Source organism: Ranitomeya variabilis, chromosome 2, assembly GCF_051348905.1.
Source record: "Ranitomeya variabilis isolate aRanVar5 chromosome 2, aRanVar5.hap1, whole genome shotgun sequence".
Classification (NCBI taxonomy): Eukaryota; Metazoa; Chordata; class Amphibia; order Anura; family Dendrobatidae; genus Ranitomeya; species Ranitomeya variabilis.
Window position 1 is genome coordinate 1,106,163,860 of NC_135233.1, and position 127,489 is coordinate 1,106,291,348.

At 47.4% G+C, this 127,489-nt stretch overlaps 1 long non-coding RNA gene and 7 other non-coding genes across 8 annotated transcripts; 2 read left to right on the plus strand and 6 right to left on the minus strand.

Annotated features, from left to right (window-relative positions):
• Positions 1 to 15,080: 15,080 nt before the first annotated feature.
• On the minus strand, positions 15,081 to 15,153 carry TRNAA-AGC (transfer RNA alanine (anticodon AGC)). The gene has a single exon. It is a non-coding gene; the product is annotated as a tRNA-Ala (tRNA).
• A 480-nt stretch (positions 15,154 to 15,633) lies between these two features.
• On the plus strand, positions 15,634 to 15,715 carry TRNAS-AGA (transfer RNA serine (anticodon AGA)). The gene has a single exon. It is a non-coding gene; the product is annotated as a tRNA-Ser (tRNA).
• A 4,434-nt stretch (positions 15,716 to 20,149) lies between these two features.
• On the minus strand, positions 20,150 to 115,514 carry LOC143810245 (uncharacterized). Its single transcript, XR_013222717.1, has 3 exons — positions 115,312 to 115,514; positions 24,240 to 24,481; positions 20,150 to 20,866 (listed from the first exon to the last, which is right to left on the minus strand). It is a non-coding gene; the product is annotated as an uncharacterized LOC143810245 (long non-coding RNA).
• TRNAY-GUA (transfer RNA tyrosine (anticodon GUA)) lies at positions 24,001 to 24,085 on the minus strand. Its single transcript is given in 2 exon segments — positions 24,001 to 24,036; positions 24,049 to 24,085. It is a non-coding gene; the product is annotated as a tRNA-Tyr (tRNA).
• On the minus strand, positions 24,241 to 24,315 carry TRNAE-UUC (transfer RNA glutamic acid (anticodon UUC)). The gene has a single exon. It is a non-coding gene; the product is annotated as a tRNA-Glu (tRNA).
• On the minus strand, positions 36,860 to 36,932 carry TRNAA-AGC (transfer RNA alanine (anticodon AGC)). Its single transcript has one exon. It is a non-coding gene; the product is annotated as a tRNA-Ala (tRNA).
• TRNAS-AGA (transfer RNA serine (anticodon AGA)) lies at positions 37,495 to 37,576 on the plus strand. Its single transcript has one exon. It is a non-coding gene; the product is annotated as a tRNA-Ser (tRNA).
• On the minus strand, positions 47,894 to 47,978 carry TRNAY-GUA (transfer RNA tyrosine (anticodon GUA)). Its single transcript is given in 2 exon segments — positions 47,894 to 47,929; positions 47,942 to 47,978. It is a non-coding gene; the product is annotated as a tRNA-Tyr (tRNA).
• Positions 115,515 to 127,489: the final 11,975 nt, after the last annotated feature.

Here is a 127,489-nt window from a genome sequence, read left to right on the forward strand (position 1 = left end):
AGCCGTGGAAGAGGCACCAAGTGCACCATTTTGGAAAAATGGTCAGTGATCACCCAAATAATGGTGCAGCTACGAGACTTGGGTAAGCCCACCACAAAATCCATCCCGACCATCTCCCAGGGCCTGTCTGCCACCAGCAGGGGGTAAAGCAACCCAGCTGGCCATTGACGAGGAGACTTGTTCTTGGCGCAGGAGACACACGCCCAGTATGTCCTCGCCAGTAGCTCAGATGTCCTTTTGGACCCAAAATGTCCACCCACCCTGGATGAGTGAGCCCAAGAGAGAACCTCCGGACAGAGACTGGATAGTACAAAAGTCTTGCCTGGGGGCACAGACTCTAGCGAAACCTGGGCCACAGTTCTCAGACTCTCGGTAGGGACAATAAGCTGAGGCTCCTCTTCCTCCTCATCAGATGACACAACGGAGCGAGAGAGAGCATCGGCACGACTGTTCTTCTCCCCGGAAAGGAAATGGAGGGTGAAATGGAACTGGGAGAAGAACAAGGACCATCTGGCCTGGCGAGAATTTAACCGCTGGGCTGTCTGTAGGTAAGCCAAATTCTTGTGGTCTGTGAATACTTGGAAAGGAAAGCGAGCCCCCTCCAAAAGATGTCTCCACTCAGAGAAGGCCAACTTCATTGCTAGCAACTCCCTGTCCCTGATGGAATAATTCCTCTGGTGTGAAGGTCTTGGAAAAGAAGAAGCAAGGATGCTTCCGACCTTGAGCATCCTTTTGAAAGAGGACTGCTCCAGCACCAATGGAAGAGGCATCCACCTCTGTTATGACCCCAATGGCAGAGGATCTCAGAGGTTACAACAAAGTCTGCAAACACAAAAAACCAGCTCATAGGGAAGTGGTAACTAGGCTGACCGTATACCTGATCCTAGCACAAACACTAGTAGCAGCCGGGGAACGTACCTACGTTGATTCTAGATGTCTCGCGCCAGCCGGAGAACTAACTAACCCTATAAGGGAAAATAAGACCTTTCTTGCCTCCAGAGAAAAGACCCCAAAGTTGGATACAAGCCCCCAACAAATAATAACGGTGAGGTAAGAAGAAAAGACAAACGTAAGAATGAACTAGGTTTTAGCAAAGAGAGGCCCACTGACTAATAGCAGAATATAGGAAGATGACTTATATGGTCAGCAAAAAACCCTATCAAAATATCCACGCTGAATATTCAAGAACCCCCGAACCGACTAACGGCGTGGGGGGAGAATATCAGCTCCCTAGAGCTTCCAGCAATATCAGGAATCACATTTTGTACAAGCTGGACAAAAATTAGAACAATGCAAATAACCAAAAATAAGGAAGCAGGACTTAGCTTATCTTGCAAAGAACCAGGACCAGCAGACAGGAGCAAACAGAAATGAACTGATTACAACGATGCCAGGCACCAGACTGAGAATCCAGGAAGTTTAAATAGCAACACCCCTGGCCTAACGAACCAGGTGGGTACCAAGCTGAGGAAAGACAATCCCTGTGTCATACCACTAGTGACCACAAGAGGGAGCCAAAAAGTATAGTTCACAACACACCTCCATTATATACGGCTTATCTACATCGAGGCGATGTAGGATGTGAACGCTAGCAAAATGAGACTTAGTAGAAGTGAAGGCATTGGAGACCTCCTCAGACCACAATTTTGGATTTGCTCCCTTCTTGGTGAGGGCTACCAAGGGAGCTACCAAAGTTGAGGAATGAACTGGCAATAATAGTTAATGAATCCCATAAAGCGCTGCACCGCAATGGGGTTCTTGCCAGTCCATCACAGCCTGTAGTTTGGCAGGATCCATAGCCAATCCCTGGCCGGAGATGATATAGCCCAGGAAAGGTAAGGACTATTGCTCAAACACACATTTCTCCAACTTGGCGTAGAGGGAATTAGCTCATAAGAGGTCGAAGACTTTGAAAACATCTCTCCGGTGGGAGTCAATATCTGGAGAGTAGATCAAGATATCATCCAGATAGACTACAACCGAGGTGGAGAGCATATCCCGGAAGATATTGTTTACAAAGTCTTGGAAAACAGCTGGGGCATTACAGAGCCCAAAGGGCATCACTAGATATTCATAGTGCCCATCCCTGGTGTTAAAAGCCGTCTTCCATTCATCCCCCTCACGGATGCGAATCAGGTTGTAAGCACCCCCTAGATCTAGTTTAGTAAATACCCTTGCTCCCCAAAGCCTATCAAATAGCTCAGAAATCAGGGGCAGGGGATATTTATACTTAATGGTGATGGCGTTAAGACCCCTGTAGTCTATACATGGAGGTAGTTCCCCGTTCTTCTGCACGAAGAAGAACCCGGCCCCTGCAGGTGACACTGACTTCCTAATGAATCCCTTTGCCATATTTTCCTGGATGTACTGTGACATTGCCTCCGTCTCTGGGAGAGATAACGAATAGACTCAACCCCGGGGAGGCTCAGCACCAGGCAAGAGGTCAATAGGTGTTATGATCCTTAGTGGTTGAGGATCACAAATTACTCCAGCTAAGTAACATACATAGGACAAGCTCTAGGGAGGTGGCAAACTGGACTGACCGCAAATCTGAACCTATCCAAACACACTAGAAGTAGCCGGTGAACGTGCCTAAAAATCCTAGACGTCTCGAGCCAGCCTGAGGAACTAACTACCCCTAGAGAGAAAGAAAGACCTCTCTTGCCTCCAGAGAAATAATCCCCAAAGATATAGAAGACCCCAACATATAATAACGGTGAGGTAAGAGGAAGGCACATACACAGGGGTGAAAACAGATTTAGCAAATGAGGCCCACTAATACTAGATAGCAGAAAATAGTAAAGGGGTCTGTGCGGTCAGTAAAAAACCCTTACAAAATATCCACACTGAGATTTCAAGAACCCCCGCACCAACTAACGGTGTGGGGGGAGAAACTCAGTCCCCTAGAGCAACCAGCAAGCGAGGAAATCACATTTTAGCGAGCTGGACTAAAAACATAATAAATGCTGATAATCAAAAAAATGATCAAACAAAAACTTAGCTTGTCTTGGAGAGACTGGGAGCAAGGTAGTCACAAGGAATCTGAAGAGCACTGAATACATGGAGAGCAGGCAAGGAACTGAGTATCCAGGTGAGCTAAATAGGAAACCAACCAAGGATAACGAATCAGCTGATGCTGCCAACCTGCAGAAAGACAACACTACACAGTACCGCTTGTTGTGACCACTAGAGGGAGCCCAAAAACAGAGTTCACAACAATAGGACAGTCATGGGGAGGTGAGGCGGAAGGGTCTCCGCAGCCCTTTTGGAGAACACGTCCGCATAAGGCCAATATTTCTTGGGGAGAGAGGATAGATCTGCGGGTACTTTGGTAGTAGCAACCTGAACGCATTCCCTCTGACATCTACCCCCACAAGTTTCACCCCATCCCAAAATTCTGCCTGTGGACCGCTCAATATGAGGAGAGTGGTACCGTAGCCAAGGTATCCCTAACAGGACCTCATCAATTCCCTCAGGAATGACAAGCAGAGATATAATCTCCTGATGAGATGGCGACATGGACAGAGTGAAAGTGATGGTCTGGTGTGTTATCTGAAAGGGCGGTGTCGACCCATTCACCACTCGTACCGTTACTGGTTGAGCTAGCATAACCAGGGGAATTGCGTGACGTTGGGCGAAGGCTGAAGACATAAAATTGCCCTCTGCCCCAGAATCCACGCAGAGCTCTACCGAGTGGGAGAATGAGCTTATAGTAATTGTCCCCTTAAAGGACAATTTGGAGGCAAACGTCGCCGTGTCTAGTGTATCTCCACCTACTACCACTAGACGCTGAAGTTTCCTCAACCGCTGGGGATATCTGGTGGCAAGATGTCCTGACTGCTGGCAAGCATGACAGACCTTGAGTGTACAAGCGGTCCGGGACTTAGATCTCACTCGTGACACCTCCATGGCCTCATGTGACTCAGGGACCAGGACCGGAGATTCCAAAGGTTTGGCGAAGGTGGGAGCCAGCCGAAACCTCTGCCTACACTGGGCTCGCTCTAACCTCCGCTCATAAAAACGGAGGTCAATATGAGTGGACACAGCTATTAACTCCTCCATTGTGACGGGAATCTCCCTAGTGGCCAGAGCGTCCTTCACGTGGTCAGCCAGCCCCCTCCAAAATATTGGGATAAGGGCTTCAGCCGAACCCTGAAACCACATACACATGACCACACTGGCGCAGAACAAATAAGTTAGTTGATACTAGTGCATGGCCATGCGGCCATGTGAACCTTTTATAGCTGCAGTAACTTCAGGACCTTCCTAGAGGATCAATGGGAGCTGCTGCAGTACCTGAGCAACTTCAGGACCTTCCTAGAGGACCAATGGGAGCAGCTGCAGTACCTGAGCATGTGACCCCCGACCTCCAATGAGAGGTCTTACCCTGGGCATGCTCAGAAGGGGAAAAGCAGGACTTAGTCCCAGAGACGTCTGCTCGCCGCTGACCAGTACTGGTTACATTGGCTGAACATGGAAAGGCATCAGTAATCATCCACAAGCTGCCTGCAATGCGGGTAGTGTTCCACTAAAAGGACAGACTGAGAGAGGGACTTGAAGAGAGCTTAAGGCATCAAGAACCTAAAGAACAGTGCAGTAGGGAGGTGTTGTGATTTTGCTTTTTGCTCCCTCTAGTGGTCATTAGTGATTTGACTCTGGAGCGTCTGTCTTTTCCTATATCCTCACCTGGGCCGTTAGTTCAGGGGCGTTGCTATATAAGCTCCCTGGACCTTCAGTTCAATGCCTGGCATCGTTGAAATCAGAGCTAATCTGTTGTGCTCTTGTCCTCTGATCCTGGTTCCTGTTTTTCAAGCTAAGTCTGCTTCTTTGCTTTTTGCTTTTGTTTTGTTTGGTATTTTTGTCCAGCTTGTTCCTATCTGTATCCTGACCTTTGCTGGAAGCTCTAGGGGGCTGGTGTTCTCCCCCCGGACCGTTAGACGGTTCGGGGGTTCTTGAATCTCCAGCGTGGATTTTTATAGGGTTTTTGTTGACCAGATAAGTTATCTTGCTATATTCTGCTATTAGTAAGCTGGCCTCTCTTTGCTGAACCTGGTTCATTTCTGTGTTTGTCATTTCCTCGTACCTCACCGTTATTATTTGTGGGGGGCTTGTATCTTGCTTTGGGGTCCCTTTCTCTGGAGGCAAGAGAGGTCTTTGTTTTCTTCTCCTAGGGGTAGTTAGATTCTCCGGCTGGCGCGAGTCATCTAGCGATCACCGTAGGCATGATCCCCGGCTACTTCTAGTGTTGGCGTTAGGAGTAGCTATTTGGTCAACCCAGTTACCACAGCCCTATGAGCTGGATTTTTGTATCTTGCAGACTTACACGTTCCTCTGAGACCCTGTCCACTGGGGTCATAACAGTATGCCAGGCCAGTATTAAATGTTTAATGCATTGCAGAAGTGGGATTATAAGAAAGAAAATTTTGAGTTTTTTTTTTCCCTCTCTCATTTTTTTTTTTTCTTTTCCCCTTTACCTCAGAGTGGCTTAAGCTTGCTGCAGACATGAATGTCCAGACCTTGATTACAAGTGTGGACCAGCTTGCCGCTCGTGTGCAGGGTATACAAGATTATGTTACCAGAAATCCTAGGTCTGAACCCAAGATTCCGATTCCTGAACTGTTTTCAGGAGACCGATTTAAGTTTAGGAATTTCAGGAATAATTGTAAATTATTTTTGTCCCTGAAACCTTGTTCGTCTGGAGACTCTGCTCAACAAGTAAAAATTGTTATTTCATTCTTACGGGGTGACCCTCAGGATTGGGCTTTTTCGTTGGCGCCAGGAGATCCGGCATTGGCTGATATTGATGCGTTTTTTCTGGCGCTCGGTTTACTTTATGAGGAACCCAATCTTGAGATTCAGGCAGAGAAAGCCTTGCTGGCTATGTCTCAGGGCCAGGACGAGGCTGAGGTGTATTGCCAAAAATTTCGGAAATGGTCCGTGCTGACACATTGGAACGAGTGTGCACTGGCCGCTAATTTTAGAAATGGCCTTTCTGAGGCCATTAAGAATGTTATGGTGGGTTTTCCCATTCCCACAGGTCTGAATGATACCATGTCCCTGGCTATTCAAATTGACCGGCGGTTGCGGGAGCGCAAAACCGCAAATTCCCTCATGTTGTTGTCTGAACAGACACCTGATGTGATGCAATGTGATAGAAAAACCGCAAATTCCCTCATGGTGTTGTCTGAACGGACACCTGATTTGATGCAATGTGATAGAATCCTGACTAGAAATGAGAGTAAAATTCATAGACGCCGGAATGGCTTGTGCTACTACTGTGGTGATTCTACACATGTTATCTCAGCATGCTCTAAACGTATATCTAAGGTTGTTAGTCCTGTCACCGTTGGTAATTTGCATCCTAAGTTTATTCTGTCTGTAACTTTGATTTGCTCACTGTCATCTTATCCTGTCATGGCGTTTGTAGATTCAGGTGCTGCCCTGAGTCTTATGGATCTCTCATTTGCTAAGCGCTGTGGTTTTATTCTTGAACCATTAGAAAATCTTATCCCTCTTAGGGGTATTGATGCTACGCCATTGGCAGAAAATAAGCCGCAGTATTGGACACAGGTTACCATGTGCATGACTCCTGAACACCGCGAGGTGATACGTTTTCTCGTTCTACATAAAATGCATGATTTGGTTGTTTTGGGGCTGCCATGGTTACAGACCCATAATCCAGTCCTTGACTGGAAGGCTATGTCAGTGTCTAGTTGGGGCTGTCGTGGTATTCATGAGGATTCCCTGCCTGTGTCTATTGCTTCTTCTACGCCTTCGGAAGTTCCGGAGTACTTGTCTGATTATCAGGATGTCTTTAGCGAGTCCAGGTCCAGTGCATTGCCTCCTCATAGGGAATGTGACTGTGCAATAGATTTGATTCCAGGCAGTAAATTTCCTAAGGGAAGACTGTTTAATCTGTCGATACCTGAACATACCGCTATGCGTTCATATATCAAGGAGTCTCTGGAGAAAGGACACATCCGTCCGTCTTCTTCCCCTCTTGGTGCGGGATTCTTTTTTGTGGCTAAAAAGGACGGATCTTTGAGGCCTTGTATTGACTATCGGCTTTTAAATAAGATCACTGTCAAATTTCAGTATCCTTTGCCGCTGTTGTCTGACTTGTTTGCCCGGATTAAAGGTGCCAAGTGGTTTACCAAGATAGACCTTCGTGGTGCGTACAACCTTGTGCGCATTAAGCAAGGGGATGAATGGAAAACCGCATTCAATACGCCCGAAGGTCATTTTGAGTACTTGGTGATGCCTTTTGGGCTCTCTAATGCCCCTTCAGTTTTTCAGTCCTTTATGCATGACATTTTCCGGAACTATCTGGATAAATTTCTGATCGTTTATCTGGATGATATTCTGTTTTTTTCTGATAATTGGGACTCGCATGAGGAGCAGGTCAGGATGGTCTTTAAAATTTTGCGTGAAAATTCTTTGTTTGTCAAGGGCTCAAAGTGTCTTTTTGGTGTACAGAAGGTTCCCTTTTTGGGGTTCATTTTTTCCCCTTCTGCTGTGGAGATGAACCCAGTCAAGGTCCGAGCTATTCTTGATTGGACTCAGCCCTCGTCAGTTAAGAGTCTTCAGAAGTTCTTAGGTTTCGCTAACTTCTACCGTCGTTTTATCGCTAACTTTTCTAGCATTGTGAAACCTTTGACGGATATGACCAAGAAGGGCTCCAATGTGGTTAATTGGGCTCCTGCTGCCGTGGAGGCTTTCCAGGAGTTGAAACGTCGGTTTACTTCGGCGCCTGTTTTGTGCCAGCCTGATGTCTCGCTTCCCTTTCAGGTTGAGGTGGATGCTTCAGAGATTGGAGCAGGGGCCGTTTTGTCGCAGAGAGGCCCTGGTTGCTCTGTTAAGAGACCTTGCGCCTTTTTCTCTAGGAAGTTTTCGCCTGCGGAGCGAAATTATGATGTGGGCAATCGGGAGTTGTTGGCCATGAAATGGGCATTTGAGGAGTGGCGTCATTGGCTCGAGGTTGCTAAGCATCGTGTGGTGGTCTTGACTGATCACAAAAATCTGATGTATCTCGAGTCTGCTAAACGCCTGAATCCTAGACAGGCCCGCTGGTCATTGTTTTTCTCCCGATTTGACTTTGTTGTCTCGTATTTACCAGGTTCAAAGAATGTGAAGGCCGATGCTCTTTCCAGGAGCTTTGTGCCTGATGCTCCTGGAGTCGCTGAACCTGTTGGTATTCTTAAGGATGGTATTATCTTGTCAGCTATTTCTCCTGATCTGCGACGTGTGTTGCAGAGATTTCAGGCTGATAGGCCTGATTCTTGTCCACCTGACAGACTGTTTGTGCCTGATAAGTGGACCAGCAGAGTCATTTCCGAGGTTCATTCCTCGGTGTTGGCAGGTCACCCAGGAATTTTTGGCACCAGAGATCTGGTGGCCAGATCCTTTTGGTGGCCTTCCTTGTCTAGGGATGTGCGGTCATTTGTACAGTCCTGTGGGACTTGTGCTCGAGCTAAGCCTTGCTGTTCTCGTGCCAGCGGGTTGCTCTTGCCCTTGCCTGTCCCTAAGAGACCTTGGACACATATCTCCATGGATTTCATTTCTGATCTTCCGGTGTCTCAGGGCATGTCTGTTATCTGGGTGATATGTGATCGCTTCTCCAAGATGGTCCATTTGGTTCCTTTGCCTAAACTGCCTTCCTCTTCCGATCTGGTTCCTGTGTTTTTCCAGAACGTGGTTCGTTTGCACGGCATCCCTGAGAATATTGTGTCAGACAGAGGATCCCAGTTCGTTTCCAGATTCTGGCGATCCTTTTGTAGTAGGATGGGCATTGACTTGTCGTTTTCGTCTGCTTTCCATCCTCAGACTAATGGACAGACGGAGCGAACTAATCAGACTTTGGAGGCTTATTTGAGGTGTTTTGTCTCTGCTGATCAGGACGATTGGGTGACCTTCTTGCCGTTAGCTGAGTTTGCCCTTAATAATCGGGCTAGTTCTGCCACCTTGGTTTCGCCGTTTTTCTGCAACTCTGGTTTCCACCCTCGTTTTTCTTCGGGTCATGTGGAACCTTCTGACTGCCCTGGGGTGGATTCTGTGGTGGATAGATTGCAGCAGATCTGGAATCTTGTGGTGGACAACTTGAAGTTGTCACAGGAGAGGGCTCAGCGCTTTGCCAACCGCCGCCGCGGTGTGGGTCCCCGACTACGTGTTGGGGATTTGGTGTGGCTTTCTTCCCGCTTTGTTCCTATGAAGGTTTCCTCTCCCAAATTTAAACCTCGTTTTATTGGTCCTTACAAGATATTGGAAATTCTTAATCCTGTATCCTTTCGCCTGGATCTACCTGTGTCGTTTGCTATCCACAACGTGTTTCATAGGTCCTTGTTGCGGCGGTACGTTGTGCCTGTGGTTCCTTCTGCTGAGCCTCCTGCTCCGGTGTTGGTTGAGGGCGAGTTGGAGTACGTGGTGGAGAAGATCTTGGATTCTCGTCTCTCCAGGCGGAGGCTTCAGTACCTGGTCAAGTGGAAGGGCTATGGTCAGGAAGATAATTCCTGGGTGGTCGCCTCTGATGTTCATGCGGCCGATTTAGTTTGTGCCTTTCACGCCGCTCATCCTGATCGCCCTGGTGGTCGTGGTGAGGGTTCGGTGACCCCTCACTAAGGGGGGGGTACTGTTGTGATTTTGCTTTTTGCTCCCTCTAGTGGTCATTAGTGATTTGACTCTGGAGCGTCTGTCTTTTCCTATATCCTCACCTGGGCCGTTAGTTCAGGGGCGTTGCTATATAAGCTCCCTGGACCTTCAGTTCAATGCCTGGCATCGTTGAAATCAGAGCTAATCTGTTGTGCTCTTGTCCTCTGATCCTGGTTCCTGTTTTTCAAGCTAAGTCTGCTTCTTTGCTTTTTGCTTTTGTTTTGTTTGGTATTTTTGTCCAGCTTGTTCCTATCTGTATCCTGACCTTTGCTGGAAGCTCTAGGGGGCTGGTGTTCTCCCCCCGGACCGTTAGACGGTTCGGGGGTTCTTGAATCTCCAGCGTGGATTTTTATAGGGTTTTTGTTGACCAGATAAGTTATCTTGCTATATTCTGCTATTAGTAAGCTGGCCTCTCTTTGCTGAACCTGGTTCATTTCTGTGTTTGTCATTTCCTCTTACCTCACCGTTATTATTTGTGGGGGGCTTGTATCTTGCTTTGGGGTCCCTTTCTCTGGAGGCAAGAGAGGTCTTTGTTTTCTTCTCCTAGGGGTAGTTAGATTCTCCGGCTGGCGCGAGTCATCTAGCGATCACCGTAGGCATGATCCCCGGCTACTTCTAGTGTTGGCGTTAGGAGTAGCTATTTGGTCAACCCAGTTACCACAGCCCTATGAGCTGGATTTTTGTATCTTGCAGACTTACACGTTCCTCTGAGACCCTGTCCACTGGGGTCATAACAGGGAGGCTTCCAACCCCACCTGGCTAGGGGCATTCTGAACTGCTTCCAGGCTGCCCGAATTTCCCATACCACCTGTATCTGTGTTCCGGACAGCACCTACAATTAAAAGGTAAAGACACTACAATCCCTGTTTCCTCCAACTATTCCTACACCTCAACTTCCACAACCCTTCATAGATTGCTCTGGTAGCCCTGGAGCCCCGCTCCACCTGTGGTTAGCAGGACCATCTTAGCTGCATCACCATCGGCCCCAGCGGTCTCTTTAAGCAGCGTCGGCCATCTATAGCCGAATACCAAAGGGGGTGTCATGAACAATCCCCTACAAACATTCCCTCATCCCTTTTAATTGCGTGCCCAGGGCCACGGACTGGGTCACTGCTGCCGTGACCACCCCTTTAAGAACTGTCCGACCTGGTTCCGAATACCCCACGGCCCTAGCGGGTGTTGCACGGTGATGCAGAAAGCACAGTCACTGTGTTCGCACCCTGTAGACCATCAACTTGCATCGCTACATAGGTCTTTTGGGCTACCAGTTAACTGGTTGATATGCAATGTGCCGACATATTGAAATTCCAATCTGCACATGTTGCAGCAACTGTGGCAGCAGTGAAGAGCCTTGGTGCAGTATGTATTTTTGCATAGCCTGAGCTAACCCAGTACAGACATGGTGCAAATTACGCTTGCGGAGTGGCCACAGATGAAGGACCTCTGCACCCTTCGGCAAATTTTCAAAATGGCTAATAAGCCAGCGCTGATGATGCCATCATCAGTATCACTATTTTGGTCATCTACATGCTGGAGCACACTTTGAATAGTCTGCGGGAGAAGTTGGTGGTCCCATCTGCAACATGATGACAGTATTGTTAGGATTAGAAATATTGCCGACTACTGGGTTGCCATTCTAGAAAAAACACCACAGAAAAACATGCAAGGTAAGCACCTTTGCTTGTTTTTCTGTGGTGTTTTTTCTAGAATAGTGGAGGTTTTTTCCTCCTTTTTTTCCTCCTGTTGTGGTTTTTGGGTTGCCATTCTGTTAGATCCATGGTACAAAAGTTAGTTTTGCCACATGCCTCCATTCCTGGAAAGGGATGTACGCATGCTGGAGTATTGAAACACTCTTTTAGACAATTTTAACAGTGTTTTTCCCCAAGACAGCAATGAGGCACACAGCGTGCATTGTGGTTTTAGACTTCAAACCCTAGGAACGTCGAGTCGTCAATGCAAGAACATTAGCAGCAGCAGCAGCAGTGTAAGTGGCAGAAGCAATTTCTGTGAGTCGTTTCACACATTTTTTTTTTTAACCATCCCATGCACTAGCAGAACAGAGTATAAGTCTGACACATAGTGAATGACGGGAAAGGATGGTGCAGGAGTATCTCAGGCTCAGTATAAGGGTGGTTTGGACCCTTCTGCATTTTGGTCTTCAAAAATGGAAGAGTGGCCTGAGCTTGCCAGTCACACATTGGAGGTTTTCTCATGCCCAGCAGCCAGCGTTCTCTCACAAAGTTTCTTCAGCACTACTGGTGGCGTCCTGATGGATCAGCTAATCCCCTCAAAGTGTAGATCACCTAACTTTCGTCAAGATGAACAAGCCATGGATCTCTGATGACTTTTGCACCCCAGTCGCAGACTGGGCAGACTATGCAATAGTGTAGTTTTCAGTGTACTGCATTGATCTCGCTTTATTGCAGTCTGTGACATTTTTGTCTTGGCTTCTGTGCCTGCTGCTTTTACTGCTGCTGATGTTACTAACAAGTGCCTTGGTGCTGCAACAATCAGAAGGTTACTTTTACAATTTGCCTTTACGACAAGTCAAATTTTTAGCAAATAGAGACTCATATTCTGGTCTCCTTGTTGTGTTTTGCCTCTAGTGAAAGGAATCTCAGAGCATCATTGTACTATTTATACTCTGGAGAAATTGATGCTACTTTTGTGGTGTGTGCCCATAAATTTTGGAAATATAGAGACTCCAAGTTGGGTCTGCATCTCATGAGTTGCTTATAGTTGAAGGGGTCTCTGAGAACCATTATACTATTTCCACTCTTCGGATATTGATGCCACTTTTGTGGTGTGTGCCAATATTTTTTTGAAATGTGGAGACTCCAAGTTGGGTCTCCATCTGGTGGGTTGCCTGTAGTGGAAGGGGTCTCAGAGCTCCGGGCCTACACCTGTCACTCATCCACCTCTTGCTGATCAATTTGTAAGCCAGAAATGCTGGGCCAGGTCCCTTCCCATCCATCTATGCTGCGTCTTTATAACATTTCTACTGTGTGTCCATTGATGCCACTTCTCCTGGTGTCTGCCCCTAATTTTTTGAAATGTTTGGATTCCAAGTTTGGCCTCCTTCATGTGTGTTGCCTGGAGCAGTAGGGCTTCCAGACAGGCAGGCCTAAACTTACTTTCAGTCAACTACCTCTGTTACTAAAAAGTACTACACTGCAAAGCTGATATTTGGGCCACCTGAATGTGGCTGAGCAGTAAAGCAGTTTTAGCTGTTACTTGAGGTATCTGTACTCCTATCATGGCAGGCCTACACTGGTCCCTCACCCATCTCTTAATTTCAAAGATGTAAATGCTGATTCAGACCCTGTCTTATGCATGGCTCATGCCTGACTGCTGCGACATTATCAAATTTCTACTGTGGGTCAATTGTTGCCACTTTTCCTGGTGTCTGCCCCTAATTTTTGGAAATGTTTGGACTCCAAGTTGGGTCTCCTTTATGCTTGTTGCCTGAATTTGGCAGGGCTCTCAGAGTACCAGGCCTACACCTGCCACTAATCCACCTGTTACTGATCAATGTTTCAGCTAGAAATGCTGTTCCAAGCCCTGTCCCATGGATCCATGCTACGCAATTGTAATATTTTTTACTCTGGGTCAATTGATGCCACTTTTCCTAATGTCTGCCTTTAATTTGAGATGTTTTGGCAGCTTTTGAGCCCCCCTGAAGGTGTTGTCTATGCGTTTGTTTTTGCTTTCCATTGAATTTAATGGGGTTTGGATACATTCGGCGAACATCGGGAAGTTTGCCGATCCCAGCTGAACCTAACCTTAAAAGGTTTACTCATCTCTACTAGTTTATAAACATAAAAAAAACACAACTGAGCTTGGTTTAGGTTGGTTTACATGCAGCACATAAACGCATGTTCACATTGGCCATAAAGCATACAAAGCCTACAAGAAGCAAAATGAGCAAAAACCCTGCTGTAGCCAAATAAGTAAAGAGCAAAAGTGCATTTATATAACTCAGGGTTCTTAGTAATACTGTTTTTGATCAAAAATAGCATAAAAGCCATCCCACCACGACAAGGTGACCCTGATCAGGATGGTCCTACTCTGTCTAATATTAAACACCTTACCATGTGTCAGAGTTGACCTCAGTGTGTGAATAAGGGCAGACAAAAGGACAGTGTCCCGACCTGTGGACACCAGTCTGGGGAAGCCTTTATATGTAATTTCCAGCTCAGGAAAGGGAGGCCACCCCCCGACTTGCACAGAATGCAAAAATACAAATAAAAAACACAAAAATTGAGCTTGGTTTAAGCAGGTATACATGCAGCACATAAGCTCATGTTCACATTGACCATGCCAATCAGGGTCACCTTGTCGACGGTGGGATGGCTTTTATGCTATTTTTGATCATAAACAGTATTACTAAGAATCCTGGGTTATTTACATGCACTTTTGCATTTTACCTATTTAGTTACAGCAGGGTTTTTGCTCATGTTATTTCTTGTAGGTTTTGTATGCTTCATGGCCAATATGAACATGCATTTATGTGCTGCATGTATACCAACTTTGTATTTTTTGCATTCTGTGCCAGGCGCTATAGAAATAAAATTATTATTAGAGGAGAGTTTATCAAGAAGAAGACCGATTAGTTTAAAGTTGCAGTATTCAGTGCAAGAATAAATACAGTGATTATTTATGAAGCAAGGGAACATTTCTTCTTTATTTTACTTTTCTCTGAGGAAAATGTTGGAAACTGATGAGGAAGATGAAAATTCTTTTATCCTGACAATTATCTCAGTGTAAACAATGAGATCAGAAGAATTCCACCATCTCTAAGGGTACCGTCACACAGTGCCATTTTCATCGCTACGACGGCACGATTCGTGACGTTGCAGCGTCGTATAAGTATCGCTCCAGCGTCGTAGACTGCGGTCACACGTTGCAATACACGGCGCTGGAGCGATAATTTCATGACGTATTTGCGATGTATTAGCCGTTGGTTACTGTGCGCACATCGTATACAACCTGTGTCACACAATGCAATCATGCCGCCCACAGCGGGACACTAGACGACGAAAGAAAGTTTCAAACAATCTGCTACGACGTACGATTCTCAGCGGGGATCCGGATCGCAGTAGCGTGTCAGACACTGCGATATCGTAAATGCATCGCTGGAACGTCACGAATCGTGCCGTTGTAGCGATCAAAATTGCACTGTGTGACGGTACCCTTAGATCGTTCTGTTGGGTCACAAAGCCAAGTGTAAATTCAGCTCTTATTCAGCTTCAGTTTGGAGCTGAGGTACAATGTTGGAAATAACCAGGGTGTTCTGGAGGGGGATCTGCACATTATGACCTTGTAGTTCTCTAGAGATATTCACCGTTTAATGTGTCATGGCCTAAGTGGGTTGACCAGGGCGAAAAGAAAACAAAGAAAGAAATACAAAATTTCTGCCTTTATTTGATAAAAGGTGGAGGATGCGGGCATCGATCCCGCTACCTCTCGCATGCTAAGCGAGCGCTCTACCATTTGAGCTAATCCCCCTTCCTCTCATGATACTTGGTGGCCGGTCAATTTTCACTGTGATGATTCTGGTCTTGGTGAAGCTGCTATTGATAGTGGAGTGTTATAAAATCCTCTCTTCTGTAATAACATTTCCTAGAGACAGGAGGGACGTTCTCACTGCACAGAGAAGGACGACCACGAAGAAACCTCTACTGGTAGATGAGATCTCTCTGCTGATCCTGCCGCTGATGTAGATCACAGACATTTCACCAGTTCTCGCTGTTTCCCAGGACATCTTCCTTGACCTTTCTGTCCACACACAGCAGTGCCCAGATGTAGAGTTTATATTTATATTAGACCATTATCTGTAACCACGATCAATTCTAGAGGAAAGTGATCAGAGAAGGCGACTGCTGTCTGGATGATCCGCCCTGCAGTGAATTAGGAACCGTAATTACCCTAATATATGCCCCACATCAGTAGAGCTGACAGTGAGAAGCAATCAGTGTACAAACAGCTGTAGTCGTGGCCGAGTGGTTAAGGCGATGGACTAGAAATCCATTGGGGTCTCCCCGCGCAGGTTCAAATCCTGCCGACTACGTGAAAGTTTTTTTTTCTCTTGAAAAAAATCTAAATAATTTAATCTAAAATTGGGAGGCAGTAGAATAAACTATACATAACTATGGTAGGTGGACTGACAACCTTTTTATTTTATTATTATACCTTTTTATAGCGCCATTTATTCCATGGCGCTTTACATGTGAATACAGGGCAAATATAGACAAATACATTAAACATGAGCAAAAAACAAGGCACACAGGTACAGAAGGAGGGAGGACCCTGCCCGCGAGGGCTCACAGTCTGCAGGGGATGGGTGAGGATATACTAGCAGAGGGTAGAGCTGGTTGTGCAGCGGTTCAGTAGGTTGAGGATCACTGCAGGCTGTAGGCTTGTCAGAAGAGGTGAGTCTTCAGGTTCTTTTTGAAGGTTTCCGTGGTAGGAGAGAGTCTGATATGTTGGAGTAGAGTTCCAGAGTATGGGAGAAGCATGGGAGAAATCTTGGATGCGGTTGTGGGAAGAAGAGATGAGAGGAGAGTAGAGAAGGAGGTCTTGAGAGGATCGGAGGTTGCGTGTAGGTAAGTACCAGGAGACCATGTCACAGATGTATGGAGGAGACAGGTTGTGGATGGCTTTGTATGTCATTGTAAGGGTTTTGAACTGGAGTCTCTGGGCGATAGGAAGCCAGTGAAGGGCATGGCATAGGGGAGAGGCTGGGGAATAGCGGGGAGGCAGGTAGATTAGTCAGGCCGCAGAGTGTAGGATGGATTGGAGTGGTGCTAGAGGGGAGGCCAGAGAGTAGGAGGTTGCAGTAGTCAAGGCGGGAGATGATAAGAGCATGCACTAGTGTTTTTGTGGTGTCACGGTCAAGGAATGCATGGATCCGGGAGATATTTTTGAGTTTGAGATGGCAGGAGGAGGCAAGGGCTTGGATATGTGGCTTGAAAGAGAGGGCAGAGTCGAGGATCACCCCAAGGCATGGGGGCGTTGGACTGGGGAAAGTGAGCAGCCATTGACATTGATGGATAGGTCTGGTGGAGGGGTAGAGTGAGACGGGGGAAAGATGATGAATTCTGTTTTGTCCATGTTGAGTTTTAGAAAGCGAGCAGAAAAGAAGGCTGAAATAGCAGAGAGACAGTGCGGGATTTTGATGAGTAAGGAGGTGAGGCTGGGTCCAGATAGGTAAATCTGCGTGTCATCAGCATAGAGATGATATTGTAAACTGTGGGATTCTATGAGCTGTCTAAGACCAAAGGTGTAGATGGAGAAGAGTAGGGGTCCTAGAACAGAGCCTTGAGGAACACCGACTGACAAGGGGCGAAGTGAGGAGGTGTGTGGGAGAGGGAGACACTGAATGTTCGGTCTGTTAGATATGACGAGATCCAGGATAGGGCCAAGTCTGTGATACCAAGAGATGAGAGGATCTGTAGCAGAAGGGAGTGGTCCACAGAGTGAAAGGCAGAAGACAGGTCCAGGAGAAGGAGGAAAGAGTAGTGTCGCTTGCTCTTGGCGGTTAGTAGGTCATTGGTGACTTTAGTTAGGGCAGTTTCAGTTGAGTGATGTGGTCGGAAGCCAGATTGTAACCTCTGTCCTTCCTAAATGGCTGATGGATCCAGAAATAATTTTTTGTGTGAATACATGAGACCTGCTTGGAAGGCAGCTGTGTTCACCACTATACCACCAACGCTCCATATCTGAGCATTCCAGGTAACTCCAGCACTGCACCTGGGGTGGTGGTCAAGTTCTCACAAGAAGAAGTCACCCTTAACTCCTCTCCTTTGTTCTCCTGCTTTTCCCTCACGGTCAGGGTGTGTGGAGCAGGATGAGGCGCTGTGCCGCTACATACAGGCCAGATGGCAGCTGTAATATGTAGGGATGTAAACTGTCTTACTCTGTTCCTGCCCCTGAAGACAACAGCAGCACTGTGAGTATTATAATGTAGAAGAAACTTGGAATTCAACTTTTGTAGAAAAAAGGTTAATTTTTTAATGCAGTCAAAAGTAGTATAATATCCAGACATTTCGGTCCAACATAGACCTTCATCAGTGTACTAACAAAAATAAGGGCATATAATTTAACAAAGATTTCTGTTCATAGAATATAAAGTGTATACATGACAATTATTAAAATACTCAAAACATTCCTATAAGGACCAAATTGGTGCTTTGAATGGTAATAATCCCGTAAAGCTGTCTATAGCATGCTAGGTTTGAAGACAGTTCTCATTATATATGCAAGTACCGTATTTTTCTGACTATAAGACGCACTTTTTTTCCTCCAAATTTGGGAGGAAAGTGTGGGTGCGTCTTATAGTACAGATATAGCATGTGGGGAGGGGGGCATCAGCGAGTGGGATCGTAATGATATCCCACTTCAGGATGTCCCCGCTGCCGGAATCAGCTGCTGGGGAAACCACATGGCCCCGCTGATTAAGTGCAGTGAATATTCATTAGCGGCTCCCCGCCCACCGATCAGCTGAGCGGTGAGCGGGGAGCAGCAAATGAATACTGCACTTAAGCAGCGACACACAGTTTCCCCAGCACTGATTCTGGGGAGAATCTGTGTGTCCGGGGGAGGAGGCAGCAGCAGCAGAGGCCAGGAGATCGCTGCATACCTGCCTGTGCTGGACGCTGAGCTGTCTGTGGTGCACAAGGAGGACCTGTGTGATGTCAGAAGTGGGCGGGCTGGAGCATCACATGGCAGCTCAGAGCCCTCCCTCTTCTGACATCATCATAGGTCCTTCAGACTCCCACCTAGAATCTGCAGCTTCCTCTTATGTCCTGCGCGTGCGCTGTGGAAAGGCAACAAGAGAGAGGGCTCTGTGTGCAGCCATGGGATACTCCAGCTTTTACCTCACCACAGGCTGGCTCCCACAATTAAGAGGTTAGTCTTTACAAAACACAATAAAGCACTCTGCCACTTCTTTGGTGAACTATAACTCCCAGCATGTCATAGGATCTGCATGACATGCTGGGAGTTATAGTTCTCCCATGGGATTTTAAAGCAGCACTCCAGTGTTATTTTGCAGTGCTGGAGTGGTGCTTTCACTATAAGCCCTGTGCCCCCATTCTCATACTCACCCTCCAGCATCTTCATATAGTACTTCACAGACACCACACTGGTCCCGCAGCTTCCAACATAATAACACCACATATAATAGTATGTTATTTATGTTATTAAATATTTTACCACATTTTTTTTGCTTCAAATATTTTTTTCCCTATTTTCCACCTCTAAAACCTGGGTGCGCCTTATAGTCCGGTGCGTCCTATAGTCCGAAAAATACGGTAATACATAAGGAAAAAAGAAGAAAAGAAAGTAAAAGAAAGACTAAAACACCTACCTGACTGCTTATATGTATGGAGGGAGGTTATGCAGATACGAGACTCAGTGTCTCCTGTTCAAAGAATATAGTGAGTGAGTGGCTGGTAAATATACACCTGGCCGTGACCGATTCAGCACCCACCTGTGTGATGCTCACAGGTTCCGTTAATTGAAGTACCTTTGACAAAAAAGAGGAAGGGTATAGCGGCCATATTCGCCCTGAACATTACAGTGCAGTCCATAGTGATAAGAGTGCATAAAAGATGGTGTCCGTACCTTTAAGGCTATGTGTCCACGTCGCGGATTTCCTGCGGATCCGCAGCGTTTTTTGAGGTGCAGAAACGCTGCAGATCCACAAGTGATTTACAGTACAATGTAAATCAATGAAAAAAAAAATGCTGTGCTAATGGTGCGGAAAATTCCACGCGGAAACGCTGCCGATTAAAAGAACTAGCATGTCACTTCTCTAGTGCGTAGTGTTGAGCGATACCTTCCAATACTCAAAGGTATCGGTATCGGATGGTATCGGCCGATATCCAAAAAATATCGGATATCGCTGATACCGATACCCGATACCAATGCAAGTCAATGGGACACAAGTATCGGAGGGTATCCTGGATGGTTCCCAGGGTCTGAAGGAGAGGAAACTCTCCTTCAGGCCCTGGGATCCATATTCATGTAAAAAATAAAGAATTAAAATAAAAAATATGGATATACTCACCCCTCCGGCGGCCCCTGGACCTTACCGATGTAACCGGCAGCCTCCGTTCCTAAGAATGAGGAGTGAAGGACCTTCGATGACGTCGCGGCTTGTGATTGATCGCGTGACCGCTCATGTGACCGCTCACGCAACCAATCACAAGCCGCGACGTCATCGCAGCTCCTAAACTCACTGCATTCTTAGGAACGGAGGCTGCCGGTTACATCGGTAAGGTCCAGGGGCCGCCGGAGGGGTGAGTATATCCATATTTTTTATTTTAATTCTTTATTTTTTACATGAATATGGATCCCAGGGCCTGAAGGAGAGTCTCCTCTCCTCCAGACCCTGGGAACCATACACTGGGAACTTCCGATTCCTATTTCCGATATCACAAAAATATCGGAACTCGGTATCGGAATTCCGATACAGCAAATATCGGCCGATACCCGATACTTGCGGTATTGGAATGTTCAACACTACTAGTGCGGATCTGCAGCGTTTTTTTACCGATTCCATAATAGAAATCCGCAGGGGTAAAAACACAAGAAATCCGCACAAAAAGCGCATCAAATCTGCACCTGCGTTTTCTGCCAAGAGATGCAGAATCCGCACAAAAAGTTCCAGAGGCAAATCCGCAACGTGGGCACATAGCCTCAGAAGGGAGCATGAGATTCCCACCGTAGCAATAAACGTTTACGTCTCTACAATCACAACCGAAGGTACTGGTAAATTGGGTTTTGGGCTGATCATCAAAGAGCATGCTGTAAAGTTTACAAAACCTTCCACTCTGCTGCGGTCATAGTGATGTGGCAAAACGCGGTGTCTGCCGCTGATTGTAGCCATATAGGGAGCAGTATATCAGCGTGGGGTGGAATAATCTAATAGCCAATAGTGAAGTGCTCGCATTACCGGAAGTGAGGCTGTGTCTGTGCGCCTCATGCGGGGGAAGTGCCTCATGTATTCCAAATAGGGTATTGGCGAGTCCAGGATCTTTCTAGACAAGAGCCACTTCTCCAAACTTGTGAAGACCAGGGCACTGGGCATTCTCTCTCATAGCGATGTGATGACAGGATACTCAAAAGTGTTCTAACGGTGCCGCAGTCGAGTAGGAAAGAGCGAGATCCAAAGGATGAGGTCAAGAGGCATGAACTTCATTTAATCTACACGACTCTGTAGAGGAGAGTATGTGATTAGTATTTATGATATAAGTACACATAAACAGAGTGACGAGGTGATCCCTAGGGAGCAAGAAGATTCATACAGAATGATCATAGAACATGGACATAAAGTAATGATGACATGATAAAAACTATTTTTTTATATTCAAACAAAGGAGAGTAAATCGTTCTCCCTATTGAGGCCTCTGGGGAACAAAGTTTGCAATTCATGGATCCAGTAGGCCTCTTTTTGTTTTAAAATGTGCACACGATCACCCTCTCATCGTGGCGGGGGGACCTGTTCTATGTCTTGAAATTTCAATTGGGACACATACCAGTGATGATAATGATAGACGTAGCACAGTGGGTGGGGCTAGTGCTGATGAAAATTGGGACACTTCCTGGTAGTGGAGGATTATAGAAGTGCATAGTAAAGGTCAGGTTCAGGTGCGGTGGGCTGCTAGGGGCAGCATCAGCCAATCATTCTAGGCAGCGGGAGGCTGAATAGTTCCCTGAGGGACATTCCTGTAGCATGTGGAGCCTAGGGCTCTGGCCAATTGCCAAGGAGCGAGTCTGGTCTTCTGCCATCTTGAGGTTGGTGGACATGGAATTACATGTGGGGCAGGTGGCGGGTCTAGGGTGCAGTGCCGGGGTGGACATCAAATCCCTGAGGCTGATTGAATCAGTTAGCTTGGGGGTAATCCAGGATGAACGAGTGTCAGGGCTGAAGAGGCACTGTACTGAGGAAGGAAGAGACGTGAAATTCCTGACCGCACATGTCGCCACCTGATGAACGTGAACTGACCAGTAAATATTTGTCTGTTTCAACGACCTTGGTGTCCTCTGAATAAGAGATTTTTGTTTTTTAAACTTTGGTGGTTCTTTATCAGATAAATGGCATCCAGCGGCAGCTATGTTACTGAATTCAGAAGGCCAGAACAGCCTCACCAACACCAAGTCAGGTTACAAATGCACTAGCAGGATTCAGCAGACGCCATGATAAAGGCGGCGGCAGCACAGGTGCTAAATACTGATGAAAGCTGCCACTCACAAACCTAACAATTCATGGAGGGAGCGGCTGTGTAGTATTACACATGCACCTGGATGAGGCTTGTATAGGGTGCCAGTCACACAAGTACGTGTGATGCACAGTATCCGCCTTACAGCCTATTGAAGACGCCCATGCTATTAGATCAGGCGGCCACCCAGCACTATATAAGTACACCCCACAAGCCAGACGCTTTAAATCACCCAGCCAACACTAAAGGGCATGGCTGCTTCCACATACTGTTCACTGTTGGCCACTCCCATCTCCTACATATTGTGGACCCTGGTAAGCACTCATTGTCAGAGCTTGCTTCATGCTGCATGGTTAGGAGATGGTGGTTTGTTGTTGTTTGAGAAGGTGTTTGGTGGATTTATCTGTGACTGTTGCTAGGTTTTGAGTTTGTGATAATTCCCCTTCTTCTTCTACTTTGATTTTACCACATTCAGCACTCTCCGGTGCATTCCTCTGTTATATGTGACTGTATAGTTGTATGTTTGGTATTTTTCATTACCCTTGTTCGTATTGCCTTATTAGTCTGATTGGGGTACTACGGTGCACTACTATTCCCCTTTCTCGTGGGTGGGGGAAGGGTACAGACTGAGGGTGGATTTAGAAGCTAATGCAAGGTACGTGGCCCCGGGGTTTTCACCATCAGATGTAATCCAGGGAGCAAGGCAAACTATGGCGCCATTAGCGATAGAGACAGGGAGGAGCCACAGGTTCCGAGATACCTGACATCACAGTCGTGACTCCACCCTAAATTATTTTGCCTTGAAGAGCAATTGAAGTTCGTGTAGCATGGCTCTTCATACATTGCAAAGCTTTCTGTGGATGATGCAGCTACTGATGACTATTCTCCGACAGTGGCGGTGCCATGGACAACCCCTGAGGGGAGCAGATTAGCAGTCATCAACTGGATTACTCAGATAAGACCCTATTTCTCAGATAAGATCCTATTAATCAGATAAGATCCTATTAATCAGATTAGATCCTATTATTCAGATAAGATCCTACTTCTTAGATTAGATCCTATTAATCAGATAAGACCCTATTACTCAGATTAGATCCTATTATTCAGATAAGATTCTATTAATCAGATTAGATCCTATTAATCAGATTAGATCCTATTACTCAGATTAGATCCTATTAATCAGATAAGATCCTATTACTCAGATAAGATCCTATTACTCAGATTAGATCCTATTAATCAGATAAGATCCTATTACTCAGATAAGATCCTATTAATGAGATAAGATCCTATTACTCAGATAAGATCCTATTAATCAGATGAGATCCTATTAATCAGATAAGATCCTATTACTCAGATTAGATCCTATTAATCAGATAAGATCCTATTAATCAGATAAGATCCTATTACTCAGATTAGATCCTATTAATCAGATAAGATCCTATTACTCAGATAAGATCCTATTAATCAGATAAGATCCTATTAATCAGATAAGATCCTATTAATCAGATTAGATCCTATTACTCAGATTAGATCCTATTAATCAGATAAGATCCTATTAATCAGATAAGATCCTATTACTCAGATTAGATCCTATTAATCAGATAAGATCCTATTACTCAGATAAGATCCTATTAATCACATTAGATCATATTGCTCTTTGTATCCTTGTTTGCTGTAATAACGATTCCTAGAGACAGGAGGGACGTTCTCACTGCACAGAGAAGGACGACCACGAAGAAACCTCTACTGGTAGATGAGATCTCTCTGCTGATCCTGCTGCTGCTGTAGATCACAGACATTTCACCAGTTCTCGGTTTCCCAGGACAGGACGTCTTCCTTGACCTTTCTGCCCTCACACAGCAGCGCCCAGATGTCGAGTTTATTATTAGACCATTACCTGTAACCACGATCAATTCTAGAGGAAAGTGATCAGAGAAGGCGGCTTCTGTCTGGATGATCGGCGCTGCCGTGAATTAGGAACCGTAATTACCCTAATAGAAGCCGCACATCAGAAGAGCTGGCAGGAAGGAGGGATTACTAAGGAAAATTAAAATTGTGGCTAATGTGACCCCATCAGTAATGTGGCTGATTAGTCCTGTAGATAATTCTAATAATGAGTGATAAAATGTCCTTCGAACCGGAATCGAACCAGTGACCTAAGGATGTCTGCTCTCCACTACAGTCCTCCGCTCTACCAACTGAGCTATCGAAGGCTCGTGTCCTGCAGCTCTCCTGCCTGTGTCTCCAGGTTTATGGTCACAGAACACCGGACATTTCTATCATATCTTATACAGGTGCATTATTTACTGATCAATAAGATTCTGACTGTAACAGTAATAACGAAACAGCAAAAATAAAAGGAGTCACCTTCCCATACCGGGAGTCGAACCCGGGCCGCCTGGGTGAAAACCAGGAATCCTCCTGACCGCTAGACCATATGGGAGAAGCTGTGAATGTGCAGCTCCAGCAATGAGTCGGGACCCTGAGATCCGACCGGTGGAGATGACACAGGAGACACCGGATGTTCTTCCCTTATTCAGACTCCTCCATTTATGTGGCAGATGCGGCTTGTGCCGCCCGTCACTTCATGGATCCTCCTCCCATCACTGCTGGAGATATGAAAAAAAAACTGACGTAGGAGGGATGGTTATGTTTCTGCTTCTTCATCTTTTAAGTCCTCACCAGGTAAGAGGAGAATGATCCCCGGGGAACACTGCAAACTTGTTGCTCAGATCTCTATAATCTTTCCCCACAGAGAGATATACAAATTGCCTCTTTAGAGAAAAAGAGGACTTAACTCTCTAGCGCCACCTGTTGGAAGTAGCGATCCTACAATCACAATTAACTCTTTAACGAGATTTGCAATATGACTTAGGATAAAAGCCAAATCAGTATCTCAATTCGCAGACACGGTGTTTCGGGCTGTTGGCCCTCGTCAGTGCGAAACATGAGAACTGATTTGGATAGATGAGAGGCTCTGGACTGGGGTCTAAGGTTTCTCCTTGTGTACAGGGACATACCAGCTTTGGCTTGTCAAGGTAAGGAGGCTAACTCGCCGTGCAATGCTCCTCTGGGAAATGTAATATGCAAATTGCCTTTAACGGAATACCCTTTAACAAGTCTTGCAATATGACTTAGCAATAAATAACTAAAGAGGTGACAAACGGCAGTGAAATATACATAGTGGTCAGGACAACTATATATAAAAGTGAGAAACACCAATAATAATAATTAATTGCCTGATAAACTTTCCTGCCATGGATTCCAAAAAAATAAGACCAGTTACCAAATAGCAAATATAAACAAAGGGGGGAAGGAACAAATCCAACAGATAACCTATGGTCTATTAAAATAATGCTTTATTGTGCAAGGCATGGAAATGGTGGCAGCAGCAAATGGTCACCAAACATGAAAAAGAAGGGGCACTGAGAGCCCACACGTGCCTAACAAAAGTATAAATATATACATACATAATGTAAACAATGTGCACAGGGTGTAAGGATGTGTCACACTACATGAAAAAAGTTTAACTTTATCTATGCACAAATAGTTTTATGTTCAAGCTCCAATAGGGAGACCAGATACATCAAAGACAAAGTCAGCAAAAGTCATGCAAGTAGCAAAAATCCAGTAATACATCACCCAGGAAGTCCAAGCAAGTGCGGGCAGGTAGGGGGTCCCAGGAGCCACTACGAGGGAATACCAAGAGCTACTTTCTTGGATAATGCTGTCCCTCGTTGTGGTTCCTTTCCGTGTGGTCGCTGTGTGGCGTGCCCTAACATGGACCGTATTAATACGTTTAAAGATTCTGGCGGGAATAAGACCTTTAAAATTAAAAGAGAGATTACATGCAATACACGCTATGTAATCTACTACGCCACATGCCCATGTGGGCTTATCTACGTTGGACTCACTACCCGTCAATTCAAAGTGAGGATACGTGAACACGTATTGGGCATTGAATCAGCAGCTACTTGCACTGATATCTCCACTCTAAAAACGCTCCCAAGGCATCTTAGATCTTTTCATGGGAGTGATGGGAGACTTCTTCGGTTCCGTGGGATTGATGCATTAGATATTGGCATACGGGGTGGTAAACTATCCTCCAAATTGGCACGCCTCGAATCGAGGTGGAGATGGACTCTGCGGACTGTACACCCCCTTGGACTCAATGAACATCTTAGTTTCGCTCCCTTCTTGTGATCCTCTGACCGCGCGGTCCCATCAGCGGCGATTTGTCGCCTGACATGTTTTAATACAGCTTTTTATGTTTTTAGATTCTTTCTTCTACTTTATTGGCCACGTCTATGGAGTGCTGTTCTTTCTATGGACCAGGATTCTAAACATGAGATCATATGCTACTTATCGGGACACCATATTCTGGAGCAAGACCTTTATTATGTACTATAATGTACCCACAGATATATGTTTTGTGCTTTTTTGTATTTAAAATGTATGGATAATTGTATCTAGTTACCCTTACTATTTTGATATATATGCTGTGGGCTACTTTAACTATTTTGGGCAACACTGTCGCACTATTTTTTGTTCCTTAAGTGCTTCTGTAGGTTTTTCTGTGTATATATGTATGTGTATCTGTATGTGTATGTATATGTGTATATATGTATATATTTTTTGGTCATTGTATATGAATGTATTTGGTATTTTCATTTTCATTATATACCCTTATATGTGCCATTACTCCTTGTGTCCTCATATTATGTGGCGTTTTTTTGCTGTAATACTTTCTTTATGTATGCGCCCATGTACTATCCCTTTGTTTGCGCTGCTGTATATATAAATATTTGTGATTTTCAGTGTTCATTGCCATTGTATACCTTCATGTGTGATACTTGCCCTTCTATTGCTATGCCTTTTTGCCCTGACATTACATGGTGTTCCTTGTTGTAATACCTCTTGTTGCGCATGTGCCCATATACCATCCTTGTCCGATGGCGCCGCCCATGGCTCTGTTGCGTGCGGATCACGTGGGGCCCCACGTGATTTCCGTCCGCACATCCTGGATGACGCCGTTCGGGCTTTGTGTATGGTTGCTATGGAACGCCGAAGCACTTCCGGTGCGCTCCGATGGTGCACTTCCTGCGCGTGGCCTTTTTAAACCCCTTCCCTTCACTGTTCTATGTGCCCCCTGACGAAGGTTTCCCGAAACGCGCGTTGGGGCGGGCGCTGGGACCCCCTACCTGCCCGCACTTGCTTGGACTTCCTGTGTGATGTATTACTGGATTTTTGCTACTTGCATGACTTTTGCTGACTTTGTCTTTGATGTATCTGGTCTCCCTATTGGAGCTTGAACATAAAACTATTTGTGCATAGATAAAGTTAAACTTTTTTCATGTAGTGTGATACATCCTTACACCCTGTGTACATTGTTTACATTATGTATTTATATATTTATACTTTTGTTAGGCACGTGTGGGCTCTCAGTGCACCTTCTTTTTCATGTTTGGTGACCATTTGCTACTGCCACCATTTCCATGCCTTGCACAATAAAGCATTATTTTAATAGACCATAGGTTATCTGTTGGATTTGTTCCTTCCCCCCTTTGTTAATATGACTTAGCAAGCAAGACTCGTTAAAGGGTTGATTGTGACTTGTACTATCGCTACTTCCAATGGGTGGCGCTATAGAGTTCAGGTCCTCTTTTCTCTGAAGAGGCAATTTGCTTTTTAAATTTCCCAGAGGAGCATTGCACGGCGAATAAGCCTCCTTACCTTGAGAAGCCAGAGCTGGTATGTCACTTCCCACAGAGAGAAGCATTTTTTGCAGTTTCTTCTCTGCATATTGAATCACAATACGACCATTCATCCAATGTATACAACATAACGTGTCTCCTAACAACAATAAAACAGCCTTTCGGTGCCATTTTGTCAGTATAACAGCCTGGAAGGCTGCTCCTGCTGCTGTAAGTAGTCAGTTAGCTAGGCGGTTTATTGTCACACAGTTCAGTTAAATAGGATCCTGTTTTAAATTGACCTTCCAGCATCTAAAACCTTTGTGCTAATAGTGTGGTGCAGCCAGGATTCCACATTTCACAATCTAAATAGTTTGTGCTAACAGTGTGGTGCAGCCAAGAGGCTACATTTCTGAATCTAAAGTTTGTGCTAATAATGTGGTTCAGCCAGGAGATCACATTTCAGAATTTAAATCCTTTGTGCACATTCCGTGGTCCAGCCAGCAGTCTACATTTGAGCATCTAAATTGTTTGTGCTAATCGTGTGGTCCAGACATCAGTCCACATCTAAATATTTTGTGCTAATTCTGTGGTCAAGCCACAGTATCTCAGCAAATAGCTATAGATTGCTAATTTACTGACAGGTGACTGACATGTGTGGACCTAGGGCTGTGAAACAGCTGGTTAATAGAGGAGAAGGGGTACATCCAACATGAATAGGAAAAATCAAGATCGTGGTGGATGGGGGATTAGGCTTGGTGTTCGAAGGGTATTTGTGGTTGGTGTTAATCTTACAGAAAGCTCTACTGAACAAACACCCACTCGTCTTGTCCAAAGACAACTGTCAATTTGTGTTACTGGATGGGCTACTCGATTGCTTTTCTTTGGCACCACACAACGGTACGCCTTGTAGATGAGGATCAGAAAGAAAATGTGCTCCAGTGGATGGCAAGCGCTGCATGAAGTGGCCTCTCCTCCATTTCCTCCACCTTAACATCACACACAGTACAGTCTTCAGAGGTGGTACACGAAATACCCTTCTTTCCTCCTGCATCACAACTCTCCAACCACCTAACTGACTGTGGGGAACCAGAGATGAGTGAGTCTGCAGAGCTGTTCACACATTCTATTCCATGGGCATCAGAGGTCTTCTCTAAAGATTCTCAAACTCAGAGGAGAAAAGCATCTGCATTCAGGCCCCAAATTACCCTTGTTTCCCCCTTGTCATAACTCTCCAACCGCCTGTAAGGAAAACACAGGAGGGAGTTGGGGGATATGGATGTCACCCCGCCGTCACCAATCTGTGACTGGACTTAGACATTCACAGCTCTCTGGGACCCCCTTACTCTCAGGTTAGTCATGGAACTGCACCTAGGAGAAGTAGTCACCGGAGAGGCTGCCCTGTCAAGTACTGATTATCGAGGCACTCTGCAGTGAAGGCGGTATATATATCACCAGTCCAGGCCAGGAATATATATATATATATATATATATATATATATATATATTGTAGCATAGCGCCTACTACGTGTCTTGGGGAACACTCGCTTGGCAGCAGAATCAAGGCACTCGGGCACGGTTTTCTATCAAAAACAGTCTTTTCGTTTTATTTCACATAATGTAAACCACATCCACGGGAACTTGGTAACAGTTTGAACACAGTCTGCATATATTCATCTTTACCACAGTTCGTCTCTGACCCCGGTCAGCATTATACACGGTTTTCAGACCGTTACCCGTTGGCAACCTTCATGGGTTCCTGGACACCTCTTAGCCTCTGAGGTGCCCATACACAATGTCTCTCACTCTGACCCCGGTCAGTACAAACACGAATCTCCATTCGTTACCTGTTGGTGCCGCACAGGTTCTCGAATACCTCTCTTCACCAGAGGCATCCTTCAGATGTTTACACTCAGTCTTCCCTTTTCTCTGACCCCGGTCAGTAATATACACGAATCTCCATTCGTTACCTGCCATTGCTGCACAGATTGTCGGATACCTCTCTCCACTAGAGGCATCCTTCCGACATTCTCACACTGACCCCGGTCAGTACAAACACGGATCTCCATCCGTTCCAGAGTCTGGTCTGTGGAGGTCCAGCACCCCCGCCATGTGCTCTTCAGGGAGCCGCCACTCCCAACACATGGGGCTCTCTCCAGGACCTTCTAGCACAAAACCATTCAGATCCACACTCAGAGCCCATGTGACCAAACCTCAGTCACATTATATGCTACTAACCACTCCCCTAGATGGGAGTGTGTTTGGCTAGTCTGACCCTCCCATCTCTCAGATCTAGCCCTGCCAATCTCCCTAGCTAAACAACACACACAATTCACTTGTTATCATCATCATCCTTAATAATAATAATAATAATTTTATTTATATAGCGCCAACATATTCCGCAGCGCTTTACAACTTATAGAGGGGACTTATACAGACAACAGACATTACAGCATAACAGAAATCACAGTTCAAAACAGATACCAGGAGGAATGAGGGCCCTGCTGCTCGCAAGCTTACAATCTATGAGGAAAAGGGGAGACACGAGAGGTGGATGGTAACAATTGCTTTAGTTATTTGGACCAGCCATAGTGTAAGGCTCGGGTGTTCATGTAAAGCTGCATGAACCTTGCTTCAGATTGACAGTGCAGAGTGTCTCCCTCTGCGACACACACACCGGCCATTCACCATAATGCCGGACTTTGACTCACCACCACACTTATATCTGTGATTATCATGCATTCCTATGGCCTCCATACGCCTCTATGCACACTCTGGGAAGCTCATACAGCGCCCCCTACCTACAAAACAGGTCACTATACTACAATATATATATATATAAACCTCTGGTCAATCACTGCCAGGATCCTCCAATAACACCAGCAAAGTATGCTGCCACCAGTTCCTTGTTAGATATAAGTTCGGTCCATTATCAAGCTTATATCGGGTCAGAAACCAACCCGAGGTAGCGTATAAGTACCTTCCCGGATTCATGGATATGGAGATAAAAGTTCAGCCCCAAATTAATTGATAATTTAATTGCCGAAAGGTGCACTAGATGATACAAATATGTATATACAGGGTAATATACAGATACTGTAGCCAAATGTACAGATAAAGGTAGTGTACAGGTATGGGGTTTGCAGTTAACTGTATGTGTCACATTACTGCTTCTTATACGTTGTGGATGAAGGGAAGCTCTCATATCCACAGGCACCTTCTTAGTTTCTGGTCCATCTCCACGCGTGACGTGGCGCAGCTTCCACGGTAGAACAATAACAAAGGCTAAAGGTGTGTGGCTAACTTTCAACTTCTACCTTGCCCTCTCCCATATTCACCACTGCCCCTCTGGGTTGGACTGAATTCTCCTCCCTTGACCTCCTAGCTGAAATAATTCCCAATATCTAGGATGGGTCATAACTTCCTAGTGGGATATCCAAATGGGACAACAGACGTCTCAATGGGTTTGTTGGGGCTGAACCGATATGGAGAGTTCAATCTTGGGTCAGCTAAGTGGTTCTGGAGAGCCAGTCTCGATAGCTTGGTATACGGGATAGCTAGAGAAAGGTAAGATGCAGGGGTGTGTGCGAAGGTCTCCCAGGATTCTGGTGGCATATTGGACTTAACCCTGAGATGCATGGTACTTTACTAATTCATCTCTAGATGTCGGTGACCCTTTCCCTTGATGTTGGCCGACTTGCACAAAAGACAGCAGGGGTCCTAGTTCTGCTCCTCCTTGCCTTTATTAACACGTGACCTCTAATTCTCTGGCTATTTGGCAAAAGTTCTGTTCTCTTGGAAATTATGTACTTTTCCCAAGGGTGGGGGCCACAACCCTGCTGTGAAGGGAGATCTCTGGATAATCTATGGGGCCTAAATTAATAAATCCAAAATCGAGTCTCCCTCATACCTCCCCGCTTTAAAGGGCGCTGGGGGATATCACATTCCTGTGTTCCCTCGCGCTCCCTTCCACAACCTCTCCTTGCCAGGATAACATATCAGCATTCCAGTGGTCATGCCCCCTTTTATGCCAAATGGTGAAGTGTAGTGTTGAGCGATACCGTCCGATACTTGAAAGTATCGGTATCGGATAGTATCGGCCGATACCCGAAAAGTATCGGATATCGCCGATACCGATACCCGATACCAATACAAGTCAATGGGACACCAAGTATCGGAAGGTATCCTGATGGTTCCCAGGGTCTGAAGGAGAGGAAACTCTCCTTCAGGCCCTGGGATCCATATTAATGTGTAAAATAAAGAATTAAAATAAAAAATATTGATATAATCACCTCTCCGGAGACCCTGCACCTCACCGCTGTTAACCGGCAGCCTTCTTTGCTTAAAATGAGCGCGTTTAGGGCCTTCCATGACATCACGGCTTCTGATTGGTCGCGTGCCGCTCATGTGACCGCCAGGCGACCAATCACAAGCCGTGACGTCATTCTCAGGTCCTAAATTCCTAGAATTAGGAATTTAGGACCTGAGAATGACGTCACGGCTTGTGATTGGTCACGTGGCGGTCACATGAGCGGCACGCAACCAATCAGAAGCCGTGACGCCATGGAAGGTGCTGAACGCGCTCATTTTAAGCAAAGCAGGCTGCCGGTTACTACCAGGGCGCGTCAGAGGGTGAGTATATCCCTATTTTTTATTTTAATTCTTTATTTTTTACATGGATATGGATCCCAGGGCCTGAAGGAGAGTTTCCTCTCCTTTAGACCCTGGGAACCATACACTGGGAACTTCCGATTCCGATTCCCGATACCACAAAAGTATCGGATCTCGGTATCGGAATTCCGATACCGCAAGTATCGGCCGATACCCGATACTTGCGGTATCGGAATGCTCAACACTAGTGAAGTGGTATTGCTGGAGCGTGAGGCTCCAGCGTAGCAACCTCCTATTCATCCAGGAGACCATGTGTAACCAGCTGAGGGGGTTGTGGTCCGTCTCTACGAAGAAGTGGTGCTCGTATAAGTAGGGCTGCAGACGTTGCAGGGCCCATACAATTGCCAGGCATTTCTTTTCCATCGTGGAGAAGGCCACCTTCCTCGGCAATAGCTTCCTGCTCTGGTACAAGACAGGATGTTCATGGCCTGTTGAGTTAACCTGACTGAGTACAGCACCAAGGCCAAAGTCACTGGCGTCGGTCTGTACTACAAATGGCCATTCAAAGTCAGCAGCTTGTAGTACTGGGAAGCTAGAGAGAGTGATCTTGAGCGCCTGGAAAGCTGTCTCACAGGGGACTGTTCAGTTTACTGTGATAGGCAACTTCTTGGTGAGGTCGATCAGGGGTTTTGCCAGGGTACTATAGTGTGGGACTAATCGCCTATTGTACCTGGCGGTCCCCAGGAAGGACACCACCTGCTTCTTGGTCCTGGGGGTGGGCCAGGATGCAATGGCATCCACTTTCCCAGGCTCTGGCTTCAGAACCCCCCTGCCTACCCGGTGACCTAGGTAGAGGACCTCGCCCATGCCCAGCTGGCATTTTTCTGGCTTGATGGTCAAACCTGCCCATTGGATCCACCCAAGCACCTGTGCCTGATGATATCTTCCAGGTACACGGCCGCGTACCCTTCAAGTTCATTGAGTTGATGTTCAGTGTGTTGACCATCCACTGAAAAGTGGCAGAGGCATTCTTCATCACTGTGGACTCATACAGTCCAAAAGGGGTAGTAAAGGCAGAGTGTTCCCGTGCCTCATGGATCATGGGAATCTACCAATATCCCTAGCTCAGATCCATGATGGTCAGGTACTTAGCCCTGGCCAAAAGGTCATCATCAGCAGGTCATCGATGTGTGGTATGGGGAATGCATCAGTGAGCTTCACAGCAATGAGCCCCCTGTAGTCCACGCAGAACTAGGTTGTTGGTTCTTTTTGGGAACTAGGACTACAGACGAAGCCCATGCGCTGCCGGATGCTTGGATCACCCCAGCTTCAGCATTTCATCAATCTCTTGGCGCATGTGCTGCTGCACCTCGTTAGAGACCTGATATGCTGAAGTCCAGATCTGGGGGTGATTCCCAGTGTTCACGTCATGGACGGCTGTCTCAGTCCTTCTGGGCAGGCTGCTGAACAGCTCCCGGAAGGGGTTGTAACAATATATAGGTACTAAGGAATCTGATAGCATGGGATAAAACCAGTCTGAGAGCAAAGCTGCAGTAAAAGATATATTTAAACAAAACAGAAATGCAAACAGAACTAACACAGATATTCCTGCAATTGTAACGAGGTGCTCAGCACAATATGGTAAACAAGAAAGCAAACAGAACTAACACAGATATTCCTGCAAATGTAACGAGATGCTCAGCACAATATAGTAAATCACAGCACAGTGGATTGCGGGACGCGACCGCTAATATGAACCAGTCCAGCAAGGATATGACGAGGGGGCAAACAGGACACTTGACAAGGAAGTCCAGTAGGTTATCAGTGGAAATGTACACAGTACTTAAACTTGAGAATCCAGCAGAAGTGAAGTAGAAATGCACACAGTACTTAAACGAGGAAGTCCAGCAAAACTTGATCCCACGTGCGCACAGCACTTGTTTGTGGAAGTTCAATAATATGCAGGTGGTGCATTGATCATGAAGTCCTGGTGAAAGAGGATGAAGGGAAAAAGAGGAAGAGCGCTATCTAAGCGTAGTAGATAAGTACAAAACTCTCTTGGTGAGAAAAGCAACACTGGAATCTTGTTCACCTGGTGTGGTTGTGCAAAGAGGCACAACACTGGGAAAAGCTTAGCAAACAAGGGAAATCCTTCCACAGGTGTGCTGCCAGTCGCAGCAGTTCCAGAGGTGAGATGCAGCTCAAAGGGGCGAGGCAGACTGCCGAGTAGTGAGCAGCTGAAGCAGGGAGTTCCCCAGACCACAGGCAGAAGCTCAGGAGCCAGCAGCACAAAATACTGAAGCACAGAACACCACATGACTCGGACTTAAATAATCAGGACAGACAGGAAGTTCCATGACAGGGTGAGATCCAAGACTCCATCTTGGATCAGGGCAAACAGGAACAAGGGAAGTCCGGAATCCTTACAGGGGTGTACGGTGACCATCAGCTGGAACCATTGGTACTCTGAGACCTGGTTGCCAACCTTCACCTCCTCAATGGATCCACCGCCTTGGCTTGGGTAAGCAGATCCAGGAGGGTTTCTGCCTCTCCTTCCTCAAGAATGTTGCACATGGGGAGGGCTCAGGCCTCCCACTCATGATGGGTTTTCAGCGTGTTGAAGTGGAAGGCCTTCCTCCTTCCACAAGCATGGTTCAGGGTGACCAGGTACGTGACAGTTGAGCTGCTGGTGAGCATATTGTCATGCACCAGCCTCATCAAGGCCATCATCTTCTCCCGGAAGCGCACTGCTTACTCGATGACCAACACTTCAGGGGTGGTCAAGTCCCCTTCCCATGCCTCTCACCAGAGGCAGGGGCCCCCACACACATTGCCCATACAGGAGCTTAAAGGAGAAGAACCACATTGAGGCCTCTGGAACCTCCAGGTAGGCAAATAACAGGTGTGAGAGGTACTGCTCCCAATCTCTCCTGTGAGAGTCGACCAACATCTTAAGCAATTGCTTAAAAGTGCCATTGAACTGCTCGTACAGGCCATTAGTCTGTGGGTGGTACGGGCTGGTCACCAGATGTTGCAGAAGGGGTCTCAAAGCACCATTATATATTTCTACTCTGGAGAAATTGATGCCACTTTAGTGGTGTGTGCCAATACATTTTTGAAATGTGGAAACTCCAAGTTGGGTTTCCATCTGGTTAGTTACCTGTAGTGGAAGGCGTCTTAGCACCAGGCCTACACCTGTCACTCATCCATCTCTTAGGGTATGTTTCCACGTTCAGGAAACGCTGCGTTTTTGACGCTGCGTTTTTCCGCAGCGTCAAAAACGCAGCGTCCAGATGTTACAGCATAGTGGATGGGATTTCATGAAATCCAGACTCCACTATGCGTTAAAAAACGCATGCGTTTTTGCCGCGAAAACGCATGCGTGGTGCGTTTTTTCGAAACGCAGCATGTTGCTACTGTGAGCAAAACACGCAGGTACACCGCAGGTGACCTGCCAGTGACCTCAGGTGCAGTTTTGGTCAGGATTTTACCTGCATAAAATCCTGACCAAAGCCTGAAGCAAAACTGAACGTGGAAACATACCCTTACTGATCAATTTGTAAGCTAGAAATACTGGGCCAGGCCCTGTCCCATCCATCCATGCTGCATCTTTACAAAATTTCGGCTGTGGGTCCATTGATGGCACTTTTATATTAAAATATCACATATAGTTATAAATATATTATTTAATATCATGTGAATTGTTTTATATTTATCAAAATAAAGTATTGGTTTTAGCTAAGTTTGCTTCTCTTTAGCACTTCCTGATCTATACATGATTAACTGTCTTGTGATCTATTTTGGATTCTAGTGTATAAACACGCAGAACAAACAGGGATAACAAAAATAAACTAACATACAAAACACTCACCCAAAGGTAGAGAGGTATATAGGGAACTGTATGAACGTACAAACCAAATGTACGTTCAGTTCAGCTCAGCAACTCCAAGGAGCTAGGAAGTAAAACTTTCACCGACAAGGAAGAGGAGGTCTGGCCAGACTTTATAGAGAGAGAAATGACCAGATCAGGAACAGCTGGGAGATGGAATTGTAAGTTTTTAACCAGCATAGAAAGGGTTGTTAACCTCTGCAGCACCAAAGGAAACAAAATACACTTAATATGAAAAAACACTCGGGCTAAATGGAAGATATGTGATTCACAATATGTAGTGATTTTCTAAGATCTCCCAGGAAGACGTGGCCCACTCGTGACAACTGGCTGCTGCATTCAGTGTCGATTCGAGGGGAGAGTTTATCAAGAGGGAGACCGATTAGTGGAGAGCAGTATTCAGGACGAGAATGAGTAAAATGATTATTTGTGAAACAAGGGAATATTTCTTCTTTATTTTACTTTTCTCTGAGGAAAATGAAGGAAACTGATGAGGAAGATGAAAATTCCTTTATCCTGACAATTATCTCAATGTAAACAATGAGATCAGATGAATTCCATCATCTCTAAGATCGTTCTGTTGGGTCACAAACCTAAGTGTTAATTCAGCTCATATGGGATGTTTGGAGCTGAGGTACAACGGAAAAAATGGAAATAGCCTGGGTGTTCTGGAGGGGGTCTGCACATTATGACCTTGTACTTCTCTAGGGATAGTCACCGTTTAATGTATCATGGACTAAGTGGGTTGATTAGGATAAAAAGAAGAAAATTCTCACCTTTATTTGATAAAAAGGTGGAGGATGCGGGCATCGATCCCGCTACCTCTCGCATGCTAAGCGAGCGCTCTACCATTTGAGCTAATCCCCCTTTCTCTTGTTTCACAGTGGCCGGTCACATTTTACCGTGATGTTGCCTGTCTTGGTGAAGTTGCTGATTGATAGTGCTGTAATAAGGATTCCGAGAGACAGGAGGGACGTTCTCACGGCACAGAGAAGGACGACCACAAAGAAATATCTACTGGTAGATCAGATCTCTCTGCTGATCCTGCTGCTGCTGTAGATCACAGACATTTCACATTTCACCAGTTCTTGCTGTTTCCCAGGACAGGACATCACCCTTGGCCTTTCTGTCCTCACACAGCAGTACCCAGATGTAGAGTTTATATTTATTTTATAACATTATCTGTAACCACGATCAATTCTAGAGGAAAGTGATCAGAGAAGGCGACTGCTGTCTGGATGATCCGCGCTGCAGTGAATTAGGAACCGTAATTACCCTAAAAGAAGAGCCGGGGACAGTGATGATAATGTGTGCAAAACTGTAAAGAGCTGCGGAATATGTTAGCGCTATATAAAAATAAAGATCATTATTATTTTCAGCCCCACACGAAGCGAGCTGACACTGAGGAAGAACTGCAACATAAACAGCTGTAGTCGTGGCCGAGTGGTTAAGGCGATGGACTAGAAATCCATTGGGGTCTCCCCGCGCAGGTTCAAATCCTGCCGACTACGTGTGATTTTTTTTCTCTCTGTTAAACTGTAATGCGCTGCGGAACATATAATAAAAGATTATTATTATCATCATTATTAAATAAATAAAGATTATTATTCTCTTGAAAAATAATTTAATCTAATTGGAAGGCTGTGGAACACACTACACGTGACTATGGCAGGTAGACGGACAACCCCTGTCCTTCCTACATGGCTGATGGATCAGGTATAGAAATCATTTTCTGTGTGAATATATGACACGGTGACAGGAGGGTGAGGACAGCGGTGGTGAGGACAGGTCGGCAGCGGCGGTGACAGAAGTTCCAGGACAGCGGCGGTGAGGACAGGTCGGCAGTGGCGGTGACAGAAGTTCCCGGATAGCGGTGGTGAGGACAGGTCGGCAACGGCGGTGACAGAAGTTCCCGGACAGCGGCGGTGAGGACAGGTCGGCAGCAGCAGTGACAGAAGTTCCCGGACAGCAGCGGTGAGGACAGGTCGGCAGCAGCGGTGAGGACAGGTCGGCAGCGGCGGTGACAGAAGTTCCCGGACAGCGGCGGTGAGGACAGGTCGGCAGTGGCGGTGAGGACAGGTCGGCAGCGGCGGTGACAGAAGTTCCCGGACAGCGGCGGTGAGGACAGGTCGGCAGTGGCGGTGAGGACAGGTCGGCAGCGGCGGTGACAGAAGTTCCCGGACAGCGGCGGTGAGGACAGGTCGGCAGTGGCGGTGAGGACAGGTCGGCAGCAGCAGTGACAGAAGTTCCCGGACAGCAGCGGTGAGGACAGGTCGGCAGCAGCGGTGAGGACAGGTCGGCAGCGGCGGTGACAGAAGTTCCCGGACAGCGGCGGTGAGGACAGGTCGGCAGTGGCGGTGAGGACAGGTCGGCAGCGGCGGTGACAGAAGTTCCCGGACAGCGGCGGTGAGGACAGGTTGGCTAATACCAGTGTACAGATCTGTGCTCACTGCTGGGAGCAGTCTCTGCCACAGCCCTGATCTGAGCGGTGAGAGCAGGACAGCGGCGGTGACTTCTTCCATGGATGAGAACAGCACGGCAGCCCGGTATTCGTGGCACAATGTCAGGAAGCCGACCTGCACTCACCGCCGCTGTCAGCGCAGTGTTCACAGCAGTGTAAGCTCCTGCTGCAGCGCTCTGACCACTAAGTCAGCTCTGCTATATCAGCATAGCGCCTTATTCAGACGCTGAGCTATTAACCCTATAACTGCAGGTCAACAGCATTTGATTACATGACAGGCTCTCTTAGAAAATATCAAAACTTTTATATTATTTTTCATACTTTACATCATTACAACTTTTTTTGTATTAAAACTTTATTACTTTACATTCACTTCAATATTGTTGAAACAACAACTCAACAGGTCAACTGCTTGGAAGGCAGCTATGCTCACCACTATACCACCAACGCTCCACATCTGAGGCTCCTAAGGTAACTCCAGCACTGCACCTGGGGTGGTGGACAAGGTCTCACAAGATGTCTCCCTTTAACCTCTTGGTTCCCCTGCTGTTCCCTCACGGTCAGGGTGTGTGGAGCAGGATGAGGCGCTGTGCCGCTACATACAGGGCAGATGGCAGCTGTAATATGCAGGGATGTAAACTGTCTTACTCTGTTCCTGCCCCTGAAGACAACAGCAGCACTGTGTGTATGGTGTCATCAGGCTCGGACTGGCCCACCGGAGAACCGGAGGATCCTCCGGTGGGCCCAGGCACAGACACCTGCTGGAAGGGCCCCCACTGCTCTAGGGCCCCCACTGCTCCAGGGCCCCCACTGCTCCAGGGCCCCCCCCCTTGAAGACGATACTCACCAGGACCCTGCTCCAGCGATGGTCTCGGCGTCTGCACTGCAGCTCGTCCTGCTTGTGCGGTCACGTGGTACCACTCATTAAGGCCATGAATATGCGCATATTCATGACCTTAATGACAGTATCACATGACCGCACAAGCAGGAAGCAGATGCGATGCTGCGCCGCCGCCGGGAGTCGGGACAGCGCGAGGTATGTCGGCACGGCCGTGCAGTGTGTGGGACAGGTGAGTATGAGGACGGGGGTACTGGGGGCTGAAGGAGGACATTAGCCGGCGCGCGGTGCAGCGGCGGCGGCGGCGGGGGGGGTAAGTCTGGGGAAGATTGCTGGTCACACTGGGGGCAGTGCTGTACACTGGGGCAATGCTGGACACGCGCAGATTGCTGGACAATGGGGCAGATAGATTTCTGGACACACTGGGGGCAATGCTGGACACTGGGGCAGATTGCTTTTCACACTGGGGGCAGTGCTGTACACTGGGGCAATGCTGGACACGGGCAGATTGCTGGTCACACTGGGGGCAGTGCTGTACACTGGGGCAATGCTGGACACTGGGGCAGATTGCTGGACACTGGGGCAGATTGCTGGTCACACTGGGGGCAGTGCTGTACACTGGGGCAATGCTGGACACTGGGGCAGATTGCTGGACAATGGGGCAGATAGATTGCTGGACACACTGGGGGCAATGCTGGACACTGGGGCAGATTGCTGGTCACACTGGGGGCAGTGCTGTACACTGGGGCAGATTGCTGGACACTGGGGCAGATTGCTGGACACTGGGGCAGATTGCTGGTCACACTGGGGGCAGTGCTGTACATTGGGGCAATGCTGGACACTGGGGCAGATTGCTGGACAATGGGGCAGATAGATTGCTGGACACACTGGGGGCAATGCTGGACACTGGGGCAGATTGCTGGTCACACTGGGGGCAGTGCTGTACACTGGGGCAATGCTGGACACTGGGGCAGATTGCTGGTCACACTGGGGGCAGTGCTGTACATTGGGGCAATGCTGGACACTGGGGCAGATTGCTGGACAATGGGGCAGATAGATTGCTGGACACACTGGGGGCAATGCTGGACACTGGGGCAGATTGCTGGTCACACTGGGGCAGATTGCTGGTCACACTGGGGGCAGTGCTGTACACTGGGGCAATGCTGGACACTGGGGCAGATTGCTGGACACTGGGGCAGATTGCTGGTCACACTGGGGGCAGTGCTGTACACTGGGGCAATACTGGACACTGGGGCAGATTGCTGGACACTGGGGCAGATTGCTGGTCACACTGGGGGCAGTGCTGTACACTGGGGCAATGCTGGACACTGGGGCAGATTGCTGGACAATGGGGCAGATAGATTGCTGGACACACTGGGGGCAATGCTGGACACTGGGGCAGATTGCTGGTCACACTGGGGGCAGTGCTGTACACTGGGGCAATGCTGGACACTGGGGCAGATTGCTGGACACTGGGGCAGATTGCTGGTCACACTGGGGGCAGTGCTGTACATTGGGGCAATGCTGGACACTGGGGCAGATTGCTGGACAATGGGGCAGATAGATTGCTGGACACACTGGGGGCAATGCTGGACACTGGGGCAGATTGCTGGTCACACTGGGGGCAGTGCTGTACACTGGGGCAATGCTGGACACTGGGGCAGATTGCTGGACACTGGGGCAGATTGCTGGTCACACTGGGGGCAGTGCTGTACACTGGGGCAATGCTGGACACTGGGGCAGATTGCTGGACACTGGGGCAGATTGCTGGTCACACTGGGGGCAGTGCTGTACACTGGGGCAATGCTGGACACTGGGGCAGATTGCTGGACAATGGGGCATATAGATTGCTGGACACACTGGGGGCAATGCTGGACACTGGGGCAGATTGCTGGTCACACTGGGGGCAGTGCTGTACACTGGGGCAATGCTGGACACTGGGGCAGATTGCTGGACACTGGGGCAGATTGCTGGACACTGGGGCAGATTGCTGGTCACACTGGGGGCAGTGCTGGACACTGGGGCAATGCTGGACACACTGGGGGCAATGCTGGACACTGGGGCAGATTGCTGGACACACTGGGGGCAATGCTGGACACTGGGGCAGATTGCTGGACACACTGGGGGCAGTGCTGGACACTGGGGCAGATTGTTGGACACACTGGGGGCAGTGCTGGACATACTGGGGCAGATTGCTGGACACACTGGGGGTAATATGCTGGACACACTGGGGCAGATTGCTGGACACACTGTCTGGGGGCAATGCTGGACACTCTGGGGTAATATGCTGGACATACTGGGGCAGATTGCTGGACACACTGGGGGCAGGACTGGAGGCATGGGCAGAATGTAAACACGGGGCATGATTGGAGACACGGGGCAGAATGAAAGACATGGGGCAGGATTGGATCATGGGGCAGGATTGGATCATGGGGCAGGATGGATACGAAGGAGACAGAATGGGGCAGGATGGGGAGATCATATGGGGTAGAATGGATACTCATGAGGGCAGGATGCGAGAACATATGGCTGGAGCCAGGAATGAGATAAACGGGGCCAGGGTGGGGAATATTATTACCATAGGGGCTAATTAAGGGATATTATTACTGCAGTGATGTATTTATTTTATTTTTTGAGGACACTGTTTTAAATGGGGGGGGGCGGTCCTGTTAGTGTGCAGAGTGACACTATATCGCCTTTTTTTCTTCATGTGGTGTAATGTAGAAGTTGTGAAAAATTAAGTAATGTGTTCTGCAAGCGGAGCTCGAGATAACTGTGTTATTTCCTGCAGAAACGAGTCCTGGCTGGATGAAGTGACGGCGGTCTGTGCTGGATGAAAGATGAAGGACTTCACCTAGAGACGTCACTGGTGAGTCAGTGTTACCTATACACTGACACTATACACTGTATACTATATACAGAGGTCCTGTGTACAATGTCACCAGTGATCACTGTATTACCTATATATTATATACAGAGCTCCTGTGTATAATGTCACCAGTGATCTCTGTATTACCTCTACACAGACACTGCATACTAAGTACAGATCTCCTGTGTACAATGTCACTTAGGCTGCCGTCACACATTCAGTATTTGGTCTGTAATTTACATCAGTATTTGTAAGCCAAAACCAGGAGTGGGTGATAAATACAGAAGTGGTGCATATGTTTCTATTATACTTTGCCTCTGATTGTCCCACTCCTGGTTTTGGCTTACAAATACTGATGTAAAATACTGACCAAATACTGCTAGTGTGACGGCAGCCTTATGATGATAGTATTGTGATTTGTTTTGTTTTTTTTATTTCTGATCAGTATTGTAGTATTCAGTCACTATGTGGTGGTAATATGTGGTCTGGAAATGGTGTTGTGGTATTTGTCCCTTGTATGTGCTATTTGGTCACCAAGTGGTGGTAATATGTGGTCTGGAAATGGTGTTGTGGTATTTGTCCCTTGTATGTGCTATTTGGTCACCAAGTGGTGGTAATATGTGGTCTTGACATGGTGCGGTGGTATTTGTCCTTTGTATGTAGTATTATTCGGTCACTATGTGGTCTGGTCATGGTGTGGTGGTATTTCTTCCTGTATGTGGTATTATTGGTCTTGGTATAGTGGATTGTGTTGTGTATGGCGGTCATTTGTTCTCTCTGATATTAATTAGGAGAAGATTCTTTATTTCCATTAGAGTTTCAATGCTTTGTACACAGCGGCGGAGATGCACTTACAGGGGGTTTCCTGTGGAAAAAAGTAATCACCTCTCCACAGGATAAGTGATAACGTATTGATTGGTGGGGATCTGACTGCTTGGACCCACTCCGCAAAATGTGGAACTTTTTATCCCCATTAGACTGGAGTGGCATGTCCGACTAGATCACTGATCCATTAATTCCCTCAGTGGCTGCACTTGTTTTTTTCTGGAAGCCCCAAAGAGAATGAATGGAGCTGCGGTCAGAAATCCCACCTGCCGCTGCATTTTAAAATAGTAATAAAAGTGTCCTGTCAGGGATAAAACTTCCCCATTCTTCCGATCGGTGCAGTTTCTAATGGTCGGATCTAAGCGATCACCTATCCTGTGGAGCCCATGGATCGGTGATAACTTGTTCTAACCAAGAACCCCATTAATGTAAACTACCGTAATGATACATCCCAGTTATTGGGGCACACGGTAGATGTGCAGCAGCCGCCGGTGTTTTACAGCCGATGCTCCACTATAATGACTGATATTTGCATATAGCTGTAGGGTGGGCCCCTAGAGTCCATTCCTCTGGTGGGCCCCAGACACCCCAGTCCGACGCTGGGTGTCATGCTGTTTTGGGCGCCGGCATCACACTTAGGTCGGAGTCACACTACCGTTGAGTACGGACGAGTGCTTTGCGATAAATCGTCATGTAGCACTCGGACCAGTATTCCTCTATGGGACAGCTCCCTTCACGGTATTTTTTCTCAGCCGTTTTCAGTGTGTGAGTGGAATCACCGCGTGCTGCCATTGTCACCGACACGGACGCCTGACACTCGGTTCAGGCCTGCATCAGAGCAGGAGCAGAGGGTCATTAGCATATCGCAACACACGCCATACGCTAGTGTGACTCCGGCCTTACTGATAATGTCTGCAAAGCGCTGCGGAATATGTTAGCGCTATAGAAAAAGAAAGATTATTATTATTACTGTATGGAAAATTGGTCCGAGTCTCCTTCCCAAGAGTCGCACGAGTGTCATGCAAGTACAATCCGATATTTCAAACCTAGCATCCGATTCATATCTGAGTGCAATGCGATTTTAACATGAGCTTTTACATAGAGAAATTCTCTGCCATTTACACATAATTTTCAAAGTAAATATTCGTCAAAACACTATATATATATATATATATATATATATATATTTATATACACATATACATACATATACACACACACACACATACTGTACATATAATAGATAGCCGCAATTAATGTGTGCGTGTAGTGAAATCACGCTAACAGGTTAGAATAGAATAAGCAGAATAGATATATACACATAGAATACATAGATACAGATAGATATACACACATACATAGATATATACAGTGTGTCCGTAAAGTCATGGTGCACTTTTATAGTTTACATTTTGGCACCCTTTCTCTGGCCTAATCATATCAGACCTGTTCATGAGGAGAGATAACAAGAACCAATCAAATGACACAAACTCATTTAGGCCATGTGCACACGTTCAGGATTTTTCGCGTTTTTTTCGCGTTTTTTTCGCGTTTTTTCGCTATAAAAACGCGAAAAAAAAGCTAACCTATGCCTCCTATTATTTACAGTGTATTCCGCATTTTTTGTGCAAATGTTGCGATTTTTTCCGTGAAAAAATCGCATCGCGGAAAAAAAAGCAACATGTTCATTAAAAATGCGGAATTGCGGGGATTCCGCACACCTAGGAGTCCATTGATCTGCTTACTTCCCGCACGGGGCTGTGCACACCATGCGGGAAGTAAGCAGATTATGTGCGGTTGGTACCCAGGGTGGAGGAGAGGAGACTCTCCTCCACGGACTGGGCACCATATAATTGGTCAAAAAATAAGAATTAAAATAAAAAATAGTCCTATACTCACCTTCGATGTCTTCCCGCCTCCACTGCACGCTGCCGCTTCGGTTCCTATAGCTGGTGTGCGGTGAAGGACCTGCGATGACGTCACGGTCCTGTGATTGGTCGAGACCGGTCATGTGACTACTCACGTGACCGCAACGTCATGGAAGGTCCTGTGCGCACACACCAGCTATACGGAACGGACGCCGGTGAGATGTCTGGGTGAGTATAACCATTTTTTTTATTTTTTTTATTATTTTTAAACATTCTATCTTTTACTATAGATGCTGCATAGGCTGCATCTATAGTAAAAAGATGGTCACACTTGTCAAACGCTATGTTTGACAAGTGTGACCAACCTGTCAGTCAGTTTTCCAAGCGATGCTACAGATCGCTTGGAAAACTTTAGCATTCTGCAAGCTAATTACGCTTGCAGAATGCTAAAAAAAAAATGCGGATTTCTTGCAGAAAATTTCCAGTTTTCTTCAGGAAATTTCTGCAAGAAATCCGGACGTGTGCACATACCCTTAAGCTGTTGCTGAGCCCCCAGTCAGATTAACCCCTGATAAGCTGGACTCTGATTAATACACTGCCAGGTCTGTGACATCATTCAACCACAAGCTTATGCTATCATTTGGATGTGTTTAGGGAAACAAATGGAGCCCACATCGAACTGCACTGAATAGGTATGAAATTGGGAGAGTTTTAATTTTATTTGGAGCAGATTTCACATTTCTATCTTTTTTTATTGCATTCCGGTGAAAGGTCAAAAGTGCACCATGACTTTACGGACACACTGTAGACGTCAGTGACACACACACATATATATTACACAAATAGAAGAAAAGCCGGCAATTCAGCAGCCTCTACAGTATAATCACTGCAGGAGCCGACATGATAGAAAAGATGGATTACATGCAGTAAATACATAGAATAGGTAGATATATAGATGTCAGTGACAAATGCAATTACCACAGTGTGTGTGCAGCTTACTGTACATGTATTTAATTAATAAATAGAAAAACTCATATAGCTAGGGAGATACGGCATATTAGCGTTTAATACCATAAATATATATATATACCCCATAGCAAATCACAGGACGTGTACAGACACACTGAAATCCAACTGGAAAAACACCACAACACTATTCAGTGTAATAAAGTCCAAATACTACAAAAATGTATTGCAAAAATATTTATTAATAATTACAAAAGATAAATGGCAGAAACATGGCTAAAAGTGACAGATCTTACCAAAACAGTGGTAAGGGAGCATGTGACCGCCCTGGGAGACAACACTAAGTTACAAGCCCTGGGGAGGGCGGGCGAGTGAGTGTGTGTGTCCCTGCGCCACCAGGTATGTGATTGGAGACGCTGCCACTGTGCATTATGGCCTCTGTTTACTCATGGCCTTTTTACTAACGCTTGTAACTTAGTGTTGTCTCCCAGGGCGGTCACATGCTCCCTTACCGCTGTTTTGGTAAGATCTGTCACTTTTAGCCATGTTTCTGCCATTTATCTTTTGTAATTATTAATAAATATTTTTGCAATATATTTTTGTAGTATTTGGACTTTATTACACTGAATAGTGTTGTGATGTATTTAATTAATAAAATATTATTTTTCAGTAAAAAATGGCGTGGGCTCCTGCGCAAATTTCGCAACCAGCAGAGGGAAAGCTGATGGCTGAGGGCAGATGTTTATAGACTGGGAAGGGGGTAATACCCATGGAGCTTCCCAGGCTATTAATACGTTTCAGAGTAAAATCTGACTCCTTCCTCAGGCCAAGACTTTCACATGTGGGCAACACAGGTGCAAAAGAAAACCTCCCTCGCCTTCATCATGGAGGTCTACTGCACATTTCTCCATTTTTATACAGGAAGCAGCCAGGCCATTAAGTGTTGGTTGGGTGAACTGGGGCATCTGTCTTGAGGAGGGCACTTGCATAGTGTTGGGTGGCCGCCTGATGTAATAGCATGAGCTTCTTTAATAGTCTGTAATCCAGGTGCATGTGTAATCCTACACAGCTGCCCCTGCCATGACTTGATAGGTTTGGAATTGGCTGCTCCATCACTATTTTGCACCTGTGCTGCTGCCGGCCTTTATCATGGGGTCTGCTGCATCCTGTGAGTGCAGTCGTAACCTGACTTGGTGCTGGTGAGGCTTTTCTGTCCTAGTTCTATCATTAACTCTTTCCTATCTTACAGACTTAACCTATTGTTCTTATCCTATATCCTATCTGTCGCTAAGCCACTTACTCCAGTATTGCACGTACCTTCCCTATACACTGCTCATAGTATACAGTAACACGTTCCATGACTTATACTGTACATTACCATAACACAAGACATAACACACACATCACTATTAGGCCGGGGTCACACTAGCGATGAATATGGGTGAGTGCTATGTGAGAAAACATCGCCCTGCACTCAGACCAGTATTCATCTATGGGGCAGATCACAGCTCCGTATTTCTCTGTCGTATTCTACGTGTGTGCAAAATCGCAGCTGAGTCTCGCCAATGCAAGTCTATGGGTGCGAGAAAAATTGGACACCACAAGGACCATGCGAGTGCTGTCTGATGTTTACGCAGCGGTGTCCTTTGAAAAGCCGGCAATTCACGTGCTGCATACAGTAATATCCTACTGACAGGTTACAATAGAATAGAAATATACACATAGAATACATAGATATGTCTTGTATATGTATGGACAATAAACCACCTGTCACAATCAATTCTAGAGGAAAGTGATCAGAGAAGGCGGCTTCTGTCTGGATGATCCGCGCTGCAGTGAATTAGGAACTGTAATTACCCTAATAGAAGCCCCACATCAGAAGAGCGAGACGGAAGAGATATTATTAAGGAAAATAATATTGTGGCTAATGTGACCCCATCAGTAATGTCGCCGCTTAATTCTTGACTTAATTATGTAATTCTAATAGTAAGTAATAAAATGTCCTTCGAACCGGAATCGAACCAGTGACCTAAGGATGTCTGTGCTCCACTACAGTCCTCCGCTCTACCAACTGAGCTATCGAAGGCTCGTGTCCTGCAGCTCTCCTGCCGTCATCTCCTCGCTGCGTCTCCAGGTTTATGGGTCACAGAACACCGGACATTTCTATCATATCTTATACATGTGCATTATTTACTGATCAATAAGATTCTGACTGTAACAGTAATAAGGAAACAGCAAAAAATTAAAGGAGTCATCTTCCCATACCGGGAGTAGAACCCAGGCCGCCTGGGTGAAAACCAGGAATCCTCCTGACCGCTAGACCATATGGGAGAAGCTGTGAATGTGCAGCTCCAGCAATGAGCCGAGACCCTGAGATCCGACCGGTGGAGATGACACAGGAGACACCGGATGTTCTTCCCTTATTCAGACTCCTCCATTTATGTGGCAGATACAAGTGACGGCGGCTGCTGGAGCCACATCTCAGGCTTGTGCCGCCCGTCACTTCATGGATCCTCCTCCCATCACTGCTGGAGATATGAAAAAAACTGACATAGGAGGGATGGCTATCTTTTTGCTTCTTTAAAGGGCACCTGTCACCCCGTTTTTTCCGTATGAGATAAAAATACTGTTAAATAGTGCCTGAGCTGTGCATTACAACAGTGTATTTTGTGAACCCCGATTCCCCACCTATGCTGCCGAAATACGTTACCAAAGTAGTCGTTTTCGCCTGTCAATCAGGCTGGTCTGGTCAAAAGGGCGTGGTGTCTTCCCCCAGATCTTGTGTAGTTTTCCGTTGGTGGCGTAGTGGTTTGCGCATGCCCAAGGTCCCGAATCCACTGCACAGGGGAGTGAAAAGAGCGCGATGTGCGTTATTTCCCTGTTGATCGGTGGGGGCGGCCATCTTCCTTTGGCCGCGCGTATGCAGATGCAGCGCTCTGCTGCCCGCGGCTTCAGGAAAATGGCCGCGGGATGCCGCGCGTGCGCAGATGGAGATCGCGGCGGCCATTTTCCTGAAGCAGAATTCGCATCTCGGCTTCAGGAAAATGGCCGCCGCGATCTCCATCTGCGCACGCGCGGCATCCCGCGGCCATTTTCCTGAAGCCGCGTGCAGCAGAGCGCTCCATCTGCGCACGCGCGGCCAAAGGAAGATGGCCGCCCCCACCGATCAACAGGGAAATAACGCACATCGCGCTCTTTTTACTCCCCTGTGCAGTGGATTCGGGACCTTGGGCATGCACAAACCACTACGCCACCAACGGAAAACTAAGCAAGATCTGGGGGAAGACACCACGCCCTTTTGACCAGACCAGCCTGATTGACAGGCGAAAACGGCTACTTTGGTAACGTATTTTGGCAGCATAGGTGGGGAATCGGGGTTCACAAAATACACTGTTGTAATGCACAGCTCAGGCCCTATTAACAGTATTTTTATCTCATACGGAAAAAACGGGGTGACAGGTGCCCTTTAAGTTCTCACCAAGTAAGAGGAAAACTATCACTGGGGATCTCTGCAGACTTGTTGCTCAGATCTCTACGATCTTTCCCCACAGAGTGAAGCATTTCTTGCAGTTTCTTCTCTGCATAATCACAATACGACCATTCATCCAATGTGTACGACATAACGGGTCTCCAAACAACAGTAAAACAGCCTGTCTGTGCCATTTTGTCAGTATAATAGTGCAGAGAGGCTGCTCCTGTTGCTGCATGTAGTCAGATTGTTAAGGTACCGTCACACTAAACGATATCGCTAGTGATCCGTGACGTTGCAGCGTCCTGGATAGCGATATCGTTGAGTGTGACAGGCAGCAGCGATCAGGATCCTGCTGTGATATCGCTGGTCATTGAAGAAAGTTCAGAACTTTATTTGGTCGTCAGATCGGCGTGTATCGTCGTGTTTGACACCAAAAGCAACGATACCAGCGATGTTTTACACTGGTAACCAGGGTAAACATCGGGTTGCTAAGCGCAGGGCCGCGCTTAGTAACCCGATGTTTACCCTGGTTACCAGTGTAAAATGTAAAAAAACAAACAGTACATACTCACCTTCGCATCCCCCGGCGTCCGCTTCCCACACTGACTGAGCGCCGGCCGCAAAGTGAAAGCACAGCACAGCGGTGACGTCACCGCTCTGCTGTTAGGGCCGGGCTCAGTCAGTGCAGGGAAGCAGACGCCGGGGGACGCGAATGTAAGTATGTAGTGTTTGTTTTTTTTACATTTTACCCTGGTAACCAGGGTAAACATCGGGTTACTAAGCGCGGCCTTGCGCTTAGCAACCCGATGTTTACCCTGGTTACCCAGGGACCTCGGCATTATTGGTCGCTGGAGAGCGGTCTGTGTGACAGCTCCCCAGCGACCAAACAGCGACGCTGCAGCGGTCGGCATCGTTGTCTGTATCGCTGCAGCGTCGCTAAGTGTGACGGTACCTTTAGCTAGGCAGTTTATTGTCAGATAGTTCAGCTAGATAGGATCTTGTTTCAAATCGACCTTCCAGCATCTAAAGGTACCTTCACACGAAGCGACGCTGCAGCGATAGCGACAACAATGCTGATCGCTGCAGCGTCGCTGTTTGATCGCTGGGGAGCTGTCACACAGACCGCTCTCCAGCGACCAACGATGCCGAGGTCCCCGGGTAACCAGGGTAAACATCGGGTTGCTAAGCGCAGGGCCGCGCTTAGTAACCCGATGTTTACCCTGGTTACCAGCGTAAAAGTAAAAAAAACAAACAGTACATACTCACCTGCGCGTCCCCCAGCGTCTGCTTCCTGACACTGACTGAGCTCCGGCCCTAACAGCACAGTGGTGACGTCACCGCTGTGCTTTCACTTTCACTTTAGGGCCGGCGCTCAGTAAGTGTCAGGAAGCAGACGCTGGGGGACGCGCAGGTGAGTATGTACTGTTTGTTTTTTTTACTTTTACGCTGGTAACCAGGGTAAACATCGGGTTACTAAGCGCGGCCCTGCGCTTGGTAACCCGATGTTTACCCTGGTTACCAGTGTAAAACATCGCTGGTATCGTTGCTTTTGCTTTCAAACACAACGATACACGGCGATCGGACGACCAAATAAAGTTCTGGACTTTATTCAGCGACCAGCGACATCACAGCAGGATCCTGATCGCTGCTGCGTGTCAAACTAAACGATATCGCTAGCGAGGACGCTGCAACGTCACGGATCGCTAGCGATATCGTTACAAAGTCGTTTCGTGTGAAGGTACCTTAAGTCGTTTGTGCTGATAATGCGGTGCAGCCAGGAGTCCACATTTCAGAATCTAAATCCTTTCTGCTAATAGTTTGGTCCAGATAGCAGTTCACATTTCAGAATCTAAATAGTTTGCGCTAAAAGTGTGGTTCAGCCAGGAGATCACATTTCAGAAATTAAATTGTGTGCAAATTCTGTGGTTCAGCCAGCAGTCTACATTTCATCATCTAAATCCTTTGTGCTAATTGTGTTTTCCATCGAGGAGTCCACATTTTGGCATCTAAATCTTTTGTGCCAATTCTGTGGTCCAGCCACACTGTCTCAGCAAATAAATTCAGATTGTTAATTTACTGACAGGTGACTGACATGTGTGGTCCTAGGGCTGTGAAACAGCTGGTTAAAAGAGGGGAGGGTACATCCAACATGAGTGGGAAAAAGTGAGGTCATGGAGGATGGGGGATTAGCCTTGGTGTTTGAGGTGTATATGGGGTTGTTGGTAATCTTACTGAAACCTCTACTGAACAAACATCGGCTCGTCCTATCCAAAGATCACCGACAACTTCTGTTACTGGATGCGCTACTCGATTCCATCTATTAGGTAGCCACACAATGGTACACCTTGTAGATGAGGGCCATAAAGAGCATGTGCTCCAGTGGATGGCAAGCGCTGCATCAAGTGGCCTCCCCTTCTCTTCCTCCACCTTAACGTCACACACAGTACAGTCCTCAGAGGTGGCACCCCAATCACCCTTGTTTCCTCCTGCGTCACAACTCTCCAACCGCCCAGCTGACTGTGGAGAACCACAGATGGGTGAGTCTGCAGAGCTGTTCACACATTCTATTCCATGGGTATCAGAGGTCTGCTCCAACGATTTTCAGACTCAAGAGGAGGAAACATCTGCATTGATGCCCCAAATTACCCTTGCTTCCCCTTATGTCACAACTCTTCAACTGCCCACTGACTCAGAGTACAAACAGGTGAATGAGAGACAGGTGTAGTCCTGGTGCTCTGAGAGCCCTGCCAATTTCAGGCAACACACATGAAGGATACCCCACTTGGTGTCAAAGCATTACCAAAAATTAGGGGCAGACATCAGGAAAAGTGGCATCATTTATCCCACAGTAGAAATGTTATAATGGCACAGCAGCAGTCAGGCTTGGGCCATTTATGAGCCATGACTCTGAGCCAGCATTTACAGCTTTGAATCTAAGTTCATATTAAGAGGTTGGTGAGGGTGCGGTGTAGGACTGCTGTACTGGGAGCACTGATACCTGATGCAACAGCTCAAACTCCTTTTCTGCTCAGCCACACTCAGGTGGCACAAATATCAGCCTTGTAGCCTACTATTGTTTAAAAAAATTAAGGATAGCAACACAGGTAGTTGACTGAAAGTAAGAGAAGGCCTGTAGGATTAGGACCCCTACTGCTACAGGCAGGGCCAGTTTTAGGCAAAGTTTAAAATGGGGCCCCAAATGCTAACATATTGCACATCACACAGAAGCATTTCTGCTGTATTTACATGCACGGAGTTCAGGCCGCTAAACGAGTGTGATCGACAATACTGAAGTTGTTCAACGCTTGTTTCCCGGCCTCTTTCCACCGTCTGAGAAAGAATGATGGGACAGAACCATCACTAATAGATCACTAACAGATCACCATACAGGATCATGTTATCAGCAGCACATCTACAGTTTACACCCGCGATGTGCTGCTGAGAACAATGATTTTTATTCCGGCATAAACAATCCAATCACCCAATGAATATGCAGCATTTTGCTTGTTTAGTATAATACACCCCATACTCCTCCATATATTATAATGTGCACCACAGTCCTCCATATTGTAAAATGCACACCCCATAGTCCTCCATATAATATAATGTGCCCCATAGTTCTCCATATAGTATAATACACTCCTCATAATCCTCCATATAGTATTATACACTTCCCATCGTCCTCCATATAGTATAATAACTCCTCATAGTCCTCCATATATCAAAATATACTCCTCAGTCCTCCATATAGCATAATACACTCCTCATAGTGCTCCATATAGTATAATGCACCGCTATAGTCATCCATGTAGTACAATTCACTTCCCATAGTATAATGCACCCCATAGTTATTCATATAGTATAATGTATTCCCCATAGTCCTCGATACAGTATAATGCAGCCCACATATAGTATAATGCAGCCACCACCCCAGAGTATAATGCAGCCCCCACACAGAGTATAATGTAACCCCTGTTGTGAACTCTGTTTCCGGGCTCCCTCCTGTGGTCATGAGTGGTACTGTGTGAGTTCTCTCTTTGGGCTCCTCCTGGTGGCTCTTTTTGTTATTTTGCAGGTTTCTGGCAGGATCAGCTGTCTCATCATCTGCTAGTTAGGTTTCCTATTTAATCCACCTGGTCCTTCATTCCTTGTTGCCGTTGTATTCAGTGCTATTCTGATTGCTCCTGTCTATATCCGTTATCAGTCTATCCAAGAGAAGCTAAGTTCTGTTTGCTTATTTTTGCTCATCTGTGTTCAAGATGTTTCCTAGTATATGATGAGTTTTTGTCCAGCTTGCTAATATGTGATTTCTCTGCTTGCTGGTGCTCTGGGGTGCTGAGTTGCTCCCCCCACATCGTTAGTTGGTGTGGGGGTTCTCGCATTCTCTGCGTGGATATTTTTGCATAGGGTTTTTTACTGACCACACAGATCCCTTGCTATTTTCTGCTATCTAGCGTTAGCGGGCCTCATTTGCTTAACCTGTTTCATCTCTGCGTTTGTCTTTTCCTCTTAACTCACCGTTATTATTTGTGGGGGGCATCTATATCTCTGGGGGATTTCTCTGAGGCAAGTGAGGTCTTTACTTTCTCTTTAGGGGTAGTCAGTTTCTCAGGCCGTGAAGAGACGTCTAGGATTTCAGGAAACGTTCCACGGCTGCCTATAGTGTGTGCGGTTAGGATCAGGTTTGCGGTTAGTCCAGTTACCACATCCCCAGAGCTCGTCCTATTATTTTCTACTTAGCTGGTTAGATTTGTGATCCTAAGCCACTAGGATAATAACAGTGCAACAGGCCAAAAGTGTTAAATGCATCGCAAAAGTGGGATAAGAGAAATCCTGAGTTCAATTTTTTTTTCTGCTCTGCAGTCTGTCCTGCTTCTCTCCTCCCTTTAATCTCTGGGTGGCTTTGAGTTCAGCTGCAGACATGGATATTCAGAGTCTGACTTCTAGTGTGGATCATATTGCTGCAAGGGTGCAAAGCATTCAGGATTTTGTTGTTCACAGTCCTATGTCTGAGCCAAAAGTACCTATTCCTGAGTTTTTTTCTGGAGATAGATCTAGGTTTCTGAATTTTAAGAATAATTGTAAATTATTTCTTTCTTTGAGACCTCGCTCCTCTGGTGATTCCGCTCAGCAAGTTAGAATTGTTATCTCTCTGTTACGCGGCGACCCTCAAGATTGGGCCTTCTCCCTGGCACCAGGAGATCCTGCATTGCTGAATGTGGATGCGTTTTTTCTGGCGCTTGGATTGCTTTATGAGGAACCTAATCTGGAGAACCAGGCAGAAAAGACCTTGCTGGCTCTCTCTCAGGGTCAGGATGAAGCTGAGGTGTATTGTCAAAAATTTCGGAAATGGTCGGTGCTTACTCAATGGAATGAGTGTGCCCTGGCTGCAAATTTCAGAGAAGGTCTTTCTGAAGCCATTAAGAATGTTATGGTGGGGTTCCCCACGCCTGCGAGTCTGAATGAGTCAATGGCTTTGGCCATTCAGATTGATCGGCGTTTGCGGGAGCGCAAACCTGCGCACCATCTGGCGGTGTTTTCTGAACAGAAACCTGAGTCTATGCAATGTGATAGGATTCTGACCAGAATTGAACGGCAAAATCGTAGACGTCAGAATGGGTTGTGCTTTTACTGTGGTGATTCAGCTCATGTTATCTCAGCATGCTCTAAGCGCACAAAAAACTTTGCTAGATCTGTCACCATTGGTACTGTACAGCCTAAATTCATTTTGTCTGTTACTTTGATTTGCTCTCTGTCATCCTACTCAGTTATGGCTTTTGTAGATTCAGGTGCCGCCCTGAATCTGATGGATTTGTCATTTGCCAAGCGCTGTGGTTTTATCCTTGAGCCATTACAGTTCCCTATTCCATTGAAGGGAATTGATGCTACACCATTGGCCAAGAATAAACCTCAATACTGGACTCAAGTGACCATGTGTATGACTCCTGCACATCAGGAGGTGATTCGCTTTCTTGTGTTATATAATTTGCATGACGTTGTCATGTTGGGTCTGCCATGGTTGCAGGCTCATAATCCAGTCCTGGATTGGAAAGCTATGTCTGTGTTGAGTTGGGGTTGCCAGGGAATTCATGGCGATGCTCCCTTGGTATCAATTGCTTCCTCTACTCCTTCTGAAGTCCCTGAGTTTTTGTCGGACTACCAGGATGTATTTGATGAACCCAAATCCAGTGCCCTACCTCCTCATAGGGATTGTGATTGTGCTATAAATTTGATTCCTCGTAGTAAGTTCCCTAAGGGACGACTGTTTAATTTGTCTGTACCAGAGCATGCCGCTATGCGGAGCTATGTAAAGGAGTCTTTGGAGAAGGGACATATTCGCCCCTCCTCGTCCCCTCTTGGTGCGGGATTCTTTTTTGTGGCCAAGAAGGATGGTTCGTTGAGACCCTGTATAGATTATCGCCTTCTAAATAAAATCACGGTCAAATTTCAGTACCCCTTGCCATTGTTGTCTGATCTGTTTGCTCGGATTAGGGGGTCTAGTTGGTTCACCAAGATAGATCTTCGCGGTGCGTATAATCTTGTGCGTATAAAACAGGGCGATGAATGGAAAACAGCATTTAATACGCCCGAAGGCCATTTTGAGTACTTGGTGATGCCTTTTGGACTTTCTAATGCCCCTTCTGTGTTTCAGTCCTTCATGCACGATATCTTCCGAGAATATCTGGATAAATTTATGATTGTGTATCTGGATGATATTTTGGTCTTTTCAGATGATTGGGAGTCCCATGTGAAGCAGGTCAGGATGGTATTTCAGGTCTTGCGTGCCAATGCCTTATTTGTGAAGGGTTCCAAATGTCTCTTCGGAGTCCAGAAAGTTTCCTTTTTGGGCTTTATTTTTTCTCCTTCTTCTATTGAGATGGACCCAGTCAAGGTCCAGGCTATTCATGATTGGACTCAACCTACATCGGTTAAGAGTCTTCAGAAGTTCTTGGGTTTTGCTAATTTTTACCGTCGCTTCATTGCTAATTTTTCTGGTGTGGTTAAACCTTTGACGGATTTGACCAAGAAGGGTTCTGATGTGACTAACTGGTCTCCTGTGGCCGTTGAGGCCTTTCAGGAGCTGCAGCGCCGGTTTTCTTCGGCTCCAGTTTTATGTCAGCCAGATGTCTCTCTTCCCTTCCAGGTCGAGGTTGATGCTTCTGAAATTGGAGCAGTGGCTGTTTTGTCACAGAGAAGCTCTGATTGCTCTGTGATGAAGCCATGTGCCTTCATTTCAAGAAAATTTTCGCCGGCTGAACGAAATTATGATGTTGGTAATCGGGAGTTGTTGGCAATGAAGTGGGCATTTGAGGAGTGGCGACACTGGCTAGAGGGAGCTAAGTATCGTGTGGTGGTCTTGACTGATCATAAAAATTTGATTTATCTTGAGTCGGCCAAGCGGTTGAATCCTAGACAGGCTCGTTGGTCGTTGTTTTTCTCACGTTTCGATTTCGTGGTCTCGTACCTTCCTGGTTCGAAGAACGTGAAGGCTGATGCTCTTTCTAGGAGTTTTGTGCCTGACTCCCCTGGAGTTTCTGAGCCGGTTGGTATCCTCAAAGAGGGGGTAATTTTGTCTGCCATTTCCCCAGATTTGCAACGGGTGTTACAGGAATTTCAGGCGGATAGACCTGACCATTGTCCATCAGAGAGACTGTTTGTCCCAGATAGATGGACCAGCAGAGTTATTTCCGAGGTCCATTCTTCAGTGTTGGCGGGTCATCCTGGGATTTTTGGTACCAGAGATTTGGTGGCTAGATCCTTCTGGTGGCCTTCCTTGTCGCGGGATGTGCGTTCCTTTGTGCAGTCCTGTGGGATTTGTGCTCAGGCTAAGCCTTGCTGTTCTCGTGCCAGTGGTTTGCTTTTGCCTTTGCCGGTTCCTAAGAGGCCTTGGACGCATATTTCCATGGATTTTATTTCGGATCTTCCGGTCTCTCAGAGAATGTCTGTCATCTGGGTGGTTTGTGATCGTTTTTCTAAAATGGTCCATTTGGTGCCCTTGCCTAAGTTGCCTTCTTCCTCCGATTTGGTTCCGTTATTTTTTCAGAATGTGGTTCGTCTGCACGGCATCCCTGAAAACATTGTGTCTGACAGAGGATCCCAGTTTGTGTCCAGATTTTGGCGGTCCTTTTGTGCTAAGATGGGCATTGATTTGTCTTTTTCGTCTGCCTTCCATCCTCAGATGAATGGCCAAACCGAGCGAACTAACCAGACCTTGGATACTTATTTGAGATGTTTTGTTTCTGCTGACCAGGATGATTGGGTGGCTTTTTTGCCATTGGCCGAGTTTGCCCTTAATAATCGGGCTAGTTCGGCTACTTTGGTTTCGCCTTTTTTTTGTAATTCTGGTTTTCATCCTCGTTTTTCCTCGGGTCAGGTTGAGTCTTCTGACTGTCCTGGGGTGGATTCTGTGGTGGATAGGTTGCAGCAGATTTGGAACCATGTGGTGGACACTTTGATGTTGTCACAAGAGAAGGCTCAGCACTTTGCTAACCGTCGTCGCTGTGTGGGTCCCCGACTTCGTGTGGGGGATTTGGTGTGGTTGTCTTCTTGTTATGTTCCTATGAAGGTTTCTTCTCCTAAGTTTAAACCTCGTTTTATCGGTCCTTATAAAATTTTGGAAATCCTCAACCCTGTGTCATTTCGCTTGGACCTCCCGGCATCGTTTACCATCCATAATGTGTTCCATAGGTCTTTGTTGCGGAGGTATGTGGTGCCTGTGGTTCCTTCGGTTGAGCCTCCTGCTCCGGTGCTGGTTGAGGGAGAATTGGAATACGTGGTGGAGAAGATCTTGGATTCTCGTATTTCAAGACGGAGGCTTCAGTATTTGGTTAAGTGGAAGGGCTATGGTCAGGAGGATAATTCCTGGGTTGTCGCCTCTGATGTTCATGCGGCCGATTTGGTTCGTGCCTTCCATGTGGCTCACCCTGATCGCCCTGGGGGTTCTGGTGAGGGTTCGGTTACCCCTCCTCAAGGGGGGGGTACTGTTGTGAACTCTGTTTCCGGGCTCCCTCCTGTGGTCATGAGTGGTACTGTGTGAGTTCTCTCTTTGGGCTCCTCCTGGTGGCTCTTTTTGTTATTTTGCAGGTTTCTGGCAGGATCAGCTGTCTCGTCATCTGCTAGTTAGGTTTCCTATTTAATCCACCTGGTCCTTCATTCCTTGCCTGTTGCCGTTGTATTCAGTGCTATTCTGATTGCTCCTGTCTACATCCGTTATCAGTCTATCCAAGAGAAGCTAAGTTCTGTTTGCTTATTTTTGCTCATCTGTGTTCAAGATGTTTCCTAGTATATGATGAGTTTTTGTCCAGCTTGCTAATATGTGATTTCCCTGCTTGCTGGTGCTCTGGGGTGCTGAGTTGCTCCCCCCACATCGTTAGTTGGTGTGGGGGTTCTCGCATTCTCTGCGTGGATATTTTTGCATAGGGTTTTTTACTGACCGCACAGATCCCTTGCTATTTTCTGCTATCTAGCATTAGCGGGCCTCATTTGCTTAACCTGTTTCATCTCTGCGTTTGTCTTTTCCTCTTAACTCACCGTTATTATTTGTGGGGGGCATCTATATCTCTGGGGGATTTCTCTGAGGCAAGTGAGGTCTTTACTTTCTCTTTAGGGGTAGTCAGTTTCTCAGGCCGTGAAGAGACGTCTAGGATTTCAGGAAACGTTCCACGGCTGCCTATAGTGTGTGCGGTTAGGATCAGGTTTGCGGTTAGTCCAGTTACCACATCCCCAGAGCTCGTCCTATTATTTTCTACTTAGCTGGTTAGATTTGTGATCCTAAGCCACTAGGATCATAACAAACCCCCCACAGAGTATAATGTAACCTCCCCATATAATATAATGCATCCCCCATATAGTATAATGTAGCCCCCTGATAGTGTATGATGCAATCACCTCTCATAGAATATAAATATATAATACAGCCCCCATAGAATATAATGTATAATGTACCCCCCCAAATATATAACAGTCACATAGTATATATCACAGCCTCCCCCATAGAATATAATATACCCCCATAGTATACAGCCCAGCCCACATAGTAGAATATAGCACTGCCACATAGTATATAGCACAGCCCACACAGTAGTATATAGAACAGCCCACACAGTAGTATAGAGCACAGCCCACACAGTAGTATATAGAACAGCCCACACAGTAGTATACAGCACTGCCCACACAGTAGTATATAGAACAGCCCACACAGTAGTATACAGCACTGCCCACACAGTAGTATACAGCACAGCCCACACAGGAGTATAAAGCACAGCCTACACAGTAGTATAAAGCACAGCCTACACAGTAGTATACAGCACTGCCCACACAGTAGTATACAGCACTGCCCACACAGTAGTATACATCACAGCCCACACAGTAGTATACATAGTTACATAGTTATTGAGGTTGAAGGTAGACTTTAAGTCCATCTAGTTCAACCCATAGCCTAACCTAACATGCCCTAACATGTTGATCCAGAGGAAGGCAAAAAAAACCCATGTGGCAAAGAGTAACTCCACCATGGGGAAAAAAATTCCTTCCCGACTCCACATACGGCAATCAGACTAGTTCCCTGGATCAACGCCTTATCAAGGAATCTAGTGTTTATACCCTGTAATATTATACTTTTCCAGAAAGGTATCCAGTCCCTTCTTAAATTTAATTAATGAATCACTCATTACAACATCATACGGCAGAGAGTTCCATAGTCTCACTGCTCTTACAGTAAAGAATCCGCGTCTGTTATTATGCTTAAACCTTCTTTCCTCCAGACGTAGAGGATGCCCCCTTGTCCCTGTCTCAGGTCTATGATTAAAAAGATCATCAGAAAGGTCTTTGTACTGTCCCCTCATATATTTATACATTAAAATAAGATCACCCCTTAGTCTTCGTTTTTCCAAACTAAACAGCCCCAAGTATAATAACCTATCTTGGTATGGCAGACCCCCCAGTCCTCTAATAACCTTGGTCGCTCTTCTCTGCACCCGCTCCAGTTCAGCTATGTCTTTCTTATACACCGGAGACCAGAACTGTGCACAGTATTCTAAGTGTGGTCGAACTAGTGATTTGTATAGAGGTAAAATTATGCTCTCCTCATGAGCATCTATGCCTCTTTTAATACATCCCATTATTTTATTTGCCTTTGTAGCAGCTGCCTGACACTGGCCACAGTATACAGCACTGCCCACACAGTAGTATACAGCACTGCCCACACAGTAGTATACAGAACAGCCTACACAGTAGTATATAGCACTGCCCACACAGTAGTATACAGCACAGCCCACACAGTAGTATACAGCACTGCCCACACAGTAGTATACAGCACAGCCCACACAGTAGTATACAGCACTGCCCACACAGTAGTATACAGCACTGCCTACACAGTAGTATACAGCACTGCCTACACAGTAGTATACAGCACTGCCCACACAGTAATATACAGCACTGCCTACACAGTAGTATACAGCACTGCCTGCACAGTAGTATACAGCACTGCCTACACAGTAGTATACAGCACTGCCCACACAGTAGTATACATCACAGCCCACACAGTAGTATACAGCACTGCCCACACAGTAGCATACAGCACTGCCCACACAGTAGTATACAGAACAGCCTACACAGTAGTATATAGCACTGCCCACACAGTAGTATACAGCACAGCCCACACAGTAGTATACAGCACTGCCCACACAGTAGTATACAGCACAGCCCACACAGTAGTATACAGCACAGCCCACACAGTAGTATACAGCACTGCCCACACAGTAGTATACAGCACAGCCCACACAGTAGTATACAGCACTGCCCACACAGTAGTATACAGCACTGCCTACACAGTAGTATACAGCACTGCCTACACAGTAGTATACAGCACTGCCCACACAGTAATATACAGCACTGCCTACACAGTAGTATACAGCACTGCCTGCACAGTAGTATACAGCACTGCCTACACAGTAGTATACAGCACTGCCCACACAGTAGTATACATCACAGCCCACACAGTAGTATACAGCACTGCCCACACAGTAGTATACAGCACTGCCCACACAGTAGTATACAGAACAGCCTACACAGTAGTATATAGCACTGCCCACACAGTAGTATACAGCACAGCCCACACAGTAGTATACAGCACTGCCCACACAGTAGTATACAGCACAGCCCACACAGTAGTATACAGCACTGCCCACACAGTAGTATACAGCACTGCCTACACAGTAGTATACAGCACTGCCTACACAGTAGTATACAGCACTGCCCACACAGTAATATACAGCACTGCCTACACAGTAGTATACAGCACTGCCTGCACAGTAGTATACAGCACTGCCTACACATTAGTATACAGCACTGCCTACACAGTAGTATACAGCACTGCCTACACAGTAATATACAGCACTGCCTACACAGTAGTATACAGCACTGCCTGCACAGTAGTATACAGCACTGCCCACACAGTAATATACAGCACTGCCTACACAGTAGTATACAGCACTGCCTGCACAGTAGTATACAGCACTGCCTACACATTAGTATACAGCACTGCCTACACAGTAGTATACAGCACTGCCTACACAGTAGTATACAGCACTGCCCACACAGTAGTAAGCAGCACAGGAACAGCCCACATCCCCCCTCCTCTCCCCTCCCGAGAATGGCTCCACAGTCCAGTAAATAAAAAAAAAAACACAAGCTCCTCACCTCTCCACACGTGCCCGCGCAGCTCCCTGCTCCTGTCTAGGCAGCTGCCGCTGCTCTGCCTGGGACACAGTGAGTGTGCGCCACCCACTGTGTCAGAGGCAGAGCGGGGAATGATGGGAGAGGGAGCGTCATGTGACGCTCTCTCCTCCATCATTGCATTGAACTGTACCGGCAGTTCAATGCGGCGGGGGAGTCGGCGCTGGCGGCAGGCGGGCCCCCCTGCCTCACAGGGGACCCATAGCAGCTGCGTGACTTGCCGCTAGCTGGGGGCCCCTGGGGGAGCGGGGGCCCCAGGCAACTGCCTGGTCTGCCTGCCCCTAACGCCGGCCCTGGCTACAGGTAGCACACATGAAGGAGATGCAAGTCAGAGTCCAAACATTTTCAAAAATTAGGGGCAGACACCAATAAAGTGGCATCAATTTCCCCAGAGTAGAAATAGTCTAATGGGGCTCTGACACCCCTTTTACTACAGGCAATCAACCAGATGGAGACACTTCAAGCCTCCAAAAGTATCGGTATCAAATTGGATCGGCCGATATTCAAAAAATATCGGATATCGCCGATACCGATACCCGATACCAATGCAAGTCAATGGGACCAAAATATCGGAATTAAAATAAACCCTTTCTTTCTTTGCGGGTTCATTCTACATGAAGGAAAACAACTAAGAATAATGTAGGATGTATTGGGGGAGGTGGCGGAGACATTAAAGGCACAGAGGTTTAGCCCAATCAAATGGAATAGCAGGAATTTCAATTTTTTTAAGACGTTCGGAGTTACAAAGATATTGACTGTTAAGATTTTTTATATTTTGTCAGATATTGATGTTTCACTACTTCCACGCTCTTCACCTTTTTTTACTTCTCCGACACTTTCTTCTTCATCTTCCTCAGCAGCAGCATCTTTTACTTCAACTTCTTCTTCACCTTATTCATCTTCTTCTTCATCTTCTACCTATTATTCTTTTTTGTTACATTCTTCATATTCTTTCTATTCAACTATTATTCTTCATATTCTACTTCTTCATCTTCTTCGTATTCTTTTTCATCATATTCTTATTTGTGACAGACATTCCTGTAGTTGTTATCTATAAAAGTTTGAAGATTACACCTTCCGTTTTGCCTGTCACAAAAGAGTAACAGGATGTGTCCACGTTCAGTTTGGCCTGCAGCATCAGGCTTTTTCCAGGGGCACCACGAGGAGGAACGGACTCACCCCCATACACTGCTTAGTCTTCTTCTGCTTATAATTTAGATAATATCTTTTGCTCTGATGTTTAGTCTTATGCTTAATGTTCTTCTGCTCTTTGTTCTGCAGCTTCTTGTTCTTCTGCTTCTCGGTCTCCAGGGTCGTCGTCTCCAGGGTCATCGCCGTCTTCGGGGTGGTCTACAGGGTTGTCATCTCCAGGGTCGTCATCTCAGGGGTCGTCGACTCTGGGGTCATCGTCATCTTAGGGGTGGTCTTCAGGGTTGTCGTCTCCAGGGTCGTAGTCTCAGGGGTCGTCGACTCTGGGGTCGTCGTCATCTTAGAGGTGGTCTTCAGGGTCGTTGTCTTTAGGGTCTTGAACTTGGAAATGTAGCAGAAGGTACAGGAAGGCTGAGGAAATGCCGAGAACCAGCTGACGGTACTGGAACCTGGTTACAAAGCAGGAGGTACCCGTGCCAGAAAGTACTACCAAGGACCACTTGACATTGGTGGAACTCGGATCAGTGGCGTATCTAGGGGGGGCAGCCGGGGCATGTGCCCCGGGCACAGCCGGCAGGGGGGCGCAGTCGGGCTGCCTAAAGCGGCGGTCCGCAGTGTCTCCCCGGCGGCTGCATTCTGCCGCCCCTCGCACTGGGAGTCAGCTGTTCTCTGTGCCGACTGTCAAGCTGACAGCCGGCACAGAGAAGCTGCAGTGCGCCGGCTCCCAGTGTTCAATTGTACTGCATCTGAGATGCGAGTACAATTGAAGCTCTGACTGCCGGGTCAGAGCGACGCCAGCAGCGTGATCAGGTCATGTGATCATGCTGCTGACGTCACTCACCTGCGCGGCAGAACAGAGGCAGAGCAGGAGAGATGCAGATCGGTGGTAAGTGCTCCAGTGGAGCTGAAGACACCGAAGGTGCAGGGGGGGGATTTAATGTGAGTGGGAATGGGGTGGATATATTTTGGGGGGATTTAATGTGAGTGGGGATGGGGGGGATATATTGTGGGGGGATTTAATGTGAGTGGGGATGGGTGGCATATATTGTGGGGGGGATTTAATGTGAGTGGGAATGGGGGGGATTTATTGTGAGGGGTAGATTTAATGTGAGTGGGGATTTATCGTGGGGGGGGAGATTTAATGTGAGTGGAGATGGGGGGATTTATTGTGGGGGGGATTTAATGTGAGTGGAGATGGGGGGATTTATTGTGGGGGGAGATTTAATGTGAGTGGAGATGGGGGATTTATTGTGGGGGAATTTTAATGTGAGTGGAGATGGGGGGATTTATTGTGGGGGGGAGATTTAATGTGAGTGGGGATGGGGGTATTTATTGTGTGTGGGGAGATTTGTCATGGGGATGGGGGGATTTAATGTGTGGGGGAGATCTGAGGACACAAAATGAAGAGCAAAGGGGGAGATGGGGGGGCATCTATGAGGAAACAGTATGGGGGATGGGTGCAGACAGTTTGGGGAGCAAAAGGGGGAATGTATGCAGACAGTATGAGTAGCGATGTGAAAAACGTATGTGGACAGAGTACGGGGAGTGAGGGTGATGAGATGTGTGCATGTGTAGCATGGGGGACAGTGTAAGGGCACAGCCAGGAGGGGACAGTATACCAAGGAGGGGGAGTGTGATGAGAGTACAGTATAAATACTGGGCCCTATAGGGGGGACACAGTGTGAGAGGTCAGTGTGAAGAGGGGGCCGGTATAGAAAGGAGAGGTCAGTGTGAAGAGCGTGTACCATAAGAGGGACAGTGTGGGGGTCATATTTTGTGCAGACAATATAGTGAGGGGCAATGTTTTATACAGGAGCATTATAATGACACTTGTATCTTTAAGGGCGTCATGTGGAGATTTTCTGCAAAAGACCGGAGAAGATGGAAGTCTGCAGAGACGGCTGTGGATGAGAAAACTCATAATGGGGTCTGGACAAGATGAAGAAAAGAAGGAGAACAACTCCAGAGAAGACGTCATCTATCAGGTACCTGGATGTAAATGTTATTTGTGATACTGATTAACTCATGTTTTTATTTATGTTAGGAGCATTAAAGGGGATGTCCAGGTTTGTGATGAGTCTGCAGTCATTCTTTGTGACTGCAGACTTCTGACTTCTCACAGTGCGCACTGCACGCTGTCAGGATTCTCTCATGCTGGTGATTTACATACATGCGGTCACATGCTGACTAGACATGTGTGGCCTCACTCAATGAAAATGAACTGAGTGGGGCTGGGCACGTCTGGTCGGAATGTGGTCAGAAGTATACAAATCTCATGCTTGTGCTGACATGACCGTCCACCGGCAAGGGAGAATCCTAAAAGTGTGCAGTGCATTAGTTGTGAGAATTCAGAAGCTGCGATGTCAGGATTCAGCTCTGCAGGTTCCAGTCGTCGACACATGGACACTTCACTCATATGCGATTTTCACACTTGTGGTCCTGTGACAACGAGCTTCTCTTCTGCTTCTCTCTGTTTTTCACTGAACATTGAGAGCTTAAGGGAGAGGAGCTCGTCGATACATGACTAAGTGTGAAAGTCGCATACGTTCTGGGGGGGCGCCAAACTGAATCCTTGCCCCGGGTGCCAGAAACCCTAGATACACCTCTGACTCGGATACCCAGAAGGAAGTACCTAAGCCAAAGGCTCTGCCCGGAACCAGCTGACGGTACTGGAACTAGGATGGGGAGCAGAAGGTACAAGAGCAAAAGACACTGCCGAGAACCAGCTGATGGAACTGGAACCCGGATGGGTAGCCGAAGGTCCAAGAGCCAATGGAACTACCGAGGACCAGCTGACGTTACTGGAACCCGGTTACTAAGCAGGAGGTACCCGTGCCAGAAAGCACTACCAAGGACCACCTGACGTTGGTGGAATTCGGATACCCAGAGGGAGGCACCTAAGCCAAAGGCTCTGCCCGGAACCAGCTGACGGTACTGGAACCAGGATGGGGAGCAGAAGGTACAAGAGCAAAAGACACTGCCGAGAACCAGCTGATGGAACTGGAACCCGGATGGGTAGCCGAAGGTCCAAGAGCCAATGGAACTACCGAGGACCAGCTGACGTTACTGGAACCCGGTTACTAAGCAGGAGGTACCCGTGCCAGAAAGCACTACCAAGGACCACCTGACGTTGGTGGAACTCGGATACCCAGAACGAGGCACCTAAGCCAAAGGCTCTGCCCGGAACCAGCTGACGGTACTGGAACCAGGGGGACCTATTCAAGATTGTCTTCCTAAGAACCAGCTAATGGTGCTGGAACTCTGATAGGCAGAAGAAGGTCCTCTGGAAAAACAAAAGTAGCTAGGCCGCGAGCTGGCCGTGGTTACTGTTGTGAATTCTGTTTTTGGCTCCCTCTGGTGGCTACTGGTGGTACTGGTTGACTTTGGTCTTGTGTTTCCAGTGCACCTGTTTTCATCAGGAAATTGGGAGTTTCCTATTTAGTCTGGCTTCTCAGTCACTCTAGTGCCGGCAATCAATGTTACCAGAGCATCTCTGTTGCTTGCTACCTGCTCCAAGTCTGCAATTCAGCTAAGTTGAAATCTTTGGCTTTTTGTGTTTGTTTTGTCCAGCATGCATTTATATTTCTCGTGCTGCTGGAAGCTCTAGTGATCTGAAATTACTACTCCGGTGTCATGAGTTGATAACGGAGTTAAGGTAGTTTCAGGATGGCTGCTTAGGGTTTTGAGGTAACCGCGAAGTCCTCTTTTGTATTTTCATCTATCTAGTCAGAGGGCCTCACTTTGCTGAATCTATATTCATACTGCGTTTGTGTTTTCCTCTTACCTAACCGTTATTACATGTGGGGGGCTACTATAACTTTTGGGGTTTCCCTGGAGGCAAGCCAGGTCTGTGTATTCCTCTTATAGGGGTAGTTAGCTCTCCGGCTGGCGCGAGGTGTCTAGGGATACAACGTAGGCACACCCCCTGGCTACTTTTATTTGCGTGTTAGGTTCAGCATCGCGGTTACCTGAGATACCATCTTCCTAGAGCTAGTCTGTTTTTGCCCATGTCCCTGCCATTGGGAATCATGACAGTATTGCCGGCCTCATAATTTCGCTCGGCGGGCGAAAACTTTCGAGAGAAAATGTCCGTCATTTGGGTGGTGTGTGACCGTTTTTCTAAGATGGTTCATTTGGTACCCTTGCCCAAATTGCCTTCTTCATCGGAGTTGGTTCCTTTATTTTTTCAGAATGTGGTTCGCTTACATGGTATCCCGGAAAACATCGTGTCTGACAGAGGATCTCAATTTGTGTCTAGGTTCTGGCAAGCGTTCTGTGCCAGGATGGGCATTGATTTGTCTTTTTCATCTGCGTTCCATCCTCAGACTAATGGCCAGACGGAGCGAACTAATCAGACCTTGGAGACGTATTTGAAGTGTTTTGTGTCTGCTGATCAGGATGATTGGGTCGCCTTTTTGCCGTTGGCAGAGTTTGCCCTCAATAATCGGGCCAGTTCTGCTACTCTGGTTTCTCCTTTCTTTTGCAATTCAGGGTTTCACCCTCGTTTTTCGTCTGGTCAGGTGGAGTCTTCGGATTGTCCTGGAGTGGATTCTGTGGTGGATAGACTGCACCGGATTTGGAGTCATGTGGTGGACAATTTGAAGTTGTCTCAGGAGAAGACTCAGCAGTTTGCTAATCGTCATCGTCGTGTGGGTCATCATCTCCGTGTTGGAGACTTGGTGTGGTTGTCTTCTCATTTTGTCCCTATGAAGGTCTCTTCTCCTAAGTTCAAACCTCGGTTCATAGGTCCTTATAGGATTTTGGAGATTCTTAATCCTGTATCTTTTCGTTTGGACCTTCCAGCATCTTTCACCATTCATAATGTTTTCCATAGGTCGTTGTTGCGGAGGTACGAGGTACCGGTTGTTCCTTCTGTTGAGCCTCCTGCTCCTGTGCTGGTGGAGGGTGAATTGGAGTATGTTGTGGAGAAGATTTTGGACTCTCGTATTTCCAGACGGAGACTTCAATATCTGGTTAAATGGAAGGGATACGATCAGGAGGATAATTCTTGGGTGACTGCCTCTGATGTTCATGCCTCTGATTTGGTTCGCGCCCTTCATAGGGCGCATCCAGATCGCCCTGGTGGTTCTCATGAGGGTTCGGTGCCCCCTCCTTAAGGGGGGGGTACTGTTGTGAATTCTGTTTTTGGCTCCCTCTGGTGGCTACTGGTGGTACTGGTTGACTTTGGTCTTGTGTTTCCAGTGCACCTGTTTTCATCAGGAAATTGGGAGTTTCCTATTTAGTCTGGCTTCTCAGTCACTCTAGTGCCGGCAATCAATGTTACCAGAGCATCTCTGTTGCTTGCTACCTGCTCCAACTCTGCAATTCAGCTAAGTTGAAATCTTTGGCTTTTTGTGTTTGTTTTGTCCAGCATGCATTTATATTTCTCGTGCTGCTGGAAGCTCTAGTGATCTGAAATTACTACTCCGGTGTCATGAGTTGATAACGGAGTTAAGGTAGTTTCAGGATGGCTGCTTAGGGTTTTGAGGTAACCGCGAAGTCCTCTTTTGTATTTTCATCTATCTAGTCAGAGGGCCTCACTTTGCTGAATCTATATTCATACTGCGTTTGTGTTTTCCTCTTACCTAACCGTTATTACATGTGGGGGGCTACTATAACTTTTGGGGTTTCCCTGGAGGCAAGCCAGGTCTGTGTATTCCTCTTATAGGGGTAGTTAGCTCTCCGGCTGGCGCGAGGTGTCTAGGGATACAACGTAGGCACACCCCCTGGGTACTTTTATTTGCGTGTTAGGTTCAGCATCGCGGTTACCTGAGATACCATCTTCCTAGAGCTAGTCTGTTTTTGCCCATGTCCCTGCCTGTTATGGTTCTCAATGGCAAGAGAACATAGCCCAGCAAACATAAGAACTAGCTCTTGGAAGGATGGAAACTAAACTGACCATGAACTAAACCTGCCGCACAACTAACAGTAGCCGGGTAGCGTAGCCTGCGTTTTATCCCTAGACGCCCAGCGCCGGCCGGAGGACTAACTAATCCTGGCAGAGGAAAATATAGTCCTGGCTCACCTCTAGAGAAATTTCCCCGAAAGGCAGACAGAGGCCCCCACAAATATTGGCGGTGATTTTAGATGAAATGACAAACGTAGTATGAAAATAGGTTTAGCAAAATTGAGGTCCGCTTACTAGATAGCAGGAAGACAGAAAGGGCACTTTCATGGTCAGCTGAAAACCCTATCAAAACACCATCCTGAAATTACTTTAAGACTCTAGTATTAACTCATAACATCAGAGTGGCAATTTCAGATCACAAGAGCTTTCCAGACACAGAAACGAAACTACAGCTGTGAACTGGAACAAAATGCAAAAACAAACAAGGACTAAAGTCCAACTTAGCTGGGAGTTGTCTAGCAGCAGGAACATGCACAGAAAGGCTTCTGATTACAATGTTGACCGGCATGGAAGTGACAGAGGAGCAAGGCTAAATAGCGACTCCCATATCCTGATGGAAACAGGTGAACAGAGAGGATGATGCACACCAGTTCAATTCCACCAGTGGCCACCGGGGGAGCCCAAAATCCAATTTCACAACAGTACCCCCCCCCCTCAAGGAGGGGGCACCGAACCCTCACCAGAACCACCAGGGCGATCAGGATGAGCCCTATGAAAGGCACGGACCAAATCGGAGGCATGAACATCAGAGGCAGTCACCCAAGAATTATCCTCCTGACCGTATCCCTTCCATTTGACCAGATACTGGAGTTTCCGTCTGGAAACACGGGAGTCCAAGATTTTTTCCACAACGTACTGCAACTCGCCCTCAACCAACACCGGAGCAGGAGGCTCAACGGAAGGCACAACCGGTACCTCATACCTGCGCAATAATGACCGATGAAAAACATTATGAATAGAAAAAGATGCAGGGAGGTCCAAACGGAAGGACACAGGGTTAAGAATCTCCAATATCTTGTACGGGCCGATGAACCGAGGCTTAAACTTGGGAGAAGAAACCCTCATAGGGACAAAACGAGAAGACAACCACACCAAGTCCCCAACACAAAGCCGAGGACCAACCCGACGCCGGCGGTTGGCAAAAAGCTGAGTCTTCTCCTGGGACAACTTCAAATTGTCCACTACCTGCCCCCAAATCTGATGCAACCTCTCCACCACAGCATCCACTCCAGGACAATCCGAAGATTCCACCTGACCAGAAGAAAATCGAGGATGAAACCCCGAATTACAGAAAAAGGGAGACACCAAGGTGGCAGAGCTGGCCCGATTATTGAGGGCAAACTCCGCTAAAGGCAAAAAAGCAACCCAATCATCCTGATCTGCAGACACAAAACACCTCAAATATGTCTCCAAGGTCTGATTCGTCCGCTCGGTCTGGCCATTAGTCTGAGGATGGAAAGCAGACGAGAAAGACAAATCTATGCCCATCCTAGCACAGAATGCTCGCCAAAATCTAGACACGAATTGGGTACCTCTGTCAGAAACGATATTCTCCGGAATACCATGCAAACGGACCACATTTTGAAAAAACAGAGGAACCAACTCGGAAGAAGAAGGCAACTTAGGCAGGGGAACCAAATGGACCATCTTAGAGAAACGATCACACACCACCCAGATGACAGACATCTTCTGAGAAACAGGAAGATCCGAAATAAAATCCATCGAGATGTGCGTCCAGGGCCTCTTCGGGATAGGCAAGGGCAACAACAATCCACTAGCCCGAGAACAACAAGGCTTGGCCCGAGCACAAACGTCACAAGACTGCACGAAGCCTCGCACATCTCGAGACAGGGAAGGCCACCAGAAGGACCTTGCCACCAAATCCCTGGTACCAAAGATTCCAGGATGACCTGCCAACGCAGAAGAATGAACCTCAGAAATGACTTTACTGGTCCAATCATCAGGAACAAACAGTCTACCAGGTGGGCAACGATCAGGTCTATCCGCCTGAAACTCCTGCAAGGCCCGCCGCAGGTCTGGAGAAACGGCAGACAATATCACTCCATCCTTAAGGATACCTGTAGGTTCGGAATTACCAGGGGAGTCAGGCTCAAAACTCCTAGAAAGGGCATCCGCCTTAACATTCTTAGAACCCGGCAGGTAGGACACCACAAAATTAAACCGAGAGAAAAACAACGACCAGCGCGCCTGTCTAGGATTCAGGCGTCGGGCGGACTCAAGATAAATTAGATTTTTGTGGTCAGTCAATACCACCACCTGATGTCTAGCCCCCTCAAGCCAATGACGCCACTCCTCAAAAGCCCACTTCATGGCCAAAAGCTCCCGATTCCCAACATCATAATTCCGCTCGGCGGGCGAAAATTTACGCGAGAAAAAAGCACAAGGTCTCATCACGGAGCAATCGGAACTTCTCTGCGACAAAACCGCCCCAGCTCCGATTTCAGAAGCGTCGACCTCAACCTGAAAAGGAAGAGCAACATCAGGCTGACGCAACACAGGGGCGGAAGAAAAGCGGCGCTTAAGCTCCCGAAAGGCCTCCACAGCAGCAGGGGACCAATCAGCAACATCAGCACCCTTCTTAGTCAAATCAGTCAATGGTTTAACAACATCAGAAAAACCAGCAATAAATCGACGATAAAAGTTAGCAAAGCCCAAAAATTTCTGAAGACTCTTAAGAGAAGAGGGTTGCGTCCAATCACAAATAGCCTGAACCTTGACAGGATCCATCTCGATGGAAGAGGGGGAAAAAATATATCCCAAAAAGGAAATCTTTTGAACCCCAAAAACGCACTTAGAACCCTTCACACACAAGGAATTAGACCGCAAAACCTGAAAAACCCTCCTGACCTGCTGGACATGAGAGTCCCAGTCATCCGAAAAAATCAAAATATCATCCAGATACACAATCATAAATTTATCCAAATAATCACGGAAAATGTCATGCATAAAGGACTGAAAGACTGAAGGGGCATTTGAAAGACCAAAAGGCATCACCAAATACTCAAAGTGGCCCTCGGGCGTATTAAATGCGGTTTTCCACTCATCCCCCTGCTTAATTCGCACCAAATTATACGCCCCACGGAGATCTATCTTAGAGAACCACTTGGCCCCCTTTATGCGAGCAAACAAATCAGTCAGCAGTGGCAACGGATATTGATATTTAACCGTGATTTTATTCAAAAGCCGATAATCAATGCACGGCCTCAAAGAGCCATCTTTCTTAGCCACAAAGAAAAAACCGGCTCCTAAGGGAGATGACGAAGGACGAATATGTCCCTTTTCCAAGGACTCCTTTATATATTCTCGCATAGCAGCATGTTCAGGCACAGACAGATTAAATAAACGACCCTTAGGGTATTTACTACCCGGAATCAAATCTATGGCACAATCGCACTCCCGGTGCGGAGGTAATGAACCAAGCTTAGGTTCTTCAAAAACGTCACGATATTCAGTCAAGAATTCAGGAATCTCAGAGGGAATAGATGATGAAATGGAAACCACAGGTACGTCCCCATGCGTCCCCTTACATCCCCAGCTTAACACAGACATAGCTTTCCAGTCAAGGACTGGGTTATGAGATTGCAGCCATGGCAATCCAAGCACCAACACATCATGTAGGTTATACAGCACAAGAAAGCGAATAATCTCCTGGTGGTCCGGATTAATCCGCATAGTTACTTGTGTCCAGTATTGTGGTTTATTGCTAGCCAATGGGGTGGAGTCAATCCCCTTCAGGGGTATAGGAGTTTCAAGAGGCTCCAAATCATACCCACAGCGTTTGGCAAAGGACCAATCCATAAGACTCAAAGCGGCGCCAGAGTCGACATAGGCATCCGCGGTAATAGATGATAAAGAACAAATCAGGGTCACAGATAGAATAAACTTAGACTGTAAAGTGCCAATTGAAACAGACTTATCAAGCTTCTTAGTACGCTTAGAGCATGCTGATATAACATGAGTTGAATCACCGCAATAGAAGCACAACCCATTTTTTAGTCTAAAATTCTGCCGTTCACTTCTGGACAGAATTCTATCACATTGCATATTCTCTGGCGTCTTCTCAGTAGACACCGCCAAATGGTGCACAGGTTTGCGCTCCCGCAGACGCCTATCGATCTGGATAGCCATTGTCATGGACTCATTCAGACCCGCAGGCACAGGGAACCCCACCATAACATCCTTAATGGCATCAGAGAGACCCTCTCTGAAATTCGCCGCCAGGGCGCACTCATTCCACTGAGTAAGCACAGCCCATTTACGGAATTTCTGGCAGTATATTTCAGCTTCGTCTTGCCCCTGAGATAGGGACATCAAGGCCTTTTCCGCCTGAAGTTCTAACTGAGGTTCCTCATAAAGCAACCCCAAGGCCAGAAAAAACGCATCCACATTGAGCAACGCAGGATCCCCTGGAGCCAATGCAAAAGCCCAATCCTGAGGGTCGCCCCGGAGCAAGGAAATCACAATCCTGACCTGCTGAGCAGGATCTCCAGCAGAGCGAGATTTCAGGGACAAAAACAACTTGCAATTATTTTTGAAATTTTGAAAGCAAGATCTATTCCCCGAGAAAAATTCAGGCAAAGGAATTCTAGGTTCAGATATAGGAACATGAACAACAAAATCTTGTAAATTTTGAACTTTCGTGGTGAGATTATTCAAACCTGCAGCTAAACTCTGAATATCCATTTTAAACAGGTGAACACAGAGCCATTCCAGGATTAGAAGGAGAGAGAGAGAGAAAGGCTGCAATATAGGCAGACTTGCAAGAGATTCAATTACAAGCACACTCAGAACTGGAAAAAAAAAAAAAAAAATCTTCAGCAGACTTCTCTTTTCTCTCCTTTCTCTGTCAATTAATTTAACCCTTTCCGGCCGGTCAAACTGTTATGGTTCTCAATGGCAAGAGAACATAGCCCAGCAAACATAAGAACTAGCTCTTGGAAGGATGGAAACTAAACTGACCATGAACTAAACCTGCCGCACAACTAACAGTAGCCGGGTAGCGTAGCCTGCGTTTTATCCCTAGACGCCCAGCGCCGGCCGGAGGACTAACTAATCCTGGCAGAGGAAAATATAGTCCTGGCTCACCTCTAGAGAAATTTCCCCGAAAGGCAGACAGAGGCCCCCACAAATATTGGCGGTGATTTTAGATGAAATGACAAACGTAGTATGAAAATAGGTTTAGCAAAATTGAGGTCCGCTTACTAGATAGCAGGAAGACAGAAAGGGCACTTTCATGGTCAGCTGAAAACCCTATCAAAACACCATCCTGAAATTACTTTAAGACTCTAGTATTAACTCATAACATCAGAGTGGCAATTTCAGATCACAAGAGCTTTCCAGACACAGAAACGAAACTACAGCTGTGAACTGGAACAAAATGCAAAAACAAACAAGGACTAAAGTCCAACTTAGCTGGGAGTTGTCTAGCAGCAGGAACATCCACAGAAAGGCTTCTGATTACAATGTTGACCGGCATGGAAGTGACAGAGGAGCAAGGCTAAATAGCGACTCCCATATCCTGATGGAAACAGGTGAACAGAGAGGATGATGCACACCAGTTCAATTCCACCAGTGGCCACCGGGGGAGCCCAAAATCCAATTTCACAACACCTGCCATTGGGAATCATGACAGGTTACCGAAAATCCACAGTCCTACAGGGGGAGCTTGTCCTATTGGCACTACCGAACCAGCCTTGATTGCCAGTTCCCACAGCCCACATAGGAAGCACCTAAACTTCAGGCACCATGGAGTCGGCTAACCCGACCTCAACCCGACAGGACAACGTATTGGAGGCCAAGTGACCTTGACACTACCTGGAAACAGCTGGCGTGCTGTAACCGGGCTGGGCAGGAGGGAGAACCTGTGCCAAAGACACTTCTGAGTAGCAACTAGCAGTGTTGGAGCCCCAGGACAGCAGGACGCACAGGCTAGAGTTATTGTCGCAACACAGCAGGGGCGCAGCTGGCGTTACTGAACCCCATTAACACAGGAGCGAGTGTTTTTCTCTGTGCAAACAGCACTTCCGAGCAGCAACTAGCGGTGTTGGAGCCCAGGGTCAGCAGGAGGAGCAGAGTGTAGGCCGAAGCCTGCACTCGAGGCAGTTTAACATCTGATGGAGTGTTAGAGTGGCGGTCGCAGGACACATTGCCGGATACACAGCAGGGGAACAGCTGACGTTACTGAACCCCACTAACACAGGAGCGAGTGTTTTTCTCTGTGCAAACAGCAATTCCGAGCAGCAACTAGTGGTGTTGGAGCCCAGGGTCAGCAGGAGGAGCAGAGTGTAGGCCGAAGCCTGCACTCGAGGCAGTTTAACATCTGATGGAGTGTCAGCGTGGCGGTCGCAGGACACATTGCCGGATACACAGCAGGGGAACAGCTGACATTACTGAACCCCACTAACACAGGAGCGAGTGTTTTTCTCTGTGCAAACAGGACTTCTGAGCAGCAACTAGCGGTGTTGGAGCCCAGGGTCAGCAGGAGGAGCAGAGTGTAGGCCGAAGCCTGCACTCGAGACAGTTTAACATCTGATGGAGTGTCAGCGTGGCGGTCGCAGGACACGTTGCCGGATACACAGCAGGGGAACAGCTGACGTTACTGAACCCCACTAACAAAGGAGTGAGTGTTTTTTTCTGTTCAGTCAATACTTCCGAGCACCATCTGACAGTGTTAGAGTCCAGGGTCAGCAGGAGGAGCAGATGTAGGCTGAGGCCTAATTGGAGCAAATTGAAAGTGAACCTTTAAACCCCCCAGGCGTTAGTAACTAGAAGAGCCACCTTGTGCAGCAGTAATGCTGCACAAGGAAAAGGTGGCTCTTTTAATTATGCTCCTTGCACACGCTGAATGAAACACTTATAAAATTGTGCCACTCTTACCGTCAAACCGTCACAGAGGCGGGACTTTCCTTCTTAATGAGACGCAGCACAGCTGTCAAAAATACCCCCTTGGCGCCGGGCGCAGCCTCCTGAGCGTAGATTTTTTGTGTACCGGAGTCTGCGCTGTTATGTTATCTCTTGGCCATGCGCTGTTAGCGCTGCTCGTCTTCTGACATCATTTGATGTCAGCCTGTGCGGTGGCGCTGCCCATGAATCCCAGCCCCGCAGTGTCTTCTGATTTATTCACACTGCGGGGCTGGGATTCATGGCCTTGCGCAGTAAATATCTTCGCCTCTCACTCATGTCCTTACGCCTGCTTCAGAATGTGCGGCGTCAGCTGATCCCTAATCACATGCCACGGCCGTGACGCCGCACAGTCTGAAGAAGGCGGAAGGAGATGAGTGAGAGGCGAACATATGCACTGTGCATGCCCATGAATCACAGCCCCGCAGTGAGAATAAATAAGACACTGCGGGGCGTTATCTCGGGCAGGGCGGCCACACAGGCGCAGCCAGCCTGACAACAAATGATGTCAGAAGACGGGCAGCACTAACTGCGAATGGCCAAGGGATAACATAACAGCGCAGGCTGCGGGACAGATTCAAACAACGCTGATGAGGTGGCGCATGGCGCAAAGGGGGTTGCTGTGTGTCATTACGAAGGAAAGTCACACCTCAGGGACAGTTTAACGGTATCAGGGGACACATTTTATACGTGTTTAGTTCTGCATGTGCAAGGAGAATAACTAAATGAGCCACCTTGTAAAAATGCAGCATTAGTGCTGTACAAGGTGGCTCTTCTAGTTACAAACGCCTGGGGGGGGAAAAGGTTCCCTTTAGTTTGTGTTGTTGTGTCAGCGTGGCGTTCGCACGACACATTGCCGGATACACAGCTGGGGATCAGCTGACATTACTGAAACCCAATAACAGAGGAGCAACTGTTCACTGTGCAAACAGCACTTCCAGGCATCAACTAGCGGTGTTGGAGCCCAGGGTCAGCAGGAGGAGCAGACTTTAGTTATTGCCGCAACACAGCAGGGGAGCAGCTGGCGTTACTGAACCCCAATAACAGAGGAGCAACTGTTAACTGTGCAGACAGCACTTCCGAGCACCAACTGGCGGTGTTAGAGCCCAAGGATAGCAGGAGGATCAGGCTAGAGTTATTGCCGCAACACAGCAGGGGAGCAGCTGGCGTTACTGAAATCCAATAACACAGGAGCGAGTGTTTTTCTCTGTGCAGACAGCACTTCCGGGCACCAACTGGTGGTGTTAGAGCCCAGGGATAGCAGGAGGAGCAGGCTAGAGTTATTGCCGCAACACAGCAGGGGAGCAGCTGGTGTTACTGAACCCCACTAACACAGGAGCGAGTGTTTTTCTCTGTGCAGCCAGCACTTCCGAGCACCAACTGGCGGTGTTGGAGCCCAGGGAATGCAGGAGAAGCAGAGTGTAGGCTGAGGCCTAATTGGAGCAAGTTGAAAGGGAACCTTTAACCCCCCCAGGCATTTGTAGCTGAAAGAGCCAACTTGTGCAGCACAAATGATGCAAAAGGAAAAAGTGGCTCTTTTAATTATGCTCCTTGCAAACGCAGAACTAAACACTTATAAAATGTGTCCCCTTTTTATTTAATCGTATGAACATATATTTTAACATCATATAAGAATGAATAACAAACAATAAAAAGTGATTGAAAGGGGACAAAGGAACAGAAATCAGAATCGAAATGATGTAAAATATATTGACCAAGAGATCTAGATGTAATTTGATTGTTTGGTCGTCAAGATTGTTAGTCCTTTAGCGTTACCCAGGGTGCACCACGTGGAGGCGGACTAACATTGCACCCCAATGTGTCCCCTGATACCGTGAAACCGTCCCGGAGGTGGGACTTTCCTTCGTAATGGGACGCAGCAGAGCCGTCATTCCTACCCCCTTGGCACCGTGCGCCGCCTCCTCAGTGTTGCTTGAATCTGTCCCGGAGCCTGCGCTGTTATGTTCAACCTTGGTCATGCGCAGTTAGCGCTGCCCGTCTTCTGACATCATTTGTTGTCAGGCTGGCTGCACCTGTGCGGCCGCCCTGCCGGGGATCCCGCCTCGCAGTGTCGTCTAATGTAATCACACTGCGGGCCTGGGATCCATGGGCATGCGCAGTGCATATCTTCGCCTCTCACTCATCTCCTTCCGGCTTCTTCAGACTGTGCAGCGTCACGGCCGTGGCATGCTAGTAGGGATCAGCTGACGGCGCACAGTCTGAAGAAGGCAGAGGGAGATGAGTGAGAGCCTGAGGTGAAGATATGCACTGTGCATGCCCATGGATCCCAGGCCCGCAGTATGATTAAATCAGAAGACACTGTGAGGCGGGATCTCGGGCAGCGCGGCCGCACAGGCCCAGTCCGCCTGACACCAAATGATGTCAGAAGACGGGCAGCGCTAACTGCGCATGGCCAAGGTTGAACATAACAGCGCAGGCTACGGGACAGATTCAAACAACGCTGAGGAAGCGGCGCACAGCGCCAAGGGGGTAGGGATGACGGCTGTGCTGCGTCCCATTACGAAGGAAAGTCCCACCTCCGGGACGGTTTTACGGTATCAGGGGACACATTTTATAAGTGTTAAGTTCAGCGTGTGCAAGGAGCAAAACTAAAAGAGCTACCTTTTCCTTGTGCAGCATTACTGCTGCACAAGGTGGCTCTTTCAGTAACAAACGCCTGGGGGGGACAGGTTCCCTTAAATTTCAGTTGTTGTGTCAGCGTGGCGGTCGCAGGACACATTGCCGGATACACAGCTGGGGATCAGCTGACGTTACTGAAACCCAATAACACTGGGTCATGTGTTTTGACTGTGCAGACGGCACTTCTGAGAATCAACTAGCGGTGTTGGAGCTCAGGGATTACAGTTCAGGTGGTAGAAACATGAACGCAACAGGAGACCTGGATACTGTAGCCAACCAATTATTTAATCTGGAAGAGGAGTGGCAAATTCCTGCGAGATCCAGGCCTTGTTCATTTTCAGAAAAGCCGGTCAACGTTATCGGAGGATAGTCGCATGTGACGGTCTGTTAGTACACCACCTGTGGCACTAAAGACGCATTCCGATAATACACTAGCAGCAGGGCAAGCCAGCACCTCCAATGCATACTGGCTTAGCTCTGGCCATGTATCCAGCTTAGAGACCCAAAATTTGAAGGGGGAAGAGCCGTCTGGGAGTACAGTAAGAGGGCAAGACATGTAGTCTGTCACCATCTGATGGAAACGTTGCCTCCTGCTGACTGGAGCCGTCTGTGATGGTGTAGACATGTGTGGCGGGCACACAAAACTGTGCCACAGTTGGGCCATACTGGTCTTGCCTTGTGCTGAGGCACTGCTTCTGCTCCCTCTTTGTGCAGAGCTTCCTCCACTGCCTCAACGCACTGAGCTGCTTTGTAAAGCACTAGCAGCACTGCTCTCAGTTGGACTGGAGAAGATGATGGTATTCACCAGTGTGTCTTGGTACTCCCGCATTTTACGCTCCCGGTTCAATGGTGTTATGAGGCTTTGTAAGTTGTCCCGGTAGCGAGGATCTAGCAGGGTGTACACCCAATAATCAGCCGTGTTGAGAATGTGGGCGATGCGGCGGTCGTTTCTCAGGCACAGCAGCTTGTAATCAACCATGTGCTGCAGACTGCCAACTGGCCAAGAAACGCTGTCCCCTGCTTGAGGCGTGATCTCTGCCTGCTCTGCATCACCCCACCCTCACTCTACACACTGACTATTGGAGAATTGTGTAACTCTTTCCTCTGGATTGACTCCTCCTCGTCCTCCTCACAAAGTGACCCCTGCCTAGGCCTTTGTGAGGAACCACTTAGCGCTGACTGTCCAGAAGCTGATGGAATTGGTGACTTCTCATCCTCCACCTCTTACACAACATCATCCCTTAGGGTACTGTCACACAGTACCATTTTGATCGCTACGACGGCACGATCCGTGACGTCGCAGCGATCGTATGAATATCGCTCCAGCGTCGTAGAATGCGGTCACACGTTGCAATCACGGCGCTGGAGCGATGCCGAAGTCCCCGGTAACCAGGGTAAACATCGGGTAACTAAGCGCAGGGCCGCGCTTAGTAACCCGATGTTTACCCTGGTTACCAGCGTAAAAGTAATAAAAAAAACAAACAGTACATACTTACATTCCGGTGTCTGTCCCCGGCGTTCTGCTTCTCTCCACTGTGTAAGCGCCATAGCCGGATAGCACAGCGGTGACGTCAGACGTCACCGCTGTGCTCGCTTTCCGGCTGGCAGACGCTCACACAGTGGAGAGAAGCTGAGACGCTGGAGGACAGACACCGGAATGTGAGTATGTACTGTTTGTTTTTTTTACGTTTACGCTGGTAACCACGGTAAACATCGGGTTACTAAGCGCGGCCCTGCGCTTAGTTACCCGATGTTTACCCTGGTTACAAGCGGACACATCGCTGGATCGCTGTCACACACAACGATCCAGCGATGTCAGCGGGTGATCAAGCGACGAAAGAAAGTTCCACACGATCTGCTACGACGTACGATTCTCAGCAGGATCCCTGATCGCTGCTGCGTGTCAGACACTGCGATATCGTAACGATATCGCTAGAACGTCACGAATCGTAACGTCGTAGCGATCAAAATGGTACTGTGTGACAGTACCCTTAGTGCTTGCAGTGTTTGTTGAAGCAGGCAGATAAGGGGGACAGTCATGCTAACTAGTGCATCATATGCACTCGCCATCCGCGTGGAATCATAGAAGGAACGCAAAACCTGGCAGACGTCCTTCATAGTGGCCCACTCTGTGGTTGTGAAGTCTGAACGGCGCGCAGTGAGACTTCTTTGCGCCTGATGCAGCTGGTACTCCGTTACTGCTTGCTGCTGCTCACACAACTGCTCCAACATATGTAACGTGGAATTCCACCTGGTGGGTAGGTCACATATGATGCGATGTTCCGGAAGGCGGAATTGGCACTGCAGAGCTGCAATGCGCGATCTTGCCATGCTGGAACGCCGCAAGTGAGCACACTCTAGGCGGACCTTGTGCAGCAGTGCATCAAGATCCGGATAGTCCCTCAAAAAACTCTGCACGACCAAGTTCAGCACATGTGCCAGACATGGGATGTGAGTGAGGTTGCCTAGGCCCAGAGCTGCCACCAGATTTCTGCTATTGTCACACACTACCATGCCTGGCTGGAGATTCGCTGGCACAAACCACACATCGCTCTCCTGCTTGATGGCATTCCAGAGCTCCTGCGCTGTGTGGCTTCGATTCCCCAAAGAAATTAATTTCAAGATGGCCTGTTGATGTTTGGCCACAGCTGTGCTCATATCTGTCGTAACAGGTAAACGTTCACAGGTCCATGTGGAGATGGACTGTGACGGCTCCTGCAGCGATGATTCTGAGGAACTTGTGTATGAGGAGGAGTCAATGCGGACAGACTGGATTCCTGCAATCCTTGGAGTTGGCAGAACACGTCCTGTGCCACTCGCACGATCTGTACCCAGCTCAACAACATTAACCCAATGGGCAGTGAGGGAAAGGTATCGCCCCTGTCCATGGTGACTGGTCCACGCATCGGTGGTGAGGTGGACCTTGCTACTGACGGCGTTCAGTAGCGCCTGTTTTATGTGTCCCTCCACATGCTTGTGCAGGGCAGGGACGGCTTGCCTGCTGAAATAAAAGCGGCTGGGCACATTGTATTGTGGGACTGCCAATGCCATCAAGTTACGGAAGCTGTCAGTCTCCACCAGCCTGAATGACAGCATTTCAAGGGACAGTAGTTTTGCAATGCCAGCATTCAGAGCCTGTGCTCGGGGGTGGTTTGCCGAGAATGGCCGCATTTTCTCCCATGCCTGTGCTACCGATGGCTGTAGACTGGGCTGGGAGTGTGAGGATGACTGGGAACGTGGTGCTGTGGGTGGAATTACACTGGGTCTGTGGACAACAGTGCCAGAGGTTCTTCCATGGTGAACCTGTGAGGAAGCCGAACCAGCTGTGTGCGAGCTGGAGGAAGAGGCAACAACACGAGCTGAAGAGGTGGTAGGTGCCGCTGTAGGTTGGCCTAGGTCTTCAGTGTGTTTTTGTAACTCCACCACATGCTTGGTAAGCACATGTTTCCACATATTTGTGGTATTGAGGTTGCTGACATTTTTCCCTGTTTTGACTTTCTGATGACACACCTTGCATTTGACAAAGCAAATGTCATCTGCAACTGTGTCAAAAAAGGACCAGGCACTGCAAGTCTTGTGAGCGCCCGTTTTGGCTTTTGGAAGAGGCATGCTCCTAACGGGTGCCGAAGTGGAGGCTACAGGCTCCGCAGTCTTCCCCCTCCCTCTCCCTCTTTGGGCTGTTCGGAGAATCTCTTCCTCAGAGCTGCTCCCACCACCTTCCTGTACCTCACGCCATGATGGGTCAAGGACCTCATCATCTACACTACCCTCTTACACCAACTGCTTCTCCTGGGTTGTCTCGGCAGCACAGTACGCACCTGAAAGTGGCAACTGAGTCTTATCATCAGATGTGTACTGAGGTGTGCTGACCGGAGGCACTAGCCCACCCGTCTCTTCAAAGTCAGAGAGAAAAAGCTGTTGGGCATCACCGCATACTGTCTCTTCTTCCATTTCTCCAATGCTGCTTGGCTGGCCCCCTCTCTCCAAGCCAAGAGATTCAGAGAAAAGAAGTAGAGATGGCTCCTGTCCTGGGCTCTCTGACTGCCTGGGCAATTTGGCAGGTGGTGAAGAGACAGATGGGTGCTCTTCAGTGCTCTGTGCCTGAGAGGATGTGGCACTAATTGAAGTCGATGCGTTAGCTGCCATCCATCCGACAACGGCTTCAATTTGTTCATCCCGCAGCAGCGGGGCACAGCGAGCTCCTACAAAGCTGCGCATGAAGTACTGTTCCTTGCTAAAACTGGGGGATGATGATTCACCGGTGCCCGCAGCAGGCACAGAATCCCCACGTCCTCTCCCTGCTCCACGCCCACGCCCACGTGCCTTACTCCCTGCCTTCTTCATCTTGGTAAACTGATAAAGATAGGCAGAACAGTACTAAGGGCTTAGTGTGCTTATTCCTGAACAGCTGCTAACAGGTATAAGGAACACTAACTTTATCAAGTGTGGACTAGACTTTAATATGAGCTAATGTGGCCTACACAACTCTAAAGTGGAGTGTTTGGTGAACTTTATAAACTTTTAGTTTTTTCCACAGAACAGACTACAGAGCAATCTGCACTCACACACAGACCATGCAGACAGCCGTAAACGGCGCTGCAAGGCCAAAAAAAGCTCCTCTACCTAATCCTATATAGTGTTTTTCCACAATCTAGCAGGATACGGATGGAAAGCCACTAATAGGATAAATTTGAAAAAATGTGCAGCAGGCTGTGGCTTCAGACAGACTACAGAGTGATGTGCACTCACACAGAGACCGTGCAGACAGCCGTAAACGGCGCTGCAAGGCCAAAAACAGCTCCTCTATGTAATCCTATATAGTGTTTTTCCACAATCTAACAGGATACGGATGGAAAGCCACTAATAGGATAAAGTTGAAAAAATGTGCAGCAGGCTGCACTAATTGCAAAAAAGGACAATGGAATGGTATGAGGCAGTGACGCACCCTGAGCTGACTACAACCGGCTGTGGCTGCGGACAGACTACAGAGTGAGCTGCACTCACACAGACACTTTGCAGACAGCAGTGAACAGCGCTGCAAGGCAAAAACAAGGTTCTCACACAGCGGTTGCTAAATTAGCCTGGGTAAAGCACAATGAAGCAAATCGCTATCTCTAAACTGGCCCTCAGTCAGAACACAGCGTCCTGTCCCTAACTGAATTCACAGCAGAGCCCAAAATGGCGGCGGCGACTTTTATAGTGCATCATGACATCATTTCAGTAGCCAATCACAGCCATGCCAGTACTTCCATGCCCACCATGCAGAACAGGATGTGCCCACACTTCTAAACATTCCTCATTGGCTGAATTCTGGCTCTGAATTATGGGAACTTCCAATTCCGGTATCCGATATACTGAAAATATCGGAATTCCGATACCGCAAATATCGGCCGATACCCGATACTTGCGGTATCGGAATGCTCAACACTAGTCTCCACATTTCAAAAAATTGTTTGTAACATCATCAGCAACGTTAGCATCAGTAGGCACAGAATCCATGACAAAGGTGTCACAGACTACAATAACGAGAGATCAATGCAGCACACTAAAAACAACACCATCGCCTACTCTGCCCAGTCTGTGACTGGGGTGCAAAAGTCATTGGAGATCCATGACTTGTTGATCTTGATGAAAGTTAGGTGTTATACATTTTCGCGGGTCAGCTGGATGCACTTATCCATCATGATACCACCAGCAGCTCTGTAGACACGTTCTGAGAGAACGCTGGCTACTAGGCATGACAAAACCTCCAAGGTGTGACTGGCGAGCTCAGTCCACTCTTCTATTTTTGAAGAGCAAAATGCAAAAGGGTCCAAACCCCCCTGATGGCATTGATGTTGAGCTCGAGATACTCCTCAACCATCCTCTCCAGTTGTTCACTACGTGTCAGACTTTTACTCTGTTCCACTGGTGCTTGAGCTGGTCTAAAACATGTGTGAAACGATTCACAGAAATAGCATTTGCCACGTACACTACTGCTGCTAATGTTTTTTCATTAACAGCTCGACGTACCCATTGACAACTCGATGTTTGCATTGACCAGGACAATGCACCATCATTACTTCCGTTACTGGAGAGGGATCACAAAATGCACCTGACAGAAGGGGCTCAGTGGAAGAACAAGGTAGAGGAGGAGGAGCAAGTTGCCAATGCAGCTGGGACACCGCCACCACCTCGGAAAGCAGTGTTAAAATGTTGAAAAACTTCCTCAACACGCTACAACATGCGACACCACCAGCTGATACTGTCCGTATAAGCAGGAGGCAGTGTTAGAACAACATGGTGGAAGAGTACATGTCCACATGTTTTCACTTACTAACTGATAGGTCTGCTCTATTTAACTTTTGGGTCTCCAAATAGGATACACGGCCTGTAGCTTGCACTTTACAACTTGGAGGTGCTGGCCTGCCCTGTGGCAAGGGTACTTTCGGAATGTGTTGGAACGTGTGTTTAGCACGGCACAGGGTGTGATCACAGACAGGTGCATACACCTCTCCACAGCCAAAGTGGGGAAGCTATCGTTCATTAAAATGCACACATGTCTATTTATGTGACTGACTAGACAACTATACCAGTTGCACCCAGCAAAAGTTATACTCTTTTTGCCATTTGTTTCATTTTGGAGCCTCCTCAAATAAAAAACAACAAACAAAACAAAATTAAAACAGCAAAAAATGTATTGTCTACCTCCTCTGCCTCTTCCACCTTCATCACATTCACTTTCACCTCCTCTTCCACTTTGACCTTCACCTCCTGGTTCAAAGTTATTATAGTGCTTTGGAACAAAGCACTATATTGTAATCCGAACGTGGTAAACTTCTTCTTCTTATTATTATTATTAGGCTTTTTTCCTCAATTAATGCGGCCCGATCCGCTGCACGCACAGACTCCAGTGAGGCGTCATTTCGAAGCCAGCGTCCACGAGAGGTGTGCTAAGTATTTTTCGTGTCGATCGGATTTGTAGTTTTGGCGCAATTTGCATTTGAAAATTGTTTTCCCCTCATTGGAAAGCATTGTCTCAATGTGTTTCAATAGGGAAATTTTCCCATAAGGTTATAATGGGCTGATTTCTGAGGCAATTTCAAAATAACTGCCAACTGCCACCTGGCTGATTAGCTCATTGATATGCGCAGTCAGACCCAGTTACTATGCCAACGCCTACAAACTCTACATGACCCCACCAGGACACAGTTTTGCCAGATAATATCAGCTCTTAAAGTGACCCGCCCACCAAATCGGACCCCGAGGTGCCCAGCCCACCAAATCGGACCCCAAGTGGCCCCGCCCACCAAATTGGACCCCGAGTGCCCCCGCCCACGAAATCGGACCCCGAGTGCCCCCGCCCACCAAATCGGACCCAGAGTGGCCCCGCCCACCAAATCGGACCCCAAGTGGCCCCGCCCACCAAATCAGACCCCGAGTGGCCCCACCCACCAAATCGGACCCCGAGTGGCCCCGCCCACCGAATCGGACCCCGAGTGGCCCCGCCCACCGAATCGGACCCCGAGTGGCCCCGCCCACCGAATCGGACACCGAGTGGCCCCGCCCATCTAATCGGACCCCGAGTGGCCCCGCCCACCAAATCAGACCCTGAGTGGCACCGCCCACCAAATCGGACCCTGAGTGACCCCGCCCACCAAATCGGATCCTGAGTTACCCCGCCCACCAAATCAGACCCAGAGTGACCCCGCCCACCAAATTGGACCCTGAGTGACCCCGCCCACCAAATCGGACCCTGAGTGACCCCGCCCACCAAATCGGTCCCTGAGGTGCCCCACCCACCAAATTGGACCCAGAGTAGCTCCGCCCACCAAATCGGACCCAGAGTGACCCCGCCCCCAAATCGGACCCAGATTGACCCCGCCCACCAAATCGGTCCCAGAGTGACCCCGCCCACCAAATCGGACCCAGAGTGACCCCGCCCACCAAATCGGACCCAGAGTGACCCCGCCCACCAAATCGGACCCAGAGGTGCCCCGTCCACCAAATCAGACCCAGAGTGGCTCCGCCCACCAAATCGGACCCAGAGTGACCCCGCCCACCAAATCGGACCCAGAGTGACCCCGCCCCCCAAATCAGACCCAGATTGACCCCGCCCACCAAATCGGACCCAGAGTGACCCCGCCCACCAAATCGGACCCAGAGTGACCCCGCCCACCAAATCGGACCCAGAGTGACCCCGCCCACCAAATCGGACCCAGAGGTGCCCCGTCCACCAAATCAGACCCAGAGTGGCTCCGCCCACCAAATCGGACCCAGAGTGACCCCGCCCACCAAATCGGACCCAGAGTGACCCCGCCCACCAAATTGAACCCAGAGTGACCCCGCCCACCAAATCGGACCCAGAGTGAACCCGCCCACCAAATTGGACCCTGAGGTGCCCCGCCCACCAAATCAGACCCAGAGTGGCTCCGCCCACCAAATCGGACCCAGAGTGACCCTGCCCACCACATCGGACCCAGAGTGACCCCGCCCACCAAATCGAACCCAGAGTGACCCCGCCCACTAAATCAGACCCAGAGTGAACCCGCCCACCAAATTGGACCCTGAGGTGCAAAGCCCACCAAATCGGACCCTGAGTGACCCCGCCCCCAAATCGGACCCAGAGTGACCCTGCCCACCAAATCGGACCCAGAGTGGCCCCGCCCACCAAATCGGACCAAGAGTGGCCCCGCCCACCAAATCGGACCCCAAGTGGCCCCGCCCACCAAATCCTCAACCCTGAGGGGCTACAACTACCAAATCAGCGCCTGAGGGGCACCCAAGTGTGAAAGTCTTGCAGGGGCAGCCCGGGCACCATTCCAAAGCACTATCTGTAGTTCCTTCAGGAAATACCCATCTAGTTATTATTATTATTTTAAGTAATTAAGTTATTTTAAGTAATTTCTCTAAAAAAAAATAACCCCCACCCACAACAACAGTGTTGGCTACCTCTTCCTTCACCTCTTCCATCTACATTGCGACATTCACCTCCTCCTCCACTTGGACCTCAGCCTCCTGGTTCAAGATTACTAGTTTTTGTTTTTTTGCTCTGTTATTTTAAATAGTTTTCATGTCCACATTTGTTTGCAGTGAAATTGATCTACTCTCAGCCCCATTTTACTTCCTTTTGCAGCCCCCTACTCTTCCTCCTTACTAACCCCATTTTACAGCACAAAAATGTGGGCCCCCATTAGCTTCTATTGGCTGTGAGCTGGTCTTATGTCATAAGTGCCATTATCTATGGGGCTTCTCAGTCTATTAGTATCAGCTCACAGCTGTCTACTTTGCCTTTGCTGGTTATTAAAAATGGGTCAGACCTAAAAAAAACAATGGGGGGTCGCCATTTTTAATAACCAGCTATGGCTGGTTTCACATTTGCGGTTGTGTTTGCAGCGTTTTGGACGCATACATCCGCGTGCGTCGTGTATTCCTATCCATTACATTAGGGATGCATGTGTCTGCGATAGGTTGTATTTTGCTGCATTTGACGACGCATGCATTGTTTCGTTGTCTGTAGCGTGGTGTGGAAAACGCTACAATGTACTAATTTCAGAGGCGTCCATTTGCCGCCTCGAAACGTATGCGGTTGTTAGCAGTAGGAATGCGTCGAAAAAGCACATTACAGTCTATGTGAAATCATGCGTTCGCAAGCACATGCGTTTGTTTGTGCTTGTGAACGCATGCGTTGTACCACAGGAAAACATGTCTAGACACTGATTAGCCACCCCCCACATACAAACTGATAAGAGGAGGGAGTGGGCATTTACAGGTCACTACTTAGCAGACTGGGAACAGGAGAACAAGCTCTGAAGCTGTGAGGATACTACACTCTGAACAATGTGAGTATCAAAGCCAATGTCTTTATTTTCTTTTTTCTGTCTCTGTATGTCCTAATAATTTCTGTATTTTCTTTCTTGCTGCATGCATCAGAATGTCTTCTTCTGAGGAGCAACATCTTGGCCCTGCACAAGATGGAAACAAAAGTGAAGTGAGTACTCACCTCTTCAGATTGGTAAGTATTCTCTGTCACATCTACATGTGACAAATTTTTTTTCTTTTAATTTTCAGAACAGTTCTTCAACTGCTGCAGAGGCCGAGCAGGAGCAGTGTGGACGCGGCCTTGTGGCAAAGCGGCATGTAAGTATACCTGGCTGATTGTCCTCTGTGTAATGTATCCTGACTGTACTATTCTTCACTGTTCATTTCTTTACTTTGCTCTTTCTTTACCTTTTTCATCTTGACTCCTTTTTTTCTCTTGACTTTGAATATTCTTGCCTGTTTTCTATCTCTGTTGTTTTCTTTCTTTCTTTTCCTTATATTAATGTCTCAAACATTAATGTATTTATTTATTTTCTAGGTTCCAGAATGGGATGAGGACCTTATTGACAACGATTTCCTCATCTCCCTGGCTCATGAGTGAGTCCCGTTGTCGGACACCCGGGTTCTGCAGCACTCGGACAACGTGACGATCTGGCGGCTATGAAATGCGGTGGCCCAAGCGCTGTGGGATGGCTGGGACAACGCCCTGACTCGGGTTTGCATTTCGTAAGTATTGCAATGCGGTTTGATGCAGCAGTGACCTTGGCCGGGATCACACAACTGTGTGTGATGAGAGAAACTCCTGAGTGTTTCTCTCATCACACACAGTTGTGTGATCACGGTCAAAAGTGCATTGTCTAACCATAATTTTTATTTTTCAACAGTGCTCAAAGTCAAAACATGTTTGCGTTTGATGAAGAATCGCTTCAACAAGGACCTTCGTCAAGAGAGCCGGGTTCCCAGTGGTTCTGGAGTAAGGATAGGAAAATATAAATATCACCGCATCCTGGCATTTTTGAGACCGGCCCTTGCCAAGAGAACATACGTTTTTTTTGTGGTGTTTTGGATTGTGTTGTATTTCTAATCTGTATTTTTCTATTCCACAGGAGTTGGCGCTTTTACTATTTGTGATGCAGCGGTAGGACCATACACAGTGAAACTGCAGTGACCCAAGCAAGTTCAAACAAAACGTTCTTTTATTGTGTTACCCGTGCCTCAGTGACTATATCACGCTGAAACGCCGCGGACCGCGCTGGCAACTCTGAGCATATATCTGTACTACGCCGCACCCGACCCTGAGCCTCCTGACACTGCTGTCTAGTGAGCGCTCTATCTAATTTACCCTGACCCCCAGCCCCATCCTTGACCAGTGCCAGAGGGTTCCTCGTGTGCACGTCCCCAGTCACCTCTGCGACCATACACTCTCGGCTCTTCTCATACCTGCAACTTTTATATCTGCATCTCCGAAAAGGACCCTGGATCTGAGCTGTCCTGACCTTACCAGGGAACACCTCCAGCTCCGAGTTCAATGGGGTCCCCACAACCTCTACTGCCACAACCTCTAGAGGGAGCCTATCAGGATTACACTATGTCCCTAGGTTGGCGACTCCTATGGCAGGTATCTCAATATCTTTGGGTTCTGCACCAGGTACAACACTTTCCTTGAGAGGGTTGACCCTGATCTCCCACAGGGACCATAACAGGGGCAATTCTCTCCCCAACACAGCCCCATATGGAAGCGTCTTCTCTTCACCACTCCCACCACATGTTTAATGTCCCCAAATGGTGTGGAAGAATTAACCTCTATGGTCGGGTACTCCCAGAATTCCCCGTGGATACCCGTCACCTCCACTTTCAGTCCTTTGGGTTTGTCACCGGCAACAAGGGACCCATGAACCAAGGTCACTATGCTCCCCGAGTCCAGGAGGACCTCTGTTTGGTACCCGTTCACAAGTACCTGGCACAGCTGGGGTTCGCTGTCGGTGTTGCCTGTAGTTGTGGTACCGATTGGCTGAGCATAAATAGAAATACGGCGACCATACCTGCAGTCCATAGGTTCAGACACCAACGGGCAGTTAGCAGCCACATGGCCAGGTCCTTGGCAGCGCCAACACCTGATCGCTGCGGCATGACTGTGCCCAGTAGCTGTTTTAGTTTTTCCTGGCTCCTGGGCTGGGGAAACCTTACGTGACAGCCGAAATGGAGCAGTGTCCCATATAAAGTCCTGAGTGGCTGTATATCACTCTACCAGTCCCACCACTTCATCCAGAGTGCCTGGGTCCCCTTGTACCACCCAACGCTGTATGGCTGCTGGCAGAGCCCTCACTAGGCAGTCAACCACCACCCTCTCTACCATCTGGAATGGGGTTAATGTCTCAGGCTGAAGCCATTTTTTAACCAGTTGCAGCAAGTCATGAGCCTGAAATCAGGCAGGGCGAGTCTCAGAAAAGGACCACTGGAACACCCGTTGGGCCCGCACATATGTATTAACCCCCAGTCTAGCAAGGATCTCACCTTTCAGCTTCCCATAGTCCAGGACATCGTCCCGACTGAGGTCTATGAAGGCTTTCTGGGCATCTCCTGTCAGGAAATTGAACACCACCTCAGCCCACTGAGTCACCAGCAAGCTCTCCCGCTCCGCAGTACGTTCAAAGATGGTGAGAAAAGCCTCCATGTCGTCCTCATGCTTCATCTTTCTCAGCGCTGACCAGACCTTGTACCGAGCCTCAGACCAGAATGCTGTCCCTGGTGGACCTGCCTCTCGCATAGCCGCGATCTGCTGCATCAACAATTCAATAGTCTGCCGCTGTTGCTTCTTTTGTAGCTCCAACTGTTGTCGCTGCAACTGCAGCGCCTCTTGCTGCTGCTGCTGTGAGTGGGCAAACTGCTTCAAAAGCGCCTCCATTATATTAGCTGGCTTAAACTGTAGCTTTGCAGGCTTAATCACTGATATGCAGCACGCTTTGGGTATGCCTCAGTTCACACTGCCCACATTCTCAAGCATGTGGGCAGTTGCCAAGCAGGCACAGCTAATAATTTTTTTTTTTTTGTTTATAAATAAATGTTAATGTTTTTTGCCCCCAATATTGTTTGGTTATTTGTGTATTTCACCGCCGGCAACACACATCATGCACCGAATATACAAACTGCGCCGTGCACTTTGCTTTTTTGCCACCTCATAGCTCCAGTAGTTATTAAGTACAACACTGCAGCTTTGGGTGTTTGGTATGGAGCTATGAGTTGTCAAAAATAATATTACTTTTATTTTCTCCATAATCTCTTCAATCTGCTTAATCTGTGTCGCAGACTGAAGAGACAATGGCGGTAATACAAAGCAGAACTATACTCAACAGGTGATGTGTCAAAAAACTCATTATTTATGACACCTGACCTGCCTTGTATAACCACCATTTTCTCTTCAGTCTACGTAATCTATTTCACACAAACTGAAGAGATGATGGAAGTCATACAAGGCATATCTATACTCACCTGGACAGGTGTCAGAAATAGTGAATTCATGAGGCTGGGTTTTGTGCTCATGAAGTCATTATTTCTCACACATGACTTGATGAGTATAGATCTTCTTTTTATTATACCTCCATCGTCTCTTCAGTCTGCGTCCAATAGATACTACAGAACAGAATCAGAATGTAATGACGTCAACTACCTTATCACTAACAACATAAGTGGTTTTTAGAGGAAATACATAGGAAACTCGGTACAGAAATCAAAACACGTTGTTTATTAACAATAAACATTTTTAACATTTAAAACATAACTGGTACAGACCCAAACCCAACAGCACATTTTACACAATATCATCTTGCCATGCAACACGTCCAATGTCAGAAGCAAAATAGGCAGCAAATTGGTTGCCGCATGTGGCCAACTTCAACAGTCGACCACAGCGGGTGATGTTGGTAATCTGGCAATGGGTTTGCAACTGGTTCATCCAGTTCAATGTTGGGTTGCTCCTTAGCCATTATGTAATTGTGGAGAACCACACAGGCTTTGACCACCTCATCGACTGTCTCCATTTTTAGATTAATGGCTGTCCCAAGAATGTGCCATTTTGAGACAAGAATCCCAAAGGTACACTCCACTGCTCTTCAGACCCTGGTCAGTCTGTAGTTATAAATCCTTTTAGTGTGGTTCAAGTCCCGACTGGAATATGGCTTCAGTAGGTTTTCACACATCTGAAAGGCCTCATCACCAACCATAACAAATGGCATCGGTGGGCCTTGAGTGTTGGGGAGAGGTCGTGGCAGTGGAAAATTAAAATTTTTGCCATACACATGTCGGCCCATATCCGAGTTCTTGAAAGTCTGGGAGTCATTGCCATGACCAAAAGCTCCAATGTCCATGGCGATAAAGCGACAGTCCGCATCTGCTATTGACATGAGCACTACATAAAAATATTTTTTGTAGTTGAAGTACTGAGATCCAGTTCTGGTGGGTTTGATAATACGTATGTGCTTTCCATCCACTGCTCCCAAACAGTTGGGGAAATCACGCACACTCCAGAATTTTTTGGCAATTTCCATCCACATGTCCGCTGTGGGTAGGGGTATAAATTCATCCCGGAGAACATTCCACAAAGCCCGGCAGGTGTCCGCAACTATTCCAGACAAGGTGGAAATTCCAAGCCGGTATTGGAAGTGGAGGGTTGATAAACTCTCTCCGGTAGCCAGGAATCTGAAATAAAATAATAAAAAAAAATTACAAACAATTCTATTTCTGGTGGTGTTTAGCTAAAGACATAAAGGAAAATACGAATAATACATGGCAGACAAACAATAATTATGACTTTCATTTGTTTAGAATTATTACGTACCTTAGTGTGACCAGGAGACTTTCCTCTGCAGGAATCGCTCAACAGAGCTGGGTGTCCTGTCTCCCGATGGCTCCTTGGACATGACCAAGCAAATCCCGAAAAGACTCTTGAGACATCCTGGTATATTCCGGAAATTTTTCCGGGTTGGCATTAAGCTCGCCCTATAGCGTGTGGTAGGCTATATGGCTCTCCTGGAGTTCAATAATGGGGTGTCTCCAAAAATGCCTACGTCGTGTCCTTCTCTGTCGTTCCCTATTTCTTTGCTGCTCCCAAGCAAACGCACAGGCAAGAAACAGCTTGATGCTTAAATCCAGGTTGAAATAAAAGCTCTCCATGTGAAGATCCATCATGACACAGGATACAGCAGCACACTGTGAAGATTTCAGCAGTCCTAGGGTCTATATAAAGATATCCCATAATACAGGGCCTCTGTAGTCACATTGGCGGTGTCTGTTTATCTAGATTTTTCTGTTACATTTTCCACCATGCGCACAGAAAACGCAAACGCATGCAAATCGCATGAAAAAGCGTGCAAACGCAGCATTTTTTACCGCATGCATTACCTTATGAGTCTAAAAACCTCTGCGTTTGTACACGTTTGCATGCGGTTTATCGTGAGTTTCAGGTTGCGGATTCTAACGCAAATGTGAAACTAGCCTAAGACAAAACAGATAGCTGGGGACTGATATTAATAGAATGGGAAGGTCGATGGATGTTTTCCCCTTCCCAGCCTAATATGACCAGCCCTCGGCCGCCCCAGAAATGGCAAATCCTTCAGATGCCCAAATTCTGGCTCTTATGGTACCGTCTCACAGTGGCACTTTGGTCGCTACGACGGCACGATCCGTGACGTTCCAGGAATATCGTTACGATCTCGCTGTGTCTGACACGCTACTGCGATCAGGGACCCCGCTGAGAATCGTACGTCGTAGCAGATCGTTTGAAACTTTATTTCGTCGCTGGATCACCCGCTGACATCGCTGCATCGGCGTGTGTGACGCCGATGCAGCGATGTCTTCACTGGTAACCAGGGTAAATATCGGGTTACTAAGCGCAGGGCCGCGCTTAGTAACCCGATGTTTACCCTGGTTACCATTGTAAATGTAAAAAAAAAAAAACACTACATACTTACATTCCGGTGCCTGTCACGTCCCCGGGCGTCCGCTTCCCTGCACTCCTCCTGCATCCTGTGTCAGCACCGGCCGGCCGTACATCAGAGCACAGCGGTGACGTCACCGCTGTGCTTTACGGCCGCGCTTACACAGGATGCAGGAGGAGTGCAGGGAAGCGGACGCCCGGGGCTGTGACAGGCACCGGAATGTAAGTATGTAGTGTTTTTTTTTTTACATTTACAATGGTAACCAGGGTAAACATTGGGTTACTAAGCGCGGCCCTGCACTTAGTAACCCGATGTTTACCCTGGTTACCCGGGTACTTCGGCATCGTTGGTCGCTGGAGAGCTGTCTGTGTGACAGCTCTCCAGCGACCACACAAGGACTTTACAACGATCACGGCCAGGTCGTATCGCTGGTCGTGATCGTTGGAAAATTGCTGAGTGTGACGGTACCCTTAGCTTTAGCTTTACCCAATTGCCCTGGTGCATTTAACAACTGGGATAATGGAATTGTGTGGTTCATGTTAGCAGCTGGCAAACATTCAGCCCTGAATTTAGTAATGGAGAGGAGTCTCTATGGTACACAATGTATCTTATCTCATCCCCACAACGAGAAAGATTCAGAGACTCAACCGTCATTGGAAGGAGGTAGTGTACCGCTTGCATCCGCCAAGGGTGCCCCATCCTTAGTCTTCAGTCCCATAAAAAGGCATATTGGAAGTCATTAACGGGTTTAGATTAACAAAACCCCAAACAGCTTCGGGTGGATAAGGCACAAGTCTTGAGATTGTTCTTAAAGAGGAATCCTTCATCCTCCAAACCTAGAGAGTTTGATATGCGATGATGAGAAGCTAAAGCTGGAAGCTTTGGAATGAAAGAAATCAGGAAAAGCATCAATAATTAAAGTTGTCCAAATTGCTAAGTCTGCATTCACTTATGAATCTTCGAAGTGTATGCACTGTGAGCTGCGAGGATTTGCCAGTTTCTGAGCCAGGACTGAAGGGTATGCATGCCTTAAACTTACTCCGGGCCATCACCTGTCCAGTGGGCATGGCCTCTCTCCATACACTTATATTGAGGGAGGCTGCGCCCTCTGGTTGGCCATGTCCAATGAATGGCAGCGCCACTAGTCGGGGCATGGCCCTGGCTCAGTACAAGTGTATACAGCGAGTTCGCACCCACTGGCTGGTACTATGTATAACGCACACGTGCCCTCTCATCCCAGCTCACAGTCTGGCAAAACCATTGACTACAGATTTATAGATTTGGACCGGACAACCCCTTTAACAAAATGTTCAACCTTAAGGGGATACAATTCTGCTGGAGCCTTAATGACGGCCTTAGACACTTGTCAGTATGACACTATCTACAGGGTGCAGGCAGACATTGGGCCCCAGAAATAGATAAAGAAATTCAGAAGTTTCAAAGAGATTTCTAAGAAATGGTTCTCTGTAGAGAGAGAGTCTTCGAGATGTGGGATTAGCTCAGATGGTAGAGTGCTCGCTTAGCATCTGAGCAGTTGGGGGATTGATGCCTTCGTCTTATAACTACTTTCTTTCCTTTTTTTTATAATATCATTGGGCAATTTTCTTTTTACTCCTGATCACACATTGTTACCCCAGTTACTCCTCATTACAGTACGAGATGACAATCACTGGAGAACTATAAGGTCTTACTGTGCAGAGGTCTACAACAGCCAAGTAATGGCCCCGAGTGGTGACTGCACCGAGGCTGTACGGCCATTACTCACATAACATCACAAAACAAAGCAACAGAACAAAGAAACAATATCAGATTCCCAGGAGGAGTTTAGTTCCAGATGTCACCAGTGGAAAGTATCTCATGGGTGCTGGCAGGATCTCATGTATGAGATCGATGTCTCCTCCATTGGGTACATTGTACAATTGGGGGCCGTTGAACACACTATACGTGACTGTCGTAGGTGGTTGGACAACCCATCTTTTCTACATGGCTGATGGATCAGTTATATAAATCTTTGTCAGTGTGATTGCATTAAATCTCTCCCTACGCTATCTCCACCTCGCAAAGAACTAATCTTTAACCGCAGTAGCTCTTAAAAGAGCTTTTTGGAATCACAAACTCTCCCTATACACTGCTTTCACTCTCCCTATGCTCTCAGTATGTTTCGTGCTGCAATATTCGCAAGATGGCGCTGGCAGGGACTAAATATCCCATATGACACTGTAAGGCCAGCCAATCACAGTAATGCCACACCAAAGATGGCACCAGCATTACTGTGTTTGGCAAGCAAGCCCAGCATGTTCATTGGCTGCAAATAAAGCTCCACACATGCAGGGCGGGTCACTCGAATATAATGAGGTGAATACCAGATTACTTTCCGAGTGATGAATAGCCCGAATACCATACTATTCGTGGGCATAACGAATAGTGTCAAAGGTATTCGTTCATCAATAAACCTGGTGATTGTGCAGGCACATGAGCTGTGCTCGTGCAATCGCCGCCAGATTTTCAACTTACATAACCAAGGTTGCCACTAGGAATTTCGGGCCCCATACTGGCAAAATTTTCAGGCCCCCTTGAGACTCTGCCCAGGCTCCACCCCAGCTCCGCTTCCACATCTCAAACCTTCCACAGTCCCACCGCCCACTCTTGGTAAAAACTCATCTTCTGCACCACGTAATCCCCAATCTGATATTAACAGTGCCCAGCAGATACCAGATCACACATAAATAGCTAGCGGCTTTTGTTTTGGCCAAAAGAATTTTTAAGCCACCACCAAGATAAGGTAGATTCTTTGGGCAGGGCTCTACTCTACTCTAACCTATTAAACATTTCTTAAAATATCCAATATTCTTTTTAAGTATATTTTTCTTTATTTTTCTTTAAGGGAATGAGTCACATATATTTTTTAGAATGACCATTAATACCACATACAAGGGACAAATACCATCACAACATGACCAGACGACATATTACCACCACATAGTGACGGAATAATACCACATACAAGGAACAAATACCTCCATACCGTGACCAGATCACATATTACCATCACATAGTGACCAAATAATACCACATACAGGGAGAAATAACTCCACACCATAACCACTTACTACCACCACATAATGACCAAATACTACAACACTGATAATAAAAAAAAAAACACAACACTAATGCTATTATACACATGAGCTCTGTATTTAATGTCAGTGTACAGGTAATACAGTGATCACCAGTGACATTATACACAGGAACTCTGTATATTATTATTTATTTATATAGCACCATTAATTCCATGGTGCTGTACATTAGACGGGGTTACATCAAAATATAAAAATCACTTACAGTAAACAAAACTAACAATGACAGACTGATACAGAGGGGCGAGGTCCCTGCCCTTGCGGACTTACATTCTACTGGATTGTGGGGAAGGAGACTGTAGGTCAGGGGTTGCAGCAGTATAGTGTCAGTGTGCTGGTAATACAGTAATCACCAGTGACATTATATACAAGAGCTCTGTATACAGTATACAGTGTATGGTGTCAGTGTACAGGTAACACACTGACTAACCAGTGACATTATATACAGGAGCTCTGTATACAGTATACAGTGTATGGTGTCAGTGTACAGGTAACACACTGACTAACCAGTGACATTATATACAGGAGCTCTGTATACAGTGTATGGTGTCAGTGTACAGGTAACATACTGACTCACCAGTGACATTATATACAGGAGCTCTGTATACAGTATACAGTGTATGGTGTCAGTGTACAGGTAACATACTGACTCACCAGTGACATTATATACAGGAGCTCTGTATATAGTGTACAGTTAGCAGGAACTAAAGTGTATAGTGTCAGTGTACAGGTAACACACTGACGTCTCTAGCTGAACAGTGACATCTCTAGCTGAAGTCCTTCATTCTTGCTTTTCTTTTTCATGCAGGGCATACTGCCATCATTTCTTCCAGCCAGGACTCGTCATATATAGTTACCTAGAGCCCCACTTCCAGAGCACATCTCTCACTTTTTCCCTTTCTTCTACACTACACATCTGAATACAGACTGCGCCCCCACCAACCATAAATAGCCATTTTCCTCACTTAATAAATATATACATTAATTAGTCCCTGTACTCTTTCCCCAATTCATTACCAGTCACTGCATCCTCAATGACCCCCACTATGTGCCTCACGCTCCCCTGATTCATTATATTTACATGCCCCTTCCACCCCAATTCATTGTCATGTCTTCTCTCTCTCCCACCCCCACTCTTTATTCATCATAAATTGCTCTCCCCACATTCAATAAATTATTTACTCCCACCCAGGGCCGTATTTAGAGTTTCTGCTGCCCTAGGCGCTTTTCGTGCTGCCTCCCCCATTGGAGAGTATGACTAATGCAGACACTGTCGGCAGTGACTTAGGCTACGTTCACATCAGCGATTTTTGCCATTTGCGGCAGATCCGTCAGTTTTTCTGCATCTGCCGCGTAACGGATCACTAACAGCAACACTGTGTTCAGCTTCATTCATTCCCTTCTGCTATAAGGACATGTGCATCTTTTGGCTTCTTTCACACTAGCGTCGGCACGGGGCCGTCGCTGTGCATTGGCCCCACGTGACGACGCGCGTTGTGAAAGTGATACCCGACATGGGCAGCGGAAACAGTCTTACGACGCTTCCGCTGCCCCATTGTAAGGTCCGGGGAGGAGGGGGTGGAGCTTCGGCCGCGCATGCACGGTCGAAAATGGCGGACACGGTGCGCAAAAAAAGTTACATGTAACTTTTTTTTGTGCCGACGGTCTGCCAAAACACGATGCAACCGTCGCGCAACACTTGCGACGTGTGGCCATACGTTGCAATGCGTCACTAATGTAAATCCATGGGGAAAAAACGCATCCTGCAGACAACTTTGCAGGATGCGTTTTTTCTCCTAAACGATGCATTGAGACGTGCAGCCAAAAACGCTAGTGTGAAAGTAGCCTTTGCGGTTTTGCTAGACTAATAGTTTTGTGGGGGCACCACAGGAAATGGTAACATGGGATCCTATCCTTGACCTAAAAATGTGCATAAGCTCTAAGAATCAAGAAACAGAATAGGCCATACAAAATGGGGATCACCAAAACACGAGAAATAAACCAAAACAACACAACTTTATTACAATATCACACAGGACATGAACATTTAAAATCAATTAAAACATTTACATACACTGAGCCTATAATAAGGCAAGCACCTGTGCTAGACAAATGGGGGGAAATAATTAGAGATATTCTGGACTTCTATATGGACAGCAAAAAGAGAGCAGCAGTAATAACAGAACATACCAATGAAGGCTTAGTTGTTAAGCCGCGAGTAAGTGCATAGGCAAAAAGATATATAGAAACTGGGGTGCACCAAAGAAGTCTAACGGACACTGTCAACCAAAGACCTAGCAGTCATCAACAGAACAAATAGGTCTCTGTGAGAGCAATAAAGGGATGTACAAATAGAAGTACCCCTAATAGATCCTAAATATATAGTGCTAAGTCGCACAAAAACACAGTGGTAAACTGTATATATACAGTAATTACTGACCATGGGATGTACACACAAATAGGAAACAAATGGTCCCCACAGTTTAAGACTAAAGATAATAGACAGAGGACGATAATAAGCATGCATACACATCTCTATGCCAGACCTATGCATGCAATATACCAGTTAATGCACCAGCCAATGCTAAAGCCCCAAAATGTTATACATAGTACCCCATGCTAGCAAGATCAGGCACTGAGAAAGCGGATGCTCAACGCGTGTCGCCACACAGCGGTGGCTTCGTCAGGGGAGCTGTTCCGCCAGAAATGCCCGTGTATAAATACCTTAATCCATAATTAGACCTGTAATGCAGCTGTGCTGTTGATTTTAGCCGCGTGGAGAGCCATGGGAAGTATAGCGCCATTAAGCCAGAATCAGCGGTACCTCGCATGCGCCGGCATCCATGCACCGGAAATGGCTCGCGCCTGGCAACAAGTATACACATACTTACAGGTACAAGAGCGGCGCCTGCGCATGAGACAGAGACCAAATCGCCGCACACATCACACATTATCATTGGTACTGGCGCATGCGCCGGCGTTCATATGCCGGAAATGACTGGTGCCTAGCAACGGATGTAAACTCAAGAATACACAGGCTGCGCCTATGCATAGAACAGAGGCCCCATAGCCTCAATAAACAAATAGACCTCAGCGCGCAGAGTCACCCGGCAGTGATCACACAAATAATGCAGTCAAGCTAATTCCCATTTTGATCGCATAGGAAGTACAAACAGATTCCGATGCCATCATTAGCATAACAAATAAACATCAATGCGTAGAGTCACCCGGCAATGATCACACAGATGGTACAACCCAGTAAGACGTATATATGGATTCTAATGCCATCATTAGCATACCACTAAGTTATGCGCCAAGACCAAGGCGAAAGCGCATGCACAATGGCTAGTTTTCCTCCTTGGGATCATGTGAACTAACACTAAAGAGAGCTAACGGTACCGTCACATTAAGCGACGCTGCAGCGATACAGACAACGATGCCGATCGCTGCAGCGTCGCTGTTTGGTTGCTGGAGAGCTGTCACAGAGACCGCTCTCCAGCGACCAACGATGCCGAAGTCCCCGGGTAACCAGGGTAAACATCAGGTTACTAAGCGCAGGGCCGCACTTAGTAACCCGATGTTTACCCTGGTTACCAGTGTAAATGTAAAAAAAACCAAACACTACATACTTACATTTCGGTGCCTGTCGCGTCCCTCGCCTTCAGCTTCCCTGCACTGTGTAAGCGCCGGCCCTAAAGCAGAGCGGTGACGTCACCGCTGTGCTTTGCTTTACGGCCGGCACTGACACATTCAGTGCAGGAAGCTCTCAGCAGCAGCGCGGACGCCGGGGGACGTGACAGACATCAGAAGGTGAGTATGTACTGTTTGTTTTTTTTTTACTTTTACAATGGTAACCAGGGTAAATATCGGGTTACTAAGCGCAGCCCTGCGCTTAGTAACCCGATATTTACCCTGGTTACCATTGTAAAACATCGCTGGCATCGTTGCTTTTGCTGTCAAAGACGACGATACACGCCGATCTGACGACCAAATAAAGTTCTGGACTTTCAGCAACGACCAGCGATATCACAGCAGGATACAGATCGCTGCTGCGTGTCAAACACAACGATATCGCTTGCCAGGACGCTGCAACGTCACGGATCGCTAGCGATATCGTTGTTAAGTCGCTCAGTGTGAAGGTACCTTAAGCCTATCTATGAAAAGCAGTTCCTGCTAACATATCATTCCTAATCAAATACACCCCTTACACACAGGGGAGTCTCACCAAACACTTTTCGTGACAACGGGTATCCGTGACTCCTGTGAGCTCTAATATAAAACCTTTTACCTTACCTTATGACACCCCCGGGATAACGGCCACCTCCCCCTTTCTTGCGGCCAAAGAATACCCCCTATTAAAACACACGACAAATAGGTTGGATTAATTGGCCACAGCAGCCGTTTATTAACATTTAACATATAAAAATGATATAACAATAAACCCTGGAAGTGGATGATCCTTGAAGCCCGAAAAACTGTATTAAATATTTTTGCCAACCGTCCCACCTATTTTGTCCTTATATCCGCCTTACCCCCAGCCGCTATGCACCAGCTCGGAGGCAAACTCCACCCGCCAGGCCAAAACCGCAACCTGCTTGTGGGTCCCCTAATAATCCCCTCCACGGGATTATCGATACCACTTTTCCGATTTCCAATCACCCCGGGGAGTCCAGGACCTATTGAGATCCCCCCCCATTAATCCGCCATTTTCCACCTCCACCAACTTCGAGGACCACCACCCCCTGCCACAAACATAAATGCACTAACCCCTTAGCCATTTATGTCCCTCCAAACCTTCAAAGCTGTTTCGATGCCCTCCTGGATCGCCAAACACCACATATCGGTACCCACTGCATTTAAATGCACCCCATCCAACCTCCAGTAACCTCCGGTGCCGGATTCTAGATTTATGTGCCGCACCACTACCGCTCCGTTCCTTGCCATGAACCGCGAAACAGCTTTGTTCACCTTGATCCTTGCCTTGTTTACCCCCTCTGGTGATCTAGCTCCCCGCCAAACTTTCCGCGGGACGATGTCCGACCAGACTGCCAAGACCCTTTGAAACATTGCCCACAACCTCAACATGTCGAACTTAATGTCCTTTATAAGTTCCCTGCACGGCCTCTTCCCCAAGTCATTACCTCCCAGGTGAATAACTACAATTTGTGGGACCTGATCCCAACGCACGAAACGATGAAACTCAGGCAAAAATTGACTCCAAGTCATCCCCCTTTTTCCGATCCATCTCAGTGACGTGACGTCCCGTGAAAACCCCAATTGCCGGCCGTCTGGACGAACCGCTACCCGCTCCGCCGCCCAGAACACAAATGAGTGTCCCATTATCCACACCAGCAACTTTCCGTGTTCTGCAAGAGAATAAACAATAACACCGATCAAGACGAGAAAATTCTACCGAACGCATACCCCCACGAAATTAAACCAGATCCAGGCGAACATAAGACCGGAATCTTTCTGATTCCCACCGCCCAATTCTTTTTACCACTTCCTCCCCTAAACCTCTTCTGGCTGCTTCCGTTGCAGCCCCTATCCGAAATGAGTGGCCACTGTATTTTCTGGGCGAAATTCCCCCGGACACTAAACACTTCCGAAACACAGAAACAAATTGGAAGCGTGACAAGAAAGAACCATCTGCGTGAACCAACAGTGGGTCGGATAATACACCCCCCCTATTCATCAATCTATCCACGCAGGTTACCGGGCACAATGAACAATTTGGAACCTGAAATAATACTAATTTGCAACCCTTTCCAAACACGTCCATTTTTGATGACCTAAGAAACACCACCACCTTGTCAAACGTAACATCCACGTCCTCCCTCCGCAAACCTCCTCCCTTATATCTTGAGGGGCTAACCAGCTCCCCCAAGCGAAATGCTCCAAAAAACGCCAATGAAAACGCCGCTTGAAATAAAATCACCTCCCAATCCGAAAAACAAACAACCCGTAATTGCCTTCCAATTGTCAACAACACCTCAAAAGAGACCGGTCGTCTGCCGTCGAACGACTTCTGCCCTTTTTTCAAACCCTTTACCACTTGCATCACCATAAAAGACTTCGTCTCATCCTGTAAACCTCTAGCCTTAAAACCGAACGCTAATCCAGCTAGAAACTTATTCACTTTAGACACCGACCAACCCGACTCCCACACATGACCTACTAGCAACAACAATCTACCCTCGTCGTCTATGCCGGACCCGTAAGACACCTTCCAATCTTCCCATGTCCTCCAGGCCTGCTCATACTGCAGCCAAGACCTGTCTGATAGTGATCTAGCAAATAGATCCATCACGGCCCTAAAGGCAGGTTGCACAGCTCCACTGGACACTCCCGGCACGCTGAGTCGAAGTAAGGCCTCGGCCCCTGAAATTGATCCCACTGTGAATGGAAAAGGACATCATCAGCATTAGTAGGCCCGGTTGACTTATAATCCGCTACAATCCACAAATTAAGCCTTAGGCCCAAGAAGACCAGGTGCTGCAGTACCCTAACAACTTCTGAAGACGCCGCAGATAACGTATTGATGGCTTCCACGACATTCGCATGCTCGCAAGAAAAACAGATCTTTTTATTCCTCACCGTCTCGCCCCACACTGACAATGCCACCACTCGGGGAAATAACTGTAGTAGCACCCGATTTTGTAACAAACCTCGTTCACGCCAATTAAGTGGCCACTCTACTACCACTGTCTGACCGCGATACCGCAGATTGAAACCACGCTTTTCAATCACGGTAATGAAAAGACCTAGATCAACCGCATTCTCAACTGACTGAATCCAAATGGATTTGCCATTGTATTCCTCTAAGAAAAGAGCCCACACCTTCAAATCCTGTTTCAACTCCTTCGTCAATCTGATGAAATGCAGGGGAGACTTTACTCCCACCGTCGCTAAGGACAAACGCCGACAAAATGCGCGGCCCATAGGCATAATTCTGCAAGCAAAGTTCAGCTTGCCCAATAAAGATTGCAAATCGTGCAACGTTATCTTGCGCCGTGTACTTGCCTTTCCAACTTCCTCCCGAAAAGCAACTAATTTATCATCAGGCAATCTACATTCCATTGCCATGGAATCAATCTCTATACCTAGGAAACTTAGTGACGTCACTGGCCCGACAGTTTTTTCAGCCGCCAAAGGAACACCGAAACCTTTTGCTACTCTTTCCATCGTGTGCAATAGAATCGAGCAAGCCGCAGACTGTGGCGGGCCTACAAACAAGAAATCATCGAGGTAATGTAGACAAGAATTTAAACCAGATACGTCCTTAACGACCCATTCCAAGAATGTACTAAACGTTTCGAAATAGGCGCATGATAGTGAACAGCCCATGGGAAGACAACGATCAATGAAAAAACCTCCGTCCCAAAAACAACCTAACAGGTGCATACTCTCAGGGTGCACTGGTAACAGGCGAAACGCCGCCTCAATATCCGTTTTCGCCATCAACGCTCCCTTACCACATAGCCGTATTAAATTCATTGCTACATCAAAAGACGTGTAAGAAACTGCACACAGTTGAGGATCAATGCCGTCGTTCACTGACAGACCTTTTGGGAAGAATAAATGATGAATAAGCCTAAATTTATTGGGCTCCTTTTTCGGAACTACTCCCAGCGGTGACACTCTCAAATTACTGAGTGGAGCCGTTGGAAAAGGTCCGGCCATCCTACCCAGATCAATCTCTTTTCTTAATTTTTCAGACACAACGCTAGGAAATTGCAAAGCCGATTTTAGATTCTTTCTTGACAGACAAACATCCTGTTCAATAAACGGAATTTTAAAACCATAACCAAAACCTTCCCTTAAAAGTGACGCTGCTGCTACATCGGGGTATCTACTTAGATACGCTTCCATCGCGTCCAGCCGCACCGGTGTCTCCCCTTTTTTCAACACCATCTCCCCCTCTTGTTTTTCCCCCCCTGAAACACCTAGATGCCCCGTGTGTGCCCCCACAACTTGAGCATTCGTGCTTGAACTTACACTTGCTCCCAAACCTACATGCCCCTTCATTAAAGGAGAAACACAGTCCCTTTTGCATTGCGACCGAGTGTCCTGACTGTCCTGAACTCCCGGCGCCCCCCTGAAATGGCTGAGATCCCTGATTCGCTCTAACCGGTGCCGTAAGCCTCATCCATAACGCTATATCCTTATGCTCCCAACGCATGCTCGGTCGTACTGCTTTACGCTGCCTGAACTGCTTGTCGTACCGTAACCATCCGAAACCGCCATATACCCTGTAAGCCTCCCCAATTGCGTCCATATAACAAAAAAGTCCCGAACAATTCTCGGGCGCCTTCTCGCCTATTACACTCGCCAATATAGCAAATGCCTGCAACCAATTAGCAAATGTACGAGGGATCAGGCGGTACCTCCTCCTCTCCTCGTCATCTTTTTTGGAATCATCTCTCCTTAATCTATCCAGATTAAATCTTTCCAGCGGCAATAACGAAAAAATATCGACATAATCCCCCTTCCAGATCTTTTCTTTCACCTCTTCCTTCAAATGTGACCCTAGCGGCCCCTCAAAACAAACATATACCTTGGTCCTAGCGGAATCATCCAAACGCACCGATTCCTCGCTTTCTTTATCTTTGTTCGCCCCTTCACTACGGTTTTCCGCGTCGACTGACCCTGACCCCCTCTCTGTCTCACTGCTGCCCCCCACTGATGCAGCTGGGACCGCTGTACTTTGGCCCCCACACTGCGACACTACCTCAGACCTTGTTAACCCCCCAATCCCCGCTGGTCCTTCCGCATTTCCTAGCCACGCCGCCGCAGGTGACCCCCCACCTTGAGGGCCCCCATACCATATCCTAGCTAAGTCTCTAAGGCCATGTAATATCAAACCCATCCCCCCGCTAGCCCCCCCATAATTGACTCCCATTCCCTACTATCACTGGGAGCTACAAAGGGGTTAAAATTAGTAAAACGCTGGCTCTCACCTGGCTGCCTGGGCGCTGTGAACCCAGCAGCCGAAGATCCTGAGTCCTGGTGCAGGCGTGGCAATCCCAGGCTGGCTCCATCCGCTGGTGGCTCCGCAGCTCCCGGGTCAACCTGCCTCACCGGCTGCCCACCGCCAGAAGCAGGCGAACCGGCAAGAAACGCAGGGCCCCTCGGAGCTGCCGCCGTGCTCTGTAAGGCGCCTCCATCTTGGGGAGGTCCCCACAGCGCGCCGCCATCTTGGGGAAGTCCTGGGTGTTGTTGCGCAGGCGCTGGGCCCCATAGACCGGCGCCATCTTGCCGGAGTCCTTCTCCACGAGGCGCCGCACTTCCTGTAACGGCGCCATCTTGATTGAAGTCCTGGGTGAGCGGTGACGCTGCAGCGATGACGACCGAGGCAGCCGATCGCTGCCCGCTGCTCACCGGAGCCGCCCCCCTCACTCCCTGGGCTGAGGGTCTCCTGCACACCGCTCCATCTGGTGTGCCTGCAGACAGGCCGGCCGGTTGCCGGCTGCTAGGACGACGCCGCACAGGGGCCCGCCCCCTGGCTCCTCTCGATCCTCCACGCCGAGCGGGGCCTGCAGGGACGCTGACACCCGCCGCTCCTGGTCCCGGATCCCGTTGCCTCTGTGCCACGGGGGGGGAGGAACCCGGCCCCTGTTGAAGGTCCCGCCTGAGAGATGGATTCCTCCCAGCCTGAGGGCGGGGAGCAGGGGGGACGCGTCCACCGGCCCTGGCTGGAGGGTCCCTGGAGGGGCTCCGAATTTGGCGCCGGACCCGGGGGGGTAGCCTCAGGACTAAGGCGTGCCGGAGGCCGGGACCTCCGCGGCCGCGGTCCTGCTGGAGGGGCGATGGAGGCTCCGGCTACCGACCCCTGAAGCAGGCTGTTAACCGAAGCCTGCAACCAATCAGTCCCTTGAGTGTCTGCTTCCCTCCGGAGCTGCTGTAATAAGGCCTCTACATCCATCGCCTGGGTACTGCGGAGCTTCTCTTCACTGGCTGGTGAGTACCCAAAATGGTTGCCCCCTTTACGTTGCCACTACCTTTTATAAGGTCCCTCCCCCTTGCCCTGTGTCCGACCCCTCCTTCCTTTTCAAATTCAAAAAACTCCGTCCCTCCCCTCGGCTCCTGTTAACCCTATAACCCCCAACCTTCCTATGAGCTCCCTATTGTCCCACGTCACCCTGTCATGGCGGCCTCCCCTGAGGGCCGGAGGCCCAGTACGGCCTTTCTTGACAGAGAACCATATTGAGAACATAAGTGTGTGAGTAAACATTTTAATCCATTCCCTATATAATGACATATTACATCACAAGTTCTCCACAAACCCTATTGTACAAATGGATGGTGCGGACATAAAGGTTCACAAGGCTCGGTAAGATTATATTACAGCACAAAATATCACAAGTCAAGAATATGCCTCCTAAATGCGAAAAGGCGGAGACACCATACTAATGCCAGTACTTACTGAGCAAAAATAAGCATAGTTTGGTGTCCATGAAAAAAATGCAGAGCGACACCCACTCTCACACAGTACCAAAACAAGAGCAAAGACTGTATAGATGCCTAAATACATAGATGAACATCAATCTCACGGAATTGACGGCTATAAACGCTCACTTGTCACCATCTTACTGTACCGTAGAAATTTGTTGTAATGTCACAATCTCTTGTATGATGGAGGTTGAATAGTCCTAAGCACACAAAACTTATAATCCCTTTATAGATAAGAACATGAGAGGGAAAAATCATATAAAATGATTCAAGACAAGGAGGAAGGAGGGGAAGAGAAAATTGGTGTATGGGGGGAGAGAGACGAGAAGACCCCCGACTATCAAACAGGAAACCCACATAGCCACATGTTGGCCGCCAGACTGTAATAAGGTGCATAGTAACCAAAGTGCACATATGCTGTCCATATAGAATCTAAAAAGAGAACAATATTCTGAGCCAAAGGTTACATCATATACATTTATAAAACCCAGGAAATAATACGGTTTTGCTGCAATCCAGCAAATGTGGTATTTGCAGCAATGGGAAAAAAAGCTGCTAGCAGTGTTTTTTTGTCTCATTGTAAGTTCAAAACCTCAAGTGCTTAAAGGGGTTGTCCACTACTTTCAATTAACCCCCCAATGTATCCCCCCAGGGCCCCTAATGAATTGTGCAAATACCTTTCGTTGCCGTTTTCGCCTGTGAGCGGCGCTATTCTGGTGGGTGAGTCCGGGTCACGTGACCCCCAGGCTGCAGCCGCCGCTTATTTCCGCCAACATCACGTCAATTTCCAGACTCTGGAAATTGACGTGACGTCATGAGCAGGCGTGAGCCAGCCTCACAGTCAGCAGTCACTCATCAAGAGTAACTGGGCTGGGGGCGGGCGGGACTGTGCTGGGGGCGGGCGGGACAGCACTGGGGGCAGGCGGGACTGCGCTGGGGGTGGGCGGGACAGCACTGGGGGCAGGCGGGACTGCGCTGGGGGTGGGCGGGACAGGGCTCTGCATGCCGGCGCCGGTATGTGCGGGACGGGGCTCTGCGTGCCGGCGCCGGTATGTGCGGGCCGGCGCCGGTATGTGCGGGACGGGGCTCTGCGTGCCGGCGCCGGTATGTGCGGGCCGGCGCCGGTATGTGCGGGCCGGGGCTCTGCGTGCCGGCACCGGTATGTGTGGGCCGGCGTCGGAGCTCTGTGTTCCGGCGCCGGTATGGGCGGTGCTGGGGTCTGCTGCGGGGGTGGTCATTGGTGTGTGTGTGTCTCTGTGTGCAGGCATCGTCCGATGGGACTACAAGTCCCATCGGGCTCTGCCTGCTACAGTGACAGTGAGTGACACATTAGCCAATGATGGGACAGTAGTAGTCCCATCATCCGGCTAATGTGTTAAATGTAAAAAAAAAAAAAACACATACACATGTACAGTACATATATACAACACACACCATGTGACATGTGACATGCACCATGCGACAACATGCACCATGCGATGACATGCGATGACATGCAGCATGCGATTACATGCGACGACATGCACCATGTGAAAACATGCACCATGCGACGACATGCGACATGTGATTACATGTGATGACATGCCACATGCGATGACATGCGACGACATGCACAATGCAGCGACATGCAACATGCTATGACATGCGACATGCGATTACATGCGACGACATGCAACATGCGACATGCGATGATATGCGACGACATGCACAATGCAGCGACATGCAACATGCTATGACATGCGACATGCGATTACATGCGACAACATGCAACATGTGACATGCGACATGCACCATGCGACGACATGCAACATGCGACGACATGCAACATGTGACATGCAACATGCCACATACAGTACGTACATACATACAACATACATATAGACATACAGTACATGTAACATACACTCACCGGCCACTTTATTAGGTACACCTGTCCAACTTCTTGTTAACACTTAATTTCTAATCAGCCAATCACATGGCGGCAACTCAGTGCATTTAGGCATGTAGACATGGTCAAGACAATCTCCTGCAGTTCAAACCGAGCATCAGTATGGGGAAGAAAGGTGATTCGAGTGCCTTTGAACGTGGCATGGTTGTTGGTGCCAGAAGGGCTGGTCTGAGTATTTCAGAAACTGCTGATCTACTGGGATTTTCACGCACAACCATCTCTAGGGTTTACAGAGAATGGTCCGAAAAAGAAAAAAAATCCAGTGAGCGGCAGTTCTGTGGGCGGAAATGCCTTGTTGATGCCAGAGGTCAGAGGGGAATGGGCAGACTGGTTCAAGCTGATAGAAAGGCAACAGTGACTCAAATCGCCACCCGTTACAACCAAGGTAGGCCTAAGAGCATCTCTGAACGCACAGTGCGTCGAACTTTGAGGCAGATGGGCTACAGCAGCAGAAGACCACACCGGGTACCACTCCTTTCAGCTAAGAACAGGAAACTGAGGCTACAATTTGTACAAGCTCATCGAAATTGGACAGTAGAAGATTGGAAAAACGTTGCTTGGTCTGATGAGTCTCGATTTCTGCTGCGACATTCGGATGGTAGGGTCAGAATTTGGCGTAAACAACATGAAAGCATGGATCCATCCTGCCTTGTATGGAGCATCTTTGGGATGTGCAGCCGACAAATCTGCGGCAACTGTGTGATGCCATCATGTCAATATGGACCAAAATCTCTGAGGAATGCTTCCAGCACCTTGTTGAATCTATGCCACGAAGAATTGAGGCAGTTCTGAAGGCAAAAGGGGGTCCAACCTGTTACTAGCATGGTGTACCTAATACAGTGGCCGGTGAGTGTAGATTACATACTCACCATCACTTGTCACCTTGATCCCCGAAGCCAGTGTCATCTGTAAAAAATATTAAAATAATAAACAAACAATATACTCCCTGTCCACAGAAATCCAATTAAAATGAGTGTCCCTCGACGATCTCCCGTGGAGAGCAGGAGCATCTGCTGATGCGACTGCTCTCCAGGGGCTCCAGGAATACAATGATGGAAGGTATCCTTCCACAATGTATTCCTCACAATGTATTCCTACGCCCCTGTGAGAAAATAGTCCCTAGTCTCACTTTATGCCATTGCTGTGTGAGATATTTTCCCAGGCAGCAATTGCCATAAAGTGAGACTTTGAACTCAAGTAACCTCTCAGTGATGCACTGCAGGAGCCATTGTCTCCTGTCAGTGTGTCACTGAGGGTCCTATAGAGCAGTGACATCACCCGATGTCTCTGTTCTATAGGGGAGATCATCATGGGACACTCGTTATTAATTGGACTACGGCGGACAGGTAGTATACGGTTTATTATTTTACATTCTTTGCAGGCGCTGAAGTATGGTAAGTATGGTGAAATGAAGAATATTAAAATACTTTTTCCTAATGTGTGTGTGTTTTATTAACCCTTTCTTACTATTGGATTAATAATGGATAGGCGTCTTATTGACGCCTCTCCGTTATTAACCCGGCTTAATGTCACCTTACAATAGCAAGGTGACATTAACCCCTTATTACCCCATATCCCACCGCTACACGGGAGTGGGAAGAGAGGGGCTAAGTGCCGGAATTGGCGCATCTTACAGATGCGCCACTTCTGGGGCGGCTGCGGACTGGTATTTGTAGCCGGGGGGGGGAACCAATATCCATGGCCCCTCTCTAGGCTATGAATATCAGCCCGCAGCTGTCTGCGTAGCCTTTCTGGCTATAAAATATACGGGGACCCCACGTCATTTTTTTGGGGGGTCCCCCTATTTTAATAGCCAGTAAAGGCTACGCAGACAGCTGCGGGCTGATATTCATAGCAGGCTACAAATATTGGCCCCCGGCCGTCGGCTTTCCCCCTCTGGTGCAGAAAATTGTGCGGGAGCCCACGCCGTTTTTTTTCCGTTTTTTTATTAAATTAAACGCTCATAAAGGCTTCTTTCACACTTGCGTCGGTACGGGTCCGTCGCTATGCGTCGGGCTGACGTACTGACACACGTTGTTAAATTTGTGCACGTCGTGGGCAGCGGATGCAGTTTATCAACACATCCGCTGCCCATTCTGAAGTCCAGGGAGGAGGGGCGGAGTTTTCACCGCGCATGCGCGGTAGAAAATGGCGGATGCGACGGACAAAAAACGTTCACTTGAAAGTTTTTTCGTGCCAATGGTCCGCCAAAACACGACGCATCCGTTGCACGATGGACGCGACGTGTGGCCATCCGTCGCGATCCGTCACTAATACAAGTCTACGGGAAAAAAACGTATCCTGCGAGCACATTTGCAGGATCCGTTTTTTTCCCAAAAAGACAGATTGCTAAAAACGCAAGTGTGAAAGTAGCCTTAGAAACATCGGCCTTTCTATTATATATCTATGGATATATTTATCTATAGATATATTTATAGATATATCTATAGATACATAGATGTATCTATCCATATATCTGGCTGCTTTCACACATCAGGTTTTTGCCGTCAGGCACAATCCAGTGAGTTTTGAAAAAAACGGATCATTTTTTTCCGCTGGATCCGTTTTTTTCTCATAGAGTTGTATTAGCGCCAGATTGCGCCTGATGGCCACACGTTTCATCCGTTTTTTTGCCGGATCGGTCAAAAAAGCTGTTTCCGCCGGATGGAAAACACATACAGAGGAACGTTTTTTCTGTCCGGCGAAAAAACGCACAGCGACGGATCCGGCAAAAAACATATGAAACTGAGATGTGAAATGATGAATCCGGCCTCGGAATCCGTTTTTTCATGCATGTTTCCTTTCAAATCATGCACATTTTCCGTTTATTTATTTATTTCCAAAAACTGCATCAAAACCGCGCAAAAACCGCACCAAAACAGCATCAAAACTGCACCAAAATGCATCAAAACCTGGTGCAGTTTTGCAGTTTTGGTGCTGTTTTGATGCAGTTTTTGGTGCGGTTTTTGTACGGTTTTGATACAGTTTTTTGTGCGGTTTTGGAGCAGTGTTGATGCAATTTTGGTGCGGTTTTGATGCAGTTTTTGGTGTGGTTTTGATGTAGTTTTTGGTGCAGTTTTGATGCGTTTTTTATGCAGTTTTTTGCACGGTTTTGATGCATTTTTAATTCGCTTTTGGTGCAGTTTTTGCGCGGTTTTTATGCGTTTTGATGCGTTTTTGAAAGCTCAATAAAGATGTATTATTGAACAAAAAAAAAGATTTGTGATGTCATTATTGTCCAACCTCCTCTTTTACATTTGTCCAACCCACACTCCATTACACACACAGATAGACATATAGATGATAGATGAAATGGATAGACAGAGCTACATATAGATAGATCTATAGATGCATACATCCATCTATTCCTATATCTATCTATAGATATATCTGGATAGATATATCTATTGATAGATGTATGGATAGCATAGGGGGTGTGTCCACTGTCCGGATTACATCCGAATTAGCTGCAGATTGGATGCTGCGTACTTGTAGTCCCATCAGATGATGCCTGCACACACACCCCAAAAGACCCCCTGCACAGCCCCGCACACATCCGAACAGCCCGCAGACCCCGCACACATCTGAATAGTCCCGCACACATCTGCACAGCCCCGCACACACCTGAACAGTCCCGCACATACCCGAGCAGCCAGGCACCCACCCGAAAAGCCCCGCACACACCCGAAAAGCCCCGCACACACCCGAACAGTCCCACACACACCCGAACAGCCAGGCACCCACCCGAAAAGCCCCGCACACACCCGAAAAGCCTGGCACACACACGAACAGTCCCACACACATCCGAACAGCCCGCAGACCCAGCACACACATACACGCACACAGTCACCGCCCACATTCCGCCCACACACTTCCCTCCTCCCGAACTGCAGCGTTTCTCGGACCCAGATCTTTTTTACATCTGCGGTTTTGCTGCGGATGTGCCCGACTCAATGAAAGTCTATGGGTGCAGAAACGCTGCAGATCCGCACAAAAGAAGTGACATGCTGCGAGAAAAAAAAGCTACGTTTCGGTGCGGCTTTTTCCGCAGCATGTGCACAAGTCTGCGGCTCCCATAGACTTACATTGGTTGTGCACTACACTGCGGATTTGATGCAATTCTGTGCGGCAAAAAACCTTGCGGATCTGCAGTCAAATCCGCAACGTGTGCACAGCCTTAGCATTTAGGGAACCTAGCAAAAAAGCCAAGCAAAAAACTAGTGTGGGATTGCACTTTTTTGCAATTTCACTGCACTTTGCCTTTTTTGCACATTTTCTGTTACACGACATGGTAAAACCAATGGTGTCGTTCAAAAGTAGAACTTGTCCCGCAAAAGATAAGCCCCCACATGGCCATATTGACGGAAAAATTATGGCTCTGGAAAGAAGGGGAGCGATAAACGAAAAAAGCTCCAGGGGTGAAGGGGTTTAGAAACATGGATATGGACATACCTATGGAAATAGACATAGATATATCTGTATGTATCTATCTATCCATCCCATATCTATCTATCCATCCCATATCTATCTATCTATCTATCTATCCATCTATCTATTATCTATCTATCTATCTATCTATCCATCTATCTATTATCTATCTATCTATCTATCTATTATCTATCTATCCATCCATCTATCCATCTATCTATCTATCTATTATCTATCTATCTATCTATCTATCTATCTATCTATCTATCTATCTATTATCTATCTATCTATTATCTATCTATTATTTATCTATCTATCTATTTATCTATCTATTATCTATCTATTATCTATCTATCATTTATTACCTATTTATCTATCTATCTATCTATCTATCTATCTATCTATCTATCTATCTATCTATCTATTATCTATCTATCTATTATCTACCTATCTATTATCTATCTATCTATCTATCTATCTATCTATCTATCTATCTATCTATCTATCTATCTGTGTGTAATGGAGGGTGGGTTGGACAGAAATGACATCACAAATCTTTTTGAAGATAGAGGAGGGAGAGGAGGGAGGGGTTGGGGTGTGTTTTGGAGTGGGTGTGCCAGGTGCAGAGTTACAGGCCAGTGCAATGCATCATGGAACTTGTAGTATTAGAGCACAGTAAGTCGGGAGAAAGGAAGTTGTCAATTAACCCCATGAGAGCTGGATCCAGCACTGAAGATGTGCTGCTACAGCATGATAAAAGGTAATATTGCTAAAATAAACACAGTAGATGTTTTCAATGGCACATAATAGATCTATCCCCAGAAAACAAATCAGGAATTGGAATTCTAGGCTCTAACATCGGATTCTGAACTACATAATCTTGAATGCTTTGTACCTTTGCAGTGAGATGATCCACACAAGAGGACAGACCTTGAATATCCATATCTACACCTGAGTCCTGAACCACCCAGAGGTTAAGGGGAAAAGAGAGACAAAACACACTGCAAAGAAAAAAAAATGGGTTCAGAACTTCTCTTATCCCTCTTTTGAGATGCATTAACACTTTATGGCCAGCTGTACTGTTATGGACCTGGTGGTTAGGAGCACCAGGAATTACCTGATGAGTAAGTCGGGAGAAAGGAAGATGTCGATTAACCCCATGAGAGCTGGATCCAGCACTGAAGATGTGCTGCTACAGCATGATAAAAGGTAATATTGCTAAAATAAACACAGTAGATGTTTTCAGTGGCACATAATAGCAAGATTTATGAAAAAAAAAAAAAGGTTATAGTAGTGGACAACTTCTTTAACATGTCCGCAAGTCCCATAGGGAACCATAGGGAATGAATGAGGCCGAATCCTCATATATGCCCATGTAACTCTTTCAAAGACAATTTCAGCAATATTTTTACATGTTAAGTCCATTCATCTGAAATCAATTTGCATACGTATGCAAATGAGGGAGTAGATCTGTTACTCCAGCTCTATACCCGCTCAGTGCCACCTCTTCCTGATCGACTTACAGCTCTTTTTTCCAGAAAGAAACACAGCATAGAGGCTGTCAGTGAAGCAAAAGGAGGTGGCACTCTGCGGGAAATAGAGCTGGAGTGACAGAGGGTTAAGATCCACCACAGTCGTTAGGCATTATTTATATATCAATTGAAATGCTGATTTCTGAATAAGGCTAGGTTCACATTGCGTTAACAGCAGCCCATTCAACACTTGCGTTAATGGGCTGCTGTTAACGCAAGTGCCGACTTGTCACATCGCTAGCGCAGATAGAGCTAGCAGATGCTCTATCTGCACTAGCAGTGACGGACCTGGAAACGCTGCAGCCCAGGGTCCGTCACTCAATGACGGCACATCACTAGCGCACACCCATTGTAGTGATGCGTCCACCATAGGGCTTAATGGCGGCATTAACGGACTGCGTTACACCGCGTTATGCCACTGTGTAACATAGTCCGTCTAACGGACTGCTAAAACGCAGTGTGAACCTGGCCTTAAGGAGTTTGTCTTTGAAAGAGCTACATGCACATATAAAAGGTTTGGAGGGGTGAAATCCTGCAGACAGTCTGCCTTTAAATAAATATACTGTCACTGTCCCTGTGTTTGTATGGCTAAGTAATGAAGAGAAAATGAGTGGCGGCCATAGATCTCACTTCCAGTTAATGTCCCATGAACCCGAGAGTCGACACTGGTGGAACAGAGGCAACACAAGTGGTCAGTCTTCACAGAACTGCGGCGACAGTGAGGGCAAGGCTTTCGCTAGGAATTTTGGGGCCCCATACTGGCAAAATTTCTAAGCCCCCTTGAGACTCTGCCCAGAATCCACCTCAGTTCCGCCTGCACACCCTCAAGCCTTCCACAGTCCCAACTGTTATGGACCTGGTGGTTAGGAGCACCCGGAATGACCTGATGAGTAAACTCAAAATCGGGACTAGCTCTGGGGAAGTGGGAACTCTGCTGACCGCAAACCCTACTCCTATCACACACACTAGAAATAGCCGTGGAGCGTACCTAACTCTCCCTAGACGCCTCTTCACAGTCTAAGAGCTAACTACCCCTAAAGATAGAAATAGAAGCTTTACCTTGCCTCAGACAAATTCCCCAAAGGTAAAGGCAGACCCCCACATATATTGACTGTGAGTTAAGAGGAAAGTCACAAACACAGGAATGAAACAGGTTTTAGCAAAGGAGGCCAGATTTCACTAAATAGTCAGAGGATAGAAAAGGGAACTATGCGGTCAGCACAAAAGACTACAAAAAACCACGCAGAGTAAGCAAAAAGACTCCCCACACCGACTCACGGTGTGGAAGTGCCACTCTGCACCCCCAGAGCTTCCAGCTAGCGAAGGAATATCATGATAGCAAGCTGGACTAGAAATTAGCAGTACTAAGAAATATATTCAGGAAGCAGTAACAACAAATGAACTAGCAAAGACTTAGCTTCTGCTGGAGTAGACAGGTCCTCAGAGAAGTCCAAGAGAGATCTGAACCAATACTGAAACATTGACAGCTGGCATGAAGTAATGATCTGAGTGGAGTTAAATAGGGAAGCCAGCATAGCAATAAACAAGAGCAGCTGATAAAGCCAACCTCAGTGACCAGCAGTTCCGCTCGAAGCCACCAGAGGGAGTCCAAGAGCAGAACTAACCAAAGTACCATTCATGACCACAGGAGGGAGTCCGAGAACGGAATTCACAACAGTACCCCCCCCTTGAGGTGGGGTCACTGAACCCTCACCAGGGCCCCCAGGCCGATCAGGATGAGCCAAATGAAAGGCATGAACTAAATCGGCAGCATGGACATCGGAGGCAACAACCCAGGAATTATCCTCCTGACCATAGCCCTTCCACTTAACCAGGTACTGAAGCTTCCGTCTCGAAATACGAGAATCCAAAATTTTTTCCACCACATACTCCAACTCCCCCTCAACCAACACCGGAGCAGGAGGATCAACGGAGGGAACCATAGGCGCCACGTACCTACGCAACAACGACCTATGGAACACATTATGGATGGCAAAAGAAGCTGGAAGGACCAAACGAAATGAAACAGGGTTGAGAATTTCAGAAATCTTATAAGGACCAATGAAACGAGGCTTAAACTTAGGAGAAGAAACCTTCATAGGAACATAATGAGAAGACAACCAAACCAAATCCCCAACACGAAGTCGGGAACCAATACAGCGACGGCAGTTAGCGAAACGTTGAGCCTTCTCCTGGGACAACGTCAGATTGTCCACTACGTGAGTCCAAATTTGCTGCAACCTGTCCACCACAGAATCCACACCAGGACAGTCAGAAGGCTCAACCTGCCCCGAAGAAAAACGAGGATGAAAACCAGAATTGCAAAAAAAAGGCGAAACCAAAGTAGCCGAACTAGCCCGATTAATAAGGGCGAACTCAGCCAATGGCAAGAAGGTCACCCAATCATCCTGATCAGCAGAAACAAAGCATCTCAGATAGGTTTCCAAAGTCTGGTTGGTTCGTTCGGTTTGACCATTTGTTTGAGGATTGAAAGCTGAAGAAAAAGACAAATCAATGCCCATCTTAGCACAAAAGGACCGCCAAAACCTAGAGACAAACTGGGAACCTCTGTCCGACACAATGTTCTCCGGAATGCCATGCAAACGAACCACATGTTGAAAAAATAATGGCACCAAATCAGAGGAGGAAGGTAATTTAGGCAAGTGTTATGGTTCTCAATGGCAAGAGAACATAGCCCAGCAAACATAGAACTAGCTCTTGGAAGGATGGAAACTAAACTGACCATGAACTAAACCTGCCGCACAACTAACAGTAGCCGGGTAGCGTAGCCTGCGTTTTATCCCTAGACGCCCAGCGCCGGCCGGAGGACTAACTAATCCTGGCAGAGGAAAATATAGTCCTGGCTCACCTCTAGAGAAAATTCCCCAAAAGGCAGACAGAGGCCCCCACAAATATTGGCGGTGATTTTAGATGAAATGACAAACGTAGTATGAAAATAGGTTTAGCAAAATTGAGGTCCGCTTACTAAATAGCAGGAAGACAGAAAGGACACTTTCATGGTCAGCTAAAAACACTATCAAAACACCATCCTGAAATTACTTTAAGACTCTAGTATTAACTCATAACATCAGAGTGGCAATTTCAGATCACAAGAGCTTTCCAGACACAGAAACGAAACTACAGCTGTGAACTGGAACAAAATGCAAAAACAAACAAGGACTAAAGTCCAACTTAGCTGGGAGTTGTCTAGCAGCAGGAACATGCACAGAAAGGCTTCTGATTACAATGTTGACCGGCATGGAAGTGACAGAGGAGCAAGGCTAAATAGCGACTCCCACATCCTGATGGAAACAGGTGAACAGAGAGGATGATGCACACCAGTTCAATTCCACCAGTGGCCACCGGGGGAGCCCAAAATCCAATTTCACAACAGTACCCCCCCCTCAAGGAGGGGGCACCGAACCCTCACCAGAACCACCAGGGCGATCAGGATGAGCCCTATGAAAGGCACGGACCAAATCGGAGGCATGAACATCAGAGGCAGTCACCCAAGAATTATCCTCCTGACCGTATCCCTTCCATTTGACCAGATACTGGAGTTTCCGTCTGGAAACACGGGAGTCCAAGATTTTTTCCACAACATACTCCAACTCGCCCTCAACCAACACCGGAGCAGGAGGCTCAACGGAAGGCACAACCGGTACCTCATACCTGCGCAATAATGACCGATGAAAAACATTATGAATAGAAAAAGATGCAGGGAGGTCCAAACGAAAGGACACAGGGTTAAGAATCTCCAATATCTTGTACGGGCCGATGAACCGAGGCTTAAACTTGGGAGAAGAAACCCTCATAGGGACAAAACGAGAAGACAACCACACCAAGTCCCCAACACAAAGCCGAGGACCAACCCGACGCCGGCGGTTGGCAAAAAGCTGAGTCTTCTCCTGGGACAACTTCAAATTGTCCACTACCTGCCCCCAAATCTGATGCAACCTCTCCACCACAGCATCCACTCCAGGACAATCCGAAGATTCCACCTGACCAGAAGAAAATCGAGGATGAAACCCCGAATTACAGAAAAAGGGAGACACCAAGGTGGCAGAGCTGGCCCGATTATTGAGGGCAAACTCCGCTAAAGGCAAAAAAGCAACCCAATCATCCTGATCTGCAGACACAAAACACCTCAAATATGTCTCCAAGGTCTGATTCGTCCGCTCGGTCTGGCCATTAGTCTGAGGATGGAAAGCAGACGAGAAAGACAAATCTATGCCCATCCTAGCACAGAATGCTCGCCAAAATCTAGACACGAATTGGGTACCTCTGTCAGAAACGATATTCTCCGGAATACCATGCAAACGAACCACATTTTGAAAAAACAGAGGAACCAACTCGGAAGAAGAAGGCAACTTAGGCAGGGGAACCAAATGGACCATCTTAGAGAAACGATCACACACCACCCAGATGACAGACATCTTTTGAGAAACAGGAAGATCCGAAATAAAATCCATCGAGATGTGCGTCCAGGGCCTCTTCGGGATAGGCAAGGGCAACAACAATCCACTAGCCCGAGAACAACAAGGCTTGGCCCGAGCACAAACGTCACAAGACTGCACGAAGCCTCGCACATCTCGAGACAGGGAAGGCCACCAGAAGGACCTTGCCACCAAATCCCTGGTACCAAAGATTCCAGGATGACCTGCCAACGCAGAAGAATGAACCTCAGAGATGACTCTACTGGTCCAATCATCAGGAACAAACAGTCTACCAGGTGAGCAACGATCAGGTCTATCCGCCTGAAACTCCTGCAAGGCCCGCCGCAGGTCTGGAGAAACGGCAGACAATATCACTCCATCCTTAAGGATACCTGTAGGTTCAGAATTACCAGGGGAGTCAGGCTCAAAACTCCTAGAAAGGGCATCCGCAGGGCCGGCGTCAACACCCGGCCTAGCCGGGCAATTGCCGGGGCCCTGACGAGACAGGGGGGCCCACTCACACAGTCATAGAGCCATCTGGCTGCTTTAACCCTTTCAATTTGCGCTGGCACAAGCATCTTCTCACTGTCAGTGCAGGGCCAGGCACACATAGGGGTTAATTAAGGACACAGCCAGCGTGACATTGTGGGCGGAGAGTTCTCCTGCTCTGTATCTCCTGACTGTGTGCAGTGCTGAACTTATCAAGGAGACCGAGCTCCTACCAGCACCTGAGTGAGTGCAATGCTATATCGCTGTATGTTCTGACAGTCTGGGACTGGGTGACCTGGGGCGGCCATGGGCTGGGCGGCTGCAGCTGATATATATATACACTACAGCAGCCGCCCAGCCCAGGCCCCCAGCACAGCCTGTATAGATACAGTGTATATAATATATATACAGGACAGGTGCTGGGGGCCTGGGCTGGGCGGCTGTTGAAGTATATACACTGCACAGTACCACTCCCCTGTATATATACACTGCACAGTACCACTCCTGTCCTGTATATATACTCTGCATAGCACCACTCCTCCTGTATATATACACTGCACAGTACCACTCCTCCTGCCCTGTTTATATACACTGCACAGTACCACTCCTCCTGTCCTGTATATATACACTGCACATTACCACTCCTCCTGTCCTGTATATATACACTGCACATTACCACTCCTCCTGTATATATACACTGCACAGTACCACTCCTCCTGCCCTGTTTATATACACTGCACAGTACCACTCCTCCTGTCCTGTATATATACACTGCACATTACCACTCCTCCTGTCCTGTATATATACACTGCACAGTACCACTCCTCCTGTCCTGTATATATACACTGCACAGTACCTCTCCTCCTGTATATATACACTGCATAGCACCACTCCTCCTGTATATATACACTGCACAGTACCACTCCTCCTGTATATATACACTGCACAGTACCACTCCTCCTGTATATATACACTGCATAGCACCACTCCTCCTGTATATATACACTGTACAGTACCACTCCTCCTGTATATATACACTGTACAGTACCACTCCTCCTGTATATATACACTGTACAGTACCACTCCTCCTGTATATATACACTGCACAGTACCACTCCTCCTGTATATATACACTGCACAGTACCACTCCTCCTGTCCTGTATATATACACTGCACAGTACCACTCCTCCTGTATATATACACTGCATAGCACCACTCCTCCTGTATATATACACTGTACAGTACCACTCCTCCTGTATATATACACTGCACAGTACCACTCCTCCTGTATATATACACTGCATAGCACCACTCCTCCTGTATATATACACTGCACAGTACCACTCCCCTGTATATATACACTGCACAGTACCACTCCTCCTGTATATATACACCGCACAGTACCACTCCTCCTGTCCTGTATATAGACACTGCACAGTACCACTCCTCCTGTATATATACACCGCACAGTACCACTCCTCCTGTCCTGTATATATACACCGCACAGTACCACTCCTCCTGTCCTGTATATAGACACTGTACAGTACCACTCCTCCTGTATATATACACTGTACAGTACCACTCCTCCTGTATATATACACTGTACAGTACCACTCCTCCTGTATATATACACTGCACAGTACCACTCCTCCTGTATATATACACTGCATAGCACCACTCCTCCTGTATATATATACCGCACAGTACCACTCCTCCTGTATATATACACTGCACAGTACCACTCCTCCTGTATATATACACTGCACAGTACCACTCCCCTCTATATATACACCGCACATTACCTCTCCTCCTGTATATATACACTGCACAGTACCGCTCCTCCTGTATATATACACTGCACAGTACCTCTCCCCTGTATATATACACTGCACAGTACCTCTCCTCCTGTATATATACACTGTACAGTACCTCTCCCCTGTATATATACACTGCACAGTACCGCTCCTCCTGTATATATACACTGCACAGTACCTCTCCCCTGTATATATACACTGCACAGTACCTCTCCTCCTGTATATATACACTGCACAGTACCACTCCTCCTGTATATATACACTGCACAGTACCTCTCCCCTGTATATATACACTGCAGAATTTACAATAGCTATCACTCATGTAAGAAGTGAAATCTGGCATTGTACTATACCTATATTTCTCCGCTGTATCTGGGCATCATGAATCGTGATATATTTTAAAGGGGGGGGGGGCCCACTGAGACTCTTTCGCCCGGGGCCCTCAAAAACCTGGAGCCGGCCCTGGGCATCCGCCTTAACATTCTTAGAACCCGGCAGGTAGGACACCACAAAATTAAACCGAGAGAAAAACAACGACCAGCGCGCCTGTCTAGGATTCAGGCGTCTGGCGGACTCAAGATAAATTAGATTTTTGTGGTCAGTCAATACCACCACCTGATGTCTAGCCCCCTCAAGCCAATGACGCCACTCCTCAAAAGCCCACTTCATGGCCAAAAGCTCCCGATTCCCAACATCATAATTCCGCTCGGCGGGCGAAAATTTACGTGAGAAAAAAGCACAAGGTCTCATCACGGAGCAATCGGAACTTCTCTGCGACAAAACCGCCCCAGCTCCGATTTCAGAAGCGTCGACCTCAACCTGAAAAGGAAGAGCAACATCAGGCTGACGCAGCACAGGGGCGGAAGAAAAGCGGCGCTTAAGCTCCCGAAAGGCCTCCACAGCAGCAGGGGACCAATCAGCAACATCAGCACCCTTCTTAGTCAAATCAGTCAATGGTCTAACAACATCAGAAAAACCAGCAATAAATCGACGATAAAAGTTAGCAAAGCCCAAAAATTTCTGAAGACTCTTAAGAGAAGAGGGTTGCGTCCAATCACAAATAGCCTGAACCTTGACAGGATCCATCTCGATGGAAGAGGGGGAAAAAATATATCCCAAAAAGGAAATCTTTTGAACCCCAAAAACGCACTTAGAACCCTTCACACACAAGGAATTAGACCGCAAAACCTGAAAAACCTTCCTGACCTGCTGGACATGAGAGTCCCAGTCATCCGAAAAAATCAAAATATCATCCAGATACACAATCATAAATTTATCCAAATAATCACGGAAAATGTCATGCATAAAGGACTGAAAGACTGAAGGGGCATTTGAAAGACCAAAAGGCATCACCAAATACTCAAAGTGGCCCTCGGGCGTATTAAATGCGGTTTTCCACTCATCCCCCTGCTTAATTCGCACCAAATTATACGCCCCACGGAGATCTATCTTAGAGAACCACTTGGCCCCCTTTATGCGAGCAAACAAATCAGTCAGCAGTGGCAACGGATATTGATATTTAACCGTGATCTTATTCAAAAGCCGATAATCAATGCACGGCCTCAAAGAGCCATCTTTCTTAGCCACAAAGAAAAAACCGGCTCCTAAGGGAGATGACGAAGGACGAATATGTCCCTTTTCCAAGGACTCCTTTATATATTCTCGCATAGCAGCATGTTCAGGCACAGACAGATTAAATAAACGACCCTTAGGGTATTTACTACCCGGAATCAAATCTATGGCACAATCGCACTCCCGGTGCGGAGGTAATGAACCAAGCTTAGGTTCTTCAAAAACGTCACGATATTCAGTCAAGAATTCAGGAATCTCAGAGGGAATAGATGATGAAATGGAAACCACAGGTACGTCCCCATGCGTCCCCTTACATCCCCAGCTTAACACAGACATAGCTTTCCAGTCAAGGACTGGGTTATGAGATTGCAGCCATGGCAATCCAAGCACCAACACATCATGTAGGTTATACAGCACAAGAAAGCGAATAATCTCCTGGTGATCCGGATTAATCCGCATAGTTACTTGTGTCCAGTATTGTGGTTTATTACTAGCCAATGGGGTGGAGTCAATCCCCTTCAGGGGTATAGGAGTTTCAAGAGGCTCCAAATCATACCCACAGCGTTTGGCAAAGGACCAATCCATAAGACTCAAAGCGGCGCCAGAGTCGACATAGGCATCCACGGTAATAGATGATAAAGAACAAATCAGGGTCACAGATAGAATAAACTTAGACTGTAAAGTGCCAATTGAAACAGACTTATCAAGCTTCTTAGTACGCTTAGAGCATGCTGATATAACATGAGTTGAATCACCGCAATAGAAGCACAACCCATTTTTTCGTCTAAAATTCTGCCGTTCACTTCTGGACAGAATTCTATCACATTGCATATTCTCTGGCGTCTTCTCAGTAGACACCGCCAAATGGTGCACAGGTTTGCGCTCCCGCAGACGCCTATCGATCTGGATAGCCATTGTCATGGACTCATTCAGACCCGCAGGCACAGGGAACCCCACCATAACATCCTTAATGGCATCAGAGAGACCCTCTCTGAAATTCGCCGCCAGGGCGCACTCATTCCACTGAGTAAGCACAGCCCATTTACGGAATTTCTGGCAGTATATTTCAGCTTCGTCTTGCCCCTGAGATAGGGACAACAAGGCCTTTTCCGCCTGAAGTTCTAACTGAGGTTCCTCATAAAGCAACCCTAAGGCCAGAAAAAACGCATCCACATTGAGCAACGCAGGATCCCCTGGAGCCAATGCAAAAGCCCAATCCTGAGGGTCGCCCCGGAGCAAGGAAATCACAATCCTGACCTGCTGAGCAGGATCTCCAGCAGAGCGAGATTTCAGGGACAAAAACAACTTGCAATTATTTTTGAAATTTTGAAAGCAAGATCTATTCCCCGAGAAAAATTCAGGCAAAGGAATTCTAGGTTCAGATATAGGAACATGAACAACAAAATCTTGTAAATTTTGAACTTTCGTGGTAAGATTATTCAAACCTGCAGCTAAACTCTGAATATCCATTTTACACAGGTGAACACAGAGCCATTCCAGGATTAGAAGGAGAGAGAGAGAGAAAGGCTGCAACATAGGCAGACTTGCAAGAGATTCAATTACAAGCACACTCAGAACTGAAGGGAAAAAAAAAAATAAAAAATCTTCAGCAGACTTCTCTTATCTCTCCTTTCTCTGTCAATTAATTTAACCCTTTGTGGCCGGTCAAACTGTTATGGTTCTCAATGGCAAGAGAACATAGCCCAGCAAACATAGAACTAGCTCTTGGAAGGATGGAAACTAAACTGACCATGAACTAAACCTGCCGCACAACTAACAGTAGCCGGGTAGCGTAGCCTGCGTTTTATCCCTAGACGCCCAGCGCCGGCCGGAGGACTAACTAATCCTGGCAGAGGAAAATATAGTCCTGGCTCACCTCTAGAGAAAATTCCCCAAAAGGCAGACAGAGGCCCCCACAAATATTGGCGGTGATTTTAGATGAAATGACAAACGTAGTATGAAAATAGGTTTAGCAAAATTGAGGTCCGCTTACTAAATAGCAGGAAGACAGAAAGGACACTTTCATGGTCAGCTAAAAACACTATCAAAACACCATCCTGAAATTACTTTAAGACTCTAGTATTAACTCATAACATCAGAGTGGCAATTTCAGATCACAAGAGCTTTCCAGACACAGAAACGAAACTACAGCTGTGAACTGGAACAAAATGCAAAAACAAACAAGGACTAAAGTCCAACTTAGCTGGGAGTTGTCTAGCAGCAGGAACATGCACAGAAAGGCTTCTGATTACAATGTTGACCGGCATGGAAGTGACAGAGGAGCAAGGCTAAATAGCGACTCCCACATCCTGATGGAAACAGGTGAACAGAGAGGATGATGCACACCAGTTCAATTCCACCAGTGGCCACCGGGGGAGCCCAAAATCCAATTTCACAACAGGCAAGGGTACCAAATGGACCATCTTAGAAAAGCGATCACAAACCACCCAGATGACAGACATCCTTTGAGAGACAGGAAGATCTGAAATAAAATCCATGGAAACATGCGTCCAAGGCCTTTTCGGGACTGGCAAGGGCAAAAGCAACCCATTGGCACGAGAACAGCAGGGCTTAGCCCGAGCACAAGTCCCACAGGACTGCACAAAAGAACGCACATCCCGTGACAAGGAAGGCCACCAAAAGGACCTAGCCACCAAATCTCTGGTACCAAAAATCCCAGGATGACCAGCCAACACCGAGCAATGAACCTCAGAAATAACTCTGCTAGTCCATCTATCAGGGACAAACAGTTTCTCCGCTGGACAACGGTGTGGCATCAATTCCCCTTAATGGAATAGGATACTGCAAAGGCTCCAAGAAAAAACCACAGCGCCTGGCAAACTCCAAGTCCATCAAATTCAGGGCAGCACCTGAATCCACAAATGCCATAACCGAGTAGGATGACAAAGAGCAAATCAGAGTAACAGACAAAAGAAATTTAGGCTGTACAGTACCAATGGTGACAGACCTAGCGAACCGCTTAGTGCGCTTAGGACAATCAGAGATAGCATGAGTGGGGTCACCACAGTAAAAACACAGCCCATTCCGACGTCTGTGTTCTTGCCGTTCAGTTCTGGTCAAAGTTCTATCACATTGCATAGGCTCAGGCCTCTGCTCAGAGGACACCGCCAAATGGTGCACAATTTTGCGCTCGCGCAAACGCCGATCAATTTGGATGGCCAAGGACATTGATTCATTCAGACCAGCAGGCGTGGTGAATCCCACCATAA